This window comes from Conger conger, chromosome 16 (assembly GCF_963514075.1).
Source record: "Conger conger chromosome 16, fConCon1.1, whole genome shotgun sequence".
Classification (NCBI taxonomy): Eukaryota; Metazoa; Chordata; class Actinopteri; order Anguilliformes; family Congridae; genus Conger; species Conger conger.
The window spans coordinates 41,474,626-41,591,462 of NC_083775.1; the positions used below are offsets into that span (position 1 = coordinate 41,474,626).

The 116,837-nt window shown below is 45.2% G+C and overlaps 10 protein-coding genes across 29 annotated transcripts; 6 read left to right on the top strand and 4 right to left on the bottom strand.

Moving 5' to 3' along the window:
* Nucleotides 1-842: 842 nt before the first annotated feature.
* LOC133114288 (myosin regulatory light chain 2, skeletal muscle) lies at nucleotides 843-9,221 on the bottom strand. The gene is made up of 7 exons (XM_061223537.1): nucleotides 9,133-9,221; nucleotides 7,246-7,341; nucleotides 4,820-4,895; nucleotides 2,734-2,838; nucleotides 1,606-1,684; nucleotides 1,364-1,412; nucleotides 843-1,152 (listed from the first exon to the last, which is right to left on the bottom strand). Exons 1-7 carry the CDS (start codon nucleotides 9,133-9,135, stop codon nucleotides 1,051-1,053), a joined length of 510 nt encoding a protein of 169 aa, XP_061079521.1. The 5' UTR covers nucleotides 9,136-9,221; the 3' UTR covers nucleotides 843-1,050.
* A 5,271-nt stretch (nucleotides 9,222-14,492) lies between these two features.
* On the top strand, nucleotides 14,493-24,774 carry cd2bp2 (CD2 (cytoplasmic tail) binding protein 2). Of its 2 annotated transcripts, none has more exons than XM_061223534.1 (7): nucleotides 14,493-14,630; nucleotides 15,210-15,285; nucleotides 15,741-15,867; nucleotides 16,182-16,339; nucleotides 17,761-18,310; nucleotides 20,891-20,976; nucleotides 24,485-24,774. In XM_061223534.1, exons 2-7 carry the CDS (start codon nucleotides 15,211-15,213, stop codon nucleotides 24,593-24,595), a joined length of 1,107 nt encoding a protein of 368 aa, XP_061079518.1. In that variant the 5' UTR covers nucleotides 14,493-14,630; nucleotide 15,210; the 3' UTR covers nucleotides 24,596-24,774. The 2 variants fall into 2 exon arrangements, with proteins under 2 accessions (XP_061079518.1, XP_061079520.1); XM_061223536.1 differs by having other exon boundaries at nucleotides 14,554-14,601.
* A 494-nt stretch (nucleotides 24,775-25,268) lies between these two features.
* On the top strand, nucleotides 25,269-42,516 carry prr14 (proline rich 14). Of its 4 annotated transcripts, XM_061224063.1 has the most exons (10): nucleotides 25,269-26,147; nucleotides 26,732-26,849; nucleotides 27,038-27,219; nucleotides 28,817-28,973; nucleotides 29,695-29,735; nucleotides 30,025-33,669; nucleotides 34,660-34,789; nucleotides 38,258-38,370; nucleotides 39,341-39,409; nucleotides 39,876-42,516. In XM_061224063.1, the coding sequence occupies exons 3-10, from the start codon at nucleotides 27,077-27,079 to the stop codon at nucleotides 40,192-40,194; spliced, it is 4,617 nt and encodes a 1,538-aa protein (XP_061080047.1). In that variant the 5' UTR covers nucleotides 25,269-26,147; nucleotides 26,732-26,849; nucleotides 27,038-27,076; the 3' UTR covers nucleotides 40,195-42,516. The 4 variants fall into 4 exon arrangements, with proteins under 4 accessions (XP_061080047.1, XP_061080048.1, XP_061080050.1 ...); XM_061224064.1 differs by lacking the exon at nucleotides 26,732-26,849; XM_061224066.1 differs by lacking the exons at nucleotides 26,732-26,849; nucleotides 27,038-27,219.
* Nucleotides 42,517-52,983: 10,467 nt separating this feature from the next.
* Nucleotides 52,984-66,096, top strand: rusf1 (RUS family member 1). Of its 4 annotated transcripts, none has more exons than XM_061224068.1 (15): nucleotides 52,984-53,340; nucleotides 53,658-53,813; nucleotides 57,778-57,855; nucleotides 58,355-58,469; nucleotides 60,007-60,052; nucleotides 60,154-60,186; nucleotides 60,278-60,383; nucleotides 60,650-60,751; nucleotides 60,969-61,039; nucleotides 62,508-62,692; nucleotides 63,693-63,750; nucleotides 63,996-64,060; nucleotides 64,162-64,317; nucleotides 64,401-64,466; nucleotides 65,684-66,096. In XM_061224068.1, exons 2-15 carry the CDS (start codon nucleotides 53,670-53,672, stop codon nucleotides 65,767-65,769), a joined length of 1,311 nt encoding a protein of 436 aa, XP_061080052.1. In that variant the 5' UTR covers nucleotides 52,984-53,340; nucleotides 53,658-53,669; the 3' UTR covers nucleotides 65,770-66,096. The 4 variants fall into 4 exon arrangements, with proteins under 4 accessions (XP_061080052.1, XP_061080053.1, XP_061080051.1 ...); XM_061224069.1 differs by having other exon boundaries at nucleotides 52,984-53,296; nucleotides 53,644-53,813; XM_061224067.1 differs by having other exon boundaries at nucleotides 52,985-53,296.
* A 156-nt stretch (nucleotides 66,097-66,252) lies between these two features.
* LOC133114570 (zinc finger and SCAN domain-containing protein 22-like) lies at nucleotides 66,253-73,619 on the bottom strand. Of its 4 annotated transcripts, XM_061224073.1 has the most exons (4): nucleotides 73,587-73,604; nucleotides 72,947-73,037; nucleotides 68,033-68,231; nucleotides 66,253-67,681 (listed from the first exon to the last, which is right to left on the bottom strand). In XM_061224073.1, the coding sequence occupies exons 3-4, from the start codon at nucleotides 68,220-68,222 to the stop codon at nucleotides 66,870-66,872; spliced, it is 1,002 nt and encodes a 333-aa protein (XP_061080057.1). In that variant the 5' UTR covers nucleotides 68,223-68,231; nucleotides 72,947-73,037; nucleotides 73,587-73,604; the 3' UTR covers nucleotides 66,253-66,869. The 4 variants fall into 4 exon arrangements, with proteins under 4 accessions (XP_061080057.1, XP_061080055.1, XP_061080056.1 ...); XM_061224071.1 differs by lacking the exon at nucleotides 72,947-73,037 and having other exon boundaries at nucleotides 68,033-68,234; nucleotides 73,587-73,619; XM_061224072.1 differs by lacking the exon at nucleotides 73,587-73,604 and having other exon boundaries at nucleotides 72,947-73,080.
* A 2,533-nt stretch (nucleotides 73,620-76,152) lies between these two features.
* On the top strand, nucleotides 76,153-81,464 carry LOC133114558 (elongin-B-like). Its single transcript, XM_061224055.1, has 4 exons — nucleotides 76,153-76,277; nucleotides 77,943-78,077; nucleotides 78,977-79,085; nucleotides 80,208-81,464. Exons 1-4 carry the CDS (start codon nucleotides 76,275-76,277, stop codon nucleotides 80,318-80,320), a joined length of 360 nt encoding a protein of 119 aa, XP_061080039.1. The 5' UTR covers nucleotides 76,153-76,274; the 3' UTR covers nucleotides 80,321-81,464.
* Nucleotides 81,465-83,617: 2,153 nt separating this feature from the next.
* LOC133113901 (putative nuclease HARBI1) lies at nucleotides 83,618-87,771 on the top strand. The gene is made up of 4 exons (XM_061223030.1): nucleotides 83,618-83,774; nucleotides 84,266-84,587; nucleotides 84,864-85,104; nucleotides 86,842-87,771. Exons 2-4 carry the CDS (start codon nucleotides 84,273-84,275, stop codon nucleotides 87,564-87,566), a joined length of 1,281 nt encoding a protein of 426 aa, XP_061079014.1. The 5' UTR covers nucleotides 83,618-83,774; nucleotides 84,266-84,272; the 3' UTR covers nucleotides 87,567-87,771.
* On the bottom strand, nucleotides 87,767-89,908 carry si:dkey-66i24.7 (uncharacterized). 3 transcript variants are annotated; one of them, XM_061223032.1, is made up of 3 exons: nucleotides 89,755-89,908; nucleotides 89,459-89,566; nucleotides 87,767-88,481 (listed from the first exon to the last, which is right to left on the bottom strand). In XM_061223032.1, exons 2-3 carry the CDS (start codon nucleotides 89,553-89,555, stop codon nucleotides 87,877-87,879), a joined length of 702 nt encoding a protein of 233 aa, XP_061079016.1. In that variant the 5' UTR covers nucleotides 89,556-89,566; nucleotides 89,755-89,908; the 3' UTR covers nucleotides 87,767-87,876. The 3 variants fall into 3 exon arrangements, with proteins under 3 accessions (XP_061079016.1, XP_061079017.1, XP_061079015.1); XM_061223033.1 differs by lacking the exon at nucleotides 89,755-89,908 and adding an exon at nucleotides 89,675-89,722; XM_061223031.1 differs by lacking the exon at nucleotides 89,755-89,908 and having other exon boundaries at nucleotides 89,459-89,668.
* Nucleotides 88,852-103,781, top strand: armc5 (armadillo repeat containing 5). 4 transcript variants are annotated; one of them, XM_061223028.1, is made up of 8 exons: nucleotides 88,852-88,950; nucleotides 90,492-90,938; nucleotides 93,914-93,944; nucleotides 95,096-95,203; nucleotides 95,844-96,771; nucleotides 96,999-97,699; nucleotides 99,710-99,842; nucleotides 100,013-103,781. In XM_061223028.1, exons 2-8 carry the CDS (start codon nucleotides 90,561-90,563, stop codon nucleotides 102,318-102,320), a joined length of 4,587 nt encoding a protein of 1,528 aa, XP_061079012.1. In that variant the 5' UTR covers nucleotides 88,852-88,950; nucleotides 90,492-90,560; the 3' UTR covers nucleotides 102,321-103,781. The 4 variants fall into 4 exon arrangements, with proteins under 4 accessions (XP_061079012.1, XP_061079009.1, XP_061079013.1 ...); XM_061223025.1 differs by lacking the exon at nucleotides 88,852-88,950 and adding an exon at nucleotides 89,954-90,344; XM_061223029.1 differs by lacking the exon at nucleotides 88,852-88,950 and adding an exon at nucleotides 89,954-90,344 and having other exon boundaries at nucleotides 95,958-96,771.
* Nucleotides 103,782-108,699: 4,918 nt separating this feature from the next.
* Nucleotides 108,700-111,124, bottom strand: LOC133113903 (cytochrome c oxidase subunit 6A, mitochondrial). Of its 5 annotated transcripts, none has more exons than XM_061223035.1 (4): nucleotides 110,972-111,124; nucleotides 109,738-109,815; nucleotides 109,388-109,530; nucleotides 108,700-108,903 (listed from the first exon to the last, which is right to left on the bottom strand). In XM_061223035.1, exons 2-4 carry the CDS (start codon nucleotides 109,808-109,810, stop codon nucleotides 108,814-108,816), a joined length of 306 nt encoding a protein of 101 aa, XP_061079019.1. In that variant the 5' UTR covers nucleotides 109,811-109,815; nucleotides 110,972-111,124; the 3' UTR covers nucleotides 108,700-108,813. The 5 variants fall into 5 exon arrangements, with proteins under 5 accessions (XP_061079019.1, XP_061079020.1, XP_061079021.1 ...); XM_061223036.1 differs by having other exon boundaries at nucleotides 110,917-111,060; XM_061223037.1 differs by having other exon boundaries at nucleotides 110,921-111,033.
* Nucleotides 111,125-116,837: the final 5,713 nt, after the last annotated feature.

Consider the following 116,837-nt stretch of genomic DNA (forward strand, 5'->3'; position numbering starts at 1 on the left):
GCTTTATTACCCAGGGTGCACAGGGGCTCTTACGGAGGACGACTGGGCTTTATTACCCAGAGTGCACAGGGTCTCTTACGGAGGACGACTGGGCTTTATTACCCAGGGTGCACAGGGTCTCTTACGGAGGACAACTGGGCTTTATTACCCAGAGTGCACAGGGTCTCTTACAGAGGACGACTGGGCTTTATTACCCAGGGTGCACAGGGGCTCTTACGGAGGACGACTGGGCTTTATTACCCAGAGTGCACAGGGTCTCTTACGGAGGACGACTGGGCTTTATTATTTATTATTGCACAGGGTCTCTTACAGCCCTCTTTATTTTTGTATTTGACATCTGACTTTGAGCAGCACGGATGGTGCAGTGGGTAGCACTGCCGCCTCACAGCAAGGAGGTCCTGGATTCCCCGTCGGCCTGTGTGGAGTTTGCATGTTGTCCCCGTGTCTGCGTGGGTTTCCTCCGGGTACTCCGGTTTCCTCCCACAGTCCAAAGACATGCAGGTTAGGCTGATTGGAGAGTCTAAATTGCCCACAGGTGTGAGTGTGTGAGTGAATGGTGTGTGTGCCCTGCGATGGACTGGCGACCTGTCCAGGGTGTATTCCTGCCTTTCGCCCAATGTATGCTGGGATAGGCTCCAGCCCCTCTGCGACCCTGTTCAGGATAAGCGGGTTCAGATAATGGATGGATGGATGGACATCTGACTTTGGCTCCCTTTGCCTTGTGCTCAGGGAGAAATCATTGGTCACTCTGTAACTAGGCGTTGCTTCAGCGGACCAGTCTCTGTGCCAGGAGAGGAAGACGTAGGGAGCAGATAAAAAGAAGAGGAAACTGGATAGCATAAGAGATTTGAAGATCATTTTATTGAAAATAACCCCATTTCCCAACACTGCTGAAAGAAATCTGGAACCTTCTGAGACCTCTTCGGGAGCCTCTCTCTGCGTGTAAGATGAGAGATGGGGGGAATGTGGCTGACTGGAGGAGAAGAGTGAGGAGGGATGCTATTGAGGAGGGAGAGAAATGATGGTTGGCTGCTTCCTTGTTGCCCCTCTTTACTCCTCTTTCTCCTCCCCATGTGTGATGACATAGCAGATGTTTTTGTAGTCCACATTTCCAGCCACATCCGGGGGGAAAGCTGCCCACAGGTTCTTCATCTGAGGGAGGGAGGGAGGAAAGGAAAAAGGGAAGGAGAAATGGAGATGAGTAACGGAGCGCAGTGAGAGAGAGAGGTAAGTGCTTGTTCTGGATGGGGGTGAGCAGTGAGATAAAGAGGTAAGTGCTTGTTCTGGATGGGGGTGAGCAGTGAGAGAGAGAGGTAAGTGCTTGTTCTGGATGGGGGTGAGCAGTGAGATAAAGAGGCCGCACCTCTTCAGCAGAGAACCTGTCACACTGAGTGGTCAGAAGCTCCTCCAGGCTGCAGAGAGAAGGACAGAGGTCAAAGTTCACAGTGACATCACGCCTAAGGTGTGCACACCCCTCTTACCATGGTGACAGGCTTGCTATTCACACACAGGGTATCATATATCTTTCACAGCGACTGAGCTGCACACACTGGGTATCATATGTCTTTCACAGTGACTGAGGGTTAGGGTCAGGGCTAGACTCACAATTCCTTCTTGATTGTGCCAGTTCCCTCAGGGTCCAGGACCTTGAAGGCACTGACAATGACATCTTCTGGGTCAGCACCTAGGAGGGAGAGGAAGAGAGAGAGAGGGAGAGAGGGAAGCAAAGAGGGTTATTCTGGTCTGCCTTATGATGCTCTGTGAACCTGGGTCAATTACTTAATTGTTTTGGATTAAAAAACTTTTCTGTGCTCGATTGATCTTGACTGGTGCCAACCAAGAGGATCAGAAGGTAGGGGTTTGAGAGTCTTTTATTGGTTCATACACACCAGACAAGCTCATCAAAGTGTAGGAAAGTATTTGAATCCAAAACAATTATGTAGGTCTGATGTGTGTGCGTGTGTATGAGTGTATGAGTGTGTGAATGTGTGTAAATGCGTGTAAGTGTGTGTGCGTGAGTGTGTGCGTGTGTGTGACTGTGTGTGTGTGTATATGAGTGTGTGTGTGTGAGATTGAGTGTGAGTGTGTGTGAGTGTGTGAGTGTGAGTGAGTGTGTGTGTGTGAGTGTGTGAATGTGTGTATGAGTGTGTGTGTGCATGAGTGTGTGAGATTGAGTGTGAGTGTGTGTGTGTGAGAGATTGAGTGTGAGTGTGTGTGTCTGTGTGTGTGAGTGAGTGAGTGAGTGAGTGAGTGTGTGTGTGTGAGTGTGTGTGACTGTGTGTGAGGGAGTGAGTGTGTGAGTGAGTGTGTAAGTGTGTGTAAATGTGTGTGTGTGCGTGAGTATGTGAGATTGAGTGAGTGTGTGTGTGTGTGAGATTGAGTGTGAGTGTGTGTGTGTGTGTGTGTGTGTGTGTGTGTGTGTGTGTGTGTGTGAGAGATTGAGTGTGAATGTGTGTGAGTGAGTGAGTGAGTGAGTGTGAGTGTGAGTGTGAGTGTGAGTGTGAGTGTGAGTGTGTGAATGTGTGTAAATGTGTGTGCGTGCGTAAGTGTGTGAAATTGAGTGTGAGTGAGTGTGTGTGAGTGTGAGTGTGAGTGTGCGTGTGAGTGTGTGAGTGTGTGTAAATGTGTGTGTGCGTGAGTGTGTGATTGAGTGTGAGTGTGTGTGTGTGTGTGTGTGTGTGTGAGATTGAGTGTGTGTGTGTGTGTGTGTGTGTGTGAGAGAGAGAGGCCCACCCTTCAGCTTTTCCCCGAACATGGTGAGGAACACAGTGAAGTTGATGGGGCCGCTGGCCTCCTTCACCATGGCTTCCAGCTCCTCATTCTTCACATTCAGCTGGCCTGAGAGAGGAGAAGGAGAGAAGGAGAGGGAGAGGTGATCAGCACTGGGGAGCACAAACAGCTACTGCCACATAGTGGCCACATACAGCACTGCGAGCCATTTGGGAGCCATTTTACCCACTGACGTTTCATAGCCTTACGAAAAGAGCAGAAGTGTAGTTCATGTGCTGCTATATTGTACATATTGTACATATTGCCATATTGTAAAAAGTCTCTGCAGCCAGACTGTTTACCTTGTTACCATTGACTTTACATTGAAAGGATGGCTGAAATGGCGATACTGGAGCCAACCGCAGTGGCACTTGTAAGCGGCATATCTCAACAAGACCAGGAAGTGAGCTTAAGAAACTAAACTTACAGTGTAGGCCACTTGGGTGTAGGGACTACAACTTCCACATTCCCAAAGGAAAATTCTGTGACGTCCACCACGAATGACGTCTAACTTGGTTCAGCCAATCCCGTAATGGCGGGAGCAATAAACGGTCCCGTATAAGAGCAAGACACGTTCTTGGGATCTCTCTTCTGTCTCTTCTGCTTTTTCTGCTTCTTCTCTTCGACGCACCCTTTTTGGCCATTCGCTTCAGCTCATCTGCTCCGAGACTCGGACAGAGGCTGAATGCTGCACAGCGCACTACCAGGCCTACGGACACACCCAGTTACCTCGCGGTAACTACGTGGCCTATAGTGAGTGGAAATTGTTGTTCGCGGAACGCTTACATCAGTTTACCCCAATAAAGCTCAACAATGAAACAGTAACCGTCCGTCTTTTGCGCATATATAGAGTAAAACTACGCAAGTAGTCCCTTCTCACAGCTAACTCTAACTCATTATCACACCCAGAACTCTAGCTTACTCAAGCTAGTTACTCCCACCTTTCCTTTGTTCAAGCGACCCGCGCGCCCACACACACACACATACACGCCCTAACTTAACCTACTAACTTCCCCTACTAATTCCCGTTAGTTTATCTGTTATGTGTTTGTATGTTTGTTTAATAAATATTTTATTAAACCCCGGTGTCCGTTTTGGAATCGCATAGACATGAGAGCCGTGTAAAAGCAGTCTTTCGAAGAACTTCCAACCTTCAGGTATGTTTAATCATTAATATTGGTTATTTTAAATATTAATTAAAATACTAAATTTGTGGTTATTTCTGATAATAGTAATTTTATGAGACTGATTACTTTTTGCAGTTATACTGCTACACAACGTTTAACTGGCGCCCCGGTTTCGTAGAGAGTAAAATCCCTGCGTTATTTGGCGGCCCGTGCGAGGACCCTACATAATTTGGAGTCCCGTGCGAGGACCCCTACATGGGTCAAACTCTTACACCTGGGTGGCCATAATCTCCCAGGGGGTAACTACATTACCCAGCATTCCCAATGTACGCATTGTCATGAGGTCAGCAGTTCCTGCCTTCCCGGTGTCTGTGTTTTTGTTTCCCCTCCCTCTTGGGTTGTGTGTGGGTGTGTCTCCCTCTGTCTGTGTGTATGTGAGCCTACACTACTGGCTGCAGATGTGGCTCATGCTGGCTTCAGGAGTTTCCACCCCCATGCACACCAGTCTTGGATTTCCTCATCAGCTCCAATATAAGAGGGTTACTCAGAAGATCCTTCCTCGCCTGATCGTCTGTGTACAAGCGGTGAACTCTCCTTCAAACCAGCTAAGAAATATTTTGGCAGTAACTTCTACTCGGCTGTATCTGTTTTTTACCCCCCAGTCAGCCGTAGCCTTATTTTGAGATTGGACTTTGTGTGAACTAGTGTTTTTTCTTCCTAGCTTGCTAGTAGATTTCTGTTCTCCAGACTCCCCCCTCTCTTGCGCCCCTGAAGACTCCTGAGTTTATACCCCTGGATTTTGTGTACCTCTGGGCCGACTTTCATTAAAGACTGTTACCAACTTTTACCAGTTTGCGAGTGTGTATTCAGAGTCCGCCATTTTTGCTACCTCGTAACACGCATGTGAAAAAGCAAATGCTTACCCATGGAGGCCAACACGTCTCTCAGGTCATCCTTGCTGATGATGCCATCTCTGTTCTGGTCGATGATTGTGAAAGCCTGGAGAGGAGATACCATTACATCCACTGAGATGAGGAATGTGGTCCTCAAGAGTGAAGACTGAGACTGAAGACTACAAGAAAAACATAATATGTGGTGCACAAATTGAGATTTAAAAATTGGACACCAGTGAACAGGAAGTATAATTACCCGCACAGTGAACAGGAAGTATAATTACCCGCAGTGAACAGGAAGTATAATTCCCCGCACAGTGAACAGGAAGCAGAATTACCCGCACAGTGAACAGGAAGTATAATTACCCGCAGTGAACAGGAAGTATAATTATCTACACAGTGAACAGGAAGCTGAATTATAGCCATCATGCACTCTGAATACAGCATATTACTGTGTCAGAGTATTACAAAACCCCAAAACAGCTATAGTCCACTCCATCTCTTCAGGCTACACCTTTCCTTCCCTAAATCACCACCATGATTAGCCTTATATATGCCATAGGCTGTAATGGCACTTATATAGTTGTATTGATATTGGTTTTTTTTTTGTTTTTGTTTTTTGTATTAGCTATTGTATTGTTGTACTCGGGGTATTCCAGCTGCCAACTGTGGTATGCTAAGTTTCGAAGTTGATGTATTCTTCAAGGGTTCCGATTGTATCTGTATGGTTACACTAGGACTCGGAACTGTACTGTCCTCTCAGGTCCTCTTCGCACTTGTACTTGTGTTTGATCTCCACTTCGTTGTACATCGCTCTAGATAAGAGCGTCTGCTAAATACCTTGTAATGTAATGTAATCTTGGCCTCATCAGTCAATAAAACTTTGTTCCAAAACTTTTGTGGCTCACTTGCCACTTCTTTGCAAATTGTAATCTCGCCTTCTGATTCTTACTACTGATGCGTCTTGTGGTATAGCCTCTATATTGCTGCTCTTCTTTGAATGATTGATTGAGATACCTTCACCCATACCCTGTGGAGATTGTTCTTGATGTCACTGACTAATGTTTTAGGTTTTTCTTCACAGCTCTCACAAAGTTTCTGTCATTAACTGCTGTTGTTTTCCTTGGTCGACCTGTTCGATGTCTGTTTCTCAGTACGGCAGCATTTTTTTTATTTTCCAGGACAACAAGTTGTTGTACAAGCTCTATCCCCAATTCCCCTCTTTTCAAAGCTTCAAAATGGGTTGCTTTTCTCCTAAAGACAGCTTTCTGGTCTTCATGTTGGTTTATCTTTTCTAACACAAATGCACAGGCAAAACCCAAGGCTAAAACCAAGAGTAGACATTCAGAACTATTTATTGTTTAACTAATCAGTCTAAGAAGACACATCTGAGCAACAGGAAACACCTGTCAGTCACATGTCCCAACACTTTTGCTCACCTAAAAACTGGGTGGTCTGATACAAAAGGTGATTTGTTCTCAGTTGTTTTATAAATCTAGATTTTAAAAAATACATCTCATGTACATCTTTTGACCTCAAACTCAATTGTCTTCAGTGTGTAGCAAAAACAAAGGAATTGACCTTGCTTTTGGAGGGGATTGTATCGTGTACTGCATGATTACAGTATTTGCAACATATGGTACGTTTAGACCAATGGAAAAGAATGTGAACTAGTGTACTATGGAAATCAAGGCACAATAAGATTAAAGCATACAAATTAGTAGAAGGAGAGCTGCACGGATCAAAAATTTAAAAAGGTGCTCTTTGGAAAGAGTAGGAAATGCAAATATCTCAGGGAATAAAAGTCCAAGGCACTATTTTTAAAGTTCAAATAAAGGGAAGCTCCAAAGTGTAGCAGGTTGTGGTTGGTTGAGGGATTCTGGAACACCTTGAATTACCAAAATGACTGGATTCACAATGCTTGGCCCCGCCCACAGCCGCTCCAAGCCCACCCCATAACCCTCCAGTGTAGAGCTTACTGTAAACACATATAAACCCCCAGTGTAGAGCTTACTGTAAACACAGATATACCCCCAATGTAGAGCTTACTGTAAACACATATAACCACCCTCCAGTGTAGAGCATACTGTAAACACATATAACCACCCTCCAGTGTAGAGCATACTGTAAACACATATAAACCCCCCCAGTCTAGAGTGTAATGTAAACACATATAACCACCCCCTAGTGTAGAGCTTACTGTAAACACATAAACCCCCCCCCCCCCCCCCCATTTTAGAGCTTACTGTAAACACATATCACATATAACCCTCAGTGTAGAGCTTACTGTAAACATATACTACCCCCCCTAGTGTAGAGCTTACTGTAAACACATATAACCCCGCCTGCTAGAAAACCAGGTTAAGTGAGGACACAAAGTGTAACATATGCATGTGTTAATTTGTGTTTGCTGAGAGGTGTGTAAAATGCAGTAAAGACAGTGCGCAAATCGTCACCTCCTTGTACTCCTGAATCTGGCTCTGCTCAAACATGGAGAACACATTAGAGGACCCACCCTCTGCCTGCTGCCTCCTCTTGGCCTTCTTGGGTGCCTGATGAATGGACAGACAAACAGACACAGCAACACATTTAAAGCGTGGTGCATCTGTAGAGTATGTATAAACAGTTCCTACAGACACAAAGCAGCCTGGGTGGTGCTTTAGAGTGAGTGTTGGCCTACAGCTAGCTGTTTTAGTTGTAGCACACTGGGTGGTATAGCTGAGAGACAGCGCCATCTCCTTTGGGCCTCCCCCCTCGAGAGCAGCTGAAGGCTTTGCCCTTTGACCCACGGACTAAACTGAGTATGCTTGACAAATGTGAAAGAGGAACACTTGTTATAATTGCATAGGAATATTTTGATTATTGTGTTATCTTAGAAGTATTTGCAGTCTGAATACAAATGCAGTTACGCAAATGAAATTCCGGGTCAAAATGTAAAAAAGCATTAAAATAATATATGTTAGATATATTGTTTGAATGTATGAATGAATGTATGTATGAATATATGTACTGAAAATTGTTTCATGAAAGATATTTGTATTCAAAGTGGAGAATAAGAAAAAAAGCAACCAGAACACACTGCAGAACTGATTAAATAAATTCCTAAATAAAAAACATTGAAGCATGTGAATAAATGTATTGAAATGAAAGTATATATTTTTCCTACATATAGGGCCGGTTTCAGGGCTAGAGATTAACCCTCCCGTTATGTTCAGACTTTATGACCGGCTTTACATTTGGGGTAAAATTGAGCCTGACAGAAATAAACACACAAAAAAAAGAAAGTTTTGACACGTAGTCTGTCACCTGTCTCCCAAATTACTAGCCTTTTATCCATAAATATGAAAAATGAGAATGTGACATAATTTTAGAGTCTAAGGAACAATACGTGAAAGTTTGGCACCTGTATGGTGGCACCTGTAAGTAAAAAAAAAAAAAAAGGTTGGATATTTTCTTATGATTTATATAGTTACAGAGGGTCAAAATCACACTGCACAAAACATTTGTATATCAAGTTGGCACGGAACACGGAGCATTATGTTTCTTGCATTTTTACTATTTAATTCCTATTTTTTTCCAGAAAATTTGAAAAATGATACAGTATCAATATAAAAAAGTGTTAACCGGTTTTTAAAAGATGTCAAACACTAAATGGGGTCAAATTGACCACAAACATAATTGGAGGGTTAAGCTTATTCATGGGTTAAATTGAGGTTTGTATGGAGAATCTCCATTTCCTATAAATTTGTTAGATCTAATAAGTGACATGTATGTCAGCAATTATGTTAAGTTATCTTGGTGGTTGAAGAACCATTGACCTGCAATTTTTTGTACCACAAAACCAAGTTGGTATGAGGCCTGTTATTTTAACTTGCTGATTTCACCATGTGAACATCATTCCTGTTTGGGCCTGGATTAAGTCCAACCCCAAAACTATGTCCTTAACATTTTTTTTTTCACAGGTTGAGGCTGAAAACGTAAAGAGCCTGTAGTACAGGCTGTAGTACTCGCTCAAAGCTAAGGACATAATGCTTAATAGTTAGATGAGCTAGCTTTAAAAAAGAAAAGAAAAGTAACATAAATGTATTTCCCTGTGGAAAAAAAACGAACATTCAAACTTAATATAGCTCCCGACAGGCGACCCATTGTTCTGTCATTTCTTTGTTTCAACAAGGAACCCAAATAGCGAGGGTTTTTGAGATTTGTTTGTTTGTTTTTTGTGATACTCCGCCTATAATCGGCATGTTTCTTCCCCTGTAGTTTCCTGATAGAAGATGAGGAAGATGAGGAAGATGAGGAAGGAGCAGGCAGGGGTGCCGGACAGGAGGAGTGTGGTTACTCACCATCTGGGTCGGGTTTGTGGAGTTTGGACTGTGATGAAGGGAAGACCGCGCAAAGCCACATTGAAGCCAGGTCCCTAGGGGCTTATATAGGGCTCCGGGTGGCTAACTTTAGCCATGCAGTGAAGTTTGGCAGGGTTAGAGAGTGGAGAAACAGGGGGACAGTAACAGAGGGAGGGAAGGAGGGATGGACTATCATCTTACAGCTGTTCAGAAATAGAGCCCAGGGTCTTGGAATGAGGTATACTCGACACTATTACCACCGGCCGCCATTTGTGAACTAATATGGAGATGGGGGGCCTGGAGGTCTGCAGGACTGCTCCACCCCCTCCGTCTCCAACAGCACACTCTCCCAGAAGGGCCTGTTATTACAGTATGCCTGCTCCCTTTCTCATTCTGAAGTAACGGCAGAACAGTATTCAGCTCCCTGAGAAGAGTATGTGTGTGAGCGTGTGAGAGTGTGTGAGTGTATGTGTGTGTGTGTGTGCGTGTGCTGTGTGTGTGCGTGCGTGTGTGTGTGCATGCGCTGATGGGTGTGTGTGTGGGGGTGTGAGTGTGAGTGTGCTCCAATGCATGCAATGCATTTTAAAGTATAAAACCCAGGGCAACATGAGCATACTACCCTTCAAAGTGAGGTCTTTACCAGGCTGATTTGTAAATATTTGGTGTGGCCAACCAAGCTGAACCCTGAGAGCACTGAAGGAGAACAGGGGTGACCCACAGGAGCCCAGATAAGCACACACAGTTCTGTGCAAAAGTTTTAGGCAGGTGTGGGAAAAATGCTGTAAAATAAGAATGCTTTCAAAAATAGAAATGTTAATAGTTGCATGAACAGAAGAAGTGAATAAACAGAAGAAAAATCGAAATCAAATCAATATTTGGTGTGACCACCCTTTGCCTTCAAAACGGCATCAATTCTTCTCGGTATACTTGCACACAGTTTTTGAAGGAACTCGGCAGGTAGGTTGTTCCAAACATCTTGGAGAACTAGCCACAGTTCTTCTGTGGATTTAGGCAGCCTCAAATGCTTCTGTCTCTTCATGTAATCCTAGACAGACTCGATGATGTTAAGATCAGGGCTCTGTGGGGGCCATACCATCACTTCCAGGACTCCTTGTTCTTCTTTACGCGGAAGATAGTTCGTAATGACATTGGCTGTATGTTTGGGGTCATTGTCCTGCTGCAGAATAAATTTGGGGCCAATCAGATGCCTCCCTGATGGTATTGCATGATGGATAAGTATCTGCCTGTACTTCTCTGCATTGAGGAGACCATTCATTCTGACCAAATCCCCAACTCCATTTGCAGAACTGCAGCCCCAAAGCTGCAAGGAACCTCCACCATGCTTCACTGTTGCCTGCAGAAACACATTCTTGCACCGGTCTCCAGCCCTTCGGTGAACAAACGGCCTTCTGCCTCAGCCAAATATTTTGCATGTTGACACATCAATCCTGAGAACCTGCTGCCATTTTTCTGCACCCCAGTTCCTGTATTTTTGCGCATAGAGTCGCTTGGCCTTGTTTCCACGTCGGAGGTATGGCTTTTTGGGTGCAATTCTTCCATGAAAACCACTTCTAACCAGACTTCTCTGCACAGTAGATGGGTGTACCTGGGTCCCACTGGTTTCTGCCAATACTGAGCTGATGACACTGCATCTTCCGATTGTGAAGCAAAGTATAACTACCTTGTGTCTTGTTGCTGCACTCAGTCTTTCCATGGTGTATGACTTCTGACATTAAACTGTCTTCAGCAACCTCACCTTGGAAGCAGATTTTGGCTGTTCCTCACCCAGTTTGAACCCTCCTACACAGCTATTTATTTTTCAGTTAATGATTGTGTTTCAACCTACATATTACATTCATGATCATTAGCTCCTGTTTGGTATAATTGGTTAATCACACACCTGACTATATGCCTACAAAACCTGACTTTGTGCAAGTATACCTAAATGAATTGATGCTGGTTTGAAGGCAAAAGGTGGTCACACCAAATATTGATTTAATTTGTTAATTCATAAAAAATATACTATATACAATTTCTATTTTTGAAAGCATTCTTACTTTACTGATTTTTTTCACACCTGCCTAAAACTTTTACACAGTACTGTATGTATATATATATATATATATATATATATATATAGATGATCATCTGGCAGCAACTAAATGCATAAAAGCATGCCCATGGGCAAGAGGTTCAGCTATTTTTCTAATGGGAGGAAATATGATCTCAGTGATGATGACCAAGGAATGATTGTTTGTGTCAGACCAAGTGGTTTGAGTATCTCAGAAACTGCTGATCTCCTGGGATTTTCACACACAACAAAAAACAGCGAAAAACAAAAACATCCAGTGAGCAGCAGTTCTGTGGGCAAAAATGTGTTGTTAATGAGAGAGATCATAGGAGAATGGCCAGACTGGTTAAAGCTGCCAGGAAGGTGACAGTAACACAAATAACCACACATTACAACAGTGGTATGCAGAACAGTATCGCTGAACCCACAATGCACCCCAAACCTCTTAAGTAGGCTGTAAAGTAAGTAAAAAAATAAGTAATTAATAAATAGCTAATAAAGTGCTCAGTGAGTGTGTGTGTGTGTACTGTGTGTGTGCGTGTGTGTGTGTACTGTGTGTGTGTGTGTGTGAGTGTGTCTTTGAGTGTGTGTGTGCGTCTGTGAGTGTGTGTTGTGTGTGAGAGTGTGTGTGTGTGTGTGTGTGTGAGAGAGTGTGTGTGTGTCTGTGAGTGTGTGTGTGTGTGTGTGTGTGTGTGTGTATAGTATCTGAGAATCAGCTGCTACCCCAAAACCCAACGATCCCTGTCTGAAGCCATGTTCACATGGATGCTAAAATTAAAATAGCGTTGGAAACGTCCAGTGTAGTACTCCCCTCTGACGCGCACATGTGTGTGTGCCCCACCTGTGCCGAGCCAAATCTGAGCCAGGCAGGCTGCACTGAGCCCAGTGTAAAAATAGCCAATAACACAAACATGGCCTCACATTCACCTTGCCTTTGCCGTCAATTAATGGTTAGCAACCATGTGAACAACCATGTGTGTGTGTGTGTATGTGTGTGTATAGTTGTGTTGGTGTATGCGTGTGTGTGTGTGTATGTCTGTGTGTGTGTGTATGTATTTGCATGGTTGTGTGTGTATGTGTGTGTGCATGCTGATGTGTGTGGGTGTTTGTGCTGTTTGTGTGTGTGCATGTCTGTGTATGTATGAGTGACGTGTGTGTGTATTTGCATATATGTGTGTGTGTGTGTGTATTTGCATATGTGTGTGTGTATGAGTGTGTGCATGCTGGTGTGGGTGTGTGTATTTGCATATGTATGTGTGTGTGTGTGTGTGTGTGTGTGTGTATGCTGGTGTGGGTGTGTGTATTTGCATATGTGTGTGTGTGTGTGTGCATGTGTGTCTGTGTGTGTGTGTATGCTGGTGTGGGTGTGTGTATTTGCATATATGTGTGTGTGTGTGTGTGTGTGTGTGTGTGTGTGTGTGTGTGTGTATGAGTGTGTGCATGCTGGTGTGGGTGTGTGTATTTGCATATGTATGTGTGTGTGCATGTGTGTCTGTGTGTCTGTGTGTGTATGTGTGTGGGCATGCTGGTGTGTGTGTGTGTGTGTGTGTGTGTGTGTGTATTGTATGTCCCAACCCCCCTGGAGCAATGCAGGGTTAAAGGCCTTGCTCAGGGCCCAACAGCTGTGTGGATCTTATCATGGCTACACCGGGGCTGGAACCACTAATCTTCAGGGTGCCAGGCATGCACCTTGCCCACTAGGCTACAGACTATTTTTATTTACATTTATTTGGGTGCTGCCATTATTCAGAGTGACAGCACTTGAAGACAGAGGATGAGAATAAGGGAGGAGCCCTCAGTGATGTGAGAATAAGGGAGGAGCCCTCAGTGATGTGAGAATAAGCAGTGTTTGGGTAGTTAACTTTGGTCACTTTTGCTCTGTTTGTTTGTTTCTTTGTTCTCAAAAAAAAAGAAAAAAAAGGCCCTCATCCTTATCTTTATTGTACAGGTAGCAGTTGAAATTGTACTTCCCTCTAGGGTCTTTCAGCGAGCTTATCCCTGGTTATGGGTATGCACTTTGTTGTACGTCGCTCTGGATAAGAGCGTCTGCCAAATGCCAATAATGTAATGTAATGTAATAAGGGAGGAGCCCTCAGTGATGTGAGAATAAGGGATGAGCCCTCAGTGATGTGAGAATAAGAGATGAGCCCTCAGTGATGTGAGAATAAGGGAGGAGCCCTCAGTGATGTGAGAATAAGGGAGGAGCCCTCAGTGATGTGAGAATAAGGGAGGAGCCCTCAGTGATGTGAGAATAAGGGAGGAGCCCTCAGTGATGTGAGAATAAGGGAGGAGCCCTCAGTGATGTGAGAATAAGGGAGGAGCCCTCAGTGATGTGAGAATAAGGGATGAGCCCTCAGTGATGTGAGAACAAGAGATGAGCCCTCAGTGATGTGAGAATAAGGGATGAGCCCTCAGTGATGTGAGAATTAATCTGCTTTCAACAGGCCTCCCGCTCCACTGAGCTGGGGCACATCCGTCTCGCTGAAACAGATCCAAACAGACCCCGCCCTACACTCAGCTGATCTCCCGAAACCTGTCTCCCCTCCCCCCTCACTGCTCCCCTCCCCTCCCCCCCTCACTGCTCCCCTCCCCTCCCCCCTCACTGCTCCCCTCCCCTCCCCCCTCACTGCTCCCCTCCCCCCCTCACTGCTCCCCTCCCCTCCCCCCTCACTGCTCCCCTCCCCTCCCCTCCCCTCCCCCCTCACTGCTCCCCCCCCTCACTGCTCCCCTCCCCTCCCCCCTCACTGCTCCCCCCCCCCTCCCCCCTCACTGCTCCCCCCCCCCCTCACTGCTCCCCTCCCCCCTCACTGCTCCCAATTGAACAATAATTAAGATAAGAACGTTAAAAAGATCAAGAAGGGAACTTATAGAAACTTGTAGAGTGGACTGGGGTAGGTCAGGATGTCTGATTAGCCGTGTTTACATGCAGGATATTTCTTCATACGTTGTTCCACTTGAAGATTCCAAATGAACCGTTTACATGCACGCTGAATACATTTCTGTTGTCACTTTTCACGCAGCACTGTCTGCTGAATATAATTATCTTGCAACTAAACCAGAGAAGGTGAGCGCAAGACCAGCTTTACCACAGTATCCAATAAGTTCATCCGTATGTTCGTGAAACTGAAAATTGCCTGGGTTGGAACCACTTTTTTACATTTTACAGAAACAGATGTAAATGCTTTCTGAATGCGGGTCGCGTCCTCTTAGAACAGGCAAGAACATCTCTGGGACAGAAGTGAAAACTATCCCGTCGACTTCACCTTTGGCTACTCTTTCAGATCTCCTGTAGGAGGCAGCAATGCGCCGGCCTGCAGTTTTATACAAGGAGGACAGCCATAGAAGAAGTCGGTCATTTCCTGTTTGGGTTAAGGCGAATGGCGCTCATTTAACCATAGGTAAAACGTTGCTCCAAAGACGCACACGGGTAAATATTTCACCATTACAATATTTATGACATCAGCTTCGAATAATCCTATGAATTATGCTTTCAGTCTGTTTCACGTTTAATCTCCTGTACACCATGATCAGAAGTATTTCACTAACGTAGCGCGTTAGCTTGCTAGCATTGTGCTAAGGTTATGTGGTGACCAAAATGACTGCAGCCTGGTCGCGTTAACTTGGACCTATTACTAAGATTAGCGAATTACGTAGCTAGGATTTCAGTTGATACTCTACACAGTTAAACGAAAGGTACCTTATATGAAACTATCTAAATTGCACGTATCATATTGGCAGCCAGCCCCCAAGGATCGTATGTTAGTAATGTCTCGCTGACTTGCAATCTTGCCGTTAGTCAGTAACACTAGACTAACGTTAGAAAGCTGCGTTGCTCGCCCCACCCAACCACAATTGCATTGTGATGTAGATTATTTCATACAACAATCACATAAAATGAGGTTAAAATGGAAGTTCCATCTTCCTCGTGTTGGCTAATTTTGACATTACCGACTGCTAACTGGCTTGCTGTGTACACATTGTTTTAATCGCTTTATCTCTTCATCAGCATGTCGAAAAGGAAAGTGACTTTCGAGGGCTGTGGCGAGGGGCTTGATTTGGAAGACGAGCTTCCGAAGAAGAAGGTGAATCACAAACACGTTTCTCCTTAGATTAAATGCGCGCGATTAATATTATCTTTATATTTAACAGTAACTTCACTCCCTGCGAATACGGATTTATTTGCGTTTCCTTACCGTGGATTAAAAACAGCTGCCGCTTTGCATCTTGTCTCTGGAATTCAATTTCCAAGAGGTGCAGCTTCAATTAGCGTTAGGTCTGTTAAATCTAGTCTGAAGACTGGCCTTGTTCTTGCTATTCATTGGGACTTTTAGCCGATTTTTTGAGTTAAATAGAAAATAGCATTTATAGAAATTGAGCAGGATGTGTTGCATTATTGGGTGGCCTCTGGCAAGGTAGAGCTTTAGGAAGTGAGCCCAGTTAACAGACCTGCTTACTGTGCAAGCTCATGTAAGGTGACCAATTCTCCAACTGACACAGGCTCCCTGTCCTCCAACTGACACATGCTCCCTGTCCTCAGATATGTGAAGATGCGAGTGGCCCTGGCTCCAGGTTCAAGGGCAAACACTCCCTGGACAGCGATGAGGAGGATGAGGGGGAGGAGGAAAGCAGCAAATATAACATACTGGCGAGTGACGATGTGGAGGGTGAGGGTCCAGCTAGTTTAAACTTAAACACAATATTACATTGATATGAGATCTTCCTGAAACTTACCGCCAAGAATCTTCTATGGCCACAGCTAGCTTCATTAGAAAACCACAAAATGCCTATTTTGGGCAAAGTGCCTTTTTTGGGGCAGTTTGCACCCTACCCTTCACTTAAAATATGCTGTTGCTCAAAAAGGTTCAGAGATCCACAAAATTGTTTTATATGTGTTCATGGTTTTTAGAACAACATTCCAAAAAGTTCCTGACCTCTTGTGACATTGCTGACATGTGCTTGTGTAAATCTCTGTCTTCAGGCCAGGAGGACGCCACGATCGACTGCGATGAGGGGGTACCCATCACCCCCTTTAACCTGACAGAGGAGATGCAAGAGGGGCACTTTGACTCCGAGGGAAACTACTTTGTGAAAAAGGACGAGGAAATTCGTGACAACTGGCTCGACAACATTGATTGGGTAACTGCATACGAGTTAAACTGTGATTGATTGGGTAACTCTGCATACGAGTTAAACTGTGATTGATTGGGTAACTCTCTGCATACTCTGCAATGACTGGGACACGCAAGGTCGGTGGTTCTAATCCCGGTGTAGCCACAATAAGATCCGCACAGCCCTTGGGCCCTTGAGCAGGGCCCTTAACCCTGAATTGCTCCAGGCGAGGATTGTCTCCTGCTTAGTCTAATCAACTGTACGTCGCTCTGGATAAGAGCGTCTGCCAAATGCCAATAATGTAATGTAATGTACCAGTTAAACTGTGATTGATTGGGTAACTCTCTGCATACCAGTTAAACTGTGATTGATTGGGTAACTCTCTGCATACCAGTTAAACTGTGTACCTGTCTTGTTCTCCAGAGCTGGTCCTGGTTCTGTTTGCTTGAACCTCAGGCCTTTTCCATTTGCTTGCCCATTGTACTGCCCTGGATGTAGCATGTACATGAGTTTGTGTGAATGAGCTTGGTATTTTCTATGAGTCTCTGTCGGTTCCCTCCTGGAGTCAGGAGAAGAGTCTCATTTGACCTTTCAGTCCAGCCCCTGAGTTTCCTGGGCTGTCTGAAGACTGTCACTGCTTTCTAGGTCCCACATTTGTAAATAACCAGAGAATACAGAGTATACAGAGTATACAGAATTATTGGCAGCCCTGACTGGAAATGAACAAACAAAACAAAACAAAACAACCCAAAAAACAACCCAAAAAAACCCCAATATATTAACTTATTAAATGTTCCATATCACAATACGTCAAGGGTGGGAAAGTACTCGAGTGCACTTAGCTGAGTGTGGGGGAATGGGACGGCGCAGAGGTTTTTGTGACTGCACTTACGTTGCTCATTTTTGTCTTTCGTTTTCCACGGGACAGGCCTTACAAATGGTCACTCCATCGGTCATAAGGGTCAATGATGGTTTCTCTCCTCCTCAGGTGCAGATCAGAGTACAGTGATGGTTTCTCTCTCCCCCTAAGGTGCAGATCAGAGCAGTGATGGTTTCTCTCCCCCTCAGGTGTAGATCAGAGCAGTGATGGTTTCTCTCCCCCTCAGGTGTAGATCAGAGCAGTGATGGTTTCTCTCCCCCTCAGGTGTAGATCAGAGCAGTGATGGTTTCTCTCCCCCTCAGGTGCAGATCAGAGCAGTGATGGTTTCTCTCCCCCTCAGGTGTAGATCAGAGCAGTGATGGTTTCTCTCCCCCTCAGGTGTAGATCAGAGCAGTGATGGTTTCTCTCCCCCTCAGGTGCAGATCAGAGCAGTGATGGTTTCTCTCCCCCTCAGGTGCAGATCAGAGCAGTGATGGTTTCTCTCCCCCTCAGGTGTAGATCAGAGCAGTGATGGTTTCTCTCCCCCTCAGGTGTAGATCAGAGCAGTGATGATTTCTCTCCCCCTCAGGTGAAGATCAGAGAGCAGCCGGTCCGGCGGAAGAAGGGGCTATCGGCCAAGAGGAGGAGGAGGGCGGGGGACGAAGATGAGGCAGAGGAGGAGAAGCGGCGGGAGGAGCAGCAGGAGGACAGCGAGGAGGAAGTGAAATCACAACCTGCAGAGGACCCCCTGGCCAATTACAGCAGAGCGCAGCTGACCGAAGCCGTCGTGGAGCTGTTGTTGCCGGGGGAGACGGTTGCCGGCGGGCTGCGGCGGCTGGGGGGGCTCGGGCGGAAGAAGATGAAAGGTCGGGGGGAAGGGAAGGAGGCGGGGCCTGACCGGGACGCCGAAAAGCTGGACAGGCTGACGGCCTTGGCGGACAGGCTGGTGGGAAGCGGGGAGTTTGAGATCTACCAGCAGACTTATGAAAAACTGAGCTACAGATTAAAAGGGATGAGAGGAGAGAGGGAGCAGAGGAGCAAGGCCAACGAAGAGGAAGATGACCTGGACATGTTCGCTGACCAGATCGATGGCTTGGACAAAGAGAAGTTGCAGGAAGAAGAGAAGGATTCTGAGATATGTGAGTTGGACAGATTGGGTCGTTTTGAGCTGATACCTTGATTGTTACATTACATTACAAGGCATTTAACATACGCTCTTATCCAGAGCGACGTACAATGACGTGCCGATCAAACGCAGTGTGGTTCCGAGTCCTAGCGTGACCATACAGATTACAGTCTGCGTTTGAAAGTGGTCAGAGACTCTGCCGTTCTGACATCCCTCCACCGTGGGACCAGGGCAGACGGTAGTCATGATTGAGAAGTGCAGGTGTAGCAAGGGGGAGGCGCCAGATGGCACAAAGTGGCAGAACGGAGGGGTCTTGCTGGTGTATATGTCTTGATAAGCGATTGAATATATACAGGGGCTGATCCCTTAACTGCCTGGTACGTGAGCACCAAAGTTTTGCGAGCCATAACAGGCAGCCAGTGGAGGTTGCTGAGCAGGGGGGTGACATGTGAATGTCTGGGAACATTGAATACCTGACAGGCTGCAGCATTCTGGATCAGTTGTAGGGGTCTGGCAGATGCTGGAAGGCCAGCCAGCAGAGAATTGCAATAGTCCAGGCGGGACAGGACCATTGCTTGGACAAGGAGCTGAGTGGAGTAGGTGGTGAGAAAGGGTCGGATTCTCCGGATGTTGTACAGGAAGAACCTGCATGCCCGGGTCACTGTAGTGATGTTCTCAGAGAAGGACAGCCTGTTGTCCATCACCACTCCAAGGTTTCTTGCACTAGGAGATGAGGTCACTGTGGTATCCCCTATTGAGATTGAAAAATCGGAGAAGGGAGAGGTTAGAGCAGGGATGAGTTGGGGTTGAGCTTTAGATGGTGGTTGCCCATCCAGCTCTGGATGTCTCTCAGGCAGGCGGAGAATACGGGGACCTGTGTGTCCAATGGGGGGACGAAGAGAAAGAGTTGGGTGTCATCGGCATAACAATGATATGAGATGCCATGAGCAGAGAACAGGGCCAAGGCATTGAAATTGATTATTGTGGCCAATTAATTTGGGAAAATTTTGATTTCTAATCAAGAGGTACTTGGGGCAGGTAAGTAGAAAGTGGGCCTCTGTCTCCACCTCTACCAGGTTACAGTGAGCACACAGCCTGTTCTCTTTTGGCAGCCAGGTCTTTTTGTGGCGACCAGTTTCAATAGCAAGGCTGTGGTCACTGAGTCTGTACATTGTTAACGTGTACCTTTTGTTTTGGGTTTTTAACTCTAGTGAGGTATTCTGACAGGGAGTAATCTTGGCCTAGGGTACAGTAAATTTCCAAGAACATTTTTTTTTAGTTTCTTCTAGCAAGTTGTCAATGTACAAATTGTTGATTTTGTCAAATTTTTAAAATGTTTTGGTTGTAATATTTTCTTGTATATTGTGTAAAAATGCAAGCAAAGATGCATTTATTCTCTGTGTACATTGATTTTATGATGTCATAAACTTTACTCCGTACACCACTTTGTAAGATTTTGAAGAATAGTCCGCTGTGCCAAATTGAATAGAATGCCTTTTTGAAATCAACAAAGAAACATCCTTTATTAGTTTGGTGGACGTGCTTGTTTATGAGTGTGTGTGTGTAGGGTGTAAATATGGTCAGAGGTGCGATGATTTGGTAAAAAGCCAATCTCACTCAAGACATGTTTTTTAAGGGCCAGTATCCGTATTAATTGTACTGCAGAAAATGGGGGTAATCAAGCCTTGGTTCCAGATTGCAGGGAAACACCCCGTATTAAGTGCTAAATTAAATAGTTTGAGGAGGGCCTCATGTAGTTTAGGGCTGCCATGTTTCCATCAGGTCCACATGCTTTTCTGGCCTTCAGGGCCTGTAGTTAACTTTTTAACTCAGAGTAATGAAGGTGTCCACAGGATTTTGATTGTCTTTAATGGTTGTTTCTAAGTCTTTTAATTGTTTGTATATTGAGGTCTGATTGGAATTAAGTGTCTGTGTCTGTGTGTGTGTGTGTGTGTGTGTGCCCCACAGCGTGTGTGTCTGTGCATGCCTCACAGTGTGTGTGTGTGTGTGTGTGTGTGTGTGTGTGTGTGTGTGTGTGTGTGTGCCCCACAGCGTGGAACGTGTGTTTGTCTGCGTGTGCCCCACAGCGTGGAACGTGTGTTTGTCTGTGTGCCCCACAGCGTGGAACGTGTGTTTGTCTGCGTGTGCCCCACAGCGTGGAACGTGTGTTTGTCTGTGTGCCCCACAGCGTGGAACGTGTGTTTGTCTGTGTGTGTATGACAGTGTGGAACGTCTGTGCCACGGCTTTCCTTTGCATTCTTGCGAGTATTTGTTTTTGTTTAATGGAAGAAAATCTTTCTTACTGGTAATCACAGAAGTTGTAAATAGCAAATACTGACCAAATAAGACCATCGGAATGCTTTATCCTGTAATGTTCTCTTGCTGTCCTGCTCAACGCAGTGTTGTGGGTACAAAAGCAAACCACTATTCACTTCAAGAACATTCAGGGCATTTAGAGATGCCATTATAAAGCAAACCGTGTTCTGTTGGAAATGCTTCCAGAAATAATTCAGAATACATTTTCAAAATACTGTGTCTGAACTGATATTGATGGAAGATCAAGATACTTATTGCCTGTTCTGCTTTTTTGCAGTGAATGAGGACGTGATGTGGGAGTACAGGTGGCTGAATGAGGAGGCCGCAGAGCTATACGGTCCCTTCAGCAGTCAGCAGATGCAGGTGGGTTTCTGCTACACCTGGGCAATGGCAGCATCATGGCCTGAAAGGGGTATTTTTCAGATATTATGATATTTAGCTTCTACTGTAGTTCCAAAAAATATATGAACCAATGATCAGAAACAACTTTAAGTAGTTCATTTAGATGTTTTTTATTCCAGCCATGTCAAAAACTTTAACAGGCATTTTTCATATGACATTAATTCCTTTATGGAAAACAAAATATTTTCTCCCTTTTCCCCCCCCCAACTTAACTTAATACGGTATATGTAGCTACAAAATGATACTTGTCGCCTCTTAGCCAAAAGAGTTGGGGGACAACAGAGTGGATTTCTGATATATTTTCTCAATTCTATTTTATGGGATTATTTTATGTGCAAAAATGGCAGCATATATATAATATTTATTAGTGGTTTTTAATAAAACAAATGTTGGAAAACCCCATTCATCAGTTTGAAACTGATTGAAATCCTCTGCAACAAAAAGTGTTAACTAATATGTGATAAAAAAAAAAAAGAATAAATAATTATTTATTTTGATGACGCTTTTATCCAAAGCGACTTAGTTAGTTTAGACGAAGCAGGGGACAAACCCTCCTGGAGCAATGCAGGGTTAAGGGCCTTGCTCAAGGGCCCAACAGCTGTGCAGATCTTATCGTGGCTACACCTGGGATTTGTGTCCACATGAAAAATTTCTTTTTGATTGGAGGAAAAACCCCCCCCTTTTCACCTTTGGTACATCACCTTAAACTCTGGGCTTACTTGCTCACAGATGTTGCTGGGCTTGGGAGACCGATGATTGTTTGGACATTTTTGTGGAACTTCTTGTCAAAAAGATGGTTCAACTCATTGGTAATTGAAGAGCATCGGTATCAGAGGTGATGTCAGCATGGGACTCCGATTGAAACGCATCATCATAAAAAGGCAGACGAACGTTCCAAGAGTGGGCCGTTTGCATCAGCTCAGAGATCAAAGCAAAACCGGCAAACAGCCACAAGTCAGTCAACTGAAGGTTTCAACCTGGGCCGTGATTCAGATGGTCAATCTAAAACCGTAATGGCTACTTGGGTGTGCCCATTTTTCATTCACTGCCCTCACAACTGAATTATGTCCGGTACGACAGGTCGCACCTGCACCAGTGTATTCTCGAGGACAGCTCCGAAACTTTGAGTACGTCTTGAGAAACATGGCTACCAATCATTTGCACATATTGTTGTGTTAAAAAAAGAATAGCAGTACAACATCAGTAAGCTGATGAACCACTGTTATTAGTAGTAGTGATATTTCTGCTTGGCAAATCATTTACTTGTAGGTGTAGTAGTGTAATAGAAAAACAACAGACCCAACTGTCATGACATGCACGTTGCTTGTTTTGAGTAATTGAATCATTCATTGAAAGGGGTGTGTTCCAAATAATAGCAGCGTGGAGTTTAATTAGAGAATTAATTAATTCTGTGAAAAAACAGGTGTCATTAATTGTCCTTTATTAAGGAAGGGAATCATATGTTTCACACATTGTTATAAAATATATTTCCTTCTCAATTGCGAAGTAAAATGGGTCATTGCAAACATTGTTCGGAGGAACAAAATCATTTGATTAAAAAGTTGATTGGAGAGGGGAAAACATAGAAGAAAGTGCAGCAAATTAGGGGATACTCAGCTAAAATGATCTCAAATGCTTTAAAATGGCAACAAAAACCCAAACGTGGAAGAAAACAAGCAACTCCTGTTAAAACGGATCAAACGATAGTCAGAATGGCAAAGAATCAGCCATTCATCAGCTCCAGAAAGATCAAAGATCATTTGTGCTGTTACAGTCAGAAGAAGTTTGATCGACACTAAGCTATCAGCAAGAAGCCCCCGTAAAGCACCATTGTTGAAAAAAGGGCATGTGCAGAATCTGTGAAAATTAGCCAAGGAACACATTGATTGGCCCAAAGAGAAATGGCGTTACATTCTGTGGACTGATGAGAGTAAAATTGGTCTTTTTGGGTCTAGTAGTCGTCAACAGTACATCAGACGACCCCCGGGTACTGAATTCAAGCCACAGTACACTGTGAAGACAGTGAAGCATGGTGGCGCATAAATCATGCTATGGGGATGTTTTTCATACGACAGTGTTGGGTTCGTATACCAGGGATCATGGATCAGTTTGAATACATCAAAATACTTGAAGAGATTATGTTGCCATATGCTGAGGAGGAAATGCCCCTGAAATGGGTGTTTCAACAAGACAACGACCCCAAACACACGAGTAAGCAAGCAACATCTTTGTTCCAGACAAAAATGATTGAGGTAATGGAGTGGCCAGCTCAATGTCCTGACCTTAACCCCATTGAAAACTTTTGGGGTGACATTAAAAATGCAGTTTCTGAAGCCAAACCCAAAAATTGGAATGTGGAATGTAGTTTGTTCATCCTGGGCTCAAATACCTGTTTCTTGGTGCCATAAGTTGGTTGACACTCTGCAACGCAGATGCGCAGCAGTTAAAAACAATGGTTATGCAACTAAACTTTAATTCAGTAATTTAAAGTGAAGTTGAATCTTGAAAGATTTCTTCAGTTTATACGGTAAGTGTTTGAGCTTGAAGAGAACAATGTTGACACTGTCATTTTTTAACAGATTCATATTTCCTTTTCTTTGCTTCCTGTAAAAGAATAATGCAGACTTGATCAAATTAGTTAATGCTTTGATTTGGAATTGAATGTGTAATGGTCTCCATCAGATGACTCCATATTAGTGGTCTATGGCACTACTACAATCCAGTTCAAATGTCTTTTAAGATGACAATGAAAGTTCTAAATGTTCCTTTTACTCATCCCAAAATTTATAAATGTGCTTTCTGTATTAATGGTCTGACGCTTTTTAATGGCCTTCCTATCTGTGTTACAGATTCTAAATCACTAGCAAGTTTTAAGTCTGCATCATACAGTTATTTTTGTATCAATTGTATCTCTAGTATGTAGTCACTGTCAATGTATTTAGATATGTACTTTATTTAGAAGTTCTTGTTGTATCTTTGTTTACCACTCGAACATCACAAAAAAGACTGTCATTTTAATGTTCTTTTCATTTTAATGTCTACTTATATCATGTTTAAATAAAGCATATAATTATAATAATGTCTCCATACATTAACAGTTCCACACACACTTATGTCATGTATACTGTGCCATGTTTTTCATATTATTGATAACTTCATAAATTATTAATAACTTATTTTAGAAGTTGTAATGGTGTGCTTCTGGGGGAAATGCAATAGCCACGTGAATTATGTTTGTTTATATGCAATAACTTGTAGGTATATTCTGTCTGTACCATTTCACAATTTCTTACTTTATTTTTCTTCATCTGTCCATAAATAAATGATGCAGTTTTGTCTTTCTTTATGCATTAGAGTAATGTAAAACACTACTTGCACAGAATTGTTTAGGCCAGTGTAAGATCATTACCTTGACACTTGTTGATGAAGTCTGTCATGGACCGTGTTAATTCTGCCTTCTATGTTTCAGGACTGGGTGGATGAGGGCTACTTCAAAGAAGGAGTATACTGCAGGAAGGTTGGACAAGGAGGTGCACAGTTCTACAGCTCCAAGAGACTGGATTTCGACCTTTACATCTGACACGCTGGCTAGAAAACCTCAAATCGCATACACTCATGCACTCACGCGCACACACACACACACACACACACACACCTTCACAAAACTACATACACACAGTGCTGTGAAAGAATACTGTTTGAAATTTTGTTCTATGATACCATCCTGTTTTTAAATAAACTAGACTGTCTCAGACCCTATCTTGAGTCATCTCTTTATTTAAATCAAAACAGAGTGAATCGACAGAGGAACTTCAACGTAAGTAAATTGGCTGCTGGGATGTTTTATTTATATGTTTCACGTGGTGATGACTAATTTCTAATTACTAATTTAAGTTTTAAAATAAGAACAGTGCCTCAATTTTCATTCGTACTCCTGCGCGGGTCTTCATTCGCTCTTGCGGCTCGCCAGCCTCGTTAAAACGCACGTTTTGATTGGTTGGAAGCACATGCTCAAGTTCAACTGAGGACAAAGACCAATTCCTCCTCCCGTCATTGGCCGTCCTTTACCTAAGATGCTCTCTCGCACAGACACGGATTGGCTAAGATGCTATATTGCACGTCTTTTATTGGTCGGTCTTTATAAAATTCATGCAGGATGTGTTGAATCGAGTTAATTGGCTGAGGATTTCTTGACCCTCGAATATGTGGTACCAGGTTTGTAGTTTGGTTGTGAATGTCGCGTTGCAGAGAAAGAAAAAAAAAATAGTAAAAATTGGGCGCCGTCTGTATGCGTTGTACGTCAATGTTTACGTGTATAAAAGTATCGTTAATGTCATCTGCATGTGTACTCGAGGCAACTGAATATGCATGTTTCAATTTCAGTAGTAAAGATTATTGACCTGAAAGAAGTAAGGGTTTTTCCTCATCCTTAACGTTATTTATAGCTAGAGAATATATAGCTAACGTTACCTAGTCTACGTACCAACGATAACGTTAATAATGGAAGGCTTGATTTTCCCCTTTATGTAGGCTAGCCTAACATTAGCTAGCTATGATGCTGTAACGTTACCTATCTAATATTGGTGCATAGCGACGTTTGTTTTCAAAACAATTAACGTTAGCTCTAGCCAAATTAACTAGCCTAGCCACGCATAAACAGGCGGTGGAGATCCGGCTGAATCTTGCAGGAAACTACGGACTATTTATAATGCATTAGCCTGTTATCCAGCGCATTACGGTTTTTATTTTTTTATAGTTATTGGCTGCTTTTAAAAATTTGATCACTTTTGCTTTTCATAATTTAGCTAGCGAATTATTTTACATTATTTAAGTAACTTTAGCTAGTGTGTGTTCGTGGTGTTTGCCTTCACGTTAGCTTGGTGTAGTTGGTGTAACATTATGCTCGAAGTGCTTTTTGTTAAGTACCAGCTAGCTTAGATAGCGACGAACCTAAACAAACCTAGCACCATCTAACTTCAATTGGCTGCCTGCTGAGCGTGGGTTCTTAATAGAAAATGAAGTGAACTTTTATAAATTAACAACGGAAGTATTGGCCTGTTCTTATTAACGGACCAACTTGAAACTGACAAAAATTGGTTTGCCAATCACTTTGGGGAAGACGAATCAAAGAGGTAAGTTCGCGTTGTGTCGCCCGTGGACTATTTCAGTGTTATAGCCAATGCTATAGTAACTTCTGGTTATTTAATTTAATCCATTAAGCTACCTAATGGAGTTCGTTAACTTAAGAAGTTATCGTAGATCAGTCGTTCTCAAACTCGGTTCTGTCTGAGGACCCATGTGTATGCCGTTTTTGTTTAATTCTCTTGCTCAATTAAGGTTGTTGAACACACGCGTTTAAATCGTTTCGTAATTTGTTCCTTTCACAAAGAAGGGTTGATTCGTTATTTATCTTTCTTTAAATTTTAATGAATAGTAGTGCTATGGCTAGGTAGGTGTCCCCTTCACATAGAAGCCTATTGATTCGCCGCAGTATTTAATTTGATAACTTACAAATGTTTTACGTCTTTGTGTAACGTTAATTGTTCGCATTAGCTATAGCACAATAAGCACGTAGTTTGAAAACTTCTGTCTTACATAAAGTTAGATTAAAGATGTGCTGAAAGTAGCCGGTGCTATCTGTCTATAACATTAATAGTTTATTCATTTGTTTGTTTGTTTAAACTGAAAATGTACTTGTCTCATCTGGCTCCCAAAGATTCATTTGGGGAGATATGGTTAATGTTACAGCATAGCTTGTACAGCAAGTATGGAATGAAGTATCGTTGAAAGAGATGAGGAAAATACGTTGGGAAGCACTGTGAAGACAATTTCAGGCGAGTTGGATGAGATGGCTGTAAAACGGTTGTACACATGGTTAAATTATGTATTCTGTTGACAAGACTCGGTCAGTAGGATCATTTGGTGCCTCGAATTGATACTGTTGCGTCCGTTGCATCTTGATAAGCATGCAAAAGTGAAGTGACCTGGATGTTCGGAATGTTGTGTTTTCGCATTCTTACAGAAGTAGAAACCACGTAGGGGAGTGGTGGAGAGATTGGGGATGATATCTTCCCCTCCAAACTTGCACCCCCAAATTGTTTTCCCAATGGAAGGAGATGCTGAGGTTCCCCCTGTCCCTGTGTGCCTCTGCTCTCAGAGAAAACCTCAGCCTTGCTCCCAGTCCCTGTCTTCTGTCACATGCAGGTAGCAGCAATGTTTTGTTCGTTGACACTTTGTGCACAGGTTACTGACCAAACCCCATTTCCTGCACGCTCCTCCCCTCCCTGTGGATCATTGTAGCTTCATCAACCATCAGTGACCGGTTACCCAGCAGCCAGGTGGTGGTATTGGGATGTGTCAGTTTTGGACCACTATATGTTTGGCATTAAAACAGTGGGGAAAAAACTGAAAATGTTTAGTTTCTGTGTACTTTAAGATTATGAACTTAGACTTTCATAATACTGCTCAGAAGAGAAGTTATGGTCATTCAAAATGCATAGTGGAGCTGCATGGCAATTTCTTTTCAATACTTCATACATCAGCATCACTTGGTGTATGGTATCCAAACTTGAACTACTAGTAAATATTAAGCTACTAGTATCTCAAGCTGCTTAAGAACATCCACAATCATCCACATTAAAAAATATACAATGCCACCGGATGGTGCAGTAGGTAGCACTGCCGCCTCACAGCAATGAGGTCCTGGGTTCAACTCCCAGGACCTTTTGCATGTTCTCCCCGTGTCGCCCTGTTTGTATGTTCTCCCCGTGTCTGCGTGGGTTTCCTCCGGGTACTCCGGTTTCCCCCTGCAGGCCAAAGACATGCAGATTAGGCTGATTGGAGAGTCTAAATTGCCCATGGGTATGAGTGTGTGAGTGAATGGTGTGTATGCCCAGCGATGGACTGGCGACCTGTCCAGGGTCGCTTATCCTGAACAGGGTCGCAGGGGGGCTGGAGCCTATCCCAGCATACATTGGGCGAAAGGCAGGAAAGGCAGGAACACCCCTGCCAGACCTCTTCGTTCAGCCTCCACAGGCCGCTTGGCACCTCCCCCTCTCCGAACCTCCACATCACGCTCACGACTACTGTCTGTTCTGGCTCCACGGTGGTGGAACGAACTCCCCGTTGAGGTCAGAACTGTAGAATCTCTCCCCACCTTCAAGCGCAAGCTGAAGACACATCTCTTCAAGCAGCTCCTCTCCCCATCCCTCCCTACCTCCCTGTGAACCTTAATTGTTGTCTCTGTGACTTGCTTTGTGTATCGGTATTTTTAGTTGGCTAGGTAAGCAGTGTTTGGATAGTTAACTTTGGTCACTTTTGCTCTGTTTGTTTGTTTCTTTGTTCTCAAAAAAAAAAAAAAAAGGCCCTCGTCCTTATCTTTGTTGTACAGGTAGCAGTTGAAATTGTACTTCCCTCTAGGGTCTTTCAGCGAACTTATCCCTGGTTATGGGTATGCACTTTGTTGTACGTCGCTCTGGATAAGAGCGTCTGCCAAATGCCAATAATGTAATGTAATGGGTCTGGGCAGGAAATGACCAAAAAGTATTAGATATTCAACCCAGTGGATGGCAAGGTAGTTTTTGAATCAAAATGAAACTTGAGGTTCTTCAAAAGGTATAATATGCTTAGTTGTGTACAAAAAATGTAGTTCATACCACAATTTTTACATTTTAGTAATTTAGCAGGCGCTTTTAATCCAAAGCGATTTACAAGTGCATAAGTTCTTAATGTTGGGGCTCGGTAAGGGTTGCTGCAAAGTGATTAAGACTGTGATTAGTAAAGAGGTCTCTCCCATCTGCAGGTGCACATGTGATGGTAGGGGAGGAAAAGATAGGAAGCGGAGGAGTGGACGCATGCAGGTCACCAAAGAGCGAGAGAAAAGACAGAATGGAGAGAGTGTTCAAATGAAGAGCAGACAGACCTCTTCTCCTGCAGAGAGGGAGCTAGGCGGTAGAACAGTAAGTCTTCAGTTTAATTTCCCACTTTCAATGTTGTGCATATATTAGCAAGAATTCTGCAAAGGTGCAAACTCATTCTCCCCCACTCCTGTCCATTTTAAATTAGTGGTATTTTGGCATAACCTTTTTGTTTTGAAGATGGATGATCCGATGGTGATCCAATCCTAGTGTAATCCTATGTAGGATCTGTGTCCACTTTGAATGTTTTTTTCAGTTTGAACTGGTTTTCAAATTGATGCCTAATTTCTCCCAGTTTCCCAATTATAAATTCAGGAATATCTGTAATATAGGTCTTTATCCATCTAGTTTGTTGATATTTTTATTTACTTTCAAAATCTTTTTGTAAACAGTCGCTTACTTTTTCTCCTGATTTAGTGCACAGCTGGCCTTTACTTGCCTTGCATGGAATCCACACAATTCAAACCATTTCATTTTCTTTGTCATTAATTTAATTATTATTATGCACAGGAGAGTAATTCCAAGCACAAGAATTGCAGTTTTTTTCATTTCTAGGCATTTAGACGAAGGACATACCTGGTTCTTTGAATTTTCTTTGAATGTAGCCATTAAATACCGTATTTAATCAATCAACCTTTACACTTCAGTGCTCAAATACCGAGACCGTGAGAACAATGTGTCGTGAGCACATGTCCTTGAGCTGTGGCTTCAGTGCCAAAATGATCTGCCCCAGTAAACTGCAGCTCATGCCACTGTTTCACAGGAAGGATGTTCCCGAGTGGAAACTGGAAGTGAAATGACAAAGTAAGTGCTGTTTTGCAGGATCTTTTTTGCCACTGCTTTACATTATTGGCATTTGGCTTTAATTGTAATCATCTGATCTTTGACGTAACCATCACAACCTAGTGTCCTGGCTAAATTGAAAAATAATTTTGTTTTTGTGAGCACAATTATAGGGAAGTCCAATACACTGCAGTTCATGTAAATATTATAAATGTTGAAACAAATTAAGATCAGCACAGGAGTACTTGTACACACTAGTAGTATTGTGGTGGTCTTCCCTATTTGTTGATGACATTTTATCTCCCTGCAGGCACAAAACCAGAGGGGCTCATACGGGTGAAGGGACGCTCACCCCTCCCACACTCTACATGCAGGAACGCAGTACTAGAAAGCTGGGACCTGACCTACAGCCCAGCCAATCCGCAATGGAAACAGGGCCTGACCTCCCACCCAGCCAATCAGCAATGGAAATGGGGCCTGGCCTACAGTCCAGCCAATCAGCAATGGAAACCAGGCCTGACCTACCACCCAGCCAATCAGCAATGGAAACAGGGCCTGACCTACAGCCCAGCCAATCAGCAATGGAAACCAGGCCTGACCTACCACCCAGCCAATCAGCAATGGAAACAGGGCCTGACCTACAGCTCAGCCAATCAGTAATTGAAAGCCCACCTCCCATGAAGAGATGGGTGATTGGTCCGTTTTTTCAGTCATTCAAGTCGAAGATGGCCAGCTTTACAGAAATCGTAATGAGTCCAGTTCGACTTTTCATACCCAGTTGCCCCTCGGCACCCTCAGATACACTCTTGGACCTCCAGAATCGTTGCCCAGACAGTGTCTGCAACAGCCATAATGGGCATTTCTCTGAAGAAAAAACAGGAGAAAGCCTGAACATCCAGAGACATTTGGAACCAAAAAGTAAAAATGAAGACTGCACTGATTCTGGTTTGCCTCAGGCTGAGGGACAGATCTATGGAGGGGAAGTGGGGAAAAAGTCAGGGGATCTTCATCAGCCTCAGACTTCTTCAACACAAGCAAACAGCTCCAGTACAGAGAAAGTGCAGCTTGCCTCTGTTCGGAGGCTCCACTTTGACACCGAAACAAAAGCTGGAGACCGTTTTGAAGAGGAAGAAAGTTTTCATGCAGAGAAACAAAATTCCAATGTGACCCCACACACACACAGCCAGCGGGATTGTGACATGTTTCCTAGCAGCAGGGAGGAGAGACTGAGGGAACCTCCTTGCTTTGGGCAAAGTAGTCAACTTGCCAGAACCGAATTCCCCCTGGATTTTGACCCAGCTGGTTCCCTGACCAGATCAGACTCCTGTCGCCCAGAATCCCCCAGAACCAGCCGTAGGTCCAGCATGCACTTAAGTACTTCCAAAGAATATCGCTCAGGTAAAGGGGCACACTTGCAACGGCCATGCCCAAAAAGCATCACTCCAAGTAATATTTATCCTAATCGTGCACTCAAACGATCGCCTTCATCTGATCTGTTCACTCACACTTCCCCTAAAAAAGCTCCACTTTCCTCCGATGAAGCTTTAGGATTTTGTGAGGAAAAGTGTTCCTTCGGAGATGAACCACCTGGTCTTGAGGCAAACGCCAGTGGGTGCTCAAGTACTTTAAGTGCGTCCTTTTACTTCACACCTCCTGTATCCTTAGAAGCTAAGCCGGGAGCTCAACCATTGGCGGCAGGTGAAGATGGCTCATCTTTAACTACCTGCAGGGGTACAGCAGAACATGAAATGCACAGGTCTCTGGATGAATGTGATTCATTACCAAACAAGACCCCATTCACCACTACAGGCTCCCCTGGTCGAGATTCAGTTCCGGTCCTGGCAGATAATCTGGTAGGAGCTCGGGAGGTGGGTGGAGAACCTGGAAAACAAAATCCTGTGCTGATCCCGTCCCTACAAGCCAGGCCCCCAATGAGGGCTTCACTGCAGGGAGGAGGAGGAATGATGTCCTCAGAGGAAACTCAGGGGGAACCACAGACTTGCCCAGAAAAAAACTGCGAGATGCATGAAATTGTAAAAGTCAAGAGAGGTGGTAAAAGGGGGAAAGGGTTGAATAAGAAAAGAAACAATGTTATGAAAGAAAAGAATGAGTTACTGATGGTAACGGATGGAGAAGCCAGGGAAGAGGTAAGATCAGATCAGAACAGTAGGATTAGGATGGTCTTAGATGCTGACCTCCATAGGTCCCTTCGTTCCAGGCGAGTACTTGGAAGGAACAGTCAAGATACTTGTTTGATGGAAGCAAATGGAAGCCGGAGAAAGAATCTAAAAGTAGAAAGTCCGTCCATCACAGAGGTTGCTCCAACAATGAGAGGGAAATGCCCAGATTCTATGATGGGATCATCTGTGGGATTTAAAGATTGTAGCACTGGTAATAGCAGCACAGAGGACAGTATGACTGCAAGTAGAGCCGTAAGTCAAGGTAAAAATGTCAACAGTAGAAAATTAAGAAGTTGCATGCTTGCCTTAGAGGATATTAGACATTCTCCAAATGACTTAAGCTATGACTCTGCAAGGATAACCACTGGGACTAGAAGCAAAGAGGAGGATAACACTGGAATCAAGAAATTGGACACTCTGCTTGAGGATCCACGACCCAAGTGCCCACGGAGGGAATGTCAATGTTGCAGGCATAGGGAAGTTACGCCGGGAATAGACAAAAATCCTATGCTGAATTGGAAGTGTCTGGCTATACAGGAGAGGAATAGAACTACTGTGCCGTCTGAAGTGCCCAGAGAGAGTCAAGAAAGCCATGGTAGTGAGCCTTGGAGCCAGAACAAACTTGTGAGGCTAAGACACAGGCTAAAAAATTATGCTGACACAGAAAAGGGGGTCAGAAGAGAAGAGCGTCAGCTTCTCAAAGGGACTTGTGAAAAGGAGATTGAGTTGAAAAGAGAAACAACACAGTTCGGCGATGAGAGCAGTTCTTGGGATCTGGAGCCCAAAGAGGAAGTGATAACGGGGGGAACCAGTATTCAGGCAGGAGGAAACTCACCAGTACATGGCAGATCCCAGGATCAGCCCGGAATGCCCACACTGATGCGGATGGACAGGAAGGGAGTGGGCAGCAGAGAGAAGGGCAAGGAAGGAACTACAGGAAAGGTATCCTCTTTATCCCCGACAACAAATGCCAAACACACGCTTCCTGAAGCCAATGATGACTTGAAGCCTGGCAAGGTGCACAGGCTAATCAAAAAGGTGCCACAGGAGAGAAGGGGGAAAAAGTTGAAGCAAAGGGATAGGATGCGAACGCCAGAAGGAACTCCAAAAAGGAAAAGCAGACCTTGCTTGAGAGCCACATGTGAAAAGGAAGACTTTCCCAACAAAGGTGAGCAGTCGAAGGACACCGGCTCTTTTGAAAAGCCAGGTTGCGACTCCCTGCACACCGGCTTACAGCGAAGCTCCTCCTGTCCAGAGATCCCCTCCCTCTGTCATGACGGCCACTGGACCAGCCCCCTGCTCCTTTCAGCCCCACACCGCCAGCATCACCGCTCGCCTCTCCATCATCGCCTTCCCATTCCTCTGCCTCCCTCCTCAGCCAAACGCGCTCGCAGACACACTGTCTGCAGTCTGGAAGTGGAGCGAGAGATCGCCCCCCTGTGTTTGCGTAAGGAGGTGCACCCCACTGGGTGGGGACGGCAGTACTACAACCCCATCTTCTCTGCGTCCTCCGCATCCTTCATCTCCCTGGCCTCCCGCTTTCTGTCAAGTCCCCTGGCTTTCCTCTCCAGGAAGTCAGAGGAAAGCAGTTTGCGCAGCATCACCAGCAGTAGCAGCGCTTGTAGTTGTGATGTCACAGTCTCCTCCAGTGATGCCGCCACCCCCTCCACTTCCTCCCCGGCTTCCTCCCTGGTCTGTCACCTGGTCCCTGGCTCCACTTCCTATTCCCTCCCCAGATCCAGCCAATCCCCCGCCTCCATTTCTTCAGTTTGCAGGTAACTGCTGAAATTGGAAGTTTCTTAGTAATCAGAGCACGGAAATGTATTTTATTAGCAAAATATGAGTAACAAGCTGTTCTAGCTATATTAACAGATGATACACGTAAACTGTCAAAAATAGAGTAAGTGCTACCATTTTCACGTAGTTCATCCAGTCCACAAGCCCAGTTTAATTTGCAACTAGCTGGACCCATCTGTCTGGGAGTTAGAGAGGAATTATTGTGTAATTATAGCACATCATTCTATCAATATCTGCAACTAAATACGGAATAAATATACATTCTTCGTATTGGTTTTACATGTAGAGATGTTCATTTCAAGATTGTGATAATGAACAACCGCTTTGAAAAATAAAGGGGGGGGGGATGGGTAGCAATTCACCTCAGCCCTGTGTAAATACTCCAAATGATTAAGCTGTTTTAACTCTTAAGTTCAGTCTGGTTTGATTGTGAACTCTTGGACAGCATAAGCTTTCCATATGGTGTATAGCATGCCAAATTCTAAACTGCATTGAAGTGTTATATGGCGTGTTCTCACCTACCAACTGTATGATGATTTCCTAATGGAGTAATAAGTTAATTAAATCAAGCAGTGTGCATGGTTTCATCCAGAAGGAGATCGGAGGAGGTCAATTAAATTGCAGTATATTTATCTGTTTGATGTTGTGGAAATATTTAATAGCCTTGTCCTCCTTGTACTTTAATCAAAAAAGAATAAAAATGAAATAATAACATAAGATAATAACATAGAAATAAGTGTCCCTAAAAACATAAGAAAAATTTAGGTATTTGGAGGCACTAAGGGGCACCAGGGAACATTACATTTTGCTTCATAGATCTAGATTTAGTAGTTCTGCATATGGCCCTTGGATTTGCACACATATATATGATCAAGGAGTTTATGATCCAGGTAATGTAAAACCGGTAAATCTACACATTTGTGACTCAGTGTTTCACGTTAATGAGTCGCCGTGCTCTGGTGCCGCAGCGTATTCCCACAGGTTGCATCAGCTGGTGGGACCGAGGCCAAGCGGCAGGCAGAGGGGACCTGCTTCACACCAGAGCGTGAAGCCATCGAGCCACTGGATGAAAAGTCCTTCTCAGACACTGAAATTAAGGTAGGGATTGTAAAACCCCACGCTAACCCAATGACGGAACGTATCTGCGTGCTTGTCCTTCTTGTGTTGCTGAAAGAAAGTTAGTAGGGTTAAGTGTTACCGCAGAGAGACTCAATTAGCCAATAAATAAACCATGTTACAAAGACAGTAGTACCACTCTGCCTTCTGCTTTCAACTGGTCCGGGCTGAGCAATAATCTCCACTATAGGGCCAATAAATGTACCTTTGTTTTATCTGACTCCATTTAGAATAATAAATTAGATTAGTTATCTACCTTTGGTAGATGTCTTATTAATAATTTTGCTATAGGAATCCTGTACTGAGATGTACTCTTTTGAATAGTCCTGAACATGTCACATTGCGTGTTATGTGAATGTCTCACGAGCTGGCTAGATATCTGCAGTCATTTCAGAGGTCGCAGGAATAGCTACTTTTGGGTATGGCTGATGGCAGCTCAGGGACCCAAGAAGACCAACATTAGCTACGACTGTTCTCCACATGAATGAACCACCACGCGGAGGCGAGTAATTTACTCTCAGAGGTCCACGGGTGCAATACGCCGTGATACATTAAGCGTAAATTTACATCCTCCCTAGACCAACTCGAGGGGGTAACCAAGCATTCCCTGTGTAACATTGAGTGTCACTAAGGAAAACACAAATCAAGTATAACAATTGAATTTACCAGGTAAGTCACTTAGTTAATCACATTCTAATTCCAAATAAAAATATACATAAAAGTATTACAAAGGAAACCAAATCACGGAGTCTTAAAGGTCATACCTGGTAATAAAGACTACATATGGAGATCTGGCTACAGACCCGCTCCGATCGCTTGGTTTCCCCTGTTAATAAGCCGAAACCAGGCCTTTGATCTCCATCTAAAAATGGTCCACATCCAAATTTAGTCAATTCAGATTTAGAAGCATTGCTCTCCAGGTGGTGGGTGCTGGTCAAGAGATAGAGACAGGTGGCTTCACGGGGGCAGGTTTCCACAGTTCTCCCCAGGTTCATGGATGGTTACCAAGTCCTAGGTTTACTGTTGTGGAAATTAGACCATTGCACCAGTCGCACTGAAACAAGCAAAATAATACTAAACGTGTATATACCCTCAACCTGCTTTGTCATGAAACATCCCATGCATAGTTCATTCCAGTGACTGAACCCTGAGAGTACCGAGACAGAGTGATTGACAAGAGAACAGATGGTCTTCCCTCGTCAGCCCTTCCTGCGCCCTAACAAGGTGCAGAGAAGGGACTATGGCCGACTGGAATAGAATGGTGTGTTGTTGTGGAAGGTTGTTAACGTTTATGGCACCACCACCAGAGGAACGCCACTCCACCTGCCCACTAACAGCGCAACTAATAAAGGGTGTTCCAGCCAGTCCAGTCTGCCTAGATCATCATTTAAACTGCAGCCAATCAGAAGCCTAAATAATGAAAAAGTGAGTGGTGGCCCGGCTAACTCTCTGCTCTGATCCCAAACTCTGGGCACATCACTGTGACGGAACTGTGCTTTATCTGATTTGACTACTTTTTTTAAATTATTATTATTTTTGTAGATATAATGGAGATGTCCATTTCTGGTAATCAATGCACCGAAAATGTTCATGCAAAAAGAACTCGACAGCAAAATCTCTTTCCAGATATAATCCTATAATTATAATGTTGGCTGTTCAAATGGCACTGGTCCTTTGGTCTAAAACGATGGTTCTCAATCTCCGTCCTGGGGGGCAACTTGTATGCTGGTTGTCTTTCCAACCAAAAAATTTAACTGGTGTCAACTTCTCTAAATTAAGTACTTGTCATGTTTAAATGGAATATTTACCCTCTTAAACCGAATTATGTCTGGAATTATGCATGCCATGAAGAATGAATTCAGATGCTCTGATTGTAATTATTGTGCTAAAATGCAAACAATTACATAAAATGAAGTAACATTTTTTAGCTGATCAAATGAGACTCCTAATTAGGCTGCTGATTCCAGGTGTTTGTTAATTCATAATTTTTTGCCTTCAACTTAGTAATCAGATCGCTGATTCACGCTACACAACTTTCTGTTTTGTAATCGGATCATCAAGTTGTTGTGGATTGCAGACTACGACTGATCAGCAACAGGGGGACACACAATCACTGATCAGCAACAGGGGGGACACACAATGACTGATCAGCAACAGGGGGACATACATCACAAGATCTTTCACCAGGAGGAATCTCAGACGAGTTTCGGGTCTCCAAAACTACTTTTTATCATGAAAACGCACGAGAAGTGACACAGGAAATGTGGGAAATGGCCTGAGCCAGAGAAAAATTTCTATCATTAACAATATGCACTTACATTTTATATGTTTATACTTTGTATAGCTCACTCAAGTTTCCTAAAGTTAATTTCTGGAGTACTTTGCATAAAAGCGATATGCAAAGGCCAGGGTGTACCTCACCATTACATGCAGCCTAGAGTGTGCATTTCATATTACCGCCATTCTCGTAGCCGTGTTTGTTGATGTTGTGCCAGAGGGGAGGGGTCTCTGGTTGCGCTCCCCTGATTTGCCCTCGCCCCGTGTCTTGCGCTCTGATTGGCGTCATCGTTGGTACACCCATCATTAGGTCATCGTTGACGATATCTCTAAGGCATCAGCGAGGCTCTCAGATCGCGTCTTTGAACAGTTCAGCAATCAAGCACCGATTCCTATCTGATCTGGGGCTTTGTCAGCACTGTTTGCAAGTGGACGATCAGGGCTAAAATCATGCAGTCTAAACTCGTTATTGACACAATGCGAGTTTGGTCCATTATCATTTTTTATTTGAATGCTTCATTGTCTACCAAATGGTTAGTTTTCATAGCCAGGTGTCCACACTTTCACCAATTAGGAACCTGTTGATCCACCTCAGTCTGTTATCCTTCTCTTCATTTAATCATTTGCAATATGGCAAATGTGAGTCAGGGGTAGTGACATGGTGGTGGACAGCATTGGACCTTGATGCAGTTGCACGCCGAGTAAATCATATTTCGCATATAGAGTGAGTCCAGGGATTCAGCAGGGCCTGTAGGATCACCGCATACAATGGCGCCCTGATTGCACTCGCCTCGGAGTCACAGTTGCAGGTCTCTGAAATGATGTGGCTCGTAGAAGGCGATCTAGAAAATTAAAAATATGAACCAGGGACCTTTTATTGTTCATGGCATGCGTAGCAATTTCAGACATAAGGTGACATAAGAGGGAAAATATCCTCTCTACACATGACAAGTAACTCATTTAGAGTTAACGGCTTGTTAAAATTCTGAGATTGCAAAGTGGAATGAAAACCAGCATCCTGTACTCAGGTTTGTTTAGTATTGTCTATTCTGTTTAATTTCTATATTATACCTACTTATATGGTGTAAAGGGCTCTGTGGCCCATGCCAAAAAGGTGTCACTGATGACTGTGTTTCTCTTCGTCATGCTCTCCTTCCTCTTTCCTGGATGTAGGTTGGGAGGGCGAAACAAGGTGAGCGTGGAAAGGTTTCACGCATCAAAATTCGCAAAACCCCGCCAAAACCACCCACCAACCTCACGCCGATGGGTCTCCCCCGTCCCATCAGGTAGAGAACCTTGGTGTTCCCCTTTCTTCATCACACTATCATTTACCAGAGGCCAGAGTAAAAGCACATATTGGAGAGCTGTGAGGTCGGGGGGTTCGATCCCCGGTCCTGCCAAAGCTGAGGTTGGCCGCTGCTCCTAGGGTTCGGGGGAGGGACTCAGCAGGGGCTGTAGGATCGGGATACAGGATACAGGAGAGCCCTGACTGCACTCGCCTCGGAGTCACGGTCGAGGGAACTTGAAACGATGCGGCTTGTAGAAGGCGTAGGAGCTTGAGATGATGCGGCTTGTAGAAGGCGTAGGAGCTTGAGATGATGCGGCTTGTAGAAGGCGTAGGAGCTTGAGACGATGCGGCTTGTAGAAGGCGTAGGAGCTTGAGATGATGCGGCTTGTAGAAGGCGTAGGAGCTTGAGATGATGCGGCTTGTAGAAGGCGTAGGAGCTTGAGATGATGCGGCTTGTAGAAGGCGTAGGAGCTTGAGACGATGCGGCTTGTAGAAGGCGTAGGAGCTTGAGACGATGCGGCTTGTAGAAGGCGTAGGAGCTTGAGACGATGCGGCTTGTAGAAGGCGTAGGAGCTTGAGATGATGCGGCTTGTAGAAGGCGTAGGAGCTTGAGATGATGCGGCTTGTAGAAGGCGTAGGAGCTTGAGATGATGCGGCTTGTAGAAGGCGTATTGCTGTCTCATATCCTGATCCTCCTGGGCCTCTGAGCGTCAGGCCCGTTGCAGTGTATCCGCAGCAACATGGGTGATAGATAGGGTACAATTGGCTACCAAATTGGGAGAAAATGGGGGGGGGGGTATCAGGAAAATGGTTTCTTGCGGTTTCTCACAGATTTTGCCATGGCTTTTGATAATTCCCAGTCAAGTGCTTAAAATTACTTAGTCGTTAGACTTAATTTGTGAGAACTGGTTATGTGGATTTGAGAGATTCTGATGCTTACTGTCCAATGGTCTGCCTGCGTTTCATAGGCTGAAGAAGAAGGAGTTCAGCCTGGAGGAAATTTACACCAACAAGAACTTTCATAAGCCAGCAGAAGGGTGAGAAATCCCAAGGGTCTATGTGTTGTTTTTAAACCCTTCAGTTCAGCCAAGGGTAAGTGCATGCAATAGGACCTGAGTTTAGCCAAGGGTAAGTGCATGCAATAGGACCTGAGTTCAGCCAAGGGTAAGTGCATGCAATAGGACCTGATGCTGAACAGTGACAGTTTTGGATTGTGCAGAATTTCAGCCCTGCCAATGCCATTTGGGCGGCCTGTAGCGTAGTGGTTAAGGTACATGAATTCGATCCCCGGCGTAGCCACAATAAGATCCGTACAGTCATTGGGCCCTTGAGCAAGGCCCTTAATCCTGCATTGCTCCATTGCTTAGTAAGTTGCTCTGGATAACAGCGTCTGTCAAAATGCAATTTAGATAAATAAATAAATACAAATAAACAAAATAAATTGGAGTATAGGAAAGTCCTGCTTAACTGCCCTGTTATTTACACATCTTTCTCCCTACCTAGGCGGCTTGAAACTATATTTGAAGTTCCAACCAGCAGTTGTGATGGATCTCTGTCCCTGTTTGGCTCCCGGCGTTTGAAACGATTGGTGAAGTTCCCCGAGCTGGGTGTGGCCAGGAAACCAAGGAAACTGTTGTCGGGGTTGGGGAAAGGAGGCTCCCGGAAGGCAGGGGACAGCTTGATCGTTGGCAGGACTCGGCGTGGGCGAGGCCCGAGAGCTAAAGAAGGCCCTTCTCATACTGCGGAGGACCTCCATTCACTGCTGTGTTCCAAACTCGACCAATTAGATGCCTGGGTGGCTTTTGACCAGGCGGCTCTATGAGCCTGAGAACCAATCAGAATCCTTGAATCCTAAAAAGCCCGGTCTCTGGGTTAACGCTACTCTTGGCACTGAGCAAACGGGGGCTTTAAGCACTTTGGATCTTGATGACCAGGCCTGAATGTTTCTGCGTGCCTGTAATTTGAAAGCAGTCATGCATGAAGAATTTATATTTCCATTATGGATGTAGCATATATTGTAGACCGATTGTATATTCCAAAAAGTGTGCAGCTTTGATTTTATTTTTTTTATATTGCCTTTTATCAGTGATTTTGTGTGCACCAGGATTGTTTCCTGCATTTAATTTAAAAAAGCAGGATTTTTTACTGTATGTAATTTATCATAAGCACTGCTGGATGAACCTGGTCTGATCCTCCCATTCCTCCCATTCACTTAAGGCTGATTTATGCTTTGGCGACGAAGTGTCTACAGACTGAACTGTGTCCATTTATAGTTCAGCAACTGTGCATTTTTACTATGGCAACCAGCTTCTTCAGGAATTTGTCCATTTTGCTAGCTAACTATCAAAATAAAACGTCTTCATTCATAAAAATGAATGAAGACGTAGCCTAGTAAACTAGTATTAAGTACGAAAACCTGTTGTCTTCATTTCAGTCAACTTATCACGGCTGTGCAACACTTCTGACAGTCGTCTGTGACCTTACAAATATCTACAGGTACAGGACAGCCAGCGTCAACGCTCAAAAGCCAAAGCAAACTAATTTGCTTTTTTTTTGTCTGCGGACACATCCCAGACACTTCGAAGCATAAATCAGCCTTTAGTCTAGTCCTAGTTCAGCACTGGACCATTCAGCACGGCTTAGCGGTAACATGCTAACCGGTATTCCGCATAGCTCAGCACTAACATACTAACCGCCTTTCAGCCCGCCTGCCTCTAACCGCCTTTCAGCCCGCCTGCCTCTAACCACCTTTCAGCCCGCCTGCCTCTAACCGCCATTCAGCCCGCCTGCCTCTAACCGCCATTCAGCCCGCCTGCCTCTAACCGCCATTCAGCCCGCCTGCCTCTAACCGACATTCAGCCCGCCTGCCTCTAACCGCCATTCAGCCCGCCTGCCTCTAACCGCCATTCAGCCCGCCTGCCTCTAACCGCCATTCAGCCCGCCTGCCTCTAACCGACATTCAGCACGGCTCGCCACTGACGTGCAAACCGCATTCGGCATGACTCGTCCTTAACCAATTTCATGGTTTTCAATACATCACATGAATTCAGGAGAAATGACAAAAATGACACATTTGGCCCAGGTCTGGCTGTACTTGGCCATCTGAGGGAATGTATGTAAGCCGGATGGGAGACCAGTGCTTTGAACCTAGCAGCTTGTTTGATTGGTGCAGAACTCCTCTTTGAACCTGGCAGCTTATTTGATTGGTGCAGAACTCCTCTTTGAACCTGGCAGCTTGTTTGATTGGTGCGGAACTCCTCTTTTAACCTGGCAGCTTGTTTGATTGGTGCAGAACTCCTCTTTGAACCTGGCAGCTTGTTTGATTGGTGCAGAACTGCTGAAGGTTTGCTCTCAGACTGCAGGGACACCAGGGACAACCAGACTGGGGTGAACTGCTCTACAATGCAGGCACTGGTTGACCTGGTTGTCAATACCATTATTAGTGGGGTTTTGTTATTTGGTTGTCTGATTTGATACATTATCACGTTGAAATATAGTCTTGGGCCAAAACTGGTCATTGAGTACAGGGTATTTTTCACAACTACAATAATGAGTATTTGTATTCTTTTTTTCTTGTGTAAAAATCGATGTATATTTCTATTATCGTCGAGTTATAATAGAACTTATGACATGGCACACACGTTAGTCTTAGGCTAATCCTAAAAAAATGTATTCCATGTGCATACAGGAGAAAATAATTCAGATGTTTTTCATTGTAGATTAAATGTGACTTTTTGGTTTCTACATTTTGTTCTATGACTGCCATTTATAATTTCATATGAAGTAGCAATTTTTAGTTGCATATGGCATACATGAATGATCACCTGGAATGTTATAATGTTTGTCACAATATTTCTCGTAAACTGAAAAGTGCTTCAGGTCGTAAGTTGGTATATTTCGATATTTTATTGCAAAATGTTTACAACATGCCATACAATCTTTCAAAGCACATTAAAACATGTAAAAATAATAATAAATAATGACAAAATAGATTTTTTTTTATCAACCAATGACATGGCACACTTTTGAAAAGATTATATATTTTTTTAATTCCATCTTTGTAACTATTTAAGTGCCACTATATATTCATCTCCAGTAACTTTTGTGTATATGAAAAGTATCCATTAAACAGAATATTTATTAATGCCCTTGTTATGGTGATTTCTTTGAATGTCTTTGAATTTGTTTGATGACCAGACAGTGTGTGTTTTTTGGGTTTTTTTTTCTGTGTGCCTCATCCTGCTAAACCACTGTTAAAGGGATGGGCCCCATGGTCTGGTATCTCTTCAGGCTCTGGTGCAGTGTGTGGATGGACCCCATGGTCTGGTATCTGTTAAGGCTCTGGTCCAGTGTGTGGATGGGCCCCACGGTCTGGTATCTGTTAAGGCTCTGTTACACTGTGTGGATGGGCCTTCAGCTCGTCTGTGTGCGTGAGCCTGACTTGTGACCCCATGCTAGTTTGCACTCTGAATGGAATGATGTACTGTATGGACTGCATGGTTTGCTAGATGTGGGGTAAAAAAACTGATAGAACAGCAAGTTTGGTCCACAACCATCTGTTGATGAAAATAAGTTGATTCTCTTGCAATGGTAACAAAAGACCATGTTCATGTAAATGCAGTTAACTGAAAGATTGGGTATTTAAAAAAGGTGTAGGTCAGAGTTTGTGTCATCCACAGAAATGCGACACTCTGGGTCAGTTTATGAGTGTAAGGAGGTAAGAAACCAGGGCCATGACTGTTGGGATGAGGACCAGCACCCCCATCCATACCGCAATGGCGAGGAAGCTGAGCTGCCTGGCTTTGTGTGAATTGATCTGGGCTCTCTCTGGGTCTCTCAAACTCCTCTCTCGTGCCTGTGGTAGAGAAGAGCATTGACCTCACAGTGAGCATCTCCTGCTACAGCATTTACCTCACACTGACAGCATCACCCCCTAAAGCACACTCACTGACAGCATCTCCCTCTAAAGCACACTGTCACTGAAAGCATCACCCCCTAAAGCACACTGTCACTGACCGCATCTCCCCCTGAAGCACACCGTCACTGACGGCATCACCCCCTAAAGCACACTCACTGACAGCATCTCCCTCTAAAGCACACTGTCACTGACCGCATCTCCCCCTGAAGCACACTGTCACTGACAGCATCACCCCCTAAAGCACTCTCACTGACAGCATCACCCCCTAAAGCACTCTCACTGACAGCATCCCCCCCTAAAGCACACTCACTGACAGCATCTCCATCTAAAGCACACTGTCACTGAAAGCATCACCCCCTAAAGCACACTGTCACTGACAGCATCTCCCCCTAAAGCACACTGTCACTGACAGCATCTCCCCCTAAAGCACACTGTCACTGACAGCATCTCCCTCTAAAGCACACGGTCACTGACGGCATCACCCCCTAAAGCACACTCACTGACAGCATCACCCCCTAAAGCACACTCACTGACAGCATCTCCCCCTAAAGCACACTGTCACTGACAGCATCTCCCTCTAAAGCACACTGTCACTGAAAGCATCACCCCCTAAAGCACACTGTCACTGACAGCATCTCCCCCTAAAGCACACTGTCACTGACAGCATCTCCCCCTAAAGCACACGGTCACTGACAGCATCACCCCCTAAAGCACACGGTCACTGACAGCATCACCCCCTAAAGCACACTCACTGACAGCATCCCCCCCCTAAAGCACACGGTCACTGACCGCATCTCCCTCTAAAGCACAGTCACTGACAGCATCTCCCTCTAAAGCACACTGTCACTGACAGCATCTCCCCCTAAAGCACACTGTCACTGACAGCATCTCCCCGTAAAGCACACTGTCACTGACAGCATCCCACTCAAACTCCCAGTGCTACGTTTGGTTATTTTGTTGCCTTCACTGTATTTGTTTGTGGGAAAGCAGCAATGGGGCAATCCATTGCGTAACACCTGTGACACGGCGTGAGAACATCGATCAGTTGCCATGTGTTAACATCTGCTTCCATGTCTTACTTTTTGACATTCTCCTCTGAAGCAGCTTCAGTTGAGAGTAACTGGCATATTCACACCTGTTACAAAATGTACTTACCTTGACAGAATTTATCAAAGCAAAAATTCCGATACAGGAGATCCCACAGATGATGCTGCTAATGGCCAGTTTCCTGTAGTCCTTGTAAGGGACATTGTAATGGTGGTTGGGAGCGTCATTTCTACTGGCTGGCTGTAGACCGGAGCCGGGGACGGACTGCAGGGCAGTTCCCTCTTCTGCTGTCAGAACAGCAGCCCTGGGAGGACTGGACATGACTGGAGAATTGAAAAAGAGAAAGAGCATGGCTGTGCTCATGTCATTGCCCAGGAGGAAGCAGCAGTAATGACGCAACAGATTCATGCTTCCCCCTTAAATTCTATGTCCGTATTCTCGAGCTACATTCCAACTGAGGACACCCTCATCACATATTTGTGATCTTGCACCTGAAAGGGTTATTGCACTTAACCTTAATAGAGTGACGAATTGGTTCCGGAAGTATAAATGCCATTCATATTCACCATGGAGAATTTGATTTGTGTATGAGTATGTATTCCTAATGAAAGGTAGATTTCCGATGAGCAACTAGATTGTGAAACGATGGTGTATGCTCCCTTAGAAGGCACAAATCAGTCTGTGCCAAACTATGCCACCCACAATCCTAAAGGGCTGTTACCACGGAGATGTCCACCACTCCCGAGTTTCATTGGTGAACTAAGAAGTTCTATGATCTGCGAAATGCCTGTAATGTAAAGGTTCTTTGTTGGGTATTGTGCTCTCTTACTGGCTCCGTTGAAATCAGACTGATTTCTGGCTTCTAAAGGAGAATACACCATCGTTTTACAATCTGGTTGCTCATGGTAAGTTAAACCACTCCACTGTCCATCCATCCATCCATCTCCATCCGCTTATCCGGAGTCGGGTCACGGTGGTAGTAGGCTAAGCTGGGTATTCCAGGTGTCCCTCTCCCCAGCAACGCATTCCAGCTCCTCCTGGGGGATCCCGAGGCGTTCCCAGGCCAGGAGAGATATATAATCTCTCCAGCGGGTTCTGGGTCTACCTCGGGGTCTCTGCCCAGTTGGACGAGCCCGGAAAACCTCCAAAGGGAGGTGCCCAGGAGGCATCCTGATCAGATGCCCGAACCACCTCAATTGGCTCCTTTTGACGCAAAGGAGCAGCGGCTCTACTCCGAGCTCCCTCCAGATGTCTGAGCTCCTCACCCTATCTCTAAGGCTGAGCCCAGCCACTCTATGGAGGAAGCTCATTTCGGCCGCTTGTATACGCGATCTCGTTCTTTCGGTCACTATCCAAAGCTTGTGACTATAGGTGAGGGTTGGGACGTAGACCGATCGGTAAATCGAGAGCTGAGCCTTACGGTCCGGTGCAACGCCCGCATTACTGCTGACGCTGCACCGATCCGCCTGTCGATCTCACGCTCCCTTCTACCCTCACTCGTGAACAAGACCCCGAGATACTTGAACTCCTTCATTTGGGGCAATGACTCGTTCCCAACCCGGAGGGAGCAGAGAACCAGACTTGGAGGTGCTGACTCTCATCCTGGCCGCTTCACACTCGGCTGCAAACTGCTCCAGTGCGTGCTGAAGGTCACAGTCCGATGAAGCCAGCAGAACCACGTCGTCCGCAAAAAGCAGAGACGCAATTCTCAAAGTGACGCGAAGTCACCAAACCGGACACTCTCCTCACCTCGGCTGCGCCTTGAGATCCTGTCCATGAATATCACAAACAGGACCGGTGACAAGGGACAACCTTGGCGGAGTCCCACACCCACTGGAAACGTGCTTGACTTTGTGCCGTGGATGCGGACACAGCTCTCACTTTGGTTATACAGGGACCAGATGGCTCGTAACAATGGCCCCGGTACCCCATACTCCCGCAGTACCCCCCCACAGGGTTCCCCGGGGCACACGGTCGAAAGCCTACTCCAAGTCCACAAAGCACATGTGGACTGGATGGGCAAACTCTCATGCAACCCCGCTAAGGTAAAGAGCTGGTCCACTGTTCCACGACCAGGACGGAAGCCACATTGCTCCTCCTGAATCCAAGGTTCGACCGTCGGTCGGAGCCTCCTTTCCAGCACCTTAGAGTAAACTTTCCCGGGGAGGCTGAGGAGTGTGATACCCTGATAATTGAAGCACACCTTCTTGAAAATTGGGACCACCACCCCGGTCTGCCACTCTGCAGGTACTCTCCCTGACCTCCACGCGACACTGAAGAGGCGTGTCAGCCAAGACTGCCCAACAATGTCCAGAGCCTTCAGCATCTCAGGGCAAATCTCATCCATACCTGGCAACTTGCCACTGAGGAGCTTTTTGACTATCTCAGCAACTTCTGCCAGGAATATAGGTGCAGATTGCCCCGAGTCTTCGGGCTCTGCCTCTTCCACAGAGGACATGTTGTTCGGGTTCAGGAGCTCCTCGAAGTGCTCTTTCCACCACCCGACAACATCCCCAGTCCGGGTCAGCAGTTTTCCTCCCCTGCTGAAAGCAGCCTGAGACAAGCCCTGCTTTCCCTTTCTGAGTCATCGGATGGTTTGCCAGAACTTCCTCAAAGCCAACCAAAAGTCCTTCTCCATAGCCTCCCCGAACTCCTCCCATACCCGGTTTTTTGCTTCTGCAACTGCTGAAGCCGCAGCCCTTCTGGCCACCCGGTACCTGTCTGCTGCTTCAGGGGACCCCCGGGTCAGCCAAGCCCGAAAGGCCTCCTTCTTCATTTTGATGGCCTCCCTCACCACTGGTGTCCACCAGCGGTTTCTTGGGTTGCCGCCCCAACAGGCACCAATGACCTTCTGGCCACAGCTCCTGCTTGCCACCTCTGCAATGGAGGCTTTAAACATGGCCCACTCGGAGTCCATGTCCCCAGCCTCCCCCTTCCTCCGGTGGTGGGAGTTGAAGACCTCGCGGACGGGGGCCTCCACCCGACGTTCCCAGTTCACCCTCACTACACGTTTGGGTTTACTGGGTCTGTCCGGCAGCCTCCCCGGCCACTTGATCCAACTCACCACCAGGTGGTGATCAGTTGACAGCTCTGCTTCTCTCTTCACCCGAGTGTCCAAGACGTACGGCCATAGGTCTGATGATTCGACCACAAAATCGATCATCGATCTTTGGCCTAAGGTGCACTGGTACCAAGTACACTTATGAGCTACCCTATGCTCAAACATGGTGTTCGTTATGGACAATCCATGACCAGCACAAAAGTCCAATAACAAGACACCGCTCGGGTTAAGATCAGGCAGGCCATTCCTCCCAATCCACCCCCTTCCAGGTTTCTCCATCGTTGCCCACGTGATCGTTGAAGTCGCCCAGCAGAACTATGGAGTCTCTGGGCGGCACCCTTAACAGGATGCTGCCCAGTGACTCTAAGAAGGCTGGACACTCTGAACTGCCATTTGGTGCATAAGCACAAACGACAGTCAGAGCTTTGCCCCAGTGACACGTAGTCGCAGAGAGGCGACCCTCTTGTTCCCCGAGTGAAACTCCAACACAGTGGCAAGCTGGTGGCTTGTGACTATCCCCGCACCCACCCGGCGCCTCTCACCCTGAGCAACTCCAGAAAAGAACAGAGTCCAGCCCCTCTCCAGGAGTTTGGTTCCGGAACCAGTGTTGTGCGTGGAGGTGAGCCCAACTATATCTAGTTGGTACCGCTCCGCCTCCCGCACTAGCTCTGGTTCCTTCCCCACCAGAGAGGTGACGTTTCCCCCTCACTTCAAATCTGGGTGCTGGTCCACAAAGCAGGATGACTGACTTAGCTGAATACCTGCTCTGATTAAAACCCAGAGCAGCTCTTTTTACTTATGTCCATGCTCCAGATTTGGTTGGGGTCCGGGTTTTACTACAGTTATCTGGCAAAGTGAGTAATCCTGCTTTGTGCAACAGCTCTTGGATTAAAAGATGTTTTGGCTGGGAGACTGGTTCTCTCCTGGCTCCTCTTGCTGATGATCATTTGCTTGCTCCTTCTCTTTCTGACATACTATTCCAGTCTTGGCAACAGAAAAGGTATGCACTCGTTTAGATACCTGTTCATTGATAAGATGTTTTTACTTAATTAAAAAACATATTGTGGCAAAGCAACTCAATGCTTAGCTTCGCTCAAATCACATGCTTGAAATATCCCAACCAGGATTTAGACCAGGCCACAGCACTGAAACAGCACTTGTTAAAGTTACTAATGACCTATTACTGTAAGCTGACTAACTCTGTGTCCGTTCTTTTACGTCTTGACCTGAGTACAGCCTTTGAGACAATACACCATTAGACTCCAGAACTGTGTTGGTCTTCATGGACAGGCACTCGACTGGTTTAGATCATACTTGTATGATAGGAAACAGTTTGTTAAGCTAAAGGAAGAAGAGTCCAGCTACTCTGTAATGACGTGGTATTCCACAAGAATTTCTGTCTGCAAAACTGCTGCTCACTGGATTTATTTTTTTGTTGTTTGCACCATTCTTTGCTCTTGGTTAGAGGCCTGTATTGTAGATATAAAAGCTTGGATGTTTTCTAACTTTCTGCTCCTGAACTCAAAAAGGCCGAATCATTGGTCTTAGGCCCGAAAAAACCAAGGGAGAAATTGTGTAATTTTACACTAAATTTTGATGGTTGTTTTGTCAAATCAAATATTGTAAGAATAGACATTGGTGTTACTATTTACTCAGACCTAACTTTTGACAGACACATAAAAAAACATATCCAGGGTGGCTTTCATTCAGTTACCGAACATATAATGTAATGGAACATAGCTAAAATTAGACACTGATCCAGGCTTTTGTTACATCTCGGTTAGATTACTGTAATGCCCTGCTATCTGGCTGCCCTGATGCGACGCTAAAGAACCTCCAGCTGGTGCAGAATGCAGCCGCATGCATCTCAACTAGGGCAAAGAAGTGTAAACATATTACTCCAGCTTACTCTGCCAGCTTCCCTGCACTGGCTACCTATCAGGTAGGTATTGCTTTCTCACACACAGCTCCACTACTGTGGAACACCCTGTCTAAGGGACACACCTTCACAATCAGGCTTATAATCAGTTATAGCTTTGTGGGGTGGTTCTGGGGATGGGTGCTAGATGAGGCCAGTGGTTACTCCACATCACTGGCACTGAGTAGGCCTTACCAGTGGGGTGAGCTACAACCTTAGTCACCGGGTAGGTTCTGTGTGAGAACATTTTATTCTTTGTACTAATACATTTTAGTGCCTAACATCCTCCTTTGTTTCTCTTTCCTGTCACTCCCCCAACCCCCTGGAGCTCATGGACCAATCTAATCCAACCCCCTGGACCCCACTCTAAGGTCGTGGACCGCAGCACCCCTGCTCCTCCCTGGTCCAGCCCACACTTCAACACATCCTGGAGCTGCAAAGTCATCCCCCCTACCTCTGAACTGCAGACTCTACATCCCTCCATAAGGACTCACTAGTTCAGTGGTTCTTAACCTGGGTTCGATCGGACCCCAGGGGTTCGTTGAGACAGTCTCAGGGGTTCGGCAGGGGTCATAAAATATATACCTATGTCTTGAAGAAATCATATTTTATTTTTCCAATTACGAAGGGTTTGGTGAATGCACTGATGAAACTTGCAGGGTTCACTACCTCCAATAAGGTTAAGAACCACTGCTCTAGCTTATCTACAAGTTTCATGCATTAAACCTATAGGCCAGCGGAGGATGGGCATGCCCCTATAGCCGGGTTCCTCTCGAGATTTCTTCCCATCAGGAAGTTTTTTCTTGCCACTATATGAGGGTTTTTCTCCCCTAAGGGAGTCGTTTACCTCATGCTATTCGGGGCTTAGGGCTGATATGTTTAATTATCTCCTGTGTTGCTCTGTAAAGTGTCTTTGTGACAGCTCTTTTTGTAAAGCGCTATACAAAAATACATTGAATTGATATCTGGGATTGCATGGATACAAGCGACTGCTATAGGACAGAAGAATTGCATGGTGTCCATGGAAAATACAATGTTACTTTAAAAGTGATTGTGGCTGATGCCTTTAGAATAGGCGGCGCAAGTCGGAGCACAGTGATGCAACGTAATTTGTTGGATGTTGGATTATTCTTGCACTTGCAAGCGGAAGAAAGCGCCCCATGTTTCAACCCCATGTTTAGCTTGCGCCCCCGTCTATTTGTTGGTACTAACACCCTGGAACACAGGACAGAAAGAGCAGGCAGAGTAAAGGGGACAACGGGACGTGGGGGACTGAGGAGCAAATTTGGGAAAGGAGGAACACTATCAGAGATGAATGCAAAGGAGTTAGAAAAAAGACAAGGCAACAATACGGAGGGAAGTAGCAATGGTAGATACTTGCTAATCACCAGAATAGTTAACCTTTCAGTTAGCTAAATTGTAGCCATGTGATCTGTGGAATGTACACCATAACTGTGAAACAGAACCTTGAATAAGTGTTGTGAAACTACCGACGCATTTAGTCATTTTGCAATATCAGTTTCTATCACAAATGCAGGAAGAGTATGTGATTTTAAATATATATATATATATATATATATATATATATATATATATATATATATATATATATATATATAACGTTTTTTACGTACACTATTGTGCAAGACTTCGTTGGAATTGGCAGCCTAAGCGGGCTATGCCCAGGCTCAACCCCACCCTAGCCGCGGAGTCGATCCATCCTCTGCGCCAGCGCACTTGATCACGATCAGGCATGTTTCTCATTCTCTCCTGCCCTCCCTCCGTATGTCAGCTTGCTTTTCTTTTTATTTCTCTTACTGTGTTCAATGAGAATGGAAAGACGGAGAGAACAGGAGAAAGGGAAAGAAACAGCGCCCCACAGCATGATTTATGAAAACGGAATATACTGCCATATATCAGCATTATAAATAGACTGTGCTGCAATATCTGTATATTTTATTTACATATAGCCTAAGTGACATTTTAAATCATAAAACATCAGCAAGCGACAGCGAGATTAAGAAAGCGATCTCACTGAAAGCAGGTGTTAGTAGCTACAATACAATAACAATAAAAGCAGGATCACGTAATGTAACTTTTCAATAGTGGGCTATGACTTATGTAGTGCTGAATAGTTTCCCTCTAGTTCTATAGTTTCAGTAAATGGCAAATCACGAGTCTGCTGTCACAGGCACATGTAGGCTACACGTGCAGGTTAATGTAACATTTATATTTGTAGGCAAATGGTGAGTTTTATTAGTCTAAAACACAACCATCAAACCATATACTTACAGTTTATGTCTGGACTTCAGAATCCCTCCAAATATAATGAGAAGTAGCAGTTCAGACGAAGCTTTCCGTTTCTTCAAATCAACTATAAACCCTCAAGCAGGACATAGCTTTTCTTTTATTCTTTTAAGGGGGAAATTGTGTTTTGTTTTATAGACACCAGTGAAGAACAGAATAAGCAGAAGGACAGGAACGGGGTGCCTCTTTTGTCGGTAGTTTCGAGTCATTGTAATCTGAGACCGAAACCAGTTCTTCTATTTCACTAATTATTACTTCGAAAGCGCGTCGTTCACTCCCCAGTGCCGTGGAGAGAAGAACCAGATACGAGTGGGAGTTCTTCTCTTTTTTAACTCCCTTTCTCCGTTTACACGTTATTCCTTTGGCCACATACCTGCCTCCTGCCAGACTAGCCCTGTTACTTATTTTGTGAAGGTTTGTACAGATTGGCCTAACCTAAATATGTCATCTCGATTCTGTATGTACTGTGCTTTTTCATGTGCTTGACGTCCATAGTTGCACGTCCGAAAAGAACACTGCATAAACAGCACAAACACAAAGAACACTGCATAAACAGGACAAACACAAAGAAAAGTACACTGGAAAGACCCGTGATTTTTCGTTGTCCTTTTCGTTTCCCTACACCCCCGTCCGTTTCCAAGATCTTTGTTGTGGAGGTGTCTTTTTTGGGGCATTCTGACAGAATATCACATATGAGCTTGTTTCTGTGTCACCAGATGTTAATAAGCCTGTAGGCATACCCTGTACAACAGCTTCGATAGCTACTGTTAAGATAGTGTTTGCCAATGCCATTTTCAGGAAGAATGTATATGCCTTTTTCACCCAACCAAGCCTCAATTCTTCACATTCTTTCTATTTGCGTCACAAGCCTGCCTCTCTCCCTCCAACCACCCACTCACACACCTAATCACACTGTTTTCACGGACTCTTGGTTGCTGTGGTAGAGCGTTTTAGTAGCAATACAGTACACAGCGTGAAATCGCACCAAGGGCTGCCTCCCATTAACAATTTAAATAGACCAAGGTTTATAACATGGTCTCACACATGTAATATTCTGCTAAAGTCTAATATTCTTTTTCTTTTCTTTTTTACAGTGACTGATGTTACCTGTTACGATGCTTTAAAGTGACGTCAGATCATTAGTTAAGACTGTAGACTGTTTACATTCTCGGCTAGCAGTAGACCAGCTTGTTAGCAAGCACTTTTTGAATATTTCTGGGTGTTAAGCGTGCAAATAACACAAATAAACTGAGTGCTGGATTACTATAGTCATAGAACGTGTCTTGAAATGTGTATGGTTAATTTATCGCTTTATTTTATTACATTCCTTACGGTTCACGAAGGACCATTTTGTTCGACCATGTTGGCAAGAGCGAGAAGTCAAAACTACCAATTCGTGCTGCATCTAGATTCCCCATTTCCACGACTTGATCATCCATCATAATAAGATGTTCACGTGAGGCTTTGCGGTGAGATAGTCGTACAGACCCTAAATCCGACACCACTTGAAAGCAGAGTCATATCTCCGGTTTACAGTACCACAATGTTATAGAAAGGCTTTAGCTGTAGCCATAAGATTAGATCAAGAGAAGCTGTTGCCACAGGAGAAGACACGCTCCGCCCAGCTGACGTGGCGCCTAGTCTGGATAGAAACACGGAAGCGAAGCATCTTGGTACGGTTGAGTGGAAGAAATGCTGAGTTTAAAATAATCTTCAAGTGCGTGTTATTGGAAACACAAATGAAAAATCAACGCATGCTGGTTGTTTGAAAAAGCTACAGATGTTAGGCTACAGCCTATCGTGGCGGAATTTTAATAATTATCTGCGGTACAATCAAAACAATTCAAATACACAGCGCTGCTAATTGGAATTTTACATATCGTACTCAAATATCTCAGTTATAATCATTTTAATATTTTCTAGCGAAATGTTCACTTATACAAATACACATGTAGGCTAATGCACATTCGAAAAATGCACAACTGTATATAGTCATTTGATTGACTTCAGGTAACTTTAGTTGCGTCCACACAGAGTTTCGAGGGGATGGAGCGAGAGAGAGTGTTGGCGACAGAGAGGTACGGCTCCTTGGGACGATGGAGCTATCGACCGAAGGACGAAGCATTGGAGAGAGAAAGAGAGGGGGGTGATAACAGATGGACCAGAAGCTCTTTTCTTGGGGTGTTGAAAGTAAGTATAGTGCCGTTCGACCGTTAAAGTTTCTAAAAACCATAAATTATAGCAGAGGTATGTGTCCACTATACATCCGCCAAATATATATTGTATATATATTTAATGTAAAGATCTATAATAACACTCCTTTCAAGTCAGACAGAAACTCAGGATATATGCAAGGATTGTATGCGTGTGGTCTGAACTGACTCAACACCCCACCTCCCTCCTCAACTCCCTGCAAACTCTACACAGAAAGACCCCAGATCGGGATTTGAACCTTTCACGCTGTTGTTGCTGCAAGGCAACGGTGTTGTACATCCAGTCCAGCACCATGCCGTCACATAGCTCATGCTACAAATCGCTCTGTGAAAATCGATATACCTATCTCATCAAACTATGGAAGGAGATATGCGATGATAATAAAACATTTGTTGGCCATTAGTTCTTGATGTCATCAAGGTACTTGACCAAATACCGCAGAGTTGAACTCCACCCATTTAATCCCCACATAGGAATAGATGGAGATGTTGACACAGATATAGTAAGTTGATATTGCAATGCATATCACAATCCATGCTCTAATAATGCCATTCAATGTAGTTTGAAGCCATTCACAGAGTTACCTTTGGTGAGCAAAAGTATTGGAACATGTGACTGACAGGTGCTTCTTGTTGCCCAGATGTGTCCTGTTAGATTGATTTGTTAAACAATAAGTAGTTCTGAATGTCTACTCTTAGTTTTAGCCTTGGATTTTGCATGTGATGACTGAATTTGTGTTAGAAAAGATAAACCAACATGAAGACCAGAGAGCTGTCTTTGGGAGAAAAGCAACAACTTGAAAAAGAAAGAAACCACTGGCGTACTGAGCAACAGACATCGAACAGGTCGACCAAGGAAACAAACAGAAATTGATGACTGAAACATTGTGAGAGCTATGAATAAAACCCCCAAAACATCAGTCAGTGACATCACAAAGAATCTCCACAGGGCAGGAAGAAAAAGTGGAAGGTTTTAGACTGGCCAAGTCAATCACCCGACCGTAATCCAATTGAGCATGCATTTCACCCCCTGAAGGAGAGATTGAAGGGAACCCCCCAGTTGCACACCAACACCAGGGGACAGGGCTGCAGTGTGTCCACAGCAACATGGGCAGGTTGATCACATAGGGTACTTGATTGGCTACCAAATTGGGCAACCAATATCTGAACCTCTGAAATAAAAAAAATTTGAAATAAAAGAAAAAAAGCTGAAATTCTGTACCCTCGTCTTCATCTTTTTATGTCAATCCCAAATGTATTCAATGGAACAACAAAGAATTGGCCTTGCTGCTCCAATAATTTTGAGGGGACTGTACTCACATGAAAATGTAGAGGTGGGCCTTCAGTCAGTGACAGGGTTGGCAGAGAGGAGGTAGTGTCACCCTTGGATGGGGCTCCAGCACAGGGGCATTGTGGCTGGGAGAAGCACCCACGTGGGGGTGTGGTTGCAGAACGGGGAAGAGTGCAGGCTGGGACATGGGGTTTCAGGGTATGATAGAGCTGCTCCCATCCCTACACATTGACACCCAGGTTTTGAACTTGATGCTAGCTTGATTTAATAAAGTGGCTGACAAAGCAATCCTTGGCTCTGTGAGGATGATCACAATCGGATTGGCAAACAGAGCATAGGTCCGCTTGCTGAGACATCTGGGGCGACATGGCTCAGGCAGTAAGTCGTCTGGCAGTCGGAGGGTTGCCGGTTTGATCCCCCGCCCGGGCTATGTCGAAGTGTCCCTGAGCAAGACACCTAACCCCCAAATGCTCCTGACGAGCTGGTCGGCACCTGCATGGCAGCCAATCGCCGTTGGTGTGTGTGAGTGTGTGTATGAATGGGTGAATGAGAAGCATCAATTGTACAGCGCTTGGGATAAAGGCGCTATATAAATGCCAAATTTACATGTCTGTGAGTATTCGGGCTGTGTCTGAGTATTCAGGCTGTGTCTGTGAGTATTCAGGCTGTGTCTGTGAGTATTCAGGCTGTGTCTGCGAGTATACAGGCTGTGTCTGAGTATACAGGCTGTGTCTGTGAGTATACAGGCTGTGTCTGAGTATACAGGCTGTGTCTGAGTATACAGGCTGTGTCTGTGAGTATACAGGCTGTGTCTGAGTATACAGGCTGTGTCAGTGAGTATTCAGGCTGTGTCAGTGAGTATTCAGGCTGTGTCAGTGAGTATTCAGGCTGTGTCAGTGAGTATTCAGGCTGTGTCTGTGAGTATTCAGGCTGTGTCTGTGAGTATACAGGCTGTGTCTGTGAGTATTCAGGCTGTGTCTGTGAGTATACAGGCTGTGTCTGCGAGTATACAGGCTGTGTCTGTGAGTATACAGGCTGTGTCAGTGAGTATTCAGGCTGTGTCAGTGAGTATTCAGGCTGTGTCTATGAGTATACAGGCTGTGTGTGAGTATACAGGCTGTGTCTGTGAGTATTCAGGCTGTGTCTGTGAGTATTCAGGCTGTGTGTGAGTATTCAGGCTGTGTCAGTGAGTATTCAGGCTGTGTCAGTGAGTATTCAGGCTGTGTGTGAGTATACAGGCTGTGTCTATGAGTATACAGGCTGTGTCTGTGAGTATTCAGGCTGTGTCTGTGGATATACAGGCCCCAAAATAAGAATGCTTTCAAAAATAGAAATGTTAATAGTTTATTTTTATCAATTAACAAAATGCATGAACAGAAGAAGTGAATGAACAGAAGAAAAATCTAAATCAAATCAATATTTGGTGTGGCCACCCTTTGCCTTCAAAACAGCATCAATTCTTCTAGGTATACTTGCACATAGTTTTTGAAGGAACTCGGCAGGTAGGTTGTTCCAAACATCTTGCAGAACTAGCCACAGTTCTTCTGTGGATTTAGGCAGCCTCAAATGCTTCTGTCTCTTCATATAATCCCAGACAGACTCGATGATGTTAAGATCAGGGCTCTGTGGGGGCCATACCATCACTTCCAGGACTCCTTGTTCTTCTTTACGCTGAAGATAGTTCTTAATGACATTGGCTGTATGTTTGGGGTCATTGTCCTGCTGCAGAATAAATTTGGGGCCAATCAGATGCCTCCCTGATGGTATTGCATGATGGATAAGTATCTGCCTGCACTTCTCAGCATTGAGGAGACTATTAATTCTGACCAAATCCCTAACTCAATTTGCAGAAAACTTGCCCCAAACTTGCAAGGAACCTCACCATGCTTCACTGTTGCCTGCAGACAGTCATTCTTGTACCACTCTCCAGCCTTTCGGCGAACAAACTGCCTTCTGCTACAGCCAAATATTAAAAATTTTGACTCATCAGTCCAGAGACCTGCTGCCATTTTTCTGCACCCCAGTTCCTGTGTTTTTGTGCATAGTCGAGTTGCTTGGCCTTGTTTCCACGTCGGACGCAATTCTTCCTTAAAAACCACTTCTGACCAGACTTATTCACACAGTAGATGGGTGTACCTGGGTCCCACTGGTTTCTGCCAATTCTGAACTGATGGCACTGCTGGACATCTTCTGATTGCAAAGGGAAGTAAGCATGATGTGTCTTTCATCTGCTGCACTAAGTTTCCTTGGCCAACCACTGCGTCTACGCTCCTCAAAGTTTCTTTGTGCTTCTTTAACAGAGCTTGGACAACACATCTGGAAACCCCTGTCTGCCTTGAAATCTCTGCCTAGAAGAGACCTTGCTGATGCAGTATAACTACCTTGTGTCTCGTTGCTGTGCTCAGTCTTGCCATGGTGTATGACTTCTGAAATTAAACTGTCTTCAGCAACCTCACCTTGGAAGCAGAGTTTGGCTGTTCCTTACCCAGTTTTAACCTTCCTACACAGCTGTTTCTGTTTCAGTTAATGATTGTGTTTCAAGCTATATATTGAATTGATGATCAATTAGCTCCTGGTTGGTATAATTGGTTCATCACACACCTGACTATATGCCTATACGGTTTAATGTCCTAATTCTTTCTGGTTTCAGAGTGTCTTCCTGCCCCAGGGGTATCCTGAGAGTGTGAGTGAAGATTACCTGCAGTACCAGCTCTGGGACACAGTCCAGGTCTGTCCAGTTTACAACCATATGACAGGATTTCCCCCCATACTTAGCATGTTTCAATATGATATCATTTTATTTATAATTTATATATAGGGCAGATTTAAACAATTTAGAATGTGTTTAATTGTATTAAACAAATGTATCTCTCTCTCTCTCCCTCTCTCACACACGCGCGCACACACACACACAAACGCACATGTGCACACACATACACACACACACACCCACACACACACACACACACACACACACACACTCACACAAACACACACACATACAAACGCACATGTGCACACACATTCACACACACTCACACACACTCACACACAAATGCACATGTGCACACACACATACACACACACACAAATGCACATGTGCACACACACATACACACACTCATACACTCACACACAAATGCACATTTGCACACACACACACACAAATGCACATGTGCACACACACATACACTCATACACACACACACACACACACACACACACAGGCTTTTTGCAGTTCCCTCTCAGGCACGCTCTCCACTCAGGCTTCTTTGCGGGGTGTTGGGGTTGGCAGTGGGGAGGCTACTGTTGCTGCTGCCACTGTCACCTGGTTACTAAGAGGTTTGAGTCTCTGTCAGCGCTCTCCACATGATTATACCTGTCACACCTAATTCACCAGTATAGACCCCTGTAATATGCCGCTATACAGTATATGCCAGTGGAAATTGAAGTACAGCCAGTAAATATATTTTAAAACACGATCATGAGAATTTCAGAATCTGTCATCATAGTACACAAACCAAAGTGGCCTCCTCTCTGTGTGAAGTTGTCTTGCCACGCTCACTATATGTTTGTGTCGGTTGGCTCTTCCATTGAAAATAGCTCAATTTGAACCTCAATATCTCACTCACGTTTTCAAACTAATCTCAATGCTATTTTGCAGGTCTACTGCAGTCGCAACGCGATCACCAGCTACTGATAGCATTAAAAAATTAGACTTTTGCTCAAAAATGACTTCATTTAAATTGAGTATTAAATTAATCACAAAAAACTGTGTTTTACATGAATGTGAATATGAATTCAGTCACCCACAAATCACTTTGAAACTCACTGTGGGAATAAATGTTATTACATTTTTGGCATTTGGCAGGCGCTCTTATCCAGAGCAACATACAGTTGATTAGACTAAGCAGGAGACAATCCTCCCCTGGAGCAATGCAGGGTTAAGGGCCTTGCTCAAAGGCCCAACAGCTGTGTGGATCTTATTGTGGCTACACCGGGATTAGAACCACTGACCTTGTGTGTCCCAGTCATTTACCTTAACCACTACGCTACAGGCCGCCCATATTATAATGTTGTATGTAATATAGACTCAGTGAGCACTTTATTAGGTATTTATGAGACTTTTTTTTTTCTTCTGCTGCTGTAGCCTACTTAGAGTTTTGACGCATTGTGTGTTCAGAGATGCTCTTCTGCATACCACTGTTGTAATGTGTGATTACTTGCATTACTGTCACCTCCCTGTCAGCTTTGACCAGTCTGCCCATTCTCCTCTGACCTCTCTCATTAACAAGGTGTCTCTAGAACTACTGATCACTGGATTAAAAAAAAAAGAGAAAAAAATCAAAAGATCAACAGTTTCTGAGATACTCAAACCACCCTGTCTGACTACCAATCATTCCATGGTAAAAGTCACTTGGATCACATTTCTTCCCCATTCTGACATTTGATTGGCTTATTAAATATTTTCATTAACAAGCTGGTGTACAGGTCTACTTAATAAAGTGGTCACGGAGTTTATACAATGTATTTTGTATCTGTAGAATTGATCAAAATAATAATATGCTGTCATGTTAATGTTATGCAAATTGTGTATAAATGAGAATTCGTTTTCTGCACAAACTGAATATAAAGTACAGGGCTGGATAGATCTGTGCTGATACATTTTGATGGAGAGCTGGCTGATAAATTTCATTTCCTGTCTTTAGAGGCTTTCAGAAAATGCAAAACATTTCACTTAAAGCATAGTTTTTTGTGATTAATTACAAAGGAGTAAATACATTTCCAGTGAATATGTATTGGTGGTTTCCTCTCTCACTGTCGGCATGTGTGTTGAAATAGACATGTATTAATATAAAATCCTTTATATTACTTTCAGATGGCACTGGGATGTTGGGTAGGATTCTCTTTGCTTGGGTTAAGGGGTAAGTGTAACTAACACTGCTACAAAGTCAATGGCACACTGCACTGCAGTGGCCTGGTTGATACAGCCTGCTTAAATGTGTTTCACCTGTCTCTGTATCAGGAGTAAACTCGACTGTGACGCCAAGCAATGGAGGTAAATACAAGATCTTTTAAACACTTATCAGGAGAGAACAAGTGTCTGAATGTACTCCTAAGGCGTCTGTGTTTAATTTGTGTGGTCTTAGGCTGGTAGCCGACATTCTCAATGACATCGCTATGTTCATGGAAATTGTGGCACCAAACTTCCCAGCATGCTTCACTCTGATTGTCTGCACTGCTGGAATTTTTAAGGTAACCCTGCTTTGCATCATTTTATGCTTGACAGTATTGTGTGTGGAATAATTGCTAACAATACTCAGCCATAGGAGACATAAGTGTACAATCTTTGAAAATGATTTTGTGGAGTATAAACAATCAGTTCTTTCCCCATTTAATGTTTTGACTATGAATCTACGTTGTCAATGGGTTTGTGTACAATGGCACATTAGTCCTTGCTCTTTGTGTGTGCTGTAAGCACTTGTGTTTTCTCCTGTCTCAGTATGAACCTCTTTGTTCAGTCCATTGTTGGGGTAGCAGGCGGTGCAACACGAGCTGCACTCACCATGCATCAGGCCCGCAGAGACAACATGGCCGACGTCTCTGCTAAAGATGGCAGCCAGGTGCGCTTCTCTCATTTTCATTGTTTGAATCAGAGACATTCTTATTATATTCATTGTACACAATTTTTCAGTTGCATTTTTTGCATATTATCCAGCTGTGATATCTACTGAAGAAGCACTATAGCTTAAGTACCTTCAGGTAACAAACCCAGTGCTGTACCCAGTGTACTGCACTGCTGCCCTCCAGCCATTCTAACCTTGTTATCATCATTTTTAGGAGACTCTAGTGAATCTGGCAGGATTACTGATCAGCCTTCTGCTCATTCCCCTGGTCACTGACAGCACTCTGTGAGTCCTCCCTCATTCCCCTGGTCACTGACAGCACTCTGTGAGTCCTCCCTCATTCCCCTGGTCACTGACAGCACTCTGTGAGTCCTCCCTCATTCCCCTGGTCACTGACAGCACTCTGTGAGTCCTCCCTCATTCCCCTGGTCACTGACAGCACTCTGTGAGTCCTCCCTCATTCCCCTGGTCACTGACAGCACTCTGTGAGTCCTCCCTCATTCCCCTGGTCACTGACAGCACTCTGTGAGTCCTCCCTCATTCCCCTGGTCACTGACAGCACTCTGTGAGTCCTCCCTCATTCCCCTGGTCACTGACAGCACTCTGTGAGTCCTCCCTCATTCCCCTGGTCACCGATAGTTCTCTGTGACTCTTGCTCATTCCCCTGGTCACTGACAGTGCTCTGTGACCCCCCCCTACCCTCCCGCCCCCTCTTGAGACCAAGACTAACATCTTAAAGACCCATCAGCAAGCTTTGTCTTATCTTTTCAGCCATGTATGTGCACCTTTTTATGATTTTATGAAGATGTATTTTGGACGATGAAATTTTGGACTATGGACTATTTCACCCTCAGTGCACCCATGCATGGATTTTGGATTAGGCATTCATGTTTTGTGTTAGTTAGTCTGGCTCTATTATATTTAAATACTTCTGTAAAAGTTATACTTAATACATGGTAAACTATTAGGGGCTAGTATGTTAGAGCCATATTGCCATTTACAGTGCCCTCCATAATGTTTGGGACAAAGACCTTTTATGTCTTTATTTGCCTCTGATTTGCCACAATTTTAGATGTAGAATCACACAATTAATATGTGGTGAAAGTACACATTCTCAGATTTTAGAAAAGGGTATTTTTGCCTTGTAGAAATTACAGCGGTGTTCATAGATAGTGCCCCTGTTTCAGAGCGCTATAATTTTTGGGACACATGGCTTCACAGGTGTTTGTAATTGCTCAGGTGTGTTTACTATAATGCAGGTATAAAAGAGCTCTCAGCTTCTAGTCTTTCCTCTAGTCGTTCAATCACCTTTGGAAACGTATTGCTGTTAATCAACACGAGGACCTACATTGTGCCAGTGAAAGTCAAAGAAGCCATTTTGAGACTGAGATTACAAATATGACCCCTTCTTTATTTTTTTTATTTTACAAATCTCAAATTGTGGAGTACATTGGCAAATATATAAATGATGGGTCTTTGTCCGAAACATTATGAAGGGCACTTTATGTTTATTTTTGCTATTGTGTTAAGGCTGGTTTATACTTCATAAATTAAATAGAATTTTAATTAAACAATGTCTATAGTCAATATTGGGTGACATTAGAAAGTTCATTAGAGTATCAGCCTTTATTCTTGTTCCTTGCTGCACTCACTGCATCTTTTCTGTGTTTGACTCCCCAAGGTGCGACTGTTCTGTGTTTGACTCCCCAAGGTGCGACTGTTCTGTGTTTGACTCCCTGTCTGTTTTCCTCAGGTTGACTTTTGCCCTGTTCTTCATCTTTACCGTATTCCACCTCCTGGCCAATTACAGGGCAGTTCGCTCTGTCGTCATGGAGACACTCAATGAGGCTCGACTCTCCATTCTGCTCCACCACTACCTGCGAGATGGTCGGATTTTAAGCCCATCAGAAGCCAACCAAAGAGAGTCTGTATTCCTGGGTATGTCCTCCTGTTCCACTGCCCCCTCCCTGTACTGTATTCGCACGCAACGCGTGTGCACTGTCTCTGCTCTCTGCTCAGGCAAAGCGTGTGCACTGTCTCTGCTCTCTGCTCAGGCAACGCGTGTGCACTGTCTCTGCTCTCTGCTCTCTGCTCAGGCAAAGCGTGTGCACTGTCTCTGCTCTCTGCTCAGGCAAAGCGTGTGCACTGTCTCTGCTCTCTCTGCTCAGGCAAAGCGTGTGCACTGTCTCTGCTCTCTCTGCTCAGGCAAAGCGTGTGCACTGTCTCTGCTCTCTGCTCAGGCAAAGCGTGTGCACTGTCTCTGCTCTCTGCTCTCTGCTCAGGCAAAGCGTGTGCACTGTCTCTGCTCTCTGCTCAGGCAAAGCGTGTGCACTGTCTCTGCTCTCTCTGCTCAGGCAAAGCGTGTGCACTGTCTCTGCTCTCTGCTCAGGCAAAGCGTGTGCACTGTCTCTGCTCTCTGCTCTCTGCTCAGGCAAAGCGTGTGCACTGTCTCTGCTCTCTGCTCAGGCAAAGCGTGTGCACTGTCTCTGCTCTCTGCTCAGGCATGATAGGGCGGCCTGTAGTGTAGTGTTTAAGGTAAATGACTGGGACCCGCAAGGTTGGTGGTTCGATTCCTGGTGTAGCCAGAATAAGATCCGCACAGCCGTTGGGCCCTTGAGCAAGGCCCTTAACCCTGCATTGCTCCAGGGGAGGATTGTCTCCTGCTTAGTCTAACCAACTGTACGTCGCTCTGGATAAGAGCATTTGCCAAGTGCCATTAATGTAAGGTAATGTAATGGAGGGCCAGCTCTTCTTGGACTGCAGCATCGAACCCATACTTTCATGAATTCGGAGCCGATTGATTCCTCAGCCTTTTATGTGTTCAGTTAAAAATAATGTATCTGTTATTACACCTTTCTCCTTGCAGAACTGCTGCTTACTGGATGTTTTTTTGTTTTGGCTGGTAGTGTACATTATTGTACAGATCTGTCTGTTTCAGGGTTCAAGAGGAGTGTCTCCCTTAAACTTGGAGTAAGGCTGGGAGATGTGGTCTCCAGGTATGTTTGTGTATCTCTCTTCGTTTACTGTATGTAAAATTAATTATGTCTATGTCTTTCACACTGGCTGTGGAAATGAATTTCTTCTTTAAGAGGACAATAAAACTATATCTACAATTAATGCATTAGTGCATTCTTTTTTCTTTGCAAATCTGTCAGAAAAACACATGAAACACGTTGCCTTTCTCATTTTGAAATTAAATAAATAAAGACAAAATAACCATATTCCATTTCTGTCTTTCTAGCCCAGAGGAACTCGAGTTGGCTTTGATAAACAATGACAAGCCATATCTGATCGGACTCAAGCCTGGTATATATGTTTTGTGTGTGCAGTCTCTGCTCTTGTCTCTCAGATTCGGTGTCTGTGTACATGTGTGTGTGTGTAACGCAGGCTCTGCTCCTGTCTCTCAGACTGTGTGTGTGTGTGCCTGGGTGAGGAAGTGACGGTGTCTGATGAAATACAGTCTGCCTGCCAGGCCATGTGCGTGGCGACAGTGCTGCTCTCTCAGGTGTCTGAGGGCCCTTTGGACACTCCTTTGGAAGCACTTGCAGCTGCACGCACGCGAGGTGAGTGTCAGCCTGATGGAGCGGACATAACAGCACACATTAAATGTCCCAACCACTCACATCCTGTCGCCTCTCTCTGTAAGGTCCCCGGGAGCTGCTGGCTGAGAGTCGTACACTTATTGACAAGATTTTTCCCCCATTCCTGGAAGGTAGGATATTTCTGACTGCCATCAAGAAAGCATTAAATAACGCAATCGCATCATTACACAGCAGCAAACAAACATCGTGTCTGAGACCGTTTCATATCGACTGTCACTGGCATCCAGTTCATTTCACAACCATGCTATCATCAGTTCCACTTTTTGAATATTGGCACACTTGTAATTACAATATTATATTCTAATAGATTGAGTTATACTGTATTAATCATAAAAAACAATGTTTTAAGTGAAATGCTTGCATTTGCTGAAGGCCTCAAAAGACAGGAAATTAAATAAGGTAAATTAAGACGTTGCCTTAACGCTAACATCAGTCTGGTCTCCATCAAGGTGTATCAGAACAGATCTTTGACTGCTACAGCCATTTATAGTGTCTACTGTACATCTAACAACATGTAGTGGGCAGTGCTGTGAGTTAAAGGTGTGAACGCTGTGGCCCCGGGCCCCTCAGTGCTGTGAGATAAAGGTGTGAACGCTGTGGCCCCGGGCCCCTCAGTGCTGTGAGTTAAAGGTGTGAACGCTGTGGCCCCGGGCCCCTCAGTGCTGTGAGTTAAAGGTGTGAACGCTGTGGCCCCGGGCCCCTCAGTGCTGTGAGATAAAGGTGTGAACGCTGTGGCCCCGGGCCCCTCAGTGCTGTGAGTTAAAGGTGTGAACGCTGTGGCCCCGGGCCCCTCAGTGCTGTGAGTTAAAGGTGTGAACGCTGTGGCCCCGGGCCCCTCAGTGCTGTGAGTTAAAGGTGTGAACGCTGTGGCCCCGGGCCCCTCAGTGCTGTGAGTTAAAGGTGTGAACGCTGTGGCCCCGGGCCCCTCAGTGCTGTGAGATAAAGGTGTGAACGCTGTGGCCCCGGGCCCCTCAGTGCTGTGAGATAAAGGTGTGAACGCTGTGGCCCCGGGCCCCTCAGTGCTGTGAGATAAAGGTGTGAACGCTGTGGCCCCGGGCCCCTCAGTGCTGTGAGATAAAGGTGTGAACGCTGTGGCCCCGGGCCCCTCAGTGCTGTGAGTTAAAGGTGTGAACGCTGTGGCCCCGGGCCCCTCAGTGCTGTGAGTTAAAGGTGTGAACGCTGTGGCCCCGGGCCCCTCAGTGCTGTGAGATAAAGGTGTGAACGCTGTGGCCCCGGGCCCCTCAGTGCTGTGAGTTAAAGGTGTGAACGCTGTGGCCCCGGGCCCCTCAGTGCTGAGTTAAAGGTGTGAACGCTGGTTGTGTTGCAGGCCTGAAGGTGGGGGGCTGGCAGGTCACTCATGCGCTGTTGGACTGGGATGAGTGGCGGGTGGACTGGAAAAAGAAGAGGGAGTAACGGGTGGACAAAAGAGGAGAGACTGACATCTGGGAAACAGCCACAATCAACACTGGCACATGTCTCTCCAAACACACAGCTCAGCCCAACACTGGCACATGTCTCTCCAAACACACAGCTCAGCCCAACACTGGCACATGTTGGGCCAAACACACAGCTCAGCCCAACACTGGCACGTGTCTCTCCAAACACACAGCTCAGCCCAACACTGGCACGTGTCTCTCCTACCACAGCCATTCATCTCTGGGGGTTGATATACCAGGTAAAGCCCTTTTGGATGAACTGGTGTGAACAGTGTAAAAATAAACCTCTTCCCCGTTTAAAATGCTCTCTGTGTTTGGGTTTGTTCTCTGAGTTTGAAACTGCTCTTCTTTTTACCCTTTAAAATGGTACAATGGAGAGATGAGATTCACTGTAAAGCATTGTACAGACAGATTCACAGGCAATAAAACCATGCCTCAGTTTGTTTCACTGACACTGAACAAATGGTAAAAGATTTTATTTTATTTTTTCACTGTAGAATGTTTGAACCTTTAAGGTGTATGTTCTTAACTGACAATCACTACTGGTAAGTGAAAGCAATGGAGTTCTAGAACACCAACATCGATTTTGAAAAACCTATTCTTCAAAGGGTTAAGGCAGAATTTGCAATAAAATAAAAAAAATGGTTTATGTTTTAATGTGTGTATGTGTTGGGTAGAAGTATTCATTTTAAATATTCAGTGTATTTGAGTTGGTCATTATTATTTCAATATTGAATCTTTATGCTGGGTTTAATTTGATACCAAACGAGCTTCTGTTTGTGAAATGACTGACTTGGAGTTCTTTCAGTTCTTTCATTAGCTGTTGAGCTAATGAAATTATCACCGTCCACGTGTAAAATAACAACACAGCAGAAATTGTGTGTAAGTAGTGACTCGTTCCAGGCTGTTATATTACAGGATATGAGGTCACTTGGGAACACCCACTCCCCTATTCCATGGTAGCCAAGGCTGATACTTTAAAACTTCATGAAAAAGGTGCAACCTCAGTGTGAGTTGGAGGTTGACGGTGTTAGTCAATGGTCCGTTAAAAGCAGTGGGTACTGGGCTGTGGCTTGCCTACAGCAGCAGGGGCTCTCCCACGTGAGTTTTCTGATGTCTTTTGAGGTTCTCCCCTCGGCTGAAGCTCTTCCCGCAGTGGGTGCAGTGGTAGGGCTTCTCTCCGGTGTGGACCCTCTTGTGCTTCTTCAGGTCGCCGGCCTGGCTGAAGCACCGGCCGCACTGCATGCAGCAGTAGGGCTTCTCCCCCGTGTGGCAGCGCTGGTGGATGCGCAGGTTGGCCACGCGGCTGAAGGTCTTCCCGCAGAGGAAGCAGATGTGTTGCTCCTCTCTCCTCTTGTACGCCTTGTGCTTTTTGCCGTCCGGCAGGGATCGGCCGGTTTTTCCGAAGCGGAACCTCCTGGCCGTGGTGCCACGCTCCGGGTGGATGTGGGTCTGTCCGCGCTCGGGGTGGATGTGGGTCTGTCCGGGCCCCTGCATGGGCTCCTGCAGTCCCACGCTCCCCGCGGCCCCCGCGGCCCCCGCGCACTCCTGAAACGCTGCGTGCTGCTCCACCGCAAAGCACTCCGGCGGCTCGGACTCCATTTTGATTTGGTCGGAAGCCAGGCTGGGGAAGGGGCCTGTAATGGAGGCGCTGGGAGCGCGGGCCGAGCGGAGGCAGTCTGCGTCCGAGTCGCTCTTCAGGCCGGGACTCTGGGTTGCGTCCGAGCTCGTCCATCCCAGCACCTCGGCCTCGCCCTCTGAGTCTGCCGAGAGACGAGACTCCTGGCCCCGCAGCTCCCCCTTCTCTTCCTCCCGCAGCCTGGGGCTCCACTCCTGCTCTATGGGGGACCTCCCCTCAGCCACCGAGAGGGACAGAGGGTGTGCTGCTCCTGGAGGGGGGGCGGGAGGGAGGGAGAGGGGGAAAGAACCATTTGAGATTCATTAGAACCAATTATTCTGGGGCGGAGGATCCCACAGTAGAGGTAGCAACCCAGTAGATCTCTGCCTGCCATAATTTCAGAGATGGACTGAAAATAAAATAAATTAAAATAATACCCACGCCCAGCCTCTCCACCTCCCCTTCCACGCCCAGCATGGCTCTACTGTGCTCCCATTTTATGAGAATTTGCTCCTGATCTGTGCTGACTGGAAAAATAATTTAGGAGCACATCTGCTAATTTGAGGTGCATTGGTGTGCTCCTTGGTAAAAATGTTAGCATAGATCCCAGGGCCAGCCTCACCTCCTCCCGCTCTCCTCACCACCTCCTGGAGCTCCCGAAGACGGCGCTTCAGACCATCATTCTCCCGCCGTGTCCTGGCCGTCTCCTCCTGGTACTCAGACACCGCCTGACCGACCACATCCAGCACCTCGTGTACAGCCACCGCTAACAGCTGAGCCACACTGGCGTTTAGACGCTCCAGCTTCGACATTCTCCAACCCTGCTGAGAACCCCAATCAAACATCACTCAGCCCTGCTGAAAACCACAATCAAACATCACTCAGCCCTGCTGAAAACCACAATCAAACATCACTCAGCCCTGCTGAAAGCCTCAATCAAACATCACTCAGCCCTGCTGAAAACCCCAATCAAACATCACTCAGCCCTGCTGAAAACCACAATCAAACATCACTCAGCCCTGCTGAAAACCCCAATCAAACATCACTCAGCCCTGCTGAAAACCCAAATCAAACATCGCTCAGCACTGCTGAAAACCACAATCAAACATCACTCAGCCCTGCTGAAAGCCTCAATCAAACATCACTCAGCACTGCTGAAAACCCCAATCAAACATCACTCAGCCCTGCTGAAAACCCCAATCAAACATCACTCAGCCCTGCTGAAAACCCCAATCAAACATCACTCAGCCCTGCTGAAAACCCCAATCGAACATCACTCAGCCCTGCTGAAAACCCCAATCAAACATCGCTCAGCCCTGCTGAAAACCTCAATCAAACATCACTCAGCCCTGCTGAAAACCCCAATCAAACATCACTCAGCACTGCTGAAAACCACAATCAAACATCACTCAGCCCTGCTGAAAACCCCAATCAAACATCACTCAGCCCTGCTGAAAACCACAATCAAACATCACTCAGCCCTGCTGAAAACCCAAATCAAACATCGCTCAGCACTGCTGAAAACCACAATCAAACATCACTCAGCCCTGCTGAAAGCCTCAATCAAACATCACTCAGCACTGCTGAAAACCCCAATCAAACATCACTCAGCCCTGCTGAAAACCCCAATCAAACATCACTCAGCCCTGCTGAAAACCCCAATCAAACATCACTCAGCCCTGCTGAAAACCCCAATCGAACATCGCTCAGCCCTGCTGAAAACCTCAATCAAACATCACTCAGCCCTGCTGAAAACCTCAATCAAACATCACTCAGCCCTGCTGAAAACCACAATCAAACACCACTCAGCCCTGCTGAAAACCACAATCAAACATCACTCAGCACTGCTGAAAACCCCAATCAAACATCACTCAGCCCTGCTGAAAACCCCAATCAAACATCACTCAGCCCTGCTGAAAACCCCAATCAAACATCACTCAGCCCTGCTGAAAACCCCAATCAAACATCACTCAGCCCTGCTGAAAACCCCAATCAAACATCACTCAGCCCTGCTGAAAACCCCAATCAAACATCACTCAGCCCTGCTGAAAACCCCAATCGAACATTACTCAGCCCTGCTGAAAACCTCAATCGAACATCACTCAGGCCTGCTGAAAACCACAGTCAAACATCGCTCAGCCCTGCTGAAAGCCTCAATCAAACATCACTCAGCACTGCTGAAAACCCCAATCAAACATCACTCAGCCCTGCTGAAAACCCCAATCAAACATCACTCAGCCCTGCTGAAAACCCCAATCAAACATCACTCAGCCCTGCTGAAAACCCCAATCAAACATCACTCAGCCCTGCTGAAAACCCCAATCAAACATCACTCAGCCCTGCTGAAAGCCTCAATCAAACATCACTCAGCCCTGCTGAAAACCCCAATCAAACATCACTCAGCCCTGCTGAAAACCACAATCAAACATCACTCAGCCCTGCTGAAAACCCCAATCAAACATCACTCAGCCCTGCTGAAAACCCAAATCAAACATCACTCAGCCCTGCTGAAAACCACAATCAAACATCACTCAGCCCTGCTGAAAACCCCAATCAAACATCACTCAGCCCTGCTGAAAACCCAAATCAAACATCGCTCAGCACTGCTGAAAACCACAATCAAACATCACTCAGCCCTGCTGAAAGCCTCAATCAAACATCACTCAGCACTGCTGAAAACCCCAATCAAACATCACTCAGCCCTGCTGAAAACCCCAATCAAACATCACTCAGCCCTGCTGAAAACCCCAATCAAACATCACTCAGCCCTGCTGAAAACCCCAATCGAACATCACTCAGCCCTGCTGAAAACCCCAATCAAACATCGCTCAGCCCTGCTGAAAACCTCAATCAAACATCACTCAGCCCTGCTGAAAACCCCAATCAAACATCACTCAGCACTGCTGAAAACCACAATCAAACATCACTCAGCCCTGCTGAAAACCCCAATCAAACATCACTCAGCCCTGCTGAAAACCACAATCAAACATCACTCAGCCCTGCTGAAAACCCAAATCAAACATCGCTCAGCACTGCTGAAAACCACAATCAAACATCACTCAGCCCTGCTGAAAGCCTCAATCAAACATCACTCAGCACTGCTGAAAACCCCAATCAAACATCACTCAGCCCTGCTGAAAACCCCAATCAAACATCACTCAGCCCTGCTGAAAACCCCAATCAAACATCACTCAGCCCTGCTGAAAACCCCAATCGAACATCGCTCAGCCCTGCTGAAAACCTCAATCAAACATCACTCAGCCCTGCTGAAAACCTCAATCAAACATCACTCAGCCCTGCTGAAAACCACAATCAAACACCACTCAGCCCTGCTGAAAACCACAATCAAACATCACTCAGCACTGCTGAAAACCCCAATCAAACATCACTCAGCCCTGCTGAAAACCCCAATCAAACATCACTCAGCCCTGCTGAAAACCCCAATCAAACATCACTCAGCCCTGCTGAAAACCCCAATCAAACATCACTCAGCCCTGCTGAAAACCCCAATCAAACATCACTCAGCCCTGCTGAAAACCCCAATCAAACATCACTCAGCCCTGCTGAAAACCCCAATCGAACATTACTCAGCCCTGCTGAAAACCTCAATCGAACATCACTCAGGCCTGCTGAAAACCACAGTCAAACATCGCTCAGCCCTGCTGAAAGCCTCAATCAAACATCACTCAGCACTGCTGAAAACCCCAATCAAACATCACTCAGCCCTGCTGAAAACCCCAATCAAACATCACTCAGCCCTGCTGAAAACCCCAATCAAACATCACTCAGCCCTGCTGAAAACCCCAATCAAACATCACTCAGCCCTGCTGAAAACCCCAATCGAACATTACTCAGCCCTGCTGAAAACCTCAATCGAACATCACTCAGGCCTGCTGAAAACCACAGTCAAACATCACTCAGCCCTGCTGAAAACCACAATCAAACACCACTCAGCCCTGCTGAAAACCACAATCAAACATCACTCAGCCCTGCTGAAAACCACAATCAAACATCACTCAGCCCTGCTGAAAACCACAATCAAACATCACTCAGCCCTGCTGAAAACCCCAATCAAACATCACTCAGCCCTGCTGAAAACCCAAATCAAACATCGCTCAGCACTGCTGAAAACCACAATCAAACATCACTCAGCCCTGCTGAAAGCCTCAATCAAACATCACTCAGCACTGCTGAAAACCCAAATCAAACATCTCTCAGCACTGCTGAAAACCACAATCAAACATCGCTCAGCCCTGCTGAAAACCCCAATCAAACATCACTCAGCCCTGCTGAAAACCCCAATCAAACATCACTCAGCCCTGCTGAAAACCCCAATCGAACATTACTCAGCCCTGCTGAAAACCCCAATCAAACATCGCTCAGCCCTGCTGAAAACCTCAATCAAACATCACTCAGCCCTGCTGAAAACCACAATCAAACACCACTCAGCCCTGCTGAAAACCTCAATCAAACATCACTCAACCCTGCTGAAAACCCCAATCAAACATCACTCAGCCCTGCTGAGAACCCCAATCAAACTTATTTTATTTTTATACATAGCAGCAGCAGAATGAATTCTGAATGTACAGAAGCAACTTATCTGTTCAAATTCACTCAAATGCTCAAATGCACAGCAAGGTAATGATCCCAAACATACACCAATGCTCACTTTAGAATCAAGACTAGATACTGAAAGCTTTCATATACCTGCACCAATGAAGCACTGCAAGACACCTGACTAATCAGAAATAGCAGAGAAGCCAGCTGTCCAATTTCCTTTGGTCCCCTAAAATCGGGGGACTGTGAAAATGGATGTAATTACCTGATATAGATATAAATACACTCAAAAAACATTAACCTCATTATTTATTGTTTCATTTCGAATCCAATTTACAGCTGAGTACATTACAAAGTAACATTTTTAACTATGTCCCTTCTGCATTGAACTGAAACAATTCTGATTTTGTTGCTTTTATGCATAGTATTGCATAAACATTCAGGATGCAATAGTGATGTTGTGCATCGTGGTATCTTTCACTTCCCACAGTGACGTCACTGACATTTCTGCTCCCCCCCCCCCCCCCCCCCCCAGTTTGTCAACTACTCTATTCCAGTACTTTTCAATGTCTCATCCAGGTAAAGGATAATTTAAAAAAAAGAGCTTTCTTGATTAATAACTATCGTTAGACGGACTTAAAATAGCATCAAACTGGCATTTATTTTGTTTTCCTCTCTAGCATACGTTACCTAGATGAGACTGACGTTCTAATAATTACACCAAGTTCATTCCTTCATCAAAATCACACATCTGCCTTAGCTACTATTTTGTCGATGGGAAATAAGTTATATGAAAACACTGCCACTCAAGTAGCTACAGCTAGTAATTCAGGCAACGTAATTGACTATCCTTCCAGTTACGACTCTTCTAGAAAAAACAAAAACTAGGAACTTGGTTGGTATTGTTTAGCCATTTTTTGAACTGAATGCCGTTCGTGAAGCTACCCGGTGGTAACTGTAAATATACGTTTGTACTTGCCTGTGATTTTATTTATCTTTTTGTGAAACTTGGCTTCAGCCAAATCCGTATGGCTAGCTGTATTGATGCCGATTGTAGATGATGTAAGAGGCTGCGCAGCAGTGTCACGACAAAACCATGCGACCGAATAGGCGAGTCCAAAGGGCGTTACCCAAACATGACGCATAATGAGTCATGCTCAAGTCTAACGTGACAATGTAATATGATTGACAATTTTGCATTACGTCTTTTTTACACTTGAAATGTTAGCTTGTTGAGTATTTATGTATTATTCCATTTAAAAATAAATCGGTCCATTTCCCCAGACCTCATTAACTCAGTATTATTCAAATTAGTTGGCCACAGGTTGATGGACCTTTATTAAAGGATATGTTGTGGCCCAACCTTCTGTTTTCATAGAATGGAACTACTTGAATTGTAAGCAAGTAAGCTTGACACGATAGAAAAGGTGTATTGAATCAATGTAACTTTGAGCTATTGAGAAAAGTTCGAGTTATCAAAACTGGGTTGCTCCATGGACTTCTACAAACTGCTCAGAATGACAGTCACAGTAGTCTAATGTAGAGGATATTTAAATACATTTGATATTTCGGTGTACGTATGCGTTTGTACCTAAACAAAATTATCGATAATGTATTACCTTCTGACTACGGCGCATTCTATGTCAATAGGAAATCCATTCTCTCGGTTTGGCAATCCTTGCTTTGGTTTGCCGATCCTTACCTTCAGTTTTTAAACCGTGTGCTCGGTTTCACAATCTGCAACGTTACGCTCAGATTTTCTGATATATTTGGATTCAGCCAAAACGGAGGGCACGGGTTGGCAAACTGAGCACGCAGTTTACGAAATTGAGGGTACGGATCGCAAAACCTATGGTTTTGGATTTCCGCGTTTAAATATATATATATATATTTACCTAGTGTAACCTGTGGGGCGCTTATGCATACAATGCATAAATCCAAGAAAAATGACATTTCTAAGAAAAATGCATTTAATTTGCTTTATGTATGGCTTTTACAGGGGCTCTCTATATAAAAATTGCATTCAGACATAAAATGCACTCTTTATTAGGTACACCTGTACACCAGCCTGTTTACACAAATATCGCCAGTCAGTCATGTGGTAGCAACTCAGTGCATAAAACCATACCGTCATCTTCAGGAGGTTCAGTTGCTGTTCATACCAAACATTAGAATGTGATGTAATTTGACTGTAGAATGATTGTTTGCCAGGTGTTGCACTGGAAAACATGTGGCACAAAATTCGATATTTAAAGCAAAATGGCCAAATTGAATATTCCGTGGGTCATATCTCAGCTAATGTTTTTAATAACATGTTTATCTTTACACAGTCAGTTAATGTTACCGGTAACATGTTCCAATTTACACAATGAGACAATGAGATACAGTGAGACAGGATGAGACACAGTGAGACAGGATGAGACACAGTGAGACAGGATGAGACAGTGAGACAGGATGAGACACAGTGAGACAGGATGAGACACAGTGAGACAGGATGAGACAGTGAGACAGGATGAGACACAGTGAGACAGGATGAGACAGTGAGACAGGATGAGACACAGTGAGACAGGATGAGACAGTGAGACAGGATGAGACACAGTGAGACAGGATGAGACACAGTGAGACAGGATGAGACAGGATGAGACACGATGAGACACAGTGAGACACGATGAGACACAATGAGACAATGAGATACAGTGAGACAGGATGAGACACAGTGAGACAGGATGAGACAGTGAGACACGATGAGACACAGTGAGACAGGATGAGACAGGATGAGACACAGTGAGACACGATGAGACACAGTGAGACACGATGAGACACAATGAGACAATGAGATACAGTGAGACAGGATGAGACACAGTGAGACAGGATGAGACACAGTGAGACAGGATGAGACAGGATGAGACACAGTGAGACACGATGAGACACAGTGAGACACGATGAGACACAATGAGACAATGAGATACAGTGAGACAGGATGAGACACAGTGAGACAGGATGAGACAGTGAGACACGATGAGACACAGTGAGACAGGATGAGACAGGATGAGACACAGTGAGACACGATGAGACACAGTGAGACACGATGAGACACAATGAGACAATGAGATACAGTGAGACAGGATGAGACACAGTGAGACAGGATGAGACAGTGAGACAGGATGAGACACAGTGAGACAGGATGAGACACAGTGAGACACGATGAGACACAGTGAGACAGGATGAGACAGTGAGACAGGATGAGACAGTGAGACAGGATGAGACACAGTGAGACAGGATGAGACACAGTGAGACAGGATGAGACACAGTGAGACACGATGAGACACAGTGAGACAGGATGAGACACAGTGAGACAGGATGAGACACAGTGAGACAGGATGAGACAGTGAGACAGGATGAGACACAGTGAGACACGATGAGACACAGTGAGACAGGATGAGACACAGTGAGACAGGATGAGAAAGTGCTCTCAGGTGACACAAGATGTGTGTTGACCCCCCAAAATTTGACCCTGGTGAAAAAAGTGCTTTGTGTTTTCTGAGATGAGATGTGAATTCTATGCATAAAATTCCCTACATACAAATGTAAATAGATTTAGGGCTTTTCTTTACAAAATTTTGGACCTCTAAATATCACATTTCGTATCGTGACCTGTTTTTCATTGCAACACCCAGAACACTTTAAATGGCTCTACCAGGAGTATGAATATGAAGCTCAAGTTTTCAGGAATTCTGCGTCTCATAATTATCTATCAAGACAGAAAAAGAGGAAAATCCAAAGGGTGCTACCTCCTGGAGATGGCATGGAATGGTTCAGCCACAGTCTACCCGTCTTCTGACAGCAATTTCTTGCAGGATAACGTGCCATATCACAAAGCACACGTCATCTCAAGCTAATTCCATGAACATGACAATGAGTTCAATGTACTCCAGTAGCCTCGACAGTCACCAGATCTCAATCCAAAGGAGCACCTTTGGGATGTGGTGGAACGGGAGAGTTGCAGCAGGAATATGCAGCTGACAAATCTAAAGCAACGTTGTGGTCATCATGTCGACATGGACCAGAATCTCTACGGAATGTTTCCAGCACCTTGTGTCCATGACACGAAGATTTCAGACCGTTATGGAAGCAAAGGGAGGTCCTTCCCAGTACTAGAACGGTGTGCCTAATAAAGTGGTCACAGAGTGTTTCTTTTTCGCAAAGGCTGTTGGGATTGTGAAATATCTACGGAAGTTGTTTGACACACGCGGTGCAGTGTGGGACGGCGGAGGATTGTGAGGACTCAACCGATCGGATCGAGAGAGATGGTGAGTAGAGAAATTGGTAGCCCTTCGAAATTTCTTCTTTTTAAAGTGTCATACCAAGTTTGGTAACCATTAATAGCTTTATTGGGAATATGTATAGCTAAAAACGACAGAATGTGGAAAGAAAACAACGCAGACGAAAGGTTTTGCTTTCTGTTTGCCATAGCCTAGTCAGATTGCTAGCTGTGGTAGCTAACGTTAGCCGGCTACGCTAACCGAAGGAGGTCCGTTTGTTATGATAAGATACCATGCCGCAAGCTGGGCTAAAATGGAGGCGCTGCAATTAATTTAACTTAGTATTTCTTATCCAATTTTGTCTAGTTGGCTAACGAAACAAAGCCATGTTGCTAACGGACATAGCTAGTTTAGCTATCTTTCTTTGGGGAAAGTGACATGCGTTCAAAGCTTTTGCCAGTCAGATACCGAAACGCCTAGTCTAAGTTAGCTAACGTTAGCTGACCGCAACGCAGTTTTTGGTGGATAGCTACCGTTTGCTGCTTATCGAGCAGCTGTGGTAATGAGCGTAGGTGGGACTTCTAAACGTTAAACAAAAATGTTAACGTTAGTTTGCGAATTCGATAACGTTATCAGCCCTATCGTGGTTTCGCTAGCTAATGTTGCGTTTGTAGTTGGCTAACTCTAGATATCATGGCAAAGGCCTTGTTACGTTCCCTGCTTGTTGTATACGTTTTGAATTGGCTAAAGTAAGCTAGCTAGGCTTTTGTGTAAAATGAGCTATCTAATTGTACAAGGAGTTAATTCACTGTCTGTGAGTCACGATATTAACGTAAATGACCGCTTTGCATTTTATAACCTGCCGATTCTTTTTCCTCTCCGTGGGCTAACATTATAGGTTAGCCAGTTTGTAACGTTGACTTCCTGATTATGCGTACAGTGTCGCCTGGTGAATAAACATAGGCTAAACTAATGCCGTGTCCTAAATGGCACTAATTATTAATCCCTAACTAGTGAATGTCCATATCGTGCGCTATACCAATTACTAAATAAACCGTGAATTCGGACAGCAGACGTCGTCTTTTGCAATCGCCCAACGTTAGCACGTAGGCTACGAGCTGCTGCAAGGATCTATAATAACCAGTTTTTAAACATGACCCCAGTGATATTAAACGTTATCCTGCAATGACCAGTGGTGATGCAGCTCATCTCGCAGATGGTTTTATTTTTTGAAAACATTGTCACGTAGTAAACGTCTGCAACGCATTCCCTAACACAGTTATATCCGAAAATTGAACAGAACACGGGTAAGAATAATATTGTTATTGGCGTTTGTAGTCGATGGACTGTGAATCCTTCGTAACAAATGACGTTAATGGCAACTATAGGAGAGGCCGTTTTAGCTAGACAAACAGGGTTAGATGGTTGAATTATGAACATGTTTATAACAGGCTAGTTGTAGGCTACGTTATTAAGCCAGTGCTCAAGGGAAATTAATTTGTAATCAACGTGGAGAAAAACCCAGAAGAGTTGTTCTTTCTTTTGAACTGGTCCTGAACCGCGCCATCGTCTCTCATCTTCAAATGAGAATGAAACTGTTGCCAACTAATTTTCAGGGGAAGTTGCTACAGGCAGGTCGATTTATTGCTAAATGACGGTGTGATGTCATGACGTCGTTACCTAATGACGCAAGACATTGTTTTTACTTTTAAGGACGTATTTCTTATGATCCGGCGTCTCAAGACGACTATCTTTACGGATGCCAAGGAGTCGACCACTGTCTATGAGTTGAAACGCATTGTGGAGGGCATCCTTAAGAGGGCGCCAGACGAGCAGAGGCTTTACAAGGTACACAGTGGACCTGGGCTTGGGCACATTTTCATAGGTTTGTGCAAATGATGAATGAATCCATTTTTATCCTACATCAATCCTTTAGCGTTCTAAAACTGAAGTATGTACACCTGGTTTGGAAGAAAAACTGAAGTGTTACCCGGTTTGTCTGCTGTGATTTCTGTGAAATTTTTGGACTTCCTCTTTCTGGGTTTGAACTGCATGTATTTATTTGGTCATGGATTGAAACTGTCATAAGTTAAAGGGTTATATTATTTAAAAAAATCAAGTTTTATATTTAATATTTTCACCAAATCTGTGGACTGCCTGGTCCAGCTCATAAAGCCTTTTGGAAATGTACAGTCTTGTATGCTCTCTGGTGTTCATTCGCTAAATATTTGTAATGTGCTTTCATTTGCATCATATTCATAGTGCTTTACACCACTAATGAACATGAAGGCATTAAACAGAAACCCAATAAATACTGTTAACAAAGTTCAGTTTATCAGATCATAAAATAAATAGATGTGGAAAAATGGGTCCTTTAAATCTGGCAAAATATTCCATAAAAGCTGGGAATGTTGTATTTCCCGGTCAGACTCTACATTTGTGACCAGAATAGAAAGCTCCTTTGACAGCCTAATATGGTCTGCCTTACTTCATTAATTGGTATGTGAATGCTGTCCTAATATGGTCTACCTTACTTCATTAATTGGTATGTGAATGCTGTCCTAATATGGTCTACCTTACTTCATTAATTGGTATGTGAATACTGTCCTAATATGGTCTACTTTAGTTGATTCATTGGTATGTGAATGCTGGCCTAATATGGTCTACTTTAGTTGATTCATTGCTTTGTGAATGCTGGCTAAACCTCTGTTCTCCCCCTGGTATGCACTGGACATTGTGCGCGTCAGGATGACCAGTTGCTTGAGGACAGTAAGACGCTTGGAGACTGTGGCTTCACCAGCCAGACGGCCCGGCCCCAGGCCCCGGCCACCGTGGGACTGGCCTTCCGCATTAACGGTGAGCCTGGCTCCTGCTCTGCCTCAGAATGAAAGACCTGAGCTGGCTGTGCTTGTTGAACTGCTCCTCTGATGTGAGGCTGAGCTGGGCTCAGTGTGTTGTCAAGGTGGGTTGTGGTTGGCGGGAGCCAGACGAGGTAGGAAGTAGGACTGCTGATTTGGGGGACTCCTCTTCCACCATTTCTGCTTTTTTTCATTCATGGGTTGTTGTTTTTTTTTGTTGTCTAATGTGCAGTCATTTTCCCCTATGCACCCTCAGTATGCACCCTGTGTCAAAGTTGGGGGTCGGTTCCATATGAACAATGCGCATAATGCTCAGTGAAGTTTTATTTCCTCTCCTGAATTCAAAAGGAATTGAGCCTGTTATTTGTTTACATTTCAGAAAAAAGAATGGCAGTTTTTACGACAAACCCACATTTTATCTATCATTAAAGGAGCACTGTCACACTTTTTTCAGTTCAGCTTATTTGGATTAATTGCTTAAATTCTGTGAGTAGGCCTTTTAAAATCACCGTCAGTGTCGCTGTTTCCTAAATATAGGGCAAAACTTGACGTGTTTGGCTTGAATCTAGCCCACAGGTGTCAAACTCCCGTCCTGGAGGGCCGCAGTGTCTGCTGGTTTTTGGGGTCTTTTGGGCACCTGTGGTTCATTCAAGTCATTGATTGGTTAAAGTGTCCACACACCTTGTTCTCAAGGCCTTAATTGTAAGCTGATTGAACGGAAACCACAAAAACCCACAGATACTGTGGCCCCCTGGGAATTCAGTTTGATACCCCTGCTCTAGCCTGTGTTACCAGAAGGTAACGGGCGCTCAAACTTCACCCTTGAACACAGAGACAGCACAGAGAAGTTTACTGCCTTGATTCAAAGATCATAAGTGTGCAAGCGTGCACGGAATCGAACTTGCCTAGCCTGAGCAATATAAATGACAGCTCTGGCTACCCTGACGGTAATTTAAAAAATGCTGACACGTAATTAAAGTATTAAGTCCAAATATGCTCAACTGAAAAGAGCATGACAGTTTAATGATATTTTTGATGCGTTAACAGCAGTGCAGGGCAGTAAGCTGGCTCCATGTCCCCACGGCGAAGCTGGACTCTGACTGTCTCTTCCTCTCCACAGAGGACGCATTCGAGCAGCTGCGTGTGGAGCCCTTCTCCAGCCCTCCGGAGCTCCCCGACGTCATGAAGCCCCAGGACTCCGGCAGCACAGCTAACGAGCAGGCTGTGCAGTGAGCAGGCAGGGGTGGGGTGGGGTGGGGTCGGGTGGGGTGGGAAAGAGTTCTGGGTAAGGGAAAGTGGCTGTTCGATAGTTGATAGAGGAGGGTTCCTGGGGGGGTGGGAACATGCACGGGGATGTGAACCCCTGTGATTATTTTCCTCCTAATCACTCCCTCTTGGCCCACATGCTGTCCCATAATTGGACCCCTCTCCTGACAGGGGGGACAGGTTCACACTCGGACATATTTCTGATCAGAACTTTGGCCTTGCTGCCTGCAGGCATGTGGGGTACGGGTATACAACACAAAACCTTATGTTTTATTTATGCTCATTTCAGGGGACGGGACGTAATGCATTGTGCTTATCTAGGCCATGGTGTGTAAAAATGTACCTATTCCCCTATCACAGATTGCAGTTGCGTTACTGTGTGTTACATAGTGATTATTAATATTAATATTATTTGGGATTGTAAGGATTTTATGGGGAAGAGAGACAGGGGAGAGGAAGGGGCTGCAGGGTTTGGCTAGGCTAGGGTCAGTGAAGTGGAAACTGAAAATAAACTCTCTGGATGCTACAACCTCAAGTGTGCAGTGGAGCGTAGAAACTGACACCAGAACCCAGACATTGAAGTGTAAAACAAAAACATTTTTCTCTTTTTAAAACAAAATTTCCTAATTTCCTCGCCTTGGTTTCCCGCCCTGGTCCTGGAGTTCTGCTTGAATTTGGCTCTCAGTTGAAATCTCAGTGATCTTAGCATTTCTTTTCTTACTTTTTAAAAATGGGAGTTTTAAGTATTTTGCCTTACAGATGACCTTACATGAGTCCATATTAAACTGGACAGTGTTTTGCGTGATAACCAAAGGCAGAGTTTAGGCAGAACTTGTGTTCCATGTACAAGACGAGACTTGATGACCTTATGCAACTTGCTCAGTTTGTTGAACTCCCAGCTCCCAGGTTGGGAGACTGCTTGGCGTCCCTGCTGCATGTTTGACGCTGACTGACGTGGACCCGCCTCTAATCACACTGAACCGTGGCCTTCGGGACACTCCCCTCTGTACTCATGGTAGAAATGCCATGTGGTAAATCTCGTTCCAAAAAAACAAAACAAATGATACATGTAACTATCTTAAGTTGAATAAAGATGGCCTTTTGTTTTTCAGTTCCTCTGTACTTTGTTCTGGTTTTTCTCTGTCTGAGGTCGTTGTGGCTTGGGATGTTTCTTTCAGAGGAAAATAATTTCAATGTATAGTAGCATGTACTGTACTGATTTTTTTTATTTTACAACTTTTATAAATAATTATTTTATGAGTCATCTGATTTATCAGATCTGCACTAGCTAGTAGTTTCTTTGTTGGGCCACAAGAACTCCACACAGCGAGGCCCCGGCCAATGGGGATTCGAACCCAGGACCCCCTTGCTGTGAGGCGGCAGTGCTACCCACTGCACCATCCATGCCGCCATGTTTGAATACATCAAAATACTTGAAGATGTTTTGTTGCCGTATGCCAAAGAGGAAATGCCCCTGAAATGGGTGTTGCAACAAGACCCCAAATACACAAGTAAGTAAGCAACAACTTGGTTCCAGACAAAATGGGAATCCCTCGACCTCAACCCATGTCGCCCCCATGGCCTGAGGTTCGATCCCCCGCCCGGGCTGTGTCGAAGTGTCCCTGAGCAAGGCACCAAACCCCTAAATGCTCCTGACGAGCTGGTCGGCACCTTGCATGGCAGCCAATCGCCGTGAGAGAGTGTGAAGCATCAATTGTACAGCGCTTTGGATAAAGGTGCTATATAAATGCCTACCATTTACCATTTCAACCCCATTGAAAACTTGGGGTGACATTAAAAATGCATTTTCTGAAGCAAAAAATATGCAGTTGGCCACTCTGTACCAAAACATCGTATAACTATAATAATTCAAGCTCATTGGTTGAAAATTGGTTCTAATTGCCACAGCCAGTGGTGTTTCAACGTCAGCGTGTTTACAGAGATGGGGTGGGCTGCAATTCCTCTCTTGACCGTTAGAAGTAAAAAATTACCTATTGTACCTTTAAATACTCTAACAAATGATTAAACGATAAACTGGTGTGCAAACAGATAATCAGGAAATAGGACTCAGGTGAAACAATTATTTTTAAGAACAGCTTGGGAAAATAGCAGTTTGATCCTAAACTATGCATAAATACAAAATTATATAACAGAAACCGAAATCTTGAGGCTGATATGAAAAACTAAAAAAATACGGGGCTCATTCATTGTTTATTTTTCTCATCTCCCATCGGGAGAGGCTAGGACAAGTGGAAGACAAATAAGTAAAAATGGCGAAATGGAGATCGTAGGCATAAGTAAGGTAGATCTACAGATCGATCTTTTTTTTCTTTCTTTTTTTTTTTAATACTTCCGCAAAGGATGCGCTGATGTTTTCTTGGTCAAAGGAAAGATTGGGAGTTACTAACTTCAACTTCTAGCTCCTCGAAGGAATATTTAGCCGGTTGGAATGTCTTTAAAGATGGCGGATCTCGATCGATTTCCGGGTCGGAGCAAATAAAAGATGAAAGGGTTCTAAAAGTTCTGGGGCCTTACTTTTGCATGGACATTTTCCAACCAGTATTGGTCACTTAGTCATGAAATAAATGTATCCATAATTTTGCTCTTATACTTTTATGTGGACCGTTCATCTTTGACAACCCTTGATTGGTGACATCCAAGCTTTAATTTGCTTTATTGTTTAGTTCCTTATCTTGGCTTCAATTTAAAAAAAGAGGAAATGTAAATGTGAGTCTAAATTGCCCGTAGGTGTGAGTGTGCGAGTGAATGGTGTGTGTGCCCTGTGATGGACTGGCGACCTGTCCAGGGTGTATTCCTGCCTTTCGCCCAATGTATGCTGGGATAGGCTCCAGCCCCCCTGCGACTCTGATCTGGATAAGCGGGTTCAGATAATGGATGGATGGATGGATGGATGGATGGAAATGTAAATTTGTCCCTGTACCTCTTTTCATTTTATTTTTACATAGAGCAGTATATGAGAGGCATAATATATTAGACCTATACTCATAGCTTTGTGTAGGCGTACCATGTATTGTAATGCAATGGTGAAAGAGATGGCTCATTCATTCCTCAAAATGTAATAGACATGATCGCGGCGATCACTAATGTTTAATCTCTCGTCGACCTAGTAATTCATATATGTTAATGATTTGTGTACGATCGTGAATTTTTCTCCATTTTTAATATTAATCGACAATGACAGAAATGTCGAACAAATTGGGGTCAGTGCTGTGGCACGGCAGTTGTCTGTCAAACACAGTTACAGTTAAACTTTTGGCGCTAGGTGGCGGTAGCTTACATTTTCTTGGTTAAATATTGGTTTGTATGGTGGAAAGCATCGATGGTGCCCGTACATTGTGAATGTTAAAGTTCACGGAATTTTTTTTTTCTTCGAAAATAACGAAATCCTCGGAGTGAGACGGTATGTAACAATGGGATGAACATGTTTTTGTAGCTAGAGCTGGCTGGTGATAGGTCGATAATTCAATTTAAATCGCAAGCTAGTAATTATACTGACTAAAGTTGTAGGAGCGACCCAGTCAGTTAACTTAACGGAATGGTATCAGTCTATTGAACGGTGTATAGCAAAAACAAAAGAATTCACATTGCTGTTACAATACTTTGAGGCAACTGTATATATAGACTTCTAATGCTGTAGCCTATCCACTCAAAGTTATGATGGTTGTATGCATTGGACTGCTGCCACACATTTGGCTGATTTAGATAATTGCATGGATAAGTCGGTCTAATAAAGTAAAGTGTTCCTAATAAAGTACTCGGTATACTTTTAATAACCCCACATTACAACAGTGGCATGCAGAAGAGCATCTTTGAACACACAATGCGTCAAAACTCTGTAAGTGGATATGCTAATGGAGCAGTAAGTGGCTAATGGCCCTGGCTCTGTCTCAGCTGGGCCATGTTAAATGCCGCGTGCGTGGCGTCCGCGGCCCGGGCGGTGCTGGAAATGGTCCAGTTCGACTGGGAGCCGCTGTCTGACGGGGAGCTGGACCAGCGCCTGGACCGTGCCGTGGAGGAGATTCTGGAAGCTGAGCTAATCGAGAAAGCAAGAGCCATTGTTGGGCCAACGTATGTGCTTCAATCGGAGCAAACGGCACCGTTTGGGCAAGCGGAGACTCTGACACACTCACAGCAGCTTGAGCGCCCACTCCCACAGGGGTCTCAGCAGTCACAACCGCCAAGCAATGCAGAGGAAGACAACGGCACAGTCAAGGTAGACCCCCCCTTTATAGTGGATTGAGAACGAATTAAAAACCCCTGAGGAATTTACTGGAGCTAACTGGCATGCTGCTCCTCACAGTTGTGTCTGTTAAAAGTCTCTTTGTCCTCGTGAGCTTTGTTTTTTTACAATGTGTCAATCTTAGTAGGATTTTTCTCTGTGATTCAATGGCTCTAATCGTTTGTGCATATGTTGTAACGTTGCAGCTACATTGTCTACACAGTGCCTTGCAGGCTTGTCTTATCCTGTGGGTTTATGCCATTCTCCCAGTATGTCACAGAGCTCCTCCAGAACTCAGACTCCAGCTACAGCCGGAGCAGGCTGACGGGCAGGGCTCGTCTGTCCCTCCCCCACACGGTGCTCCTGTCGCTCACCCTCCTCTGCACGAGGCAGAGCTACCGGTCCGTCTCCAGCCGCTTCCGCGTGGAGAAAGGGAACATCCACCGTGTCTTCTTCTCCTTCTGCCAACGCGTCAACGCTCTGTCCCCGCAGCAGATCCGCTGGCCCACCGGTGCGTCTGGAAGGGCTGCTCAGTCACCGCATTCATACACACCCGAGTGACCGACCCGTTCATTCACTCACACCCGAGTGACCGACCCGTTCATTCATTCACACACCCGAGTGACCGACCCGTTCATTCATTCACACACCCGAGTGACCGACCCGTTCATTCATTCACACACCCGAGTGACCGACCCGTTCATTCATTCACACACCCGAGTGACCGACCCGTTCATTCATTCACACACCCGAGTGACCGACCCGTTCATTCATTCACACACCCGAGTGACCGACCCGTTCATTCACTCACACACCCGAGTGACCGACCCGTTCATTCACTCACACACCCGAGTGACCGACCCGTTCATTCATTCACACACCCGAGTGACCGACCCGTTCATTCATTCACACACCCGAGTGACCGACCCGTTCATTCATTCACTCGCGCCCGAGTGACCGACCCGTTCATTCACTCACACGCCCGAGTGACCGACCCGTTCATTCACTCACACGCCCGAGTGACCGACCCGTTCATTCACTCACACGCCCGAGTGACCGACCCGTTCATTCACTCACACGCCCGAGTGACCGACCCGTTCATTCACTCACACGCCCGAGTGACCGACCCGTTCATTCACTCACACGCCCGAGTGACCGACCCGTTCATTCACTCACACGCCCGAGTGACCGACCCGTTCATTCACTCACACGCCCGAGTGACCGACCCGTTCATTCACTCACACGCCCGAGTGACCGACCCGTTCATTCACTCACACGCCCGAGTGACCGACCCGTTCATTCTCACACACACACACACACACACACACACACACCCCCCAGTGACCGACTTCAAAAATATGAACCTCACTCAAAAACACACACATGTAGGCTGAAGGATCTAAACAAGGTTAAATGATCAATGTCACATTTTTTTCAGTTGAGTTTATTTGGATTAAATGCTTAAGTTATGTGTGTAGGCATTTTTTAAATCACCATCAGTGTCGCCTAAATATGGGGCAAAACTTCTGGTTGTCTTGAATCTCCAGCCTGTGTGACCCAGAAGGTAACGGGCGCTCAAACTCCACCCTTGAACAGAGACTGGTTTATGGGTGGCCACCCATCTTGGCGATCACATGACACTCCAACGAAAATATGGTAACATTAGCATACAGATGTCACTACCTTGGCCAGCCTGAACGATATAAGGACAGCTGTCCACTGGACATGTTTGTTGAGAGAAGTTATGCCCCATATTTAGAATACGGCTACACAGAAATAATCTCAACCGAAAAGTGTGACAGTACTCCTTTAATCCCTTTCCCTCCCTCAAGATGCAGTTATGAATTCAAAAATCTACCAAATTCATTCAGTAGGGGCAAAAAGTAAATAAATGTAAAGACCTGTTTACGTTGGCCTATGGTAAACTCTGGCTCTCCGATAGCTGCGGGCTTAGATCCACAGTTGGCAGAGCGAGTGAATAAGCAGCGTTGTGATACCAGTCATACGTGATTGCCATGTTTAGTATTTGTTGACCTGGTTGTCTTGGATTTTGCTTGACTAACTTGAGATACTTTTGCGATATTGGCCCCTAAAGAGGCCAGAAAAAAAGGTTTATTTTCTGAAATCCCTGACATACGATCAAAACGTGTCCAGATTTTCACTCGTTACAGAATGCCCCACGTCAACCACAAATGCAGAATTCCTCTCCTTTCCCTCAGCTCTTTTCCCCATTGATCTCTTTTTCCAGGCCAAGAGGCAGTGCCAAACCTGGACTTCCTGTCTGGAACGGAGAGTTTAGAGAACCCTGCAATCCCCAAGGTGTTTGGAATTCTGGGAAGTACTCGCATTCCTATCCGTCTCCCAATCGGGAAGCAGCAGATGGAGGGCGGGGCGCTGGAAGTGAAAAGAATGAAAAAGGAAGTCCATCCCGACTCCTGGCTCAACCTCGAGCTGGTGTGTGATGGCCAGGGAAAGTTTCTGCACTGCAGGATCAGCAAGGGCTCTGACACCGACAGAGCCAGCTCTCTGAGGGACACACTCAAGCAGAACCCCCAAATGCTACCAGAAGGCTCCTGCTTGGTGGCCAGGACAGGGTACCCCCTCTCTGCCCAAATACTGACCCCATACGCCACACAGTCCTCTCCCAGGGAGGATCTGTACAATCGGACCCTGGAAGCCCATTTGGACGTCTTTGATCAGGCAGTGGCCGAGCTCAAAGCTCGCTTCCAGCGGCTGATGTACTTGGACATGGGGAATTTTCAAAGGGCGCATGCAGTGGTGCTGACCGCCTGCATTCTGCACAATGTATTCCTGCAGATGGGAGACAGAGACAGCGTCTCCGACAGGACTCAGAAGGAGGAACGAGAGAATGAGGGGGAAGGAGAGGAGGAGGAGGAGGGTGTGCGAAAGAGGGAGGACATTGCAGATTTGCTGTACAGAGAGATGGAGGCTGGCAGACTTAAATGTGCTTAGGTGCATAGTGTAACATCACGCACAGGAGGAGGCAGGGGTGGAGGGCATTGGATTGTAATACAGAGCGATAATTCGTTTTTCAGGAACACTGAATTAATGGCTTGTTTTTGTTCACTTTGTTGTTTACCTGAATTGTTCTCTTAACAAACTGATTCTGCAAGCAAGATTCAGGTTTTGTGAACCAACAAAAAAAAAAACTGCTATTTTTATATTTTATTAAAAGAAATAAAGAAAAAATACAGTGTGCTCTTCATTGAGTTCCTGCTCAAAAGACACATATTTACAAAGGGACACACCACGTTATCTCAATCTATCCACTGCTCTCGTTTGCTAACTGGGAGTGGTTCTCTTCAGCCAGGTTAGAGATGGCTCTAGCCAGGTTATTGATAGCGTCGATCTTCCTCTCCTCTAAAGCTTTTTGCTGTGCCCAGAGATTCATCTTCCTCTCTTGCAGCTCCAGGTACAATTGTAACACGTCCTGTGGAGGCCGAGACGAATAGGGGGCAGAAGGTAAAGTCGGCGTCGGAAGGATTGGGGTGAATTTTTTAGCCGGTAAAGCCCTGCTCAGTTTACTTCCGTTCAATTTCTTCTGTGCTGCTAGGTCCTCTCGGCTTTTCCCCAGAACGTTGTGCATGGTCTGGAAAAACTCCCAGTGTACGCTTTGAGACCCCAGCCTCTTGGCTCTCTCTGCGTTCTTCCTGTAAGTCGCCAGCATGTTTCTCCATTTTAAATCGCATTCGTAGGCCTTGACGGTAACGTCTTCATTCCCGGCGGACCTGAGGTTAGCCGTCACCCTGTCAGCCACTGTCTCCCAGAGTTTCTTCTTCTTACAGACTGGCTGGTCAAATTCGGAGTCCATAGCCAATCGAGTGCGGACCAACTGCCAGGTGGCTTGCAGAGTCCAGACGAATTCTGCTGTAGGGTGGTAAAATAAAAAGAGGAAAATAATTGTCTTGGGAAAATGATATTCACCAGTTTGCCGACTTTTGATTTGGCGGTTGGCATGGACCTATTGGCCATTTTCCTATACATCTATAAATCATCAACAAATATATGCACTTGCATAGACTTAAGTGTCAGAAATAAGCACATTAATTTCCCGAAGGACTAGTTTATACAAAAGCAACAACAAAAAACTAGATGACACGTTTTTTCTTTTTTTTTTTATCCGTTACTAAAGCCACTGGCTTATTTTTCCGAAATTGCGACCATGCATCGTTGTGGCATTACCGTTTATTGGCCGATAGTATCCTTTACACCCTGATATTAAAAGGGTTGGGCAAAATTTCAAACGTTTTTGGCATTTCAAAATGGAATACATAACATTTTCAATTATTGACCCATTAACTCTACACAAGACGGACTAGTTTTTGAATGCGGTCACGTGAGTGGAAAGTGTACTTTAATAAAGTCTTTATCTGCTGTGTTTTAGGTCTGAGCACTTAGCCTATGGCAGTGGACAATGCTGACAGTTTCACACCTTTCTGTACTGTGCTTGATATTCAGCAGGCCAGTTGAAGGCACGGACTTAATGCCAAATCATTAAATAGCTCTAAACCGATATTATGCTAGTTTTAAACATAACACTTGTCAAATAAAGCGCTGATCTAGCTGTCTTTGAATAAATAAATAAAATTAGGCAACACATTCGCAACGTTACATAGTCACTAACGTTATACGGTGGTTAGCTAAAGCATTTGCTTTCATTTTACTCAAAGGCTAAAAGCTCAGGAATAACATTTATTATACGAGTAGTTCCACTGATTAACATGTTAGCTAGCGAGACAAAACAATTTAAACTTCTGTCAACTTTCCTTGGTGTTTATTGTGTGCTCCCAAAACCGAGTAACGAACCCTTCGCACTAAGTAACAAAAGCGCTAGCCTAACTTACCTCCTTTTGACTTTTCGGGATCCAAATATGAAGCCACCTTTGGATTATCATTGCTCTTTTCAGCGCTCCCTCGTGCTGTTGTTTCAGTGCTTGCCATCGTTTGGTTCACTAGGGAAGACGAAATTTTGTGATTTTTCAGTGGATTTAAACAACACTTATGTGGCACCGGTGATTTGTTTTCTCTACATCAAATACAACGATGATTATAACAACAACCTTATTCGCCTAGGCCCATGTTAAGCGGATTTCACGGAAGTCAAACTGTAATACGCGTTATATGGGAAATGTATTTTCACCTGTAATCTGAATCGAAGTGGGGAGCGATTGGAAAAACTACGATCCCAGAGTGCATTTAATAATACGTAACTGGCGTAGTCTTTTCATGGGAAACGAAGTTATTGAGTACAACAGTAATCGTGGAAACCGACTTTTACTTCGGACCAGTGAGACTTCAAATCCCAGAACATAAAACGCCCACTTCGTAATCATCTTCCCTCCCCCACTTCCCGTTTGTTGTTCAGCAAAAATGGCGTCAGCGTCTATCTAACAGATTGCGTTTGGCCGGAAAAATGCAATATGTCTCTGGATATAGTCAAAGCTAGTAAACATGCATCCGTGGACGAAAAGAAGACGAATTAGTTAGCTATAGAAAGGAAGCAGTCAGTAGAACAGTTTGATATTTGTATGTGTTCGGCGTGTTTACCTCGATCGGCCTAAAATTATTCAGCGAAGGGAGGGGTAGGTAATTGACTACAAGTCCCATCAGCGCGGACACGGTTGTCTCAAGTGGTTAACCCCGGTTTGGTGCATGCCAGTAGATGTAGTTTTATGCCACTCCCAGTGCCCTGGCCTCATTGAACACCGGAGGAAGCGAAATATTTTAAAAGTATTTTGGCAATTTTTATTTTTTAAACTGTTCATTATCTAGCTACAGTAGCTATAACTGTTCAACATAAACGTGACGAAATTATGCATTTTATTTTGGATTTTATTTGATCATTTAGGGCATTTACCATCCATCTGTCTCCCCCAGGGTCTCCCTGCAGTGCCCCGATACCCCGGTCTGTGAGTGGGCTGGAGCGGAGGAGGGAACGCCGTGACGATGTTTGCAGTGCATGGCAGCGGACAGCAAGCCAAGCGGCCGGCGGCCGGGAGAGAGGCGTCCCCCTCTGGCCCAGAGGCCTCGCTGAGCTGGTGTCTGACGCAGCTCTCTCGTGCAGCGAGGGCCCAAGCAGACTGCGGGGGTGAGGAGGACGAGGAGGCGAGCCGGAGGGCTCACGCGGGACTGTGGCGGGCGCTGGTGGCCATCCGTACTCGGCACATCAAAGGGGGCAGCGCGGCAATCGCGCGGTATCGTGCTCGCGGGGGCCTGGGGCCCCTCCTCCAGGTGCTCCGGGCCCCCGGCTGCCACCGCAAGACCCAGGACCTGCTGCTCAGCACCCTGGCCAACTGCTGCACCGAGAGGGAGAGCCGGGAGGAGGTGAGGCCTAGTCCAGTGGGTGTCAGGGTGTTTTTAGGACAGTGGGCTCATTCAGGCCAGTGGGTGTCAGGGTGTTTTTAGGACAGTGGGCTCATTCAGGCCAGTGGGTGTCAGGGTGTTTTTAGGACAGTGGGCTCATACAGGCCAGTGGGTGTCAGGGTGTTTTTAGGACAGTGGGCTCATTCAGGCCAGTGGGTGTCAGGGTGTTTTTAGGACAGTGGGCTCATACAGGCCAGTGGGTGTCAGGGTGTTTTTAGGACAGTGGGCTCATACAGGCCAGTGGGTGTCAGGGTGTTTTTAGGACAGTGGGCTCATACAGGCCAGTGGGTGTCAGGGTGTTTTTAGGACAGTGGGCTCATTCAGGCCAGTGGGTGTCAGGGTGTTTTTAGGACAGTGGGCTCATACAGGCCAGTGGGTGTCAGGGTGTTTTTAGGACAGTGGGCTCATACAGGCCAGTGGGTGTCAGGGTGTTTTTAGGACAGTGGGCTCATTCAGGCCAGTGGGTGTCAGGGTGTTTTTAGGACAGTGGGCTCATACAGGCCAGTGGGTGTCAGGGTGTTTTTAGGACAGTGGGCTCATTCAGGCCAGTGGGTGTCAGGGTGTTTTTAGGACAGTGGGCTCATTCAGGCCAGTGGGTGTCACGGTGTATGCAGTGGGAGTGGACAGAAATGTACTTTTATGTGCTGGCTATTGTTGTTATTCTGTGAGCGATGGTCACCTGGGCCCTAATTTATATGTACGTCACCGACTGTGTTAGATTGTTGATGTTTTGGTACAAAGTCAGGACGTTCGATTTCATAAAAGGATTTCACAGTTTAGATTGGCTTGTTACTGGGGCAATGGGGTCTTAAGTATAAACCTGCAAAAACCTAGGTTCAGGGCTAATTTAGGTGGGCTCTATATAAACCACTTGGTGAAAACACACTCGGAGAGCAGAAATTAGCTCAGGTGAGCTCAGCTCAGCGAGCCTCTTGTCGATGAACAAGCTATCATTGTAAGAGCGTTTAGAAGTGAATGTGTTTTTTCAGAACATGACTTTTTACGCTATCTTTATGAGCGCCTTTGATTTCGTTGTGAATCATTTAATAGTGCACATGAAAAGTTAAGACCCTGCAGACACCGTATTTCGCTCTCGAACAGGTACATTTTTACACACGTGGCGCCGCTGAAAATATAATAAACTTTATTTGTCCGTACGTTTCTTTATTTGTCCACATACAGTGCAGGTAAAAATGATATCATTTTGGAGAAAGTTTCACGTTATCAACAAATACATTTTTCCACAGTATTCCCAAATGTCCTTTGAGGTTAACCACTTGTCCATTATGGTGTACAAGTTATTGGTAACAAATTTAATATTTTATTTTAAGAAGACATTGAATTCTATTATTTCATCTTCCCAGTGCATCGGAAGATGATATCATTTAATGTTCCATTGTGCTGGCATTATCAGAAAGCTTTCATTTTTAAGGCTCAGGCTATGATTGATTTCTGAGCAAAAACAACATACGTTAAAAATATTGCTTTGTGCAAGCCCCCAAAATAATTTTATCGTGTGCACCCAAGATGCATTTTTGGAATTTGGTGGGCTCCATCGTACAGGATCATGCTCCGTCAATTTTCATGTGGGCAGAGCCCCGCCTTCCCTTTGTCTATATACGGAGAATGATCCTGTTTTTGGCATGCGATTCATCTACCCTTTATAGCAGAAGAAAGGCAGAATGTAATTAATCAGATTTGACACTTGATGCATCAAAAGGATAGATTGTTCAAGTGACATATCTGAAATAGGGCCCGGCACTGCAGTCATTCTCTCTCTCAATTTCAAAGTGCTTTTTTCGCATGACATATACACTCACTGAGCACTTTATTAGGTAGACCTGTACTCCCGCTTGTTAATGCAAATATTTAACCAGCCAATCATGTAGCAGCAACTAAATGCATAAAAGCATGCAGCCATGGTAAAGTGGTTCAGCTGTTTTTCAGACCAAATGTCAGAACTGGTGCCAGACAGGGTGGTGGGGGCGACATGGCTCAGGCAGTAAGAGCAGTCGTCTGGCAGTCGGAGGGTTGCCAGTTCGATCCCCCGCCCGGGCTGTGTCAAAGTGTCCCTGAGCAAGACACCTAACCCCCAAATGCTCCTGACGAGCTGGTCAGGGCCTTGCATGGCAGCCAATCGCCGTTGGTGTGTGAGTGTGTGTATGAATGGGTGAATGGAGAAGCATCAATTGTACAGCGCTTTGGATAAAGGCGCTATATAAATGCCTGCCATTTACCATTTACCATTTGGTTTGAGTATCTCAGAAACTGCTGATGTCCTGGGAGTTTCACACACAACAGTCTCTAGAGTTTGTAGTGGGTTGAGCGAAAAACAAAAAACATCCACTGAGCAGCAGTTCAACGGAGAAAGCTCAAAAGCTGATAGGAAGGTGACAATAATGCAAATAACCACACATAACAACAATGGTATGCAGAAGAGCATCTCTGAACACACAACACATCAAACCTCTTTAGTGGATGACCAATAAGTCTAAAAATAAGTCTTATGAATACCTAATAAAGTGCTCACTGAATGTATATACACTTGTGCTGCCAAAGCAGAGGTTATATAATAAAACTACAACATGGGTCACAGATTATGGATGGAAAATTGTGTGTATGATCGGATGGAAAGTGATGTTAGATGTGTGTGTCTGTCTGTCTGTGTGTGGGTGCGTGCATGCATGCATCTGTGTGTGTATACAAAAATAGTGCCGTGAGGATGCAGCAATCTTTGTTTTCCCCGAATAAGGAGGGTATCTTGTCCATCAGGTTTGTTATGTAATTGGGGACATTATTGGCTTTTATTTATTGTGAATTTGGTCAAATTTAGCACATTCTCCCAAGAAGTGTTTCTGTTTCAATTTTAGTGTCTTTACATTGTTTACATGTCTTTACATTTCTCCCTGTGCCCCCCCACCCCCCCACCCCACCAGGTACGGAAACTGGGAGGAATTGGCCTCGTGGGTGAGTTGGTGTGATTGGGAGTGTGCACCTGAAGTGTGAGTTTGCTGTGATTGTGTTTGTGTGCACCTGAAGTGTGAGTTTGCTGTGATTGTGTTTGTGTGCACCTGAAGTGTAACAGTGTGCTGTGATTGTGTTTGTGTGCACCTGAAGTGTAACATTGTGCTGTGATTGGGTTTGTATGCACCTGAAGTGTGATTTTGCTGCAATTGTGTTTGTGTGCACCTGCAGTGTAACATTGTGCTATGATTGTGTGTGCATCTAAAGTGTGACTGTTTGCTGCGATTGTGTTAATGTGTGCACCTGAAGTGTAACTGTGTGCTGTGATTGTGTGCACCTGAAGTGTAACAGTGATTGTGTTTGTGTGCACCTGAAGTGTGACTGTTTGCTGTGATTGTGTTTGTGTGCACCTGAAGTGTGAATTTGCTGTGATTGTGTTTGTGTGCACCTGAAGTGTAACATTGTGCTGTGATTGTGCTTGTGTGCACCTGAAGTGTGAAAGTTTGCTGTGATTGTGTGTTCCTGAAGTGTGATTGTTTGCTGTGATTGTGTTTGTGTGCACCTGAAGTGTAACATTGTGCTGTGATTGGGTTTGTGTGCACCTGAAGTGTAACATTGTACTGTGATTGTGCTTGTGTGCACCTGAAGTGTGAAAGTTTGCTGTGATTGTGTTTGTGTGCACCTGAAGTGTAACATTGTGCTGTGATTGTGCTTGTGTGCACCTGAAGTGTGAAAGTTTGCTGTGATTGTGTGTTCCTGAAGTGTGATTGTTTGCTGTGATTGTGTTTGTGTGCACATGAAGTGTAACATTGTACTGTGATTGTGCTTGTGTGCACCTGAAGTGTGAAAGTTTGCTGTGATTGTGTTTGTGTGCACCTGAAGTGTAACATTGTGCTGTGATTGTGCTTGTGTGCACCTGAAGTGTGAAAGTTTGCTGTGATTGTGTTTGTGTGCACCTGAAGTGTAACATTGTGCTGTGATTGGGTTTGTGTGCACCTGAAGTGTGAGTTTTCTGTGATTGTGTTTGTGTGCACCTGAAGTGTGAAAGTGTGCTGCGATTGTGTTTGTGTGCACCTGAAGTGTGAAAGTGTGCTGTGATTGTGTTTGTGTGCACCTGAAGTGTGAAAGTTTGCTGTGATTGTGTGTCTGTGCAGTGGCGGTGCTGAACAATGTTCCTGTTGAGACTGTACAAAACCGTGCAGCCCGGGCCCTTGGGAACTTGGCCATTGACCCAGAGAACTCTGCCCTCATCCACTCAGCCGGTCAGTATGAATCACAGCCTGTTTGTCTGTTCTATTCCCAATCTGCCCCTGCCCTGGGGCCCCACTGTTTCTGTGCCTGTTTCTAATGATTCAGCTTCAGGAGTGTGTAATGTCTCTGAATCAGCTTCAGGTGTCTGCAATGTCTCTCATTCAGTTTCAGAATTTCTTTATGATTGAGTTTCAGAAGTGTGAAATGTATATATTGGTATATATCTTTTGCCACCACTGTGTCCACTTTCGAGTTGATGTTTATTCATACCTGTCACTGATGGCAGATGTGAGGTCACCGCTTCTGTACACATGGTGTACAGAAAAGCACAATTCAAAGAAAAGGTTGGCTTAGATGCCTTGTATTTACAAAAGAAAACAGAGAACAACAGAGAACATTGACACAAAACAAGGCTAACATGGCAAGAAATCAGAGAAATCACAAAATGTATTTAAGGAACTAATACAATGCATCACAGATATGGCCATACCTGTGGGTTAGGCCCCCTGGTGGACAGCACCTCCATGTGCCTTCATGGCACCACACAGTATGGCCCGGGAGGGTGTTGTTAACGGCTGGATGGTGCATGAGCTTGCTCTTATTACTCATGCAGTGAAAATTGTAATTCATTCTTCTTTTTCTCTTTAACAGGTGGTGTAGCTCCTCTCATCCTCTGTCTTTCCCCTCCCCCCTCCTCCTCCTCCTCCTCCTCCTCCTCCCCTCCCCCCACATCCTCCTCCACCACTCCTCCCTCCACCCCCATAGCTCCTCCCTCCCCCAGGCTGGAGTGTGCCCAATCGGCTGCCCGCACCCTGCTGTACCTGTCCGACACGCCGTGTCACCGGCTGTCCTTGCTGTCGCAGGGTGCGCTCCCTGCCCTGGCCCTGCTGACGGGGCCCCAGTACCCCAGCGGGCTGCGGCGGGCCTGTCTGCGGGCCCTGGGCGAGCTCACCCGGGGCTGCAGCACTGAGTGCGCCCGGGAGGTGTCCCGCTGTGGGGCCCTGGCGGCATTGGGGCCCCAGGCCCTGGACCAGAGTGCCCGGCCCCTGGGGGAGATGGCGCTGAAGACCCTGGCCAACCTGTGCACCCAGGCCTGCCTGCGGCCACTTGTGGGCTCCCTTGGCGTCATCCACAGATTCGTAGAAGAGGTGAGGAGATCTCCGGGGAAGTCAGGGACGTTCTTCAGAGCGCTCTGCCTGTGCTGCAAGGAGGCGGTCAACCGGGCCAAAGTCAAGGAGAGTGGCGGCCTAGAGGTCCTGATTGGCTTCCTCTCCGCCAATCAGAGCCACCCTCTGTCCCGAATGGCCGTCTTGGCCTTCGTCGACTTTGTTTACGATGAACTGGCCATGGAGCAGCTCCAAGGGCTTGGGCTGGTGCCGCTGCTGGTCTCCAGATTGGTCGCTTTGGCTAAAGGGGAGGAGACAGCTGTGGGAGAGGTGGACACACCCCTTCTGTCCTGCCCGTCAGAGCTGATGGACACGTCTTGCTTCGACTCCTTTGACTTCCCCCCTCCTGAGGGGCACAGAAGAGAGGAGGGGAAGGAGCAGGCCCAGGGGTCCTCCAGCTTTCTCAGTTTGAGGTGAGCGAGCCTGCATCCATCTTTCTGTTGCACTGACCAGAGGGAATGCTCAAATATTGGAGAAGAAGTGTTGTGGGGTTTGAACAGTTTGGGTAACAAAATCGAAAACTACAAGAAAAGGGTCAAAGAAAGCACGGTATTATGGGAGAGAGAAGTTGGTCAGTCCGCACTTGTTTTAATCCATATTTGTGGATACAGTGGTTATTAACCTCCTGTCTCTCCCTTAGGTCCTGGCTGCTGTCAGAGGGGCTGATTTCCTCTGAGGGGGAGCTGCTGTCTCCTTCAGGAGGAGGGGATGGAAACTGGAGAAGCCTGTGCGCCTCCTTCTCTCCTCCTGCTCCCCTCTCTGACGGGCTGTCCCCTCTCCCGTGTCCCTCTCCCAGCCTGGCTGTCCCACTGCAGTCATCCACCCCTAACCTCACCCTGAACCCCAACCCCGTCCTCCCGTCTTCGTACCACAAACGATCTGCCTCCACCCCTATCCCCCTTCCCCCCTCAGCCCCCAAGCCTGTCTCCTCTCCCCCCTCCCAGCCTTCCCCCTCTCCCAAAAAACAGGCCCAAACCCGCTCCGGCGCCCCCCTTCCCGAAACCCCTCCCTTTTCCCAGCACCCCTTCCACCCCGAGCCCTGGACGAGCGAGTCCCCGATCCTGCTCCTGCTGTCTCGCTTCTCACAGTGCGAGGACCCCAGTGCCGCGCTCATCCACGCAGGCATTCTCCCCGGCCTGCTGTATTACCTCACGCAGCGCCAGGACCCCAGCGCTAGGTGCTTCCGCATGCTGGTCCGCCTGAGCTGCAACCCCAACTGCCTGCAGGGTCTGGTGAAGACTGGGGCAGCGGCCCTCATTCGGCTCCGCCTCTGTCTCAGAGAGGGCCTGAGGGACAGGGATGGACAGACAGACAGAGTTAAGGCCAGCACACGCCAGCTGGGTGAGTCTCTACAATCCCATCTACAGTGAATTCAGCTGCTTCCCACCATGATTAATGCCATCTCATAGAACACATACCCTGGCCTGACAATTCTTCCTGACTATGTCCTCAACTAAAGACTCCCCACACTCTCTTAGGTTCTCAACTAAAGGCTCCCCACACTGTCTTAGGTCCTCAACTAAAGAGTCCCCACACTCTCTTAGGTCCTCAACTAAAGACCCCCCACACTCTCTTAGGTCCTCAACTAAAGACCCCCCACACTCTCTTAGGTCCTCAACTAAAGACTCCCCACACTCTCTTAGGTCCTCAACTAAAGACTCCCCACACTCTCTTAGGTCCTCAACTAAAGAACCCCCGCGCTCTCTTATGTCCTCAACTAAAGACCCCCCACATCTTAACGCATTCGATAAAGGTGTGGAACGCTGTACTAAAAAAGTTTTTGAGGTATAACAGTTTTACAGCTTATTCTCCTATTAGGAACAACCTGTCTCTATTGTCAGGAGGACAGCCTTTCTCTATCCCACATCACTCTTATTTATTTTATTTGCATCTTCATTCTATACTTTGCGCCAATAAGTTACCACTAGATTCAGCGCTTCCCATCCATCCTGCCATAAAATTGCTAAAATTGCCAATAGAAGTGTGGTAACCATAGACTATTGTTGGCAGCATTCACTGCGGCTAAGAAGACTATTCTTCTGGCATGCTTTTCTCCAGATATTTCTTATATAAATGCGTGGTCGTGTTCCAAACTATTGCTACTTTTGAAAGATCCTCTGCAAGATTAAATGGTGCTTCTGTGAGGACTGTTACGTCATGGACCACAATTATCGGATACATTTGAGAGCTGCTAGTGTAACAGTGTATTTATGTTTTGTGTGTGCACACTGATTTTGATAACATTTTGGCAATGTATATTATGTATGCACCTATGAATAGATTAATTTTGATCTGTATTCCCAGTCCTCAACTAAACACCCCCCTTACACTCTTAGGTCCTCAGCTAAAGACCCCCCCCCCCCCACACTCTCTTAGGTCCTCAGCTAAAGACCCCCCCCCCCCCCCCCCCCACACACTCTCCCTGTCCCTAGTTTAAAACCAGAGGAGATGATAATCTGGGGCTCATGTGTCTGGAATAATCTGCCACATTTTTACATTTTAAGGCTTCTGACTCGGTGTCATCATTTAAACCGGTCATCAGCAGTCTTTTATTTAGGTCTTTCTTTTCAAGTTTGTGTAAATATTTACTGTATTACTGTTTCGCTCTGTGTTTATTGTCTTTATTAAAATATGTACCAATTTTAATACTGCTATAGACAGTAGACTTGGCTAGATGTACTTGAAGTATAACTGGAACAGCAAGTGACAGTGTTTTGGTCACTCAATGACCAAAATGGCTCCGGTAATGAAACAAGCATTAACGTGGCTCGGCATTTTACACTCGGCAACAAACAGGGCGAACCAAGTTATCGCATCATCCTATCTATGCCTGTGAGTTGCATATGTTAACGTTATACATTTGCTATTAATTAATACAACTTTCTTAACTCAAATCACTTGGCTTTCTTCTCTATCACTGTCACTTTCCCTGAGGAGGCCGGTCGGGGGGCAGTTTCTCAGCTCCAGTTTCAGTGTTGTGCGTATCGGACTCACGCAAAGCAACACACTGTCGCAGATCATTGGTTACATGCGCAGCGCTTCAGTTGATTGACCAACAAGACATTTTTGAATCTCAACAGAACCACTTTGGTTGGCGTTTTTTAACAGACGGTCTTGGCCATTGTGGCAGCTGGTGAAATCCCTGCCCTGATGACTGACCTTGTAAAGAGAGCCCGTGTCTAACTTGAGAGCATGTGTGGGTAAGAGAGTGTCATGCCTTAAAATCTGAAGGTATGACAGTAACAGACAGAATTCTATAGGCTGTTTGATTGTGATGCCTCTTGCCCTCTGGGTAATGTGAAGCAGAGACTCTCGGGGTGTCTCTGACCATGTCTGTTCTCTGCGTTTCAGGAAAGACTCTGCTCAGTAACCTGCGGGTACAGTGCGAGTCCAACTTCGGCTCCGGAGTCCTGAGCCACATCATGCTGTCTGGTTCTGATGTGGACAGACTGTATTGCACGCTCAGCTTGCCTCTTATAACTGGGTAAGGGAATGTTTTGCTCAAAACTATATCCCCCAATGTGTAGTTCTGAGGGGTGGAAGGTTTATCAGCATCCTGTTTACATTACAGTGAAGTTGAAAGGTAGATGAGTGTAGTTGGTAGACATGGCAGGGTGCATTGAGGGTCTCTGAATTGAGTTTCTTCCCTTCCAGTAACAAACTCCTGCAGAAGAAACTGCTCCTGGACAGCGGGGCCCTACAGTCTGCTTTGGAACACATTGGTTGTCATGACGACAGTAAGGACCACACCCTTGGATTCTGGAAGTCACTTGCCAGTTGGCTGCACCCTCCTCAGCCGACCACTCCTGGATGTCTGCATTCTCTGTATTTCTCCCTCCTCACAGAATGTCTGTCCTGCTTGATAGGACAGCCCAAATTGGAACCGGACAAACAAAGCACCTGGTTGAGCTCTGGGACAAGCATGGGCATGTTACCAAATAATGATAACATCCCGTTAATCTCAGAAAGTCACTTGCCCCCACCATTTAAAAAGCCTTGTCTGATTGACCGTTGCCCCTACCTTGACTCGGACTTTGACGTCATCTTCCTGCTGGACGATGGCAGTCAGTTTGCAGCCAGTGAGGACGCTGTTGCCCAGGGAGATGGATCAGTAAGGGTTGGGTCAGAGTATTTCCGGGCCTTGCTCAAGGGCGGGTTTGGGGAGGCACAGAGGAGGAGTGGGGAGGGGATTCCTATAAGGGATGTAACAGCCAAAATGTTGTTGCCTGTCTTACACTACCTGCATGGGTGTTGTGTGTCTCCCAGAGGGGGCAGATTGGACAAGAGGACAGATGAAGTTGGACAGTGTCGGAAGGAGTCTGGTGGACATTGTGTGGTTTTGGAATCACTTGCACTGGGGGGGCTGGGGAAGAGGAGTGAGGGGGAGATGTGCTCGGGAGAGGGGGAGGGGTTTCAGAACACCCCGTTGGCTGGAGCGATGGCGGGGGCCAGTAGGTTTCTGGTGTCTGGGCTGCAGGAAGAGCTGGAGGCCTTGTGTACATCCCTGCTCCAGTCCCTCAGCGCTCCGCGGCCCGTTCCCGAAATGCGTCAGGCTTCAGAGGACACCGAGAGGCGCCCCGTTTCTAAAGCACACTGTCAGCTCCAAGCAAACAAAACCAACTGTGCTGGCAACAGTGGGCTGGAACCAACCTGTGGGAGAGGGAATGGGAAAGATTTGAGCTCAGAATCAGGTGCTGACTTTGAGGTGCTGGTAGAACCCAGGAAGCAAGCTGTAGGCTCGGGGGCACAGCAAGGTGGTTCAGAGCAGAGCGGGAGCGAGCTTTTCAGTGGAAAAGAGTCCGATGTGGGAACAAGACAAAAACCAAAAACTCAGTGCATCTTAAATTTGGCATGTCAGGCACAGCTTAGTGTCGGAACTGCCTTTAAGACCAGTGATCTCCCACTCGACAGTAGAATAGCATGGGGATCTGGAACAAGATTAAATTCAGAATCTGCAAACTTTTTGCTAAACCATGCAAGCTCAGGGTCTCCCACAAAGTTAAACGGCCCGCTTGATCAGGAGGATGAGGGTGTGGTAGTCACTGCATCATCAGGCAACTCTGAACTGCAACATGAAACTCCTTCCATGGAGAGTGGTACAGGGTTAGCCAGCAATGAGGATGCTAGGCCTAGGATGGGTTCAGGAGAAAGCTCACATGCCAATCCAGGTACAGGATCCCCAACCCAGCCAGTCAGTATGAGAAAAAACAAATTAAACTCTGGGTCTAGATCAAATTCCGAGTCAGTCAATGTGTCAGGAATGAAGTCCGACTCACAGTGGTTAACAGATCCAGTTCCAGATTTCAAGCCTCACTATGGCATTAGTCAGGACTCAAAACCAGGTTCAAGGCGAACATCTGCACTAGACCGTGAAACCGAGAAACCTTCTAGGGCTACGTCCAAGTCCTGCTGGATGTTGGATCGTCGCCCTGGCGTGAAATTAGGCTCCGCCCTTCAGAAAGATGGTGCTTCTGATTTGGAGACAGATTCTCATAGTCCAGATCCTACACCAGAACCAGACAGCACATCTTCTACAAGATCAGACCAGGTCTCTGGATCACAGTTTCAGGAGAACTTGAAAGCATCCTCTCTGTCAGACATTAAATTAGCCAAACCCTCAGGACCCAAATTAGATTTGAGCTCAAGGCTTGAAAGCACACCAGACACAGAACTTTGCTCCCCTGAAGCCCCAAGTTTGGCACCCAGTCTTCTGTCTGATGTGGATTGTGAGAAACAATCGCTCTTGGTCAACCTGCCAGAACTTTACCACTTTTCACAGCTCCATAACTACCCCCGATTGCGTCAGATGTCCCTCTCTGTGTTGCTGTGGCGACAGAGAACCTCCCCCCAGCTGCCCCCCTCCCTGGCTGCAGATTGTATGTTTAAACTGGCTAGAGGGTCGCACTGCATCAAAACCCTAAAACAAGACCTCCTACTTCTGGTAACTGGGGTGCTAAGCTAAGGCCACAACAGAAGGGGATGTGTTTTTCCACTGGTTAACATGTGAGTTGTAAGTAGTGTCATCGTATGTAGATTATATACAGATGTGATCATATCTACATGCCTATATCCTTTCTTTGCAAGGGGCCAACTATTAAGAGGCATTAAGCTGGTAGTGGGATTGGGGAATAGGCAGCAAGACTGTACCGAAGAGGCAGCAGTGCTGAAGAGGCAGCAGTGTGCTTGTGGGTTAGGGCTCCACAATATATCAAATCACTGTATTTTTAAGTGTAATAATAACTGCTACCATATATGTGATCATGTGATTTGTTTGTTTCTTCTGTCACATGGAAGCAGCAATGCCTTGCGGCTGATTGGCTGTCTTATCGGCACCCACTTGATCTCAGTGATGTTTTTTCTGGGAGCATATCACATAACCTCTTGTGTTTGAATTACTACCGCATCTAGTATGAGTCTAAAGATGCCCTTTATGCCACATGATACCAGTTATTGTTATTACCTTCTCAATACATTTAGTGCTTACAGGGCTCCATGTGCATAGTGCATACAGGGACTCCATGTGGGTAGTGCTTATGGGGACTCCATGTGGGTAGTGCTTATGGGGACTCCATGTGGGTAGTGCTTACAGGGACTCCATGTGGGTTGTGCATACAGGGACTCCATGTGGGTTGTGCATACAGGGACTCCATGCGGGTAGTGCTTATGGGGACTCCATGTAGGTAGTGCTTATGGGGACTCCAGGTGGGTAGTGCTTACAGGGCTCCATGTGCGTAGTGCATACAGGGACTCCATGTGCGTAGTGCATACAGGGACTCCATGCGGGTAGTGCTTACAGGGACTCCATGTGGGTTGTGCATACAGGGACTCCATGTGGGTAGTGCTTACAGGGCTCCATGTGCGTAGTGCATACAGGGACTCCATGTGCGTAGTGCATACAGGGACTCCATGCGGGTAGTGCTTACAGGGACTCCATGTGGGTTGTGCATACAGGGACTCCATGTGGGTAGTGCTTACAGGGCTCCATGTGCGTAGTGCATACAGGGACTCCATGTGGGTAGTGCTTACGGGGACCAGGAGTACTCCATGTGCCACCAGAAGGGGCTCAGTCAGTGTGCCCTGGAGCTTGGTAACGTGCTTCATTAGTGGGCCTGATGAAGAGAGCGCTTTGGGGACATGGGAATCATGCAGTGCAGCACTTACTAGTCATGCATATTTGTTTATAAAAACATTATTGAAATCAAGTGTTAATAACACGGATAGAATAATATGATTTTTTTATTTCGTTTATTTTGTTCAGTAAAGTCCCTGATTCATTATTTGAATGATACACACAACCACTTCTGGGCCAAATGCTCTTGTTCAAATGACAATACCGACTGTTCTAAACAGAGAGAAAATGGGCATTGAAAAATATATTGTTTCCCATTGTCAGTTTATTCTCTCAATAAATATCTACAGACCATGCTGTCTTTGTCTGATATTTGCATACATCTGATGGGTTAGTGTTTGTTGCTATAACATAAATATTGTTGTACTGGAACGTGAAATTATTGACATACTTAACATATAATCACAGTACCCACCCTCGTTATATAATCCACAGTACTTAAGTGGAGGGAGTCTTGAAAGGAAAAGGCATGGTAGAGAACAGCTTGTTAACCTTGTTTGTTAACCTGCTACAGCCAATTATCTGTTTTCCATTCCAAATATGGTCCAAGGCATCGACGTAGCAGGCATTTATTCTCAAACTCTGTAATCTGCCACAGTAGTAGGGAGAGAAAGCTAGTGAATAGGAATCCATAACCAAATCAGCTGTTGAAACTATTGATATCAGTCAATGGTATAAAACATTAAAGTTCAACCAGTATGAACGGGCATTAGAAGACCACTCCGTACAGCACATACATTCAGGTCCATAAATATTGGGACACCGACACAATTCTCATCTTTTTGGCTCTATACACCACCACAATGGATTTGAAATGAAACGAACAAGATGTGCTTTAACTGCAGACTTTCAGCTTTAATTTGAGGGTATTTACATCCAAGTCAGGTGAACGTGTAGGAATTACAACAGTTTGTATATGTGCCTCCCACTTTTTAAGGGACCAAAAGTAACGGGACAAACTAACAATCATCAATCAAACTTTCACTTTTTAATACTTGGTTGCAAATCCTTTGCAGTCAATTACAGCCTTAAGTCTGGAATGCATAGACATCACCAGACGCTGGGTTTCATCCCTGGTGATGCTCTGCCAGGCCTCTACTGCAACTGTCTTCAGTTCCTGCTTGTTCTTCGGGCATTTTCCCTTCAGTTTTGTCTTCAGCAAGTGAAATGCATGTTCAATCAGATTCAGGTCGGGTGATTGACTTGGACATTGCATAACATTCCACTTCTTTGCCTTAAAAAACTCTTTGGTTGCTTTCGCAGTATGCTTCGGGTCATTGTCCATCTGCACTGTGAAGCGCCGTCCAATGAGTTCTGAAGCGTTTGGCTGAATATGAGCAGATAACTTCACACTTCAGAATTCATCCTGCTGCTTTTGTCAGCAGTCACATCATCAATAAATACAAGGGAACCAGTTCCATTGGCAGCCATACATGCCCACGCCATGACACTACCACCACCATTCTTCACTGATGAGGTGGTATGTTTTGGATCACGAGTAGTTCCTTTCCTTCTCCATACTCTTCTCTTCCCATCATTCTGGTACAAGTTAATCTTTGTCTCATCTGTCCATAGGATGTTGTTCCAGAACTGTAAAGGCTTTTTTAGATGTTGTTTGGCAAACTCTAATCTGGTCTTCCTGTTTTTGAGGCTCACCAATGGTTTACATCTTGTGGTGAACCCTCTGTATTCATTCTGGTGAAGTCTTCTCTTGATTGTTGACTTTGACACACATACACCTATCTCCTGGAGAGTGTTCTTGATCCGGCCAACTGTTGTGAAGGGGTTTTTCTTCACCAGGGAAAGAATTCTTCTGTCATCCACTACAGTTGTTTTCCGTGGTCTTCCGGGTCTTTTGGTGTTGCTGAGCTCACCGGTGCGTTCTTTCTTTTTAAGAATGTTCCAAACAGTTGATTTGGCCACACCTAATGTTTTTGCTATCTCTCTGATGGGTTTGTTTTGATTTTTCAGCCTAATGATGGCTTGCTTCACTGATAGTGACAGCTCTTTGGATCTCATATTGAGAGTTGACAGCAACAGATTCCAAATGCAAATAGCACACTTGAAATGAACTCTAGACCTTTTATCTGCTCCTTGTGAATGGGATAATGAGGGAATAACACACACCTGGCCATGGAACAGCTGAGCAGCCAATTGTCCCATTACTTTTGGTCCCTTAAAAAGTGGGAGGCACATATAGAAACTGTTGTAATTCCTACACCTTTCACCTGATTTGGATGTAAATACCCTCAAATTAAAGCTGAAAGTCTAGAGCCAAAAAGAGGAGATGTCCCAATGTTTATGGACCTGACTGTATGTAATGGGAGCCATTCTTGCATCTGGAAAGCCAATAGTTGATCAAATAGATCAATGTTCCAGTAAAGGTTTCACATCAGCCCATTACAAATGGCTAATTAAAACCAATCATAATAGAACCTGAGAATCCAGAGTTGAACCTGGAATCCAGACGAGCAGTGCTGTCCCCAGCATTGGGCTTCAGCCGGGAACCTAGCCCCAAATCTTTTTGTGTGTTCTTGCTGTGTGCAGAGTTGTTTGCTAACTTCCCAACTGACTGACAAAAACATAAGCACAAATTTCATCCACACTCCTGTGATTGACATTGTGGACAGCCAATGAGTGTAACTGTGGGCGGGCTGTCTGAGACAACTCCAGCCTTCCACGGTTCAAGCAGACTCAACTCCGGAAGTTATGCTGCATCCCATTTACCATTGGAGGTCAGAATTTCCCATTTGAAATTTCGGACTTCCATTTGCCGTCGTTCCAGGTGCACCACAGCAAACGTAATCACAAAACATGGCTGGCCATATATAGTAACGTCAAGACAGGAGATATCTCTATAGCTATAGCTTTTATTGGAACTTAACAGAACAATCGCCATGAGTTCTTACTCACACACCTCGATGCTACATGCCTACCCCTTCACCGGCATTGTTCATCCCAAAACTCTCCTGCATAACCGTGAGTCTAACGCCCTCTAGTTGAATTTGAAAACTGACAGTCTAACGCCACTCTACTCCATCTCCCCCCTCCAAAGATTTGAACATACTATAACTCTAGTTACCCTCCTAATCGTTCTACAATATCCACTGTAAATTGTATTTTTACTACTCAACAATTATTTTCATAACCTGAAAAAATACATATATTTAAACTGTTTTTTTAAATGTATTATTTAATCTCAAAGTCTTTCAGATGATCTGGTAACTTTCTTTGTCTTTGTTGGTATCTCGCCACAACACCAGGACTCTCAGTTCCCCTTGCTGCGTCTTCCTGTCCCTCCACACTCCCAGGCAGTGACTCATTACTTTGGTCCCAAAGCACTTTAGTTGCTGGATTATCAGCCCCTGTTGGAGGCGCTGTCTGAGTAGTGATATGACTAGGGACAGTACTGTCCTTTAATTCTCCACCAGACATCTGCTCAGGTGACTCGGGCCACTCTTCCATTCCCATTACTTTGTAGGATACCGGTCCAGTCACCATCTCTACTTATCCAGGAATCCATTTTGGTCCATGACTGAAGTTTCTTGCAAGTACAGGATCACCGATGACAAAAGTTTGTCCTTTTGCCTTCCTGTCATGGTTCTCTTTCAGTTTTCTTAGATTTTCTTCAACTCTCCATTTCAGGTCTAGATGTATTGGGTCCAGGGTGCAGCGGAGTTTCCATCCCATTACATTACTTTATATTATTGGCATTCGGCGCACACTCTTATCCAGAGCGAAGTACAGTTGATTAGACTAAGCAGGAGACAATCCTCCCCTGGAGCAATGTAGAGTTAACCTTGCTCAAGGGCCCAACGGCTGTGCGGATCTTATTGTGGCTACCCCGTTATTAGAACCACGACCTTGCATGTCCCAGTGATTTACCTTAACCACTACGCTACAGCCATTCCCCATCCCGGCAACACTTCTGCTGGCGATAGACCTGTCGTGGTCTGGAGAGTTCCTCTGCAGCTGACACTTGCCACTTTTGTTTTCAGTGTTCCCACTGGACAGTTTTTCATAATTTCCTTAAAGGTTTGGACTGCCCACTCTGAATTTGTATGTGCATCAATGAGGCATAATCCACGTGTAAACTTTTCCACGGTCTGTCTGGCCAGTCCCAGTGATGAAGCGGTGCCACTGGTGGATTCTTCCTCTGCTCCTGGCATGTGCAGCAGGCCATCACCACCTGCTCCTCATCCTGGTCTAGCTTTGGCCACCACAAATAACTCCTCACTAAAGCCTTCATGAGGGACTCCCCTGGATAGCACTGATGCAGTTGTTGTAGCACATCTTTTTGACCTGGTCTGGGCACAGTGACTCCCCATAGCACAGAACCGTTCTGCACACTCGGTTCACCCTTTCCTGACATCAGTTGCTTCTAATTCTTGTGGCCACCCTCTTTGTACCACCTCTCACTCTGGAGTGCATCTCTATTTGTCCATGTGCGTACTTGTTCTGCTGTCACCAGTGTTACATCTGAGTTCTCCAGCATGAGCAAGCTCACCTCCCAAACCTCCGTGCTTGGTCTCTCAGGTACTGCAAGCCCCTCTTTGTCCAATAGCGAGTCATTTTGTTCTTTTAGTTGATGGTTTACCATTTACGATGTGTGCCTCCATGGGTGCTGCCATTGTTGTGGGACATCAGACAACTGCTTCTTGTGAAGTCGGGGTAGAGCCTGTGGCCACGTGTTTACCTCTCTTCATCCGACCTCAAACCTCGCCAACACCTCCACTGAGGACAAGAAAATGGTGATGTGATCAGGGATAGCTATATTGGTAGCAACATGCATTGTTCCATATGGATAGTAACAGTAATTAGGCAGTCTTATAATTTAACTCCAGTCCTGGAGGGCCGCAATGTCTGCAGGTTTAACTCCAGTCCTGGAGGGCCGCAATGTCTGCAGGTTTAACTCCAGTCCTGGAGGGCCACAGTATCTGCAGGTTTAACTCCAGTCCTGGAGGGCCACAGTGTCTGCAGGTTTAACTCCAGTCCTGGGAGGCCGCAGTGTCTGCAGGTTTAACTCCAGTCCTGGACGGCCGCAGTGTCTGCGGGTTTAACTCCAGTCCTGGAGGGCCACAGTGTCTGCAGGTTTAACTCCAGTCCTGGAGGGGGCATCATGTCTACGGATTTAACTCTAGTTTCAGAACATATTTATTTGTATTGAATCTCCCCTGCCCCCTACTCTTGCAAAGAGAGCCGCACATCATAATTTTGTAAGATATTTTATTTTACAGGGACACTGCCCTCCAATCTCAGGTCCAGTGTCGGTGATCGTGTGTAAACACGAGGCAAAGCACGGGAATGCAGGACGGCGGAATGCTGATCAGTGGTGTTCGCCCTCGTAACCAGTGGGGAGTGGGTTGGTGTGGGCATTGTGGAAGAGTGAGTGGTTGCCATCACCCCAGGGGAAAGGCTGTGAGAAGCAGGACAAGAGAAGCAGTGAAGGTTAATATGCAACCCTGGTCTGGAGAAATTTAAATAAGCAGTCAATTCAAGCCAGAGAAAACCATGCTCAGCCCTGATGAAACTGTGATTCTGTTGCAAACCATGGGTGGACTAATTGACACATAGTATGGGTTGCTCCTATGTCTGTGAAGTCGTTCTCCGGGCTTTAAAACATAGGCCTACGTTATTATTTGGGCTGCACCTCTGACACCCAGCAAACGGGAGCAAACATACCGCAAAACGTTGCACACCGTTGGGAGAAAACATCGTTCGTCGTTCAACACAGAAACCGCAGCAAAATGTTTTCTGATTGAACCAGAAGTTCACTTGCTTAAACTTCAAGCACTTTGGCGTGTTATGTCAATATGTCTGTACAAGTGGTGTTAAAGGATTTTAAAATGTAATTAGCTATGATTAATACAGGTTTTGCGGGAAGCTGTGCTGTTCAGGACCTTGGTTCGGATGCGCAGGTGTGGGTAAGGGGTGAACTCTGGTTGGTCGTGCGAGTGACGCTGCATCTTCATCCAGACGTTCGCCATGCAGACCGCCACTCCGGGTAGAGCCACCACAAAGGACAAGATCTTCCAGGTATTTGCTACATAGCAGATACATCAAGTAAATTGTGTGCACACTATTTCACCACATTACTTCAACTCACTGACAGAAATGGTTAGAGCTACACCTGTAGAATTGCCTGAAAAGTGTGAAACCTTTCACACAGTTTAATTCAATTCTCAATTATGAAAAACACATTTGTACACAGGCAGGTATGCGAGGAAAAGGGAAACGAAGAAAGACCAACCTCCGCCCTCATGACCACCTGCGGCCGCAGAAAAAGCCCTGCGTGCTAGGAATGCACTTCTGGTCAGAGACATGTCCCCTACAATGGCAAAGGTTAAAAAAAGCGTCAGATGCAACCATTAACAATACGAAATGCGACATGCAACGATGCTGTAGTGCTACACCCCGTTTCGTTTCGTTTTTTATCGTAGTAAATTTGCGAGTTACCCAGCCGACCTATCAAACTTAAAAGAGAAGTTCTTGTCGCTTACATTCCAAATTAATTATCTAGGTGAATTCGGTTTATATAGCCTACTTCATGCACGTGCCCATCCCACAATTCAATTTGTAAACGTCTTGAAGGTAAAGGACATTCACATCAAGAACAATTACTAATCCTCGAATATTGTTTTCTGATTTAAATCTACAACCAAGCATGAACGGTTCTTCCGGAATTTTATTTAAATAACTAGTAGAGAACTCGCCCGTCTATTTTCGAACTGCGTCACCGCTTTATCAGAAATGGGCAGACATAACCTCAACTAAGCGCTACATTGTCGTGCAAATAAATCATACAAACAATCAAGCATGCAAACTTTTTGCCAATCGGTCATCAAGTAGGAGACTGGAATGATTAGTTATGAAAACATAGCTGCACAAATGTTTTTTAGCGTAGCCTATAGAACATATGTCGTAGCCTACACTTGAACGCCATGTTAGCCAACTTATGATCACAATAGCAGACGCTCTGGATAATGCCAATAATGTAACAATAATGCGCATAATACACATACTCGCCCCACGTAAATAGTAGGTAAAACATCAATCGAGATAAAGAAAAGGGTCGCAGGCTGCTAAGAAATAAAATCTCATACAAAAGCTCTTGATCAAAGTTTTCTTCGACTTTGTGGTCACGTTCATCTTATTCAGAATACTACTGAACGATGTTCAACCTGTCAAAACGTATCCATTACTGGAAGCTGCTATGTACAAACAAACTGGCACATTTCAAAATTGATTGGACTTATCGACAATAATTATTTTCTGTCCCAGTAGGGTGCTTTTGCGTTTACGCAATGCGCACCGACCATATACCAAGTTATGCTCACCAATAATACTATATATTTGGTTATATCTGCAGAAAATGTGGAGAATAATAGACAACATACAATACATATCTGAAACTAAAGTGAACACAGACCCACTGATATATATCCAAGTGTTCGTGTGGTTAATTGTTCCGGCCTCTTGTTTACCTCTCCTTCAGACCTTTTATCCAATGTCAGTCTGTCCCTCTGCCAACAATCTGGAAGCGTATAATTGGTTCGGTCTATGGGCACATAGTGCAGGAAGCAGGCAGCAGAGTTGACGGAGGAGGAGACTCACCGCTGTGTGTGGGTGTGCGTTTTAGTCATATGAGTTCATGCAAGGTTCATTTAAGGACATCCTAAGATTCGTCCCTATAACTTTCCCTATTTTCCAGTAATTAATTAATTAAATAAAAAAGATAAAGAGATGAACAGGGATTTATAGTAATCCACAAGCTGCAATTAGAAGAAAAACAATCTATTAGAGACAATATAATAACATTTGCAGCAAGTAGCCTAAGTCTAGCGCATTTAAGCAAGTAGCCTACGATCGACTGTGTTTCTTCCGTCGCCGACCTTGCCATTTCGACTCACTTCAGAATGGACTGACATTTGTGGGGACTGAATATGAAAAATGTTAAAAATGTTTTTCTATAGGCTACACTAAAAACATTTGTGCAGGCACAGGTAGTGAGGTGTGTTCATATCGCAGGTAGTCAGGTATGTGTATATCACAAGTAGTGGGAGATGTTTATATCGCAGGTAGAGAGGTGTGTGTATATCACAGCTTGTTAGGTGTGTGTATCACAGGTAGTGAGGTGTGTTTATATCACAGGTAGTGAGGTGTGTTTATATCACAGGTAGTGAGGTGTGTGTATTTCACAGGTAGATATGTGTGTTTATATAGCAGGTAGTGAGGTGTGTGTATATCACAGGTAGTGAGGTGTGTGTATATCACAGCTAGTGAGGTGTGTTTATATCACAGGTAGTGAGGTGTGTGTGTGTGTGTGTATATCACAGTAGTGTAGTGAGTGTTCATATAACAGGGAGTGTGGTGTGTGTATGTACAGTGGTGTGAAAAAGTGTTCCCCCTTCCTGATTTCTTATTTTTTTGCATGTTTGTCACACTTAAATGTTTCAGATCATCAAACAAATTTAAATATTAGTCAAAGACAACATAAGTAAACACAAAATGCAGTTTTTAAATGAAGGTTTTTATTATTATGGGAGAAAAAAATCCAAACCTACATGGCCCTGTGTGAAAAAGTGATTGCCCCCTAAACCTAATAACTGGTTGGGCCACCCTTAGCAGCAACAACTGCAATCAAGCGTTTGCAATAACTTGCAATGAGTCTCTTACAGCGCTGTGGAGGAATTTTGGCCCACTCATCTTTGCAGAGTTGTTGTAATTCAGCCACATTGGAGGGTTTTCGAGCATGAAACACCTTTTTAAGGTCATGCCACAGCATCTCAAAAGGATTCAGGTCAGGACTTTGACTAGACCACTCCAAAGTCTTCATTTTGTTTTTCTTCAGCCATTCAGAGGTGGACTTGCTGGTGTGTTTTGGATCATTGTCCTGCTGCAGAACCCAAGTTCGTTTCAGCTTGAGGTCACGAACAGATGGCCGGACATTCTCCTTCAGGATTTTTTGGTAGACAGCAGAATTCATGGTTGCATTTATCATTTAAGTCTTCCAGGTCCTAAAGCAGCAAAACAGCCCCAGACCATCACACTACCACCACCATATTTTACTGTTGGTTTGATGTTCTTTTTCTGAAATGCGGTGTTACTTTTACGCCAGATGTAATGGGACACACACCTTCCAAAAAGTTCAACTTTTGTCTCGTCAGACCACAGAGTATTTTTCCAAAAGTCTTGGGGAACATCAAGATGTTTTCTGGCAAAATTGAGACGAGCCTTAATGTTCTTTTTGCTCAGCAGTGGTTTTCGTCTTGGAACTCTGCCATGCAGGCCATTTTTGCCCAGTCTCTTTCTTATGGTGGAGTCATGAACACTGACCTTAACTTGAGGCAAGTGAGGCCTGCAGTTCTTTGGATGTTGTTGTGGGGTCTTTTGTGACCTCTTGGATGAGTCGTCGCTGCGCTCTTGGGGTAATTTTGGTCGGCCGGCCACTCCTGGGAAGGTTCACCACTGTTCCATGTTTTCGCCATTTGTGGATAATGGCTCTCACTGTGGTTCGCTGGAGTCCCAAAGCTTTAGAAATGGCTTTATAACCTTTTCTAGACTGATAGATCTCAATTACTTTCTTTCTCATTTGTTCCTGAATTTCTTTAGATCTCGGCATGATGTCTGGCTTTTGAGGATCATTTGGTCTACTTCACTTTGTCAGGCAGGTCCTATTTAAGTGATTTCTTGATTGAGAACCAGCGTGGCAGTAATCAGGCCTGGGTGTGGCTAGAGAAATTGAACTCAGGTTTGAGAAACCACAGTTAAGTTTTGTTTTAACAGGGGGGGCAATCACTTTTTCACACAGGGCCATATAGGTTTGGATTTTTTTTCTCCCTTAATAATAAAAACCTTCATTTAAAAACTGCATTTTGTTTTTACTTATGTTGTCTTTGACTAATATTTAAATTTGTTTGATGATCTGAAACATTTAAGTGTGACAAACATGCAAAAAAAATAAAAAAAATAATCAGGAAGGGGGGCAAACACTTTCTCACACCACTGTATACCCTACTGGTAGTACGTGATGACCTGCCAGTCATTCAATAAAGACTTTTATTGGAAGACCTTCGAGTTTGCGATTGGTTCCTGGGCTCTGCACTTTGACTGGATACCAATGTATTGTGATAGCATTATTATTTGCGGCGGCACGGATGGTGCAGTGGTTAGCACTGCCGCCTCACAGCAAGGAGGTCCTGGGTTCGAATCCCCGTTGGCCGGGGCCTCTCTGTGCGGAGTTTGCATGTTCTCCCCGTGTCTGCGTGGGTTTCCTCCGGGTACTCCGGTTTCCTTCCACAGTCCAAAGACATGCAGGTTAGGCTGATTGGAGAGTCTAAATTGCCCATAGGTATGAGTGTGTGAATGAATGGTGTGTGTGTGCCCTGTGATGGACTGGCGACCTGTCCAGGGTGTATTCCTGCCTTTCGCCCAATGTATGCTGGGATAGGCTCCAGCCCCCTGCGACCCTGTTCAGGATAAGCGGGTTAAAGATAATGGATGGATGGATGGATGGATTATTATTTGCATCATAAACTTCTGCATTATTTTCCTATAAGCCTACCACATTCATGATCATATTATATGTATTTTAAATACGATAGGAAAAAAAACAAAAAAAAAAAACTGTAAGGGAGCAGGGTTAAACGTAACCAAGTTGGGTTCTAAAAGTTTCCGACAAGACATTAGTTAATCACTGATATTTTCTGGGGGCATCCCGAGAGACAAGGGATACACCCCAGAGGAGGAAGGGGTAAACAAGAAAGGGAATAAATAACTCACCGGTAATTAGCCAACCAATAAAACAACACATCAAAAGGTTGAGAAATCTGAATTGAGCGAGGAAACTGCAAACGGCAGGGAAACTCAACCTCTGTGAGGTTGAGGAGGTGCGGAGAGCCAGGTGCGACTAAGGGGTAATCCCTTGTAAGCGGACACACAAACGTGCCTGCCACTAAGACCCTGGGGGGTAGAGGAGACAGCTCTGAACTCGGAGACAACTCCGCACAAATAAAAGGAAGAGCCCCAAATAATGGCTCTGAAAATAAAAACTACCCTACAAAACTAGGGCGAAAATCACAAACCAAAAATTAGTGCGTAAAGGCTAGCACTCCTCCCCCGGACCGGGGAAAAAACCCAAAATAAAAGTACAACCCAGTATAAAAGACTGGGCGAACAAAAATAAAGAGTCAGGAGTCGCAGCTCCAAAATAACACACAAATCAAAATACAAAATACCAGGGACAACGTCCCTCACCCACGGACTCACACGAGCCGAAAATAAAAAGAAACAAGGAACAAAAGAACCAAAAGGAAGGCGGTCGCAGTGTACACACACTAGCACACAGACCCCTTCCTTACCTTTTCTGAATACAATGCAAATCTAGAACCAGCACAATACCTGACTCGTTAGATGCTGAGTCTACCATGTGCTAAATACTGGCTTAGGTGGCAGAGCGAACAGTGACACCGAAGCGAAGACTGAGGGGAAATGAGGGCTTTAAATACCTTCAGGAGGTAGACATCAAGTAAGCACTAATGACCACCAAGTGAAAGTAATAAGCCCCCCTGGTGGCCACAACCAGTACTACCTCCAACCCTGACAACCTCACGTCTTACAGGTTATGGGGGTGAGGAGTAAACCATTGGTACGCCTATAGCACAAGGGAGACGCCTACACAGGCTCCCAACTGCGTTATAGCCTAACTGCGTTATCAGTTCAGTTCAGTTCAGTTCAGTTCAGTTCAGTTCAGTTCAGTTCAGTTTATTCTTTGTCACAAATGGGCAATTTGTTTGCAGCAGGACCACACACATACCACACAACAATAGGCATAACACAATACAGACAGACAGACAGATTCTGCACAAGAAGCATAAATAAATAGTTCAGTTGTAATAAATATTGGCAGTGCATCAAAAACTGAGTCATTTAAAACCAAGATACAGTTTCAATAAATATAAGGTATATAAAAAGAGGTAGTGGATTGGGGTATGGGGTCACTAAATGGACAAGGCTATCTTCTTCTGTTGTGTGCATTCAGTGCTTGGATAGAAAGAGGGATAAAGGAATTTTTGTACCTCTGTTTTAAAGCAATGGGAGTTAAGCCAGATGGCAACAACATGTATTCTGTATACAGAGGATGACTGGTATCTTGATAGATATTCATGGCTTTGTTAAACAGCTGCTTGTTGAAATACTCAATAAGACTATTGAACTTCACTCCCACTATCTTATTGGCCACATTCACAATTTTAGAAAGTGCATTCTTGTCTTTGATAGTGATGTTTCCATACCAGCAGATAATGGAGAACGTCAGGACAGACTCAATAAAAGCTCTATAGAACAGTGTCATCAATGTTTTATCCACCTGAAACTTGTCTTTGTTGTCCTCTCTTGCACACAGAAGTGGTGTTCAAGTCGAACTTAAGCAATCATCAATCAAGGTGCCCATGATACCATATCAACATCCTGCCCCTTGATTACACTATGCACTGGAGCAGGGGGGAGGCGTCTGAAGTCTATAGACATGTCCTTAGTTTTACTGATGTTAAGATGCAAAAAGGTATCTTCACACCAGGACACAAAGTCATCGATGACAGGGACATGCTCATTCTCATGAGTATTCAACAGACTGACGATTACAGAGTCATCTGCAAATTTTATAATGTACCTGTTGTCATGTTGGCTAAGGCAGTCATTGGTATACAGAATGTACAACAGGGGGGAGAGGACACACCCCTGAGGTGAGCCGGTGGACGATGTTTATTCACCCTCACCCTCTGAACTCTCTGCGTAAGGAAGTCAAGTAGCCAACCAGTCAGGCTTGGATCAAAGCTAAAGTTGCTCAGTAATTTCTCAGTTAGCAGGTGGGGTTGGATGGTATTAAATGCTGAGGAGAAATCAACAAAGAGCAACCTAGCATGATTCCCATTCTTCTCCAGATGTTTATAGAGAAGATTAAGTAGAGTGATGGTAGCATCCTGCACCCCCCTCTTGGCCCTATAGGCAAACTGAAAAGGATCCAAGAGGGGTTCCACCTTAACTAGGAGCTCAGCTTTAATCAACTTCTCAAAGGATTTTGCAACAAGGGAGGTGAGGGCAACCGGCCTGAAATCATTAAGGGTTTGGGGGCGACTGACCTTGGCAACAGGCACCACTACAGACTGCTTCCATAGAGATGGCACCCTCTGCTGGAAGAGTGACAAACTGAATATGTGATGAAAGATAGGGCCTAACTGTTCGGCACACACTTTTAGCGTGCGGCCACTGATGTTATCAGGGCTAGGGCTTTTTTTCGGTCTGCAGTGTTTAAAGCACCTAACAACACTATACTCATTGAAACTAGGGATA

Coding starts and splice junctions, on each gene's coding strand:
- LOC133113901 (XM_061223030.1), top strand. CDS start 84,273: ATGTTAAATGCCGCGTGCGTGGCGTCCGCGGCCCGGGCGGTGCTGGAA. Junction 84,588..84,863: donor AAGACAACGGCACAGTCAAG/GTAGACCCCCCC, acceptor CCATTCTCCCAG/TATGTCACAGAGCTCCTCCA. Junction 85,105..86,841: donor GCAGATCCGCTGGCCCACCG/GTGCGTCTGGAA, acceptor CTCTTTTTCCAG/GCCAAGAGGCAGTGCCAAAC.
- LOC133114558 (XM_061224055.1), top strand. Junction 78,078..78,976: donor ACGAGCAGAGGCTTTACAAG/GTACACAGTGGA, acceptor TGTGCGCGTCAG/GATGACCAGTTGCTTGAGGA. Junction 79,086..80,207: donor ACTGGCCTTCCGCATTAACG/GTGAGCCTGGCT, acceptor TCCTCTCCACAG/AGGACGCATTCGAGCAGCTG.
- prr14 (XM_061224063.1), top strand. CDS start 27,077: ATGATATCTTCCCCTCCAAACTTGCACCCCCAAATTGTTTTCCCAATG. Junction 28,974..29,694: donor GGGAGCTAGGCGGTAGAACA/GTAAGTCTTCAG, acceptor ACTGTTTCACAG/GAAGGATGTTCCCGAGTGGA. Junction 29,736..30,024: donor ACTGGAAGTGAAATGACAAA/GTAAGTGCTGTT, acceptor ATCTCCCTGCAG/GCACAAAACCAGAGGGGCTC.
- cd2bp2 (XM_061223534.1), top strand. CDS start 15,211: ATGTCGAAAAGGAAAGTGACTTTCGAGGGCTGTGGCGAGGGGCTTGAT. Junction 15,286..15,740: donor ACGAGCTTCCGAAGAAGAAG/GTGAATCACAAA, acceptor CCCTGTCCTCAG/ATATGTGAAGATGCGAGTGG. Junction 18,311..20,890: donor AGAGAAGGATTCTGAGATAT/GTGAGTTGGACA, acceptor GCTTTTTTGCAG/TGAATGAGGACGTGATGTGG.
- LOC133114570 (XM_061224071.1), bottom strand. Junction 67,682..68,032: donor GGTGAGGAGAGCGGGAGGAG/GTGAGGCTGGCC, acceptor CCCCCCCTCCAG/GAGCAGCACACCCTCTGTCC.
- rusf1 (XM_061224068.1), top strand. CDS start 53,670: ATGGAGCGAGAGAGAGTGTTGGCGACAGAGAGGTACGGCTCCTTGGGA. Junction 58,470..60,006: donor TGTCACCTGGTTACTAAGAG/GTTTGAGTCTCT, acceptor TATTACTTTCAG/ATGGCACTGGGATGTTGGGT. Junction 61,040..62,507: donor CTGGTCACTGACAGCACTCT/GTGAGTCCTCCC, acceptor TGTTTTCCTCAG/GTTGACTTTTGCCCTGTTCT.
- LOC133113903 (XM_061223034.1), bottom strand. CDS start 110,636: ATGAACGTGACCACAAAGTCGAAGAAAACTTTGATCAAGAGCTTTT. Junction 109,531..109,737: donor AGGTGGTCATGAGGGCGGAG/GTTGGTCTTTCT, acceptor TCTGCTATGTAG/CAAATACCTGGAAGATCTTG. Junction 108,904..109,387: donor ACCTGCGCATCCGAACCAAG/GTCCTGAACAGC, acceptor TGCTTCTCACAG/CCTTTCCCCTGGGGTGATGG.
- LOC133114288 (XM_061223537.1), bottom strand. Junction 4,896..7,245: donor AGATTCAGGAGTACAAGGAG/GTGACGATTTGC, acceptor TCTCCTCTCCAG/GCTTTCACAATCATCGACCA. Junction 1,685..2,733: donor GTTCGGGGAAAAGCTGAAGG/GTGGGCCTCTCT, acceptor TCTCCCTCCTAG/GTGCTGACCCAGAAGATGTC.
- armc5 (XM_061223028.1), top strand. CDS start 90,561: ATGTTTGCAGTGCATGGCAGCGGACAGCAAGCCAAGCGGCCGGCGGCC. Junction 95,204..95,843: donor TGCCCTCATCCACTCAGCCG/GTCAGTATGAAT, acceptor TCTCTTTAACAG/GTGGTGTAGCTCCTCTCATC. Junction 99,843..100,012: donor AGCTTGCCTCTTATAACTGG/GTAAGGGAATGT, acceptor CTTCCCTTCCAG/TAACAAACTCCTGCAGAAGA.
- si:dkey-66i24.7 (XM_061223032.1), bottom strand. CDS start 89,555: ATGGCAAGCACTGAAACAACAGCACGAGGGAGCGCTGAAAAGAGCAAT. Junction 88,482..89,458: donor TCCCGAAAAGTCAAAAGGAG/GTAAGTTAGGCT, acceptor ACCACCCTACAG/CAGAATTCGTCTGGACTCTG.